At 40.3% G+C, this 120,726-nt stretch overlaps 5 protein-coding genes across 8 annotated transcripts; 4 read left to right on the forward strand and 1 right to left on the reverse strand.

Moving 5' to 3' along the window:
* The first annotated feature begins 2,609 nt into the window (after positions 1–2,609).
* LOC311496707 (uncharacterized protein) lies at positions 2,610–17,747 on the forward strand. Its single transcript, XM_084556662.1, has 19 exons — positions 2,610–3,115; positions 3,389–3,547; positions 3,827–3,945; positions 4,033–4,216; positions 4,821–4,933; positions 5,015–6,158; positions 6,681–6,805; positions 7,392–7,638; positions 8,737–8,864; positions 8,964–9,060; positions 9,173–9,295; positions 9,578–9,750; positions 13,666–13,763; positions 14,330–14,457; positions 15,474–15,654; positions 15,850–15,994; positions 17,288–17,364; positions 17,592–17,626; positions 17,707–17,747. The coding sequence occupies exons 1-17, from the start codon at positions 2,689–2,691 to the stop codon at positions 17,360–17,362; spliced, it is 3,666 nt and encodes a 1,221-aa protein (XP_084412788.1). The 5' UTR covers positions 2,610–2,688; the 3' UTR covers positions 17,363–17,364; positions 17,592–17,626; positions 17,707–17,747.
* A 1,588-nt stretch (positions 17,748–19,335) lies between these two features.
* LOC311504367 (RNA binding protein fox-1 homolog 2-like) lies at positions 19,336–63,731 on the forward strand. Of its 4 annotated transcripts, XR_014699623.1 has the most exons (14): positions 19,336–20,410; positions 27,753–27,803; positions 44,799–45,008; positions 46,056–46,229; positions 46,527–46,580; positions 46,695–46,787; positions 50,600–50,687; positions 52,639–52,695; positions 53,044–53,188; positions 53,742–53,787; positions 58,439–58,533; positions 59,122–59,194; positions 60,667–62,517; positions 62,685–63,731. XR_014699623.1 is itself a non-coding variant. In XM_084567399.1 (13 exons), exons 1-13 carry the CDS (start codon positions 20,159–20,161, stop codon positions 60,709–60,711), a joined length of 1,383 nt encoding a protein of 460 aa, XP_084423525.1. In that variant the 5' UTR covers positions 19,336–20,158; the 3' UTR covers positions 60,712–63,731. The 4 variants fall into 4 exon arrangements, 2 of the variants coding, with proteins under 2 accessions (XP_084423525.1, XP_084423526.1); XR_014699624.1 differs by lacking the exons at positions 60,667–62,517; positions 62,685–63,731 and adding an exon at positions 54,179–54,215 and having other exon boundaries at positions 59,122–59,157; XM_084567399.1 differs by having other exon boundaries at positions 60,667–63,731.
* A 165-nt stretch (positions 63,732–63,896) lies between these two features.
* LOC311495608 (retinal cone rhodopsin-sensitive cGMP 3',5'-cyclic phosphodiesterase subunit gamma-like) lies at positions 63,897–66,532 on the reverse strand. Its single transcript, XM_084555126.1, has 2 exons — positions 65,675–66,532; positions 63,897–65,158 (listed from the first exon to the last, which is right to left on the reverse strand). Exons 1-2 carry the CDS (start codon positions 65,782–65,784, stop codon positions 65,041–65,043), a joined length of 228 nt encoding a protein of 75 aa, XP_084411252.1. The 5' UTR covers positions 65,785–66,532; the 3' UTR covers positions 63,897–65,040.
* Positions 66,533–68,559: 2,027 nt separating this feature from the next.
* Positions 68,560–69,433, forward strand: LOC311503468 (retinal cone rhodopsin-sensitive cGMP 3',5'-cyclic phosphodiesterase subunit gamma-like). The gene is made up of 2 exons (XM_084566197.1): positions 68,560–68,887; positions 69,009–69,433. Exons 1-2 carry the CDS (start codon positions 68,778–68,780, stop codon positions 69,124–69,126), a joined length of 228 nt encoding a protein of 75 aa, XP_084422323.1. The 5' UTR covers positions 68,560–68,777; the 3' UTR covers positions 69,127–69,433.
* A 28,287-nt stretch (positions 69,434–97,720) lies between these two features.
* On the forward strand, positions 97,721–99,288 carry bglapl (bone gamma-carboxyglutamate (gla) protein, like). The gene is made up of 4 exons (XM_084574364.1): positions 97,721–97,897; positions 98,015–98,410; positions 98,500–98,596; positions 98,691–99,288. The coding sequence occupies exons 1-4, from the start codon at positions 97,837–97,839 to the stop codon at positions 98,791–98,793; spliced, it is 657 nt and encodes a 218-aa protein (XP_084430490.1). The 5' UTR covers positions 97,721–97,836; the 3' UTR covers positions 98,794–99,288.
* The last annotated feature ends 21,438 nt before the right edge of the window (positions 99,289–120,726 follow it).

The raw sequence follows: 120,726 nt of genomic DNA on the forward strand, positions 1-120,726 counted from the left end.
TTATTCTGCCTAAATAAAGTACTGTAATGATTACTGTATTTATAACTAGCATATCTCTAGTTACAGTCCCTGCATTGTAAAATGTAAGTTAGACTTGCGAGGAGTGAACATATAGACATAGAGAAAAAGTATCAAACGTAGCTTGTGCATAAAAGTTAGCTTTTCTTTTACACGTGTGTGAAATCCAATGACGCCAAGTGTGCGTTGCAGACTGTCGTTCAGCCGCAGCATTAACGAGTCACATAAGGGATTTAGAAGGCAGGCAGCAACTGATGATTGAAAATGGTTTGATGTAGCTTGATGGAAAGAATTTAAAAAGTGCAGGTAAAGGGATGCATTATCATATTATTTTAGTTAAAACTCATAAATAACTACAAATAACTAATGTTAGGGAAATCTGTTAATGTTTTGTTGCGCGTTTCTGAAAAAAAAAAATGTCGGCCGATATATCGGAATATCGGATTTTAAAACCAACAAATATTTGTATCGGTATCGGCCTTCAAAATCCTTTATCGGTCGGGCTCTAGCCTCTACTGGGCCTTCTTTCTTACAGATTCCATGTGGGAGGTCCACTTCAGGTCCCGTGAAATTGTGGACTCTAGGAACCTGAATGACTCTACTGTAGGGACTGTCCTGTTGAGTATTATGAGAGGAGGGGTTGATGGGGGTCTCTTCCTGAAGTCCACTGTCATCGCCACAGTTTTGAGCGGGTTTAGCCCCAGGTGGTTCTGACTGCACCAGAGGACCAGCTATTCCACTTCCCTTCTGTATGCAGACTCGTCGCCGTCCCGGATGAGTCCAATGACGGTGGCGTCGTCTGCAAACTTCAGGAGTTTCACAGAAGGGTCCCTTGAGGTGCAGTCAGTAGTGTAAAGGGAGAAAAGCAGTGGGGAGAGAACGCATCCCTGGGGGGCGCCAGTGCTGAGGGACCGGGTGCTGGATGTGAAGTTACCCAGTTTCACCTGCTGCCTCCTGTCAGTCAGGAAACTGGTAATCCACTGACAGATGGAGGGGGGCACAGTGAGCTGGGACCGTTTGTGGTGGAGGAGCTCCAGGACGATGGTGTTGAACGCAGAGCTGAAGTCCACAAATAGGACCCGGGCGTAGGTCCCTGCAGAGTCTAGGTGGTGCAGGATGTAGTGGAGAGCCATATTGAGGAGAGCCATGTTGATTTGGCCTACTTGTGCTCAAACACCTATAAACATTATGCTACATCTGGTTTGTGTACTAACGTTTTGATCCATGACATGTTTTGATTTAAAAACATTTATTCTTGAACAGGTGCCAACAACTGTACACAGATAATCAAATCAAATAAACTATCTAATTTTTCAATAAAATCGTTCTTCAGCTTGCTGAAAAAGAAATAAAGCCTTGCTAAAGCCTTACACAAGATGTAAGATCTCACCCTCATCAGATGAACCACCAGGACTGACGACTGCTGCTCCAGCTGCGCTACTGTTTGTTTCTGAAACTGGTTAAATGGTAAATTGCCGTGCTTCTATATAGCGCTTTTCTACCTATTGATACTCAAAGCGCTTTACAGTCATAGTCACATCTACCCATTCGCTCACACAAGCACACACACATTCACACACCAGTGCCATGCACTGGGAGCAAAGTGTCTTGCTCAAGGACACTTCGGCATGTGACACATTCCGGGGATCGAACCGCTAACCCTCTGGTTCGTGGACAACCCGCTCTACCTACTGAGCCACAGCCGCCCCAGGTTAATGTTGACAATTAACGTTAGCTGGCCCATAATCGTCTTTTTTGTAACAGCAAGCAGCCTGGTTGACAACCTTTAGCAAACAAACATTGGCAACTGACAAACTGCATGCTGTCTGGACTATGACAACTTTAACGTTAATAGGATACAGTTACACAACAAGTAAACTCGTTTCACCTTTTGGAAAAAAGCTAACAGTTGCTTCCCCTCATTCTGCCTTATTTCTTTTTCTTTCGACTCTTTCTTTTTCTGGTACCCCGATTTGTGTTTTTTGGGCGGCATGATGACAGCTAGCCTCCAGGTCATTCAATGGTTCACTCACTGACGTACTTGTCGCCGGCCGCTGTCTATGGACGGACTAAACCATTTTGCGTCTCCAAGAGAGGGTCCCCAGAATGTTCAATATGGGCTGTGACACAAAGTTCATTCTCTCAGTTTATGTTATCAGTATATTCGAAATACATTATGACACCAATTAATTGGAGGGCCCAATTTATTAAAAATAAAATAAATAAAAAAATCACGATTTTCATGGGCCCTCTCCCTACTCGGGTCCTGGGTAGCCCTTTTCCCCCCACTACCACGCCCATGGCAGTGAGTATTTTAAACAAATGCTGAATACCATAACCTTCATGAAGCTAAGATTTAGTGCAGGACTGTTACGTTAGAATGAATTTGTTTTCACAGATCTCAGAAAATGAGAATTACTAACATTCTCATTTTCTGAGATCGTCTGTCTTTAGATTTTCAAATTCAAAACAGTTAAAATAATAAATAACGTCACAATGATATTCCGTTGAATGACTGTCTAATACTCGTGATCCCATTTCCCATGATGCTCTTATATCATGAACTTAGCTTTTTAACTGGCTCGTGTCTGATGACTCGATCGTCCTCGTGTCCAGGTGACGACTCCGTGCGCGCGTGAGAAAAAATAAAATAGCATCAACAATTCAGCGATGTCTTGCAAACAAGAGAAATTGTTGAGTTTATCTTTATTTGTAGTAATTGGTTATTTTTACACGATTCCGCTTTGTTGTTCGGTAAGTTTGGGACAGTACGAGGACGATATTATTGCCTACCGAGTTCATGACTGGAAAGGGATTGACCAAAACAGCGGTGTACAGCAGGGGAAATGGCACCTTGTTGAACATATTATCCGGAGCCCTAATGCGTTTAAATTCAACCAGCCGGGACTCGACGAGCTTCGGCCTGAATCCGGTGCCTCTCACGGAGAACCACCCGCACATTTCAGTGCACCGAAACTTCTTAAAACTGGCATCAACTTTGGGCTCAACAGCTCGTCTTGGACTGTTGGTAAAGTCAGCACGAAATCAGTGTCCTCATCTACAGAATCTGAAGATGGCTATCAAGGAGATTTCTCAGGTTAAAGGAGAGCTCCACTTATTTTACGTTTTTATTTTAGTGGGTTTATAGAAGTTGTAGTGTGTGTGTGTGTGTGTGTGTGTGGGTGTGTGTGTGTGTGTGTACTGATCCAGTACAGTGAGTGATTAATGAAAATAATTTATTTAAATCATTTATATATAAAAATGCAAGAATGTATCTGTTGCTAAATTTTTGAAGTGGTATTTGCAGGAGTGCTTTGATGTAATGCAGTGGGATCTTTTCCTTCTTTACACACTATTTTTCATCCTCTAGGTTTTCATGGACTCCAGGGGAAGATTTCTGGTCTATCCTCTGACACTAGTCCTGATTTCTCTGAATGGCAGACAATACAGCCTTTGGTGGAGTGTGGTAACAATGTCATGATCTTCACAGCCTCTGGTGAAGGAGTCACCCACTTGCAAGTGGATAGGGGTATCTATTCACTTTATATAAGGATCAAACTCTAGGATTTGTGTTAACAAAACCACTGCCAGTCTTTCCTTAAACCATCTTGGCCTACAACTATTATTTTTAATAGTTAGTGATGTTGTAAAATGCCAGAAAGTAAGTGCCTGTAATAGTTTCAGAGAACTCAGATTTCTCATTTTGTGTGTGGGGAAATCCAAGTCATTCTAAATGTGTGATCTAAGGCAAAGAAAGTCCAGAAGTCCTCCCATTTTAGAAGCTGCAACCAACATTTTGTCTCTACAGTGGGAGACTCTCCAATCTCTGTCTTCCATTTGCCTCCATACTGTGGTTACTCATTGAAGACATCACACAGGGACCTTGAGATGATGGTGCCTTATGATGCATGTTACATTACCCAGGAGGTACAAGCACAAAAACATCTGTAGTAGTGATCACTCGTGTTTGCAGTGCTTATATTTGTTTATTTTTTTTATTATTCTTGTTGTCAGAATGGCAGTTATGTTCTGCCCATACTGTGGTGGGGCAACCCACTGAAGTTCTCCTGCCCGATATGGATCACAGCTCTTGCCCCCATGATGTCCCTTTCTGCCCCTTTAGTCTTCTGCTCCCCTGATAGCATGGTGGTACAGATGCATGGGCAAGAGAAAGATATACCAGTGCTGGGAGTCACAGGTATGCAGGCTACTCTGGCAGCTCAATTGTCAGTTGTCTTGCAGTGCTCCTGACTTGATTTTGTGTTGTATTCAGCACCTTAGTATAAGACTAGCCACATGACTGTATGTGTTACTTATGCTGCTAAATGTTGTTATGTTTTTTATTTGTTCTTTTTATTATATTGAATGGTGCACTGATAGGAGAGCACTTTTAATTTCTTTGTACTTGTGACAATGACAATAAAGACCTATTCTATTCTATGAATTACAATGTGACCACTTAATTAATTTGTTAGTAATAGAGCTTTTGTCAAATTACTCTTTATTGAAATTACAGCATTTAGACAGTAGTTTTGGCAAATTAAATGTCCATAATTTCCTAGAGCTTAGTTGTGGTGCTTTTTCTCCAGATTCTTCATTTATTTGATTTTTTTTTTATTCCGCTGTTCTAAAATTAGCCATGTTAAAATATACATACTGCTTTAATCGACCTAAAATATTTATGTTTTTAATTGCAGAATGTTATTTAAATTAAGTGAAAAAAAAAAATACAGTTGGTGGTAGTTAAAGCCTTTAGACTGAGTGAGTATCACTACAAAAAATGTGTACAATCTGTTTTACAGTGAGTGGAGCTTGGGGTCCATTTGTATCTGAAAAGTGTGCAAGCTTTGTCGACTCCCAGTCTCGGGAGCTTACCTTCCTCATCTCCTACAGTGCTTCTTGCATCACTAGTGAAGTAAGTTGTCCAATTAGAATGATTATTGTAGCAGGTTGCTGGCTTGGTACAATAATATTTTTATGTGACACCTTTTTATAGGATGGTCTACACCTCCAGCTTGTATTAGATGATCAAGACTACATGCTCTCCTGCCCACCCGACACAACCTCTCCAACTCCTACTCCATCTCCTGGTGACCCTCAGTTTCCTTATATCCCATATCCTGATAGCCTTGCACCAACAACCCCTCCTCCTCCTCCCTTTCTTCAATCCCCATTTCAGAAACCGATGGCACAATTTCCAGAATATCCTTACTACCCCTACCTGCCCTCTCCACCTTGGTCTCCTGCTCTGTCTTCCGGTGCCCCTCAGTTTCTCCATCTCCCGGATCCTGTTAACCTTGTACCCACCTCTCCCTCCACTCCTTCCCCGCTTCCTCAGCCTCCAACTCTTGGTCAAATTCCACATCTTCCGGACTATCCCTACTACCCCTTCTCTTCGCTGTCTCAGTATCCCCAGCTGCACCAAGTTCACCCCCCTGCCCTAAAACCCACTCGCCCACCTCAGCCCAACCATGGCACTCCTTCTGGACAGCAACAGCAACTGTTTCTTTATCCCACTGACATTAAATACCCTTTTGCCATTTCTCCAGCCACTCAGTCACCCAAACCTCCAAAAAGTCCTGATTATCCTCAGTACCATCTTCAGATACCTTACTACCCTCAACCCACTGCAGCACCAGTGACCCAACAACCTGTTCCTCTCCCTCCCAGGCCACAGTCTCCTGTTGATCCACGGTATCAGGTCGATCCACTTTATCCACACAGTTCTTTCAGCTCCTACTACCCTCATTGGCCCATCTACTACCCAAAACCTTCTACTGGCAGTCCCTCCAGCCAGTTTCACCCCCAAAGATCCATTTACTTACCACTGCCTGTAGTTCAGCCATCAGCCAAAGGAGAACCTCTGAAACCAGTGGTTCCACAAGCCACGTCCGTTCCTCCCCATTATCCTAATCATCTTACTGTGTCCCCGTCACAATACCATCCACCTTACCTCCCTGTCCCCCAGTATCAGCAAATTCCCCCAGCAACGACAACACAAAAGCCTACCACCGCTACCATGACTCCCCCCACCACAACCACAGCTTGGCCCAATCCACAGGATCCCCATCTTCAGTGTCTGATTGAGAAAATGGCTGTCTTCCTGCCTTATGCTCACCCAGAATCCATTCAGCTCAGAGGTCAGTGTTTGTGTAAATATATAGCTGTTGATGAGAAATATGGCTTTTTTTCTGTGATAAAAGGAGACCACTTTTTTTTTTTTTTTTTTTTTTTTTTTTTTTTAGGGGTGGGATTCGATTAAAAAAAAATCTAATTATTTTTAATGCAATAATTGTTTTGTAATTAATTGCAAGTAACGCGTTAAAGTCCCACCCCTAATTTTATACATAAACTATGCTTTATGAGCTTAATGTGCTGAACAGAAAGAGTAAAGATAGCGTTCACATACATGTATGTATCATATACAATCTTTCCAAAACCCAAATATATTTTATTTGGTATAATTTATGACATTACTTGAATGTATAACAGTGCATACAATTGAGAAAATTATAGAAACTTTAATGTTTTTGATTTATTTAAGCATATGTTTAGAAGTACACTTATCTCAATATACTATTGCTGTACCCAGATGAGTACATGTATGGGTAACAGCTCAGAGACACCATCAAGTATGTAACAAGCATTGTTTTCTACATCAGAACAACAAAAGGCATGGGTGTTACTCTCCAGTGTGTCTCCACGTTGTGGATATATGCTACAGATTCCTCAGGACTTTGGGGTAATCCTCCACGCTCCTCTGCCTGCCTGTCACAGCCAGTTACAGGTGAGCCATTCCTTTATGCTTCTCCACACATATATGGTGCATATGCAATCTCTACAAACTTTAATCATGTCTTTGAATGTGTAAAATAAACCCACTTAAGATGCTCCCAGTCTCCAAAAAGTCCTTGGACAACATGAGTGCTCAGACTCAAAAACTCCTAACAAGAACAACAACAACAAATCATCCGGCCCTTTGGTCCATGTGCAGATACACATATTGACATTGCAAATCGACTTTTCATTACACAGTGGCATTCACAATACAACATGCAACAACTGCACTCATTACATGATATTGCCATGTGTAGTATAACATTAAAAGCATTAGACACAAGAAGATGGACATTCTCAGATTGAAAAAACAGATTTCAGAAACTCATATTTATGATTAATCCCATGTGGACTATAAGCAGCTGCACGCATATGTACAGAGTGTTTTTAATATGTTCTGTGCAACCAATCTGGTGAGAACTCATGTCTTTATGAGCTGAGCTCAGTTTGCAGACTTTATTTTTTTTTTATGCAGTAGCTGGAAACCAATGCGTGGTTCCTCTTACGACATTTTATTGATTTCTCCCTGGCTTTAGACTCCCACAACCGTTTCCTTACCCATAAGGTTTTGGGACCTTTCCATAGCACAATACAGGACCTTGGACCCACAATGCCCATATCCAAGTACTCTTCAAACTCCAGCACCAGTTACCCCAACCATCTCTACCAACCTACCAACCACCACCAAGGGCTCTGTCGTTCCAAAGCCTAAAGTCTTCTGTTCATCCCATCAGATGAATGTGGAGCTCCCCGCTGGTCCCATTTCAAGAATAGCTTTTAAAGGTCTGTATGTGCCTGTGTAGAATCAGAATCAGAATCAGCTTTAATGGCCAAGTATGTACACATACAAGGAATTTGACTCCGGCAACTTTTCTCTCTGGTACAGAAGCAGCTTAAATAAGTGAAATTAAATAAAATTAAATAAAATAAAATAAGATAAAAATACAAATAAATCTGATGTATATGTTCCAGGTGCATATGGTTGCCATCAGGTCTGCATGAGCTGATTCTTAACAATGGTTCGGGGCTTCTGGTGTGTGTGAATGTGGATGGGGTAAGGGGTAGGCTTGTTTTTTGTTGTGACAAGCGATCGCATGCTGAGAGCTGTGATTAATTTAAAGTCCACACAAAAATAACTTATTGTCAATGGTGGGCTGTCAGGGCCAGCAAAGCCTTCTCTGCTAGCATAAACTTTATCAAAAACATTGACTTACATTTTAATATTTTTCCATTAATCTTATTAAATTATTCACAATTGCCTGTTCTTTTCGTTTTATGGCTTGTCTGTCTCTCAGCTGCAGTGCTTCTGGCAGTGTAACTTTGCATTCAAGCTTTTATCCAATTATATTTCATCCATCATGAGTTGCTGGAGTCAAAGAAATTTGCCTGGTCCTTCACAATTAAAACTGCAAAAAAAATCAAATCAATTAGAAGCTTTGAAATTAATTAATCTTGATTAATCGCATAACAAGAACTAGTTCAAAGTTAATTTTGCACGGATTAAAGTGAACTAGTTCATGTTCATAGTTCACATAACTACTTTCGTAGACTCCAGAATGATGATATTTTTTCAACTCCATGTGTTGCTTCAAATTCGACATTGATGTGGTGGACGTCCGGATCTGAAGGGCACAATTTGCAGAAAAGGCTCACAGTTGGAAAAATTATGCGTTCAGTTCACAAAAATATGAACGCGTTCAATGAACGTCGTTCATTGCCCTGCAATCCATTCAAAACACCTCTTAATACAATCATTATGAAGCCACTGCTATAGAAATTGTATTAAGAGGTGTTTTGAATGGACTGGAGGTCATTGAAGGCCTAGGTGGAAAATGCACAGCCCGCCACTGCTTATTGTATATTTCCACATGTATTTTTCAGACACCAATAGACACCAGATGAACCTCCAGGAAGCTCCAATGCACTGTGGGTATTCTGCAAGCAAAGGCAAAGATGGCGAAATCCATTTGATTCTTCAGTTACACTCAGTTTGTCACATGAGTGTGGAGGCAAGTATTGAATCAGATTTCCCACGAGCAAATTGCTATTTGTATAATTGAATATGTTATGTACCTGTTAACTCCTGTATAAACATTTTCATCTAAAAGGATAACATGTACACCATCACTGTCATCTACATGACAGCAAATGGGAGAAAGGAGGCTCAGTTTTCCTGTCCAGTTGTCATCCCGGTGTCTGGGCAAGGTTGATAGATTTTACATTTGCACCTCTGAAAGGCTTTGCAAAAGGGTGTTTTCTCCAGGCCATTCAGAGTTATTTTAACTGTATGTCTGACATTTGTCGTGCTGTCCCTCAGAGTGCAACCTTCCTAGCGAACAGCATCTCCCCTGTGGATCCAGCTCTGTATCCCAGCCACAGTGCCTCTCCATGGGCTGCTGCTTCAGCAAGCACCCCCCTGCCTGCTACTACCCCATGGATGGTGAGCTGCAGTCCGTGTCCCTACTGACATTTTCAAGCCACTTAGCTGAGTACAGTTGAGCTGTTTTGGGTACGGAAATATAAGCATTACTACTGCTGGATGTGTGACGAGGCACATTCAGGGCCAGCACAGCATGATTCAAGCTGGCAGTGACACAGAATGTGGAACGGGTATAAAATACCTTGGGTCTCATTATCAATTGTTTCCTGAGACTTCTGACCTTTTGTTCATCTGACCTTTTCATAATGGTGCATGTGTATCTGTGTTTGTACCTCCCTCCAGAGTGCACTATTGACCGCCACTTTGTCTTCTCTGTGCCTGCCTCCCTCACGGAGCCCCCTCTATCCCCTGCCCTGCTTGTTGCTGCAACTGACTCCGGCTGCAAACCTCAAAGAGTGATTGCTGACTACGCCTTGTTCAAGATCCCAATGGATAGCTGTGGGGCACGCAGAGTGGTGAGATTTAATGAATGGAAACACTTTGTAAAATATCGAACTCTTGAGAGAGACCCAAAGTAAGAAGTGCTTGTTCTGACTCTGTATTGTCTAATTCCGTTAATGGAGTGTTTATTTAAAGAAAGGGCATCGTGATATTTAGTGGAAGAAAGAAGTCCTCAAAAGAAAAGAGTTTCCTGTTTTACAATTTCTTGACAATTCCTTTGTTGTCCAACAGGGATGCACAGATCCGATATTGGTATCGGTATTGGTCCCAATATTGAGAAAAAATCTAGATCGTGTATCAGTGACAGTGGGCACGATCCACAGGGTTAGATCCATTCAGTCTAAATCTATGCAGTGCGCTGTAAGTGATGTCATGCACTAGCGGCACGCCGTGCGGAGGCTCATTATTTTCAAAATCCATCTGGAACTTTTTCACACTACCTCAGCCAACACTTTCGACGGGTACGTGCAATACCTAAGCAGTGAATGTTCCAAGGGGCGGTGGTAAAATCTCAAGCTGTAACACAACCAACTTAATCAAGCATCTCCAGAGATTTCACCCTAAAGAGCATGCTCAGTTTGTTGAACTGAATAAACACTGAACTTAATTATATAGATGGACAGCCACTGTTGGTTGTTGGGGACAAGGGATTTAGATTGCTGCACTGGTGCACAGTTATTAGATGAATAATTAATTCGGTACATTTATAACTGTTTTTAAAAAAAAAATAGGTAAGAAATGTCTAAGTCAAGTCTGATGTTGCCTTGCACAAAAGAATGATCCCAGTCTTTTCCACACATAGTTTGTTAGATAATTCAGCGCTGTTTTTCTGTATCGGTATTGTATCAGTATTGGATCGGTATCGGCCGATCAGAGGTTGCGCTAGACTTTTTTGTTGTCTGTCATTTTGGCTGACAGGGTCATAAAAATCCCGTCATAATCTATTTTTCAACAAGCACTTTACTTTTTTTAAAAGATAATAATGCAATTCAATAGCATTTAATTTTCATTAAAATTTCATTAACTTTAAGTACTTTTCAGTATTGACAGTATTGACTTTAAATGGTAGGGAGAAAAAAAAGTTTGGGCTGCCGACACGTCTTATCCGTACTCGGACTGGGACTGCTAGCGCTAACAGCTCTTAGATGGCACCGTAGGGTTGAAGTGCTTTGGTGGTTTGCAAACTCTTTTATTTTGCACAATTTGCACAAAAATCAGTCCTAGCAACGTGCTTTCATCTGATTGCTCCATTTTGGTAGCCGTTAGCCGCATAGACATAGACATATATACACTACCGGTCAAAAGTTTTAGAACACCCTGATTTTTCCAGTTATTTATTGCAGTTCAAGTTGTGCAAGTCCAATGAATAGCTTGAAATGGCACAAAGTTAAGTACTGAACAGCCACAGGTTAAAAAAAAAAGGTTTGGTTACCCAAAACTGAAAAATAATGTACATTTCAGAATTATACAGAAAGGCCTCTTTCAGGGAACACGAAGTGGATTAACAATTTAAAGCTGTTCTGCAGCAATGAAGGTTGAATCAGCCTTGAAAGCTGGTGCTACTTATTCCTACAGGTGTTCCAACTTTTCTTCATTACTTACAACCCCCTCTGTCTGCATAAAAGCAGTTCGGGAACACACTGTGGTACCAGACCAGATGAGCATCAGGTGAACGGTATTGTACTGCAGAAAGTAGTGTGTTGCTACAAAAATGGCGAGAAAAAGGCAATTATCAATGGAAGAGAGACAGACCATCATAACACTTAAAAATGTAGGTCTTTCCTACAGGGAAATTGCAAAGAAAGTCAAGGTGTCATTGAGTACAGTTTTCTTCACCATCAAAAGGCACTCAGAAACTGGGGGAAACTCTGACAGGAAGAGGTCTGGCAGACCCAAAGCCACAACTGAATCAGAGGACAAGTTTCTGAGAGTTAACAGCTTGCGTGATAGGCGGCTCACAGGACAACAGCTTCAAGCACAGCTTAATAGTGGTCGTAGTAAGCAAGTCTCAGTTTTAACTGTGAAGAGAAGACTTCGAGCTGCAGGTTTGACAGGACGAGTTGCAGCAAGAAAGCCACTGCTAAGATGTCAGAATAAGACAAAGAGGCTCGCCTGGGACATGAAACACCGCCATTGGACTACTGAAGACTGGAAGAAGGTATTATGGACTGATGAATCAAAATTTCAAATCTTCGGTTCATCACGCAGGATCTTTGTACACCATCGAGTAGGCGAGAGGATGGTTCCACAGTGTGTGACATCAACTGTCAAACATGGAGGAGGAAGTGTGATGGTCTGGGGCTGTTTTGCTGGATCCAGGGTCGGTGACTTGTACAGAGTGAGAGGCACCCTGAACCAAAATGGCTACCACAGCATTCTGCAGCGCCATGCAATACCCTCTGGTATGCGCCTAGTTGGTCAGAGGTTCATCCTACAGCAAGATAATGACCCAAAACACAAGTTCAAGCTATGCCAGAACTACCTCAGGAAAAAAGAACAAGATGGTAAGCTTGAAAACATGGAGTGGCCAGCACAGTCTCCAGACTTAAACCCCATCGAGCTGGTTTGGGATGAACTGGACAGAAGAGTGAAAGCCAAGCAACCTACAAGTGCCACACATTTATAGGAACAGACTTGGGAAGAACTTTCTGAAGAATATTTGATTTCTATTGTAGAAAGAATGCCACAAGTGTGTTCAGCTGTTATATCTGACAAAGGTGGCTACTTTGATGAGTCAAAAGTTTAGAATACATTTTGGTCGATAAATTGATTCCATGATTTCTTTTTCAACTCAAATTGCTTATTTGTTCTATGCTTTCATTTCAGAGTGCAATGAGACACTGAACTGAATAATTTTCAGTGAAAAACTGGAAAAAGTGTGGTGTTCTAAAACTTTTGACCAGTAGTGTACATATATATTGTATATATGTCTCTGGTTAGCCGAGCTCTGATGTGTGCATCAGTATAATTGGTGACTGTACTGGGAAATTGTGCACTGATAAAAGTTCTGCGATGTTTGGAATGCAAACTGCGATTAGAGACAAGAGCAAATTCGCAGAAAACGTCACTCGCCACCAACTGGTCAGGGGTGTGAATTGCAATATGTCAAAATGACAGATGGCCTTCAGATTTTTTTGTCACAGTTTTGAAAAAACGGTCAATGACGGAAAATATTCGGTTAACGCGACCCCTGCGGCCGATACTAAACCTCAGATATTGATACTGGAAGTGAAAAAAGTGGACTGGTGCATCCCTATTGTCCAACACTAACTACATGACAATTCAACACGCTTCACGCTTGGAAACACACTCAGACTTATTATCATATTACCTTTTCAACAGATAATGGAGGGAATAGAGTCATTATTGTTGAAACCTTTTCTTTTTGACATGGTTGTCTTCTCTCACTCAAAGACTCATCATTTTGTCCTGTCAGTCTCCTTAGACTCTGACACAGAAAAATAATATCTATTGTAAACAACTAATACAGTACTTCTGTACTTTTTCAAACCTAATTTCCATATTTCCAGTATACTCATTTTCACAATTTTGTCCTATTTTACATGGAATTTGTTGATTGTGAGATAAATAATTGGCAGCTATTTCCTGGCAACCAGTAAAATTTAATATTCTTGTCGCTTCACAAAATTTCATTTCCAATTCTACCTTCTGAACTCGGTAGCTAGAGCTGGTTGTCCATGAACGGGTTAGCGGTTCGATCCCTGGAATGTGCCACATGCTGAAGTGTCCTTGAGCAAGACACTGAACCAGTGACTCGCAGTGGCTGGCACTGGTGTGTGAATGTGTGTGTGCTTGTGTGAGCGAATGGGTAGATGTGTCTGTGACTGTAAAGCACTTTGAGTACCAATAGGTAGAAAAGCGCTATATAAAAACAAGGCCATTTACCATTACCAATTCTGTCTTGACAGATGGTGGGGAAAACAGTAGTCTACATGGTGGAAGTCATCAACAAGGTTCAGACTCTCAGCCTCAACTATGGCACCATCACAAGAGATTCTCCTATCAGGTCAGAACATGTTGCTGCCCATTTAGTTTTCATAGTGTTCAGTTTCGGGCATCTGCATCTTTTTACAGCTCCATTGCAATTGCCAGAGACAGTCTGTGTCTGTCAGTGTGTCCCATGCCGGGCTCTTTTTCTTTGCTTTAATTTCTAGTTATATATTTTCTAGACTGGCTTGCATCTGAAGTTAACTGTTGTGTACATGCCTTTATACCGGTACAGCAAACTACTGTTTTTTGTTTGTAATGAGAAACAGCGGGACAGATGGAGGGATGAACAAATGGCAGGTGACATTGTTCAGGCAAATGACTAGTGTACTTGTTTGCATTTTTTCAGTTTTAAAATGCAGTATGTTAACCAGGAGTCATAGTGATATGCTACAAATAAAATCAATCATCAAACATTTCTATAAAATATTCAAAAATACATGCATTGGCTTTTATAATTGATGAGAAAATTAGAGACAATGTGCTGCTAAATAAAGAATTGGTTTGACCACATCCGAATTAAAGATTATACACAATAAAAATAATTTACTGCAAAGATCTCTCATGCCTGCCCATCAATCACAGGTTGTTGGTGGAGTGCAGGTTAGCACCAGAATCACCTCTGACTGTTAGCTACATGGTCAAAACTCCAACCATTAGTCCTGAAGTGCAGTCCCAAGGGGTGTTTGGAGTCCAGCTCAGGATTGCAGAAGGTAAATTATCTTTATTTTCAACACAGCATTTCAATAGTCATGTCAGTATGTGAAAAAAAAAAAAGTTTAGCTGGTCAAGATGAAAGGAACTAAAAATAGTAAATAAAAATAATTGGATTAAAGGGGAACTACTGTTTTTTTACAACTTGGACCTTATTTCTGGCATAAAATATGCTCGTTTCCTCACCCATATAGCTTTTGTGTAATATTTATTCCTTCGGGAGATAATTGGATCAGTAGATAATTGGATCAGTGTAGATCCATGTAGTGGGAGTGACTGGGGCACCGAAACGCAGCCTCTAAATAACGAAACTCGTTCATTTCACCAATATTTTGTTTTCGTACGCTAGTGCTATTCCCCGTTGAGTCTGGTAAACAAGCACAAATTACACAAAAGATAAATGTTATGGAGTGGCAACACAATTCTCGGGCCTTAATCCAATAGAAAACTTGTGGGGTGACAAAAATTCTGTTTCTGAGGCAAAACCAAGAAATGCAGAGAAACTGTGGAGTATAGTCCAATTGTCCTGGGCTTAAATACCTGATCACAGGTACCAGAAGTTGGTCAATTCCATGCAACACAGATCTGAGGTGGTCCTCAGAAACGGTGGTTTTACAACTAAATATTGATTCAGTGATTCACAGGAAAACTAAATATTTAGGCATTTACAGTTTATACACTAAATGTATAAGTTTGCCAAGAAAATGCAGACACTGCTATTTTTTTGAGCGGCCTAATATTCCCTTTTCTTCACTTTCTGTAAAGTAATAACAAATCTGATAAATATTTATGTTTTGATTTGGGATGGAATGTGTAGTGTTCCCAATACATTTGCATGTATGAAAATAAAAGGTATTACAAGGATTTTGAGCTTTACTCACTTAAACACACTATTATTTTGAACACAACTGTATATGAAAAATGGTTGTAGCTGATCTTCTGCCTTATTATGACTGGGTGCAGTGAGGTTCAAGAAGCCATATCCCTCTGTTATTATACACCTCTCTCATATCAGATGCACAGTACAGCAGCTACTACCCACAGTATCACCAGCCGCTGCAAATGTTGCTGGGGAAACCTCTCTATTTGGAAGTGCGGCTCCTAAACTCCCCAGATCCCAGTTTGGTGCTGTTGGTGCACTACTGTGTTGCCTACCCCCGCTCCGGAAAAGCTGTGTGGGTGCTACTTTACAACGGGTAGGTTGAAACATCTCCTGTGTGAACAGAACACAAAAATAGTGAGCACAGCAAAGGAGGAGTTTGTTGTTGAAGGAACAAAATGATTAACTTCACATCCAATATGGCTGCAGCTAACAAAGAAATAAGAAGAATTGTTTTGACTCCTATTTTTATGCTACCGAATTGAATCTCTAATTTGATGTTCCTCCCTAGATGTCCCAACCCCTTGGACCCAGCATTGCCACAGACTCTGCCATCTGATCCTCAACCATCCCTCCCTAAAAGTCAGACCCGCCGCTTCACCATCACCACCTTTCAGTTCCTACCTGATGGTGAGTTCAAGGACCCGGACGAAGAGGTACGGATAAGCAGACTTTTGCATTTTATAAATAAAGGTGAAGAGGTTTTCAATCATTTTTTGGCATTGATTCACTTAGCAGGATCTGAACTAGCATTCGTTAATACACAGGATTAGATATTACAATCCCTTGTGCCAAGATCCCAGGCAAAACACCAGGCCCTGTCCAACTGAGAAACCCTAACAAACCTACAGTCAATGCGTTATGAGATATGACGATTAAACCAACAATCTAAATGAACTAAGTAAATGCTGCTGGCTTGTATGGCCCGCTCAGCAGCTAAACAAAGAAATATCGCCACCATCCAACATGAAGACATCGGATACCTGGCCTAGTCAATGGCAGTCATGTCACTGTTTCAAGTGGGCACCTCTCTTCACCGATGTTATGTTTTGTTAAGTTAGGCCCACGAGACCTCAAGAAGGCTTAACAGTATATTCCAGCGTCCTGGAGTCACCCCCCTCCACGCTGCCACTGCACAACCCCGTTTTTCTCACCATTCAATGACTATCAACAACTAATCTTTCAATAAATTAGCCTAGCCCTTTTACGTAGCAATCAAACGTACCTGATACATTGATGCGGACTGAATCACGTCCCACACAAACAAAACTACCGTGGTTCGAAGTCTTATTTTTGTGGAACATTGGATTTATATTCATTAAATATGTTAGAAAGAATTGTTCATCATTATGGGATATTTGGCTCTGTTCAAAGGTAACAAATCACTTTTTAAACACACTGACATTAAGCACATTAACATATTGTAATTTGTTTTATATAATCAGTACCAAAACTTCAGTGTATACATTGTTGTGGCTTTTCTGGAGTTCTGAAGCACTAGTGGGGGAATTTTTATTTTTTTTCACCTTTGCACATTGTTTCCATCTGCCTAATAAGCTTCTTGGCTGTGCAGTCATTTTTAGTGAGTAGATATGAGAGTGGTCTCTAACTTCCCATCTAACTTTTTAAGCATACTTCCCAAAATGTCAAACTGTTGCCACTTGCTTTTCAAGAAAAAAATAAAACATCCTTTAGAGGGTCTGTGAATTTGCGCTCCATGTCATGGATAAAGTCCCTCAGTTTAAATCATGGGAAAATGAAACCATTTGCAGATATATCTTTAAATATCTATGTCAGCCTTCATTACGAGAAAACGTGGAGAGGCCATTTTGGAAACTGCAAATTCTGTCCAGTTCTCAATTGCGAGCAGCTGTTTGTCATATTACATTGCACACTCTAGAGTCTGAACACTACAGATAAATCCTGCTCTACTTTTGCCTCCCTCTCAGATCTACTTCATGTGTTCAACTGAAATCTGCTCGCCACGTGATGGGCCTTGTGTTGAGGGATGCTTTGGACAGTAATGGTGAGGAAAATGATCTCTCTGTCCTCAAATCTTCCACTAAACCCTTGTGAACTCTTGTAGAGCACATCAAAGCAGCCATTCATGAGTTGTATTACAAGCCTCCTCTTAGCTGAAAACAGCCTGAGAGTCAGTAGTAGCTGCAGTCCCATTCGACAGCAGGACAATTGTTTATTAATGAGGAAAGTTTTTAATTATTTATCAAGACTGGTTCGTTTCTTGTTTTTCAGTTACGACATTGGAGACACTCAAAGTTATCCAAACTGTAAGTCATGCTATAGTGTTGTATTGTTCTGTTTATACCTCTTAAATGTGTTTCCTTTCTAACCATATCTTCCTTTTCAGGTCTCGCTCATTAAACCACCAATAAAAGCTCTTAAATAACATTGGAGGTGTTTATGTGTGTTATGGTTTCTAAGCTTGCAGCCATTAGGTTTTACACAGGGAAGTGGCACTCAATGAAAAAGTGGGAGGCAGCATTGTTTGCGCAGACACATGACAATTAAGGAGTGGACTGAGCCTCATTGAGACTGGCTTTGCTAAAATTTATTTGGAGATTTCCAGCAACAAGCTTGAGCAAGATAACTGCAGGCAAAGGACACATCAGTGTGGGCATTTGGTCTGACAGGAAATGTTGGAATATTTCCACCCAAACTTGATCACAAGACACAGCTGACTATGTGGAATTCAAAAACTAGCCCCTTGTTCATTTGCTAGAATATTGTATTACACAAAACGAACTTTATTGTGTGGCAATCTAATTAAACTCATGAATTTAGCAATATGCACCATGACAACCAATTGTTGGATGAAATTAAATGTCCTCTTGCAAAGACTTGCCCATAAGACCATTTAATGACTCAAGATCCAGCATAAAGGGCCCATCAGTTGACATTGTGTTCACAGTGCATGTTACTCTTATCACGGTAAGCCTGGGGCATTTCATGTCCCAGGGCCGTTTTGTTATTTAGTCTTGTGTACACCAACTCCAGCTTTATTCAACAGTACATCATCACCCAAAGAGACTTTAGAGTTAAAGAACAGATCCACCTAGAAGATTTCTAACCAATCATAATGTGAATAATGGAATAAATACAAAATCACCTTTTCACTTTCTTGCTGAAAGTTGTATGAGCATTGATAAACTAGTTAGCAGATTAGTGTGGCATTAGGAGTAGGAAAAACAGATAGCCTAGCTTTGTTTAAATGTATTATGTGTATTATGTATGTGAATCTACCAGCACCTCTAAAGTACAATAATTAACTGCAATTTATCTTTCCTTACACTCCTGAATGTAATTCTGAAAATATCTGGTTTTAAAAGTAGAAAAATATAAATATGTGTATCCAGTCAGTGACATTGGGGGAGCCATATAAATGTGAAGAGCGTAAAGGATTGCCCAGGGGATTAGCCAGTTTCGCAAAGCAGAATTAGGTTTTTAAAATCAGCCCTTGCTTGTTCCGCAAATTGCCTTGTAAGTATTTTGCTTCTCATGGTACCCTTTGACCACTGGGTGTCATCCAAGCAGTAAAAATGTAAGAGGAATGTAAGACTCTCTATGATGTATGACTCAGAGCTGGGCTTGTGTGGAGACCTTGGTGTGTGTATTGCTTGTATAAAGAGTTTGACGTGAAAATCTTCTAGAGCAGGCCACCCCTTTCCAGCCATGTAATGCTACCACCATTATTTATATATATATAATCGAGAATTTCAAGCAGAGAATGTCGGCTTTATTTTAGAGATTATAAATTTAAATAAAAAAGCAAAAAGAAGATATAACCCAAAGGTTTGTGGACTGCAAAAGCGTGGCTGTCTCTCAGGGCCGTAAGACCCCCCTCCGCCCCCCTGCATTCACACACCTCCCCTCTGTAAAATATATGGAAGCACTGCGGCACACTGCGTGTATTTGCAGGCTGCATGGCTGCGTTCAAAGGGAGAGCGGAAGATAGGAGGAGGGGAATGACTATACCAAGAGTAGGAGGAGGGAGGGAGGACAATTTCCTTTCAGTAACACACGCTACATGAACACACCGGCAAAACGGAGAGAAGGAAAGAAAATAGAGAAACAAAGAGAGAGGGAAACACCACAGCCTCATCGGCGGTCATCTGTATTTAGGGAGAAGAAACGTCTTTTCCTTAAACGCAGACCAACGGACTAATATGGGAAGAGCTGAGGATTGACTTTCAGTGAACCTCTGCTCTGTGGTACAAGTCGGTGGTTCCTTGGGAGGAGAAAGGCGACAGGGAAGACATGTTGAGGGGGTTTTCGTCTTGAGGTTGCGGTTGGCTGTTGATGTGCTTTTAAAACGCACGGCTCTCGCAGAGAAATAAAACAAAAACGAGGGAAATGGAAACTGGGCGGTAAGCAAAGCTCGGGACCCATTGTTTTGATCTTTGTTTGTTAAATTGGTTTATTATGATCTGAAATAACAGGCCTCTAAGGCTGCCCCGCAGTATATAGATACATGGTCAGCACAGAGCTGGAAGTTAACCTCACACAACCTGCTTGTATTTTCGGGGTTATTTTTATTGAGCTGCTGTGTTGTTTGTTTTATTTTTTTATCTTTTGGAAAACGAGTAAACAGTATTTGTTTTTAGATGAGTTTTGTTAAACAGGGAGCCAAAACATTTCCAGATACAACTCTTAAGGGGGACCGTACAAAGGCCCAGCAAGGTACAGCGACGGCACCTTTACGTTTTTAAAAGAAACATTGTAATCCCTGCGCACGGAGGAGCATACGGTTTTAGTCCCAGTCCCTGTTTAGCTGAAGAAAGGGAACAAAAGAAGATTTTTAAATGTTAATGTCGACGGACGTTGCATCCATCATGCTGCCTGTGTCCCGGGGTCTCCTCGACCGGGATAGAGAGCTGGACACCATGGCCGGGGTGCATCCCAACCCGGGTGGCGCTCCCGCTGCGGTTCGGGGCATGAAGCGCGGAGACCCAGAGCCCGACGCACAGACAACGGCGGCTCTGGTGGACTCAGTCGGCGCGGAGTGCAAGCGTCCCCGTATCGACGGCTCGGGAGGCATCGGCGAGGTTGGTCAGGTGAGGAAGGGGACTCCTTATGCCAAAGACAACAACGCAGAAACGACTTAACGCACGCCTGGTGCACTATTCTAACCATGCATGGTGTTATTAAATGCATCTTGTGAACCCTTGTTTTGGTTGTGGTTACAGATACCGTAGGTGCAGTAATGGCTGCAGCAGAGGGCCCACCATAGTTCATTACCAGCTGTGTGGAAAATACTAGCACGTTTCACAGCTGCAAATGACTGTACATGCTAACTGACTCAATTTCAAGAGGGAGATGTAACAACGGTGTCAACTGGTGCTACATTACAGCCCAGTCAGACAGTTAGATAGCCTTTATTGTCCCATAAGGAAATTTGTTTCCACAGTCTGTCACAGAAAAACACAAAACAGTGCATATAATGCAGACATGAGCAACATATACATACAAACAAAAAGACCATAACAAACGGTTGCTTTAAAGAGATATGGCAGTAATCCAATTTTTATTAACTTGATTCACTGGGTTGTTACATTAAAGCTCAGACACCATATTGCTTTCAAAATTATCCAAAGGGCAAAATCTGGTTTCTGAATATCCTTAAAGCCTAGACCATATCCCAGCAGAGGGGGGAGGGTGTAAACAAACCTGACCTTTCGCTGTGCCAAAAAGAAAAACAAAACGGTGTCATGTGGTGTACTGGTGTGGACCACATTTGGTTTAAACTGATGTCGGTGTTTGTTTGCGTTTTATGGTGGCAGGACAGAGATTGGAGGGGGTATATGGAGTAAACAAAGGGCTTGTTAATATGAGTACACGAGTGTGATTCTGTTAATTACAGATGTGGTCATGTTGATGTATGAGGAGCTGTGTGTGGTTAAGTTACATATTTCCTCAATCACCAATGTTTTTATTTACCTTTGTTACTGGAGATTATGGTGCATATGGAAACTTTCAGGGTTGCAGTTATAGTCTGAGTTTTGTGCAGGTCTGATGTCAGTATGGAGAGCAATAAATAATTACTTATGTGACCAAGTCATGACGCACATACATAAAACAGCACTATTCTCAGTTCTGGAGCAGTGGTAGAGAGCCATTAGACAGCAGCTGTTACAATATTCTACAGGGCCCCTGATGATGTTGGGGGTTATTTACATATAGGGCTCCAGACGCGTTTTGTAGACTTATGTTAGTGCCATGTCCGAACACACGTACCTAAAAGTGGTCGAGTGCATAGCTACGGCTTAGGGGCTTACATCGTCAAAAACATTTAATTATTATTACATAACAATATGTGTCCATATTGTTATGTAATTATGCCACTGAAACTGTGTCCATTTCACACAATGGCGAGCGAAACTGAACAGCTCGTGTTGGAGTTGAAGTTAATGTGGATCAACAGTTCACTGCAGTTCACTTCACTGCAGAACATAATATAGAAAAGACATCTGAGTAGATGTCGTGTAAGAGCCTGAACAAAGGCGAACTTTCTGTGCTTGTCTGGCTGCTGAGTCACGTGAACAGTGAAATGCATTTCGCACCAATAACAGAACTTACTGGCGTCTTAAGGCGTTTTTATGGTACTGCGGGACCTAAACGCAAGGACCTACACACATAGCCAATGCTGGTGCGAGTCATTTGTACTTGTGTGCTTGTCCTGACTTTTTTTGCCAGTCGGGTTAATTTTTGTTTCAGTTTTTTGCTTCACTTTCCACTTCCTGCATCACTTTCGACAATGGCTACTGAAACTTTTGTCAAAATTTCGCCAAAGACAAGTCATACAAATGTTTGTATCCAAACCTTCCTCAATGTGTTCCAACTTTATTGATCCAAAAAAATCAATTTGAAAATTGCAGAGACGGAGGAGCAGCCAGAAATAATTAAGTGGAAACATGCTACTACCAAGCAGACCAATTACGAGCGCAGGCTGCGTGTGTAAGTTATAGCGTCTATGTCCCGCAGTACTAAAGAGCCTTTAGGGCCTGCGTATGGTCTATGCTGTCGACATAGCTACGGCGACAATTTGACATACAGCATCAGTTTGATGTGGCAGAAGAGTAATCCTCCTATTACATTTCTGGGGAGGTGCACATCAGGTTACAGTGTAGGGTCCAGCATAGGGCTGCAGTACTATAACTTGCGCATCATTAGGGACAAAGAGTCTAATGACTTTGGGCCTCTGCTTTTATCAGCATGACAACCACAGCATTTGGAGTGACCTTCTTTCGATGTCAGCAAAATCAATTTGTTGTCCTTTATCCCTCCGGTGGTTCTAAAATGGTCAAATATTGTCGTTAATAGGACATCACAGGAGGGCAGGATGATGCACAGGATATCATTAGAGTGGATTATGTAGGGTGAAGTACTCAAATGGAAGACAGAGAGCTATTTCTCCATCAGTTAAAGCACCAGTAATGGAGGTGAAGCTGCTTGTTTGCTCCTGTTTGGAAAACTAAATAGCTGGCTTTACATCGTTGCTCTGTCAGCAAGTGCTGATAGACAGGCTTAGAAATGTAATGCACTTAAAAAGAAATGGGAATGGAAGAGTGCGTGCATGTGTATGGTAGAGAGAAGCACAGTTCAATAGCTTCAGCCCCTAAAACGTATTGAACCGACTGCACAGTCCGGAAATGAGAGTGGGAGAGATGCCCCCATCCCTCCCTCTGTCTCAGTTTGTGCAGGAACAGATTTGCCCTATCACTTGCAGTAAAGAGGCTTTGTTTCCACTAATAGGATCACATGTCATACTGGAGGGGCTGTGTTAACTACGCTGATCTCTGAGATCCTTATTTAAGGCAAAGGATTTATATATGTCCATACACGCATATTTTGCTTCAAAGACTAGTCAATTAATCAACTGATTAAAATACGTAATCACCGCTATGTTGATAATTATTTTCTACTTTTCTGTTTTTCATGGGACGTTGATTATCTTTGGATTCAGAATTTTTGTTTTGACAATTAGGACATATAAAGGCATCAATTTTGACTTTAAACCTTTTCTTGTTGTCTGATTATATATTTAAAAAAAATAATAAGCTAATAATCTATAATGGCTATGTGTAGCTGTTGTAGCCGTATATTTGTGTTTTATGCATCAAAAATAAGTTCAGGGTTGCCATTTTAGAAATGTGTGGAGTATTTTTTTTCTCCACTGTGATCTGAGCCTCACACACAACAATATGTTTCCATTCCGTGTATATAAAACAGTGACACATTTCTAATCCTTTAACTTGGTGACACTGTTAATACTCTAGAAGCAAACTGGGTTGACTGGCATTTAGTTTTCCTACTTGACAAATCCAAGAAACAGCCTTTATTGCTGACGTCACAGTAATAGTTGAACTCTGACCCGAATGTGAGGCCACCACATTGAGGTGTGGTTTTTGGTAGAGAGCAATCTATTTCACACTGCTGGAAACAAATGATGGGATCTTTCCCATTTGATTATTGTACTTATTGACACTGCTGTTTTTTATCAGAGCAACAATGCATTAATCAGTGCAGCATGTAGGAGATGACTGAGTGCTCTGAAAACACAGGCAAATAAAGCAAGAAAAAAGCACTTTCAGCAGTGCAAATGTTCACTGCTGCTTGTGCCGCTGGTATTGTGCTAATGTACTAATCTAATAGTGTGGATTTTAAATGGATATTGAATATCCTGTTCAGCAACACATGATCTATATTGCATTCCAGCGCTGCGCCAGGGAAGTCCTGCATTTTTCAGGATGACAAGGCATTCATAACAACACCCTACATCTGTAGCGTCAGAGTTTGTGAAATGTTAAAAGGAGGTTGTCGGCTTTTATATCAATCTGGCCTGCTGCTGAGCGGCCCGCGTTTTGTTGTCACTCTGTATAGGGATCGGGGCTCTCTCTAACCTAATAAGATCCTGCCTTGGATGACAGCGCTGAGGACAAAGACATTAATGTAGGTGGATCACCCCTGTGTACATTCATCTCAGCCCCCACGCTGAAATAGTGCGTTGGCAAGAAAAATGTACTCCTGCAGCCTGTTGAGAATATTTGTTTAGTTTCGGGGCCCCTGGTTTTCTGTGATACATTGTCATTAGAAATGCATTGACTGATTTGTGTTTGAGAGAGACCAGGGCTGTTTTGGGACTCTGCTCAGGGGATGATTTGATGTGTTAAAAGTGTTATCTTCACATATCGGCTCCAGTTAAGTGGTTTGTTGCTCTAAGAGTAATTGTGGTGTTTCTAGTATGTATTAATTAATTCAAAGTATGTATGAAGGAGAGGATGTTATCTAATTTAATTTGGAGACTAAATATATCAATAACCTTTAAATGTTTGTCAATATGTTGAAGCTAAAAATAAAAAGTAAAGTAAGTAATAGCTGTGAGGTGAGGAAATTAATTAGCATTTTTAGGCAAAAATGGTCAAAAGTTGCTGTTAAACTATATACTCAATATACTTAATGGAAAAGCTGGAAAAAGTGTCTATTTTTTGTCTCACATGGTTATATAATGCACTGACTGACTAGATATTGTAGTGGACATTTTTGACTGTTGTTTTTTGTTGACATTTAAATCAAGAAAGTAATGTGCAGATTAATCCATAATGTACATAGCTGCTTGTATAGACAGGCTTGTGAGGTTCTGTACTTTTTCCATCAGACTTTTTTCAGTGCCCTTTAGTCTATGATTTAAATGCCTTTTCTAATCAAATTCAATGAATTCTTTATAAAATATCAAACAATAAATAGTGACCACAATCTTCCCACAGGCTTTTACACCAGTCCCAGACGTTCAGTATCAGCCACTTGTTTTACTAGAATTGTGTTAAAATGAAGAAGTAATGTAACATGAGTCTTATGGGCAGTTATGTTAAGCAGTAAATACTTACAAATTCTCTCTTATCGGATCTTATCAAAGATAAATCAGTCTTTATTTTGAGATGCAAATCAGTTCAGTGGACATATTATCTTTATGCCAGAAACCCCAAACCAGCTTCCAAAATCCACTGATTCTAGCCAACATCCACTTGAAAAAGCACGTGTCGGTTTACTGTGGAAAGTCAGAGGGATGTGAGGTATACTGAGGGAAAATAAACCTCAGATTGCCTGGCCGACTGTCCTGAGGCTTAGCACATAAGTGCTCTTGGGAAGAAAAGCATTCACATCCTTCTGAGTTTATGGAGTGCCCTGCTTTGCAGTTAAGTTAGATGACTGTCAGAGCAGTGAAATGTAGTTCCACCTCTCCTCCTAGGAATAGATAGGAATAGACACGACTCTTGTGACCAAATTAGACATCATACCTACTGTCTCCTGTAGTTTTTGGAGAAGAGTGGCAGGGTTAATTTCTGCAACGATTTACTGTTGCTATGTAAAAAGATGATGTGAAGGAGAAAACTGTAGGTAACAGAGCTTCTTGTCCTTTACTTCGAGCTTGTCTCACCTTCCTCACTTCTCTCTTTGCCATCTGTTGACTTCAGGTCATTTTGGGCCTGTTCAGACTTGACCTGATCTGGGATATCCGATTGCAAGTAGCCATGGGTGCTCATCTGTAAGCGGAGTTTGATCTCATTCATTCAGAAAAAAAACACATGACAAGGAAGTGATTGTTTGTTAGTAATGAAAGCATTTTAAAATATTCTGTAGCTGTTAACTAAGAATTTACAAATAAAAATATTTAATGTGAGTACATTCTGTGTTAATTATTTGATGCGGCCATGTTGATGTGTAAGCAGTCGTGTGTGGTTCAGTGAAGTATTTCCTTAATCACCGCTGTGTCTTTAATTACCTCTATTACGAGAGATTACGGTGCATATGGAAACTTCCAGGGTTGGAAATCAGCTGTGCTTTATTTGTCACCAAGAACAATAAAAGCCAAATAAGGTTGGTCTGTGATTAACTGCGACTACTTTAAGGACAGGATCTTTTTGTTTCTCATGTACCATGTAAGGGGCCATTGTGTTGAGAGTGAGACTGAGACACGCATCTTGAACAGCCTTCACGATCCTCCATCCTCTCCACTCTCTCCCTCTCAGTTCCTTAAGGAAATTTAGCACACGACTCTGCTCATGTATGAGTCATTGTCTTTCCTCCCTCCGTCTCTTTTTAATTTTTTTATGCTGTCCATGTCCTGTTGTATTTCCAGCTCGAGTTTCATATGGTCTCTTGCTTATATAAAACCCAGATGTTTCCAGATATGTGCCTTTTAATACCCCCTTCTCTTTGAAGTAGTAGTATACTCAATGAATCTCTATATTTGTCTCCTCTTTTTTTGCTTTGCTTCTCCATACCTTTAGTGTCTTACATTTAGAGTTTGGCCCTGCTGTCAAATAAGGTTTAATGTTGTTCAAGCCTCTTAAGAGGTGATTCATTATTTAGAGCTTCTACTTCCCAAAGCCAGTTCACTAAATATGTTTTTGGCTCTAAAATGGACTCGCACACAAACTGCATTTTTCAACCACAAAAAAAACACACTCCCTCCTCTGCCTCTTAAATTTGAAAATGCTGTGCTTAGTTTTAGCGAAAGGGCCCCATGGGTTCGAGGGTTAGATGGCTACAGTATTAATCAGGCGATTCCAAGCTGTGAAGCGCACAGAGAAAAGTGTTTCCCCTGGGGAAAGAGCAGACGATTGACATTGCTTCCAGATGAAAGGAAGATCAGAGGGGAAGGACAGAGAGAGGAGGGAGGAGCTGAGTTGTTTTTTAATCTGGTGATATGAAGTCAGACAGGCATATCTTTCCCCCCTTTAAAGTGTGTTGTAATTGCTGTGAAAAGTGACTTTTTAATGGAATACATTAGCAGTTAAGTCAGAACACCGTGTTACCACTATGGATATAGTGAGCTACTATAGTGAACTATTTTAGCGAGCAGAGACATAATTTCTGTTTACTATTTGGCTCCAAACAAATTGGATTTTTTTCTCTCTCTGCATCTTGCTTTATTGTATTTACTCACCAGATGTTTGATGTATTGGTCTCTGTTTTGCACAGCCAGAATATTGAGAGGAATGTGTTGGAGATTGCATCACAGCTCACAGTCGCATTTCACACCAATGGGCTTTGTGCTTCGCTGACACTCCTGACCTATTTATGATTTAAGAGCCGTGATGACACTCTCTTTCTTTCCTGTCTTTCATCTCTTGCTCACATGATCTCACTCGCCCCTGTTATCACGTCTTTACAAGCAAACAAAAGATCCGCTGGGTGGAAGACTCCGGAGGAGACTGACACTGGAGAAAGCGGAAGTTAATTTGATAAGAAGTCAGAAACACAACCGTATAGTCAAATGCTGGGACTCGACCCAAGGGGAATAAAGGCTAAAATCTGAATTGAAAATTGAAAAATGTGTTATTTTTGCTTCACAAATTACTGACCATGTTTCCAAAAACTCCTCTTTTCTTTCAGAACAACGATCCCTTGACCCTCGGTTACCATGGATACCCATCTCATAGTCAGGTAAGGGCAATCGCAAACACATGCAAAAATCCATCTTGTTTAAGATTCCTCCAGCAAGTATTTCTTTTTTTGTTTTGTTTTTATCTGAATCTAGTGTTCATATCGCATTAATATCCCTCAGTGCTCTCTAAAACACTGAATACCACTCTAAAACCACTCTAAACAAGACATGCCTCCACATCTTTCTCTTGTTCAGTCTTACCCTCCACCTACTCTCCTTTCTATTCTCAATAATTAACAATATTACTAATAATCTTTCTGCTCATAAAACCATACTTTTTCTTTTAGCTCAGTTGAACTTGCACACAAATAAACACAAATACCAGCAATAGTAAAGCTGCAGTCTGTTGGCACATCTTTGTATTAACCAGCTCATTGTATTATTAGACGATTCTGTTTGTGTGGTTAATCCTTGGATCATCCTCTGTTCATCCACTTATCCTCTCATGCTCTGCCCATAATCTCCTCATCCCTTGCTCTCCGTGATTCCCAACAACCTTTGGCTGCCTATCTGCACTTTATCTATCTTGGGTCTTTGCTAGTGCACTATTATTTACTATTTACTATTTATTATTTATTTACTATACTATTTGCTATGTGTTGTTCTAGTATTTTTAGGTGGATTTAACAGAAGCTAAAAGACCATTCTGAATTTAATGTGAAATTAACTTTAAGCTGTTAAGCCGCATAAAATTTAGCTTGTGCGAACAGTCTCTTGTGGTTGTGGAAATCTGTCAAGGACTACTTGAGGTGAGGGGCTTGGAAGTTCCAAAATAAAATCATTTTTGCGCAATGTTTTTTTTATTTTTTATTTTTTGTTCTTTCCCGTGCTGCAATGGTGACAGATGTAAAATTAAAGCCCAGTTAAAGAATGTACCTTGTGTTGTGTTGGAGACAAGTGTCTGAAATGACAACATTGTTGGTGAATTTTAGTCTTCTTTATTAATTTAATGGGAAATAATTTAAATAATTTATGATATGGTAGAGTTCTTCCTGAAGGGATGTTTGGTTTCGCAAGTGGTGTCATTTCATTCTGAGAGAGATATTTGCTAAAAGCACCTGTCACCAACTAGTCTTGTCTTTATGCTGTTTGGGACTGGATACAGTTTAAAGTTTTTGTTTTGGCTGGAGCACCCTGCCAGTGTTTGAAACAAATGATAGAAGTTTTTAGAGTGAACACTGAAATGAGAAACAAAAACAATCAGCTTTGCAGAGTTGACTATCTTTGATGAAACCTCTTGCACGTTACATGCAGTCATTTCACCCTTTGAGATTATTGAAATATTGATGAGCGTATCTTTAAAATGGAAGTGTTAGGAAAGTGTTACTTAGTTTGATCTAGTATGAGTTCAATTGTGACTTGCAGAAAAATTACTTCAAACATTAAACCGACATTAAATTTCAAGCACATTCGCATGACAAGGTGCACAATTGAATAGGGCTAGAAAGAGAAAGAAAGTGTTCACTTCCTTTCCCAGTGGTGCCAGCAGTCCCAGTTAACTCACCTACATTGGGGGGGGGGGGGGGGGGGGGCAGAGAAGTTTGCAGGTGTGACAGAGGCAGAGAAGTAGGAGGGGTGAGGCGTCAGGCTTTATGGGTGAGAGAGGAGGAGAGGAGGAGAGGAGGGGGACTGAACAAGAAACAGAAGAGATGAGCAAGCAAGGCCACAGCAGCAAAATAGAAGGCTGAGGCTGGAACGAAAGCAAAGGAGCAATTGGGAGGGTCAAAGAAAGAAGTGAGTGGGAGACGCAGAGAGAGATATAGAGGGGGAAAGAAAAGAAAACAAGCAAGTAAGCAAGGGTGGGAGAGGGAGAGTGACAGGAACAGAGGCCAGCAAAGAAGGAGGAGGATGAGGAGGGGGAGGAGGTGGGAAGGACTGGCAGGGCAGACTGAGTGAGCGGGGGCAGAAAGAGGGAGATTTTGAATCTGTGAGACAGACAAGAGAGAGTGAGCTGGTGAGGTGACACAGGCTCAGAGACGGAGAAAAAGCAAGGCAGCGTGAGAAGAGGAAAGGAGAGAGGAGCAACGACAGTTTGAGTTGTTGCACTGAATACGATGATGGGACTGTACTATCCTAATGTGTTGTCGGTGAGTATTTATCTCAAAATCTTTTCATCAGAGCAGGTGGCACCATCACTGAACATTAAATGTTCGTTAACCACTAACAGATGAGGACTTTACTTGACCCGTTTTCTAGCATGTTCCAGTCAGGACATTTTTTTTCTCTATTAAGGCCGGGTTGCTGTGAAGGGATATGAACAGTGACACAAGTGTAGTAGGCGTAGATGACAGCCAGATACAGGCTGGAGATCCTATCGCTACAACAGTGATTTGCTATGGTGAAATGTAGGAGCGGCGGTGTATTATTGTACACTGTTGTTGTGGCATCTGTTCTCCTGCCCAGAGCTACAAGTGCATGCAATATGAACATCAAGAGCTGCCGCAGCCAGAAACCCGTGCTCTGCCATGTATTATGTATGCTCAGATGAGTCTATGCGAACACACAGTGCAGCATGTTGGTGTGTAGAGCTGGATGTTGCAGCTTAGTACAGTGCTTCTGCCGTCAACTCTTTCATTAACATTTTTGAAGCAAAAGAGTGGAAACAGAAAAAGAGAGGGGGTTAAGTGAAAAACTCTTTCTTCTTTATTGCCTCTGCAGCTGTCTTTCGTACATCACTCAAGCCTGTGAGCGAAAGGGACAGGTGTTCACAGAACAGTTGTCTCTGTCTTTTTCATTTTTATTACTTGCTCGTTCTTTCTCTTCTGCATCTCTTCTATTCAGCTAACAACACCTCCTCACTGTAATTTCTGTGTCACACATTTTACAAACACACAGAAGTTGAGGCACACAGTGGGCTGCAAAGTTGGTGCATGAAGTGTCATGTTCATATCATTACATTTCAATTGGTGTGAGTCAGGATGAGTGCGTGTGTGTGTGTGTGTCTGTGCGTGTGTGCATTTCTTCTTGTTTTTGCTTGCATGTGAGTGCGTGCTTCTCTTTCAGCTGTACCTTGGATTCCTGGTCTCTTTGCTATTTGACCTCTTTTCTCCCTCCTCTTGCCTCTCCCTGGGGCCCTGGCAGCTGTTATCTTAATGTTTTCCTTTAAGAGCCCCTGGAAGAGAGGGGGATGGGTTGGAAAAGAGAGAGAATGGGAGCAAGAGAATAGGATATAGATTTTTAAGGTGATGGAACACACACGGTCAGTTACCAAGTGAGCCTGTGGGTCAGGAAGCTCAGATTGTGCAGAGCGGGACAGATGAATTGAAAGAAATGGAGAACAACAGGGAAATGACAATATTATAGGTCAACTGGAGAGAGCTACTTTGCTCAGTGACGCAACATCAGGCTGTATAGCTGACTTTGCAGTTATGTGTAAGTATTCAGAGTTGCCTTGTGACGGGGTAATTTATTAGCTGTTCAATGTTAGGCATGGTAATAATTTTGGCATGTGTTGCAAGAGAGTTAGAACCGAAGATCAGGTGCAAAAGACCAAAATATTTTCTCAAGCCTTACCTAAGTTTGTGCCCTAAGGCAAGGGAGATACGCCTACCTGCTGGAAAAGCTATGCACACACTGCCACGCTTGCGTAAACTGTAAAAGGATGGTGAGGATTCAACCGACCCCTCCTTCCAGCTGCCTCCATCTTCCAAAACTTGTTATTGATTCTTTGCAGGGTTGACAATGATGGTAGTTAAATGATTCCAATGAGCCACATTGCCTTGGCAATTTGTATGGGTAAGTCATTTTAGGTTGATTGTTGGATGATTCGAGGTATACAAATGTTGATGGGAGAACTATGTCAGGTAAACACCATTTGGACTGTGCACCTAAAGAAAAAAGAATTGCTGTTCTAGAATTGCTCAAAATCCTAAGCTGCTGTAACGGGTAAGTCTCTGTAGTTGCTATTTGCATCGGTAATTGCTCCTAAACACTCGCTTTGAGACATCTGCTTTAGAAAAGCAGCCCATGAAATGGATAGGGATTGCCCTTACTGACTTTTTAGATGGCACAGTTGACAGTGACAACACTGTCCTACATCTGGCTGGTGTACATTTTTAGACCTCTCTGGACAATCAGACAAGTGTTGTATTATTACAGAGCCCTTCCTAAACACTAAACAAGACAAACTTGTTTCATGGTCACAGTTAACGTATTGGAAGAGGCGTGCCTGAGTTGGGTAAATACATACCTGTTTGCGATCTTGTGTGTTCACCTGCACATATGTTTGTCTGGGGTTGCTTGTGGCATCCAATGAGGAATTAATGTGGACAAATAATGTCATGACCTTTTTGTTGTGGAGTGTTTATCTTTCATAAAACGCTGCAGCGCTGCTGCACGTGAGGCAGCTAGCAAAGAGCTGACAGGGAAAGTTGGAGATTGTGTGCGTGCATGTGTGTTCCTGTGTACATGTATGAGGAAGAGCAGTCTACCAGAAATGGCATGCGAGGAAGGGGAGACCCTACAAGGAGAAGGATGGGGGTGGATTGGGAGGGGTTGCTTGACAAATGTACATGTTACCCTATAAGGAGATGGAGATGAGTATGGAAGGAGGGGCCTAAATACCACTGATTCCCTGTTGCTATGAGGCAAACAGGCCTGATTGACATGTGTGGAGGCGAGATGTATGCGTATCCCGTCTGGATTTTATGAAGCGTAAAGAAGTGAAGCACACAGCAAAAAGAGTGGGAGTAAAGGGAGAACAGCTGCAAGGAGCAGAGAGGAAGAGCAAGAGGGGGAGGAGGATGAGGAAGAGGAGGAGCAGTTGACATGGGATGGAATAATATAATGGCTCATCGGTATGCCACAGATACGTTGTAAACGTTTCTCCAGCTGTTTGCAGCTCGTTTTACAACAACACAGGCTCAAAATCTAAGATCTGAGTCAAAGTTCCCCACTTAATACAGTAAAAAGAGCCAAACTTTTAGCTGCTGTTGACAATATGAATCACATTTTCCATAATCAAGTTTGTTGAATTAGGCTATAGACTAATGGCTGGAGGCCAGAGAAAGTAAAATCCTGAAATGTTATTATTCATGAGAAATGACCCAGTGATGCCCTAGTTAGCTCTTAACCATGTTCCCTCTCCTCTCCTCTCCTCTCCTCTCCTCTCCATATCATTGTCTCCTCCCGTAGCGTAGTAAGACTGCTGCAGGTGAACACATTTAATAATGTGCCTCCTCAGACTTTCTGCTACTAACTTGACCCAAAAGTAAGCTAGCTATAGCTACCGCTCTGAGCCACTGGCTTTGCCTGCCCAACACATATACTACACAACCGTTAACATCCTAACACCAGCAAAATGTACGCAGCAAGATGCACATACACATGCATAAGACATTTACACAGACAAAACATACAGTCAGGTCCATACATATTGGGACATTGACACAATTCAAATTTTTTTGGCTTCAAACACCGCCACAGTGGATTTGAAATGAAACGAACAAGATGTGCTTTAACTGCAGACTTTCAGCTTTAATTTGAGGGTATTTACATCCAAATCAGGTGAACGGTGTAGGAATTACAACAGTTTGTATGTGTGCCTCCCACTTTTTAAGGGACCAAAAGTAATGGGACAAATTAACAATCATAAATCAAACTTTCACTTTTTAATACTTGGTTGCAAATCCTTTGCAGTCAATTACAGCCTGAAGTCTGGAACGCATAGACATCACCAGACACTGGGTTTCATCCCTGGTGATGCTCTGCCAGGCCTCTACTGCAACTGTCTTCAGTTCCTGCTTGTTCTTGGGGCATTTTCCCTTCAGTTTTGTCTTCAGCAAGTGAAATGCATGCTCAATTGGATTCAGGTCAGGTGATTGACTTGGCCATTGCATAACATTCCACTTCTTTGCCATAAAAATCTCTTTGGTTGCTTTCGCAGTATGCTTCGGGTCATTGTCCATCTGCACTGTGAAGTGCTGTCCAATGAGTTCTGAAGTGTTTGGCTGAATATGAGCAGATAATATTGCCCGAAACACTTCAGAATTCATCCTGCTGCTTGTCAGCAGTCACATCATCAATAAATACAAGGGAACCAGTTCCATTGGCAGCCATACATGCCCACGCCATGACACTATCACCACTATGCTTCACTGATGAGGTGGTATGCTTTGGATCATGAGCAGTTCCTTTCCTTCTCCATACTCTTCTTCCCATCACTCTGGTACAAGTTGATCTTTGTCTCATCTGTCCATAGGATGTTGTTCCAGAGCTGTGAAGGCTTTTTTAGATGTTGTTTGGCAAACTCTAATCTGGCCTTCCTGTTTTTGAGGCTCACCAATGGTTTACATCTTGTGGTGAACCCTCTGTATTCACTCTGGTGAATTCTTCTCTTGATTGTTGACTTTGACGCACATACACCTGCCTCCTGGAGAGTGTTCTTGATCTGGCCAACTGTTGTGAAGGGTGTTTTCTTCACCAGGGAAAGAATTCTTCGGTCATCCACCACAGTTGATTTCCGTGGTCTTCCGGGTCTTTTTGTGTTGCTGAGCTCACCGGTGCGTTCTTTCTTTTTAAGAATGTTCCATGGCTTGCTTCACTGATAGTGACAGCTCTTTGGATCTCATATTGAGAGTTGACAGAAACGGATTCCAAATGCAAATTTGAAATGAACTCTAGACCTTTTATCTGCTCCTAAATGGGATAATGAGGGAATAACACACACCTGGCCATGGAACAGCTGAGCAGCCAATTGTCCCATTACTTTTGGTCCCTTAAAAAGTGGGAGGCACATATACACACTGTTGTAATTCCTACACCGTTCACCTGATTTGGATTTAAATACCCTCAAATTAAAGCTGAAAGTCTGCAGTTAAAGCACATCTTGTTCGTTTCATTTCAAATCCATTGTGGTGGTGTATAGAGCCAAAAAGATTAGAATTGTGTCGATGTCCCAATATTTATGGCCCTGACTGTATGTAAACCTGAATGCTAACACAAATGCATGGCATACAGTTTGTCTAACTACAGGGCAACACTTCTCTGCAAACTGATCAAGAATGCCCTTTGTTTCCTGTCTTTGTGTTCCATCTCTTATCCTGCTATCTGTACGCATTTATTCACTAGATGCTTTTATCCTGATGCGAATCATGAAGGCCTCTCACGGTCAGCAAAAGCCCTATACCTTGACGGGTTGAGAGAGCCACTGTTTCTGTAGATACCAGGCTACTGACATCAGGTAAAGGGAGGACTGCTCAGTTGCTGCTCAAACGAATCTCTGAAAAGGCCAATCGTCAAACACAAATACAATGTTGTTTCTGGCTTGCATGCCCGCTTCTGTTTTACCCTGGCACAAGGAGCAGTAACAGCTGGGGTTGTCTGTTTTGTTGTTAGGCTGTCTGTTTCTGTGCATGAGTAACAACAGTTAGAACTGACAGAGTTACGATCTGCTCTGGAGGCTATACATTTATTGTTGCAGCCAAGATATCAAAGCCTCAAGTTTAAGATCAATGCTTAAGTGGTGGGACTATTAAAGGTTTTCTTATTCTTATTTCTTATTCTTGTCATTCTGTCTGAGTCGCATATCAACTGGTTAAGTCCAAGACTGATTCATCTGTAGTCAAGCAAGGTGTGTCATGAGTCATCAATGTTGAGACTCCAGTATAACAACATTGGAGCCTTGAAGAACTTTTCACTGCACAGTAGAAGGGTAGTTTTCCCAAGTGGGCAAAAGGTGGAATTTCACTGCATTTGGTCTTGTAGTCAGAAATATTCTCTATTCAATCAACTACGCCAAGGTGAACATTTGTCTTCCAAAGGTATTGTTGCATGCAAGGAATATCAATTTGCAGTAAGTAGTGTACATAGTACAAATAGTCTGACTAGATTCTGATTCATATGGTCCTGATATGTCTTGCCAGATGACAGCTGGGATAGCACTGATGCCTCACAGCAAGAAGGTGGAGTTTGCATGTTCTCCCTGTGTCTGCGTGGGTTCTCTCCGGGTACTCCGGCTTCCTCTCACTGTCCAAAGACATGCTCGTTAGTAGCGGTGGAAAAAAGATTCGGGATCCGGCTCATTGAACCGGCCACCAAAGAAGACTCAAGAATCATGAATCTAGACGTCTATTGAACCGGCTCAGTTGAGTCCTACCACATTTGATTGACATATAATCAATAAACGGCACCATTCAAACATCTGTACATACATTTTGCTTCTCTGCCGAGTGAGATCAAGAAAAATGTACTACCTGACCTGACCACTAGCAAGCAGCGCCACCTGCACTCAGCCAGCAGGGATTCATGACTAGCAAATCCGCTACAGATTTCTCTACTCATGAGTCCGATCCGGCACTCATGAGTCTGCTGCGGATCCGCTACTCAGGAGTCCGATCCGCCACTCATGAGTCCGCTGCTGATTCACCACTCATGAGTCCGCTGCTGATTCACCACTCATGAGTCCGCTGCGGATTCGCCACTCATGAGTCCCTGCTTAACCGAGAGCAGGGAGTCAACAGTCATTCACTCGGTTGGCAGAGAAACGAAACTTAACGTTGTGAGCGAATTAATAGCCTCTGCATCCACTCCACATACATTTTAGAGAATAAGCAAATAAAATATTCTGTCGTAGTAGTGACCCTGTCCTCATTCATTTTTTTTTATTTTTTTTTTTGCACAGCTTAATTTTGAACTTAAGGTTTAGGCTTATGTAACATACTTGATATGATTTTCAGTGGCTATGAATCACAACAGATAAATGGCAATAACAGGTAACTAATAATCCTTTATTAGGTGTTTACTATGCTTTATTATGTCTGGAGTGATTGTACTGGAAACACTTTCTTTCGCAGTCGGGCCATTTTGGGTCAAGTGATTCAAGTGACTCACAAAACCTGGCTCATACAAGTGAGTAACTCAGACTGATCCGAATCCCTCAAAAGATCCGGGTTTTACACTACTACTCGTTAGGTTAATTGGTGGTTGTTGTTTTTTTTTGGTTGGTTAATTTCAAAATTGATCGTAGGTGTACATGTGAGTGTGAATGGTTGTCTGTCTCTTTGTGTTAGCCCTGCAATAGACTGGTGACCTGTCCAGGGTGTACCCGGCCTCTAGCCCAATGACAACTGGGATAGACTCCAGCCCCCCCACGACCCTTCACAGGACAAGCAGTTACATAAGATGAATGAAGATTGGCTAGATTCTGATTCATATGGTCCTGAATGAATGGTCCTGATTTGATTCACCTCAACATTGCCTCATTTAGAGACAGTTCAGTTATTTAAAAAGAACGTTCACAAAACTAATAATGTTGCTGGTTTTAGAGATTTTTGGTATTTCTACAGTATTTTACCTTTAGTGAGCACATTTTGCATATGTGTTTGCTTTTGTCCAGCTCTTCTCTAACCCCATACTTATAAAATCCAATATGCAACCACACATCAGCTTACAGGCCTGCTGGCGCTCTTCAGTTGTAGCTTCTGTCATGTTTTGGATTCTTACACGTGTTGTTGTGCGGTCTTTTGTGAATAGGCGTGTGAAATGAGTCCTACAAGACTCTGACAAGATCTCGAATAAGAGGATGTAGGAAATGACGTGAATTTGTGGTTGCAGTAGATTTAACATTTTATGAATCGATAATAATTCATTCATCATCATTCAAGTCAGATTCAGTCAAATCTTATTTTAGATTTATTTTATTAAATTTTAACACAGCCCTACTGTGCTTTTGATTTATTTATTTTTTTATTTTTTTAAAGTAAAACTGCCAGTATTATTATTAAGACCTGTACAAAACTCAGATTACAACCCCAACCCTGTAAATTCCATATGCACCATAATCTCCAATAATAAAGGTAAATAAAGACATTGGAGATTAAGGACATCTTATCTTAACCACAAACAGCTCCTTATACATCAACATGACCACATCAATAAGTAACACACAATCACACCCATTTAAATACTTTTATTTGTAAATTCTTTCTTAGATTTAGTTTAATTAACAGCTACAAGGACAAGAATATTTGAAAATACTCATTACAAATGAACAGACATCACAGTGTTTTTTCCTTTACATGGTAAATGGTCTTGTTTGATGATTGATTTTATTTGTAGCATATCACTATGACTCCTGGTTAACATACTGCATTTTAAAACTGAAAAAATGCAAACAAGTACACTAGTCATTTGCCTGAACAATGTCACCTGCCATTTGTTCATCCCTCCATCTGTCCCGCTGTTTCTCATTACAAACAAAAAACAGTAGTTTGCTGTACCGGTATAAAGGCATGTACACAACAGTTAACTTCAGATGCAAGCCAGTCTAGAAAATATATAACTAGAAATTAAAGCAAAGAAAAAGAGCCCGGCATGGGACACACTGACAGACACAGACTGTCTCTGGCAATTGCAATGGAGCTGTAAAAAGATGCAGATGCCCGAAACTGAACACTATGAAAACTAAATGGGCAGCAACATGTTCTGACCTGATAGGAGAATCTCTTGTGATGGTGCCATAGTTGAGGCTGAGAGTCTGAACCTTGTTGATGACTTCCACCATGTAGACTACTGTTTTCCCCACCATCTGTCAAGACAGAATTGGTAATGGTAAATGGCCTTGCTTTTATATAGCGCTTTTCTACCTATTGGTACTCAAAGTGCTTTACAGTCACAGACACATCTACCCATTCGCTCACACAAAAACACACACACCAGTGCCATGCACTGGGAGCAACTGGGGGTTCAGTGTCTTGCTCAAAGACACTTCGGCACGTGGCACATTCCGGGGATTGAACCGCTCGTGGACAACCCGCTCTACCTACTCAGCCACAGCCGCCCCGCGATCATTTATGACAGTGGTCTTGTGTGTTTTGTTCCTGAATGAATGAGGCAAAGCTCTAATGACGCAGGAGCACCTCTGTTTAGTAGGTTTAGTGTGGCCTTTAATGCGACTCACACTACCAAAGGAATGCAGACTCATGTGGACACATGTGGACACATGCGACCCAGACAACATCTAATTGTGGTCAGAGATCATTTCTATCCAATGTGACCAAACTGAAGCCTCCCATGTTCCCTCATTGCCGCAAAATGTAGGCCATGTATCATCCCCTTTCTAATTTTCCCGTTTCACCACTTGACCCAAGTTGGGGTATCAGCTTTCCCTTTTTTATCTAGACACAGGAGCAAGTCTAGTTTCTCTGTTTCTGTTTTTTATCCAGGTTAGCTCCTACCTGGTGACCCAGAATGACTTGCTCTACCCACTATTATTTTCACCTCCACAAATGCATTTAATCTAGGATGGGCTGATGCAAACAAAGGCCATCCAGTGCATAATACATCACATATATTGTATATTGTATTTTTGTTTTGCGCAGTAAAAAGCCTGATCAGAACTGGCTAATTTCCATGTTTCTCTACTCTTAGAGAAACATAGAAAAGTAATAAATTCAGGATAACTCTTCACTTTATTACCACCAGCGATGTAACTGAGTGAACTTTTTACAAGGTTCAGTTTTATTTTTAGTCTTGCATCTATTAATTAGAAAATATAATTATAATAGAAAACAGAATGAGGTTAGAGTAAGGCACTGAAATAAATACAGCTGAGAATAACCTTGAAAATCTGTAATTCATTATTGCGGAAACTTAGGAATGAATAAGATTTGGCTAACTTTTATGTTTTACATGAAATAACTCTTACCCTAAATAAGTCATAATAATCATTACAGGAGTGTGCAAATAATGAGCATCTATTGCAAAGGTATGAGGTGCTTTTGCTGCTTCATGAATCTGAGACAGAACAGGAAGGCAAGGATGTGAGAAATGTTACCACTTAGCGAAATATTAATTTGAAAAGCTTGTGAACTATATTGAAAGGGTTTCATACAGCTGCATAATTTAGATGAAAAGGCACAGCTGCTATCTGAAAATGTGAATGAATTTAAACTTGGACACTCTGATCAGTGATCTGGCAGCTCCATTGCTCTAGTGCCGGGCTCTGAAGATGGAGAGGACGGGTGTCTGTTCTGGCCGAGGTGAGCACTCCTAACCTGGCAAAGAGGATGTGTGCAGTGAATAGCATGGCAGCAGTGTTTTGGTGCCAGGCAGTTCTGACAGGGAATCCTCTTTTAACTGGAATAAATACTGATGACACCAAGCTCTTCTTATAAAAATAATAGACTATACAGTCCTTATTATATTAAATTTCTCCCAGAAAAGGTTTAAGTGTGTTATGAACTCCATTATGCCTCTACATGGCCGTAACATAATAACCTTAATATATACAAATTGAAATGGAATTGGTGCTAATGTTTTTATAAAGGCGTGTGTAAGGTAGGATTGGTGGATTTAGGTTTTTAAGTTATTTTGTAAGTTAGGTTAAGGTTTTAATAACATTCTAATAATGTTATTAAAATCCTGTCATCATTTAATGGCACAGTTCTGGCAAACATGGGCATCATATTTTTCATGTTACATATAATAGCTAAGTACTTTTGCAGCTTTGGCATAAATTGACTCCTCAACCATTGTAATGGTTGTTTTATTGGTAAACTATTCCACCATACAAAGTTTAAAGAAGGAAGAATAGACTCTTGATAAACTTTAAAAGGAAAGAGATTCTAGTACACGCGCCCCCTTAAAAATCCAGAAGTCAGGAAACTTACAATATGTCTGACCTTTTTGTTAAATGCTTTGTGCACTTACAATATACATTATTTTTAATCTTGTAAATATTTAGTGTTATATAGATACTACTGTTGTATTTAGTTTGGGTAATCACTGTTAATGACTAGACAATGTTAACTTTGCGTGGCTCTGCCTGTCTAATGTTACCATGTCGATACAATCCTCATCGTTCATGTGTATCCCCGGTTTTGTAAGTGAGTCGAGGGGCCGAACTGCAGTGACACGTGTGATGCTGAGAAAGGTCAAAACCTTGGAGACAGATGACATGCACACGCACACATAAACAAGCACCCTCCCACACACTTTTAACACTCCCAAAGGAACAGTGATCTATTGTGCAATTCAGATGGGCATCACTGCATGCAAGGACCCTATTGTTTTTGGACTGTATATTATTATTATTATTATTATTAGTAGTAGTATTACATATATATATATATATATATATATATGTATATGTATATATGTATATAAAATTATATAATGAAGTTGCAAGGAGCATATTGTTTTTATATTGTTTATTATTATTATTATTATTATTATTATTATCAATCTATTTTTTTTCTTCTTCTCTTTCTGCCTCTTTACCCTCTTTTTGAGGGCCTAAACATGCACGAAAACTGAAAATTTCCAGACGCCTCTGGCGGTCCGAAAAATTACATAAGTAAGGGTCTTGAGCATGGGCGTGGCAAAATGGCTCAGTAGTCATTTCAACTGCACATACTATTGTCTAACTATGGTATTTCGGGGTGTTGTGGGCTGTTGTCCTATTATGTTACAAAGATAGTAAATGTTTATGGTCAGCATAGAGTGAATTTTTTCGAGTTGATCAGCCTTAAAACTGTTGGTTATCCTGTAGCACTCCCTTGTGGTCGATGGGTGCACTTTCTCTGACTGGTTTCCAAAATACCCGTGAATATATGTCGAGCTCTCATACTCATTATTTACATACTTAAGTGCAGTACTTTTTATTGTTTACTTAACTTTATACCAACTGCAATGTAATGCTTTCTCTTGCAATGTATAATATAGTTAATAGTGACTAACTGGTTGGTTGTGTATAATTCCATAATAAAAATCGTATTGTCTTGTAGTTCATTAGCCATATTCTCTTATTGATGTATCAGAATAGTAATGTGCTATTTAATCTGACTCAATATTGTTATGGCCCGGCTCTGAGACCATAGCAAATAAGGGAAACACACGGGGAGTTACATCAAAAGATATTTATTTTAACAAAGATAAATTCCAAAAAGAAACGTTAACCATATCATTCAACAAAAAGAAACTACCAACCTAGATCAACCTAGGAAAATGCAAACTAAACCATACAAGAAATGAGAAGAACTCAAATCAACATAGCATGTTGCCCGGGACAGAGAGAGAGAGAGAATGAGTTCGCAGGAGGGCGGGGTTTTATGGGTCTGGAGACAGTGGCCAGCTGCCTCCAATCCCATAATGGCCAATGGTCATTTTGGAATATGCCCGTGCCATCAGGGAAGAAAAAAATCCATTGATGGAATAACCTGGTCATTCAGTATATTCAGGTAGTCAGCTGACCTCATTCTTTGGGCACATAATGTTGCTGAACCTAGACCTGAGCAACTGCAGCAACCCCAGATCATAGCACTGCCCCCACAGGCTTGTACAGTAGACACTAGGCATGATGGGTGCATCACTTCATCTGCCTCTCTTCTTACCCTGATGCCCCCATCACTCTGGAACAGGGTAAATCTGGACTCATCAGACCACATGACCTTCTTCCATTTCATTGTGTCAGATCTTTATGCTCTCTAGCAAATTGAAGCCTTTTTTTACCAGTTAGCCTCACTGATTAGTGGTTTTCTTAAGGCTACACAGCTGTTTAGTACCAATCCCTTGAGTTCCCGTCGCATTGTGCGTGTGGAAATGCTCTTACTTTCACTATTAAACTTAGCCTTGAGTTCTGCTGTTGTTCTCCTTCGATTTGATTGATTGCACAAAACCATCACTATCTTTCCCGGTCGGGTTAATTTTTGTTCCTGCTTCCTGTCTCACCTTTCCTCCTGTTCCATCTTTATTGATCCAAAACAATCAATTCGAAAATTTTGGAGATGGACAACCAGACGGAAATAGTCAAGCAGAAACACGCTACTACCAAGCGGATCAATCACAGCTCTTGCGGTCTGAGTCGCTGCGTGCATAGTTACATTTCTAGGGAGGTGCACATCAGCTAAGGCGCTAGGGCATGTGTACAGTTTGCGTAAATTCTGCGCCGTCGCCATAGCTTAAGCGTCAATTTGATGAAGTCTAAACGGCCTATAAGTGTGTGTGCTTTCAGTAATGTACAGAGACGTTACAGTTTTATGTACACTATACAGTATGTATCATCTCTCCTGTCATTCTGCAGAAGAGGCAGAAGAGGTTAAAATATTGTACTGATGTCAAGGCATCTGTGTTTATTAACATAGAGCGAGACATGCCAGCTGTGCACACATATAATTTAACCTGACCATGTTGTAACAAAATCACCCAAGAACAATGATAAAAGTAGGTCGAAACTAGGGATGTACCGATCCTATATTAATATCGGATATCGACCCTGATAGACTGAATAGCTAGATCGGCTGTCGGCTAATGTTGCATAGCCATGGAGCCAATCTATTCACTACAATTCTATGTTTGAAGTACGTCATTGTTTTTGGGTAAAGGTTCAAGTCCGAGTGAAGTCAAAAAACAGACAAAAATTGAAAATGTACAAAAGTTTGTCCTAATCTTGTGTAGTATTATAGCAATATTAGAAATGTTGGTGAGTAGCAAGGTTATAATAGTTTTGGATTTTTCATTTTAGTTTAATTTTATTTAGTTTTGACTTTTTTCCCTCCAATTCAGTTAGTTTTAATTAGTTTTTAGTGTGGGTTTGCTAGTTTTTATTAGTTTCTATATTTTAAAAAATGCTTAGTTTTAATTTAGTTTTTATTAGTTTTAGTATTAGTTTTAGTTTTTTCATACTTTGGGTTATTTGTCAGGTGCAGGATTCAAAAAGGTCAGAGTGAGTATTGTACAATAAAATTCAACAAAAGATACGTTTAAAAAATGAGGGTGAGTTAATAATGACTGACTTTATTTTTGGGTGAACTATTCCTTTAATCCTTCTCTTTCGGGGGGGGCGGCGGCGGCGGTGGACTCACAGAGGCTAGCTTGTTTTGGTACTCGACATTAGCCGCCTTGTAAGAGCTTCTTAAATGGACTTTGATTCATGGAGTTTCTCCCCTTGAGAAGCAAGCCACATATTTTGTCACAGTGGTGCTAGCATGGCTGGAAATATTTACATGTGTATTATCAATAAACCTAAATCTAAAGATCTTCTCAGTTTGTCTTGAATTGATGACCATCAGTGTTAAAGGGCAAGAAAACATAAACACGACAATCAAAATAAATGGAGCAAGAGTTCGTGTGGGAAAGAAAGAAAAATGCTTTATGGACTAAGCAAAACTACTAATACAGATACACAATTGTGGAATAATGTGGGACGGTGTGGTTGTATGAAGTATAGCACAGGAACACACAACTAGCAGTGCAGGCAGGCAGAGAGTAGGCTAATCACTGCAGACATGGTCCTTTTATACTGGAACCTTGCATGATTGGCCAGCTGCGCTCCACAGGTGTAGTCTAATTAAGTTGATTCTACCTGAGAGCAGTGAGAAGGAGGAGGGGAAGAGAAGAACAGGCGAGAAAATACACATTCACAAACAATTCTGCCGTGTGACCCTGCCTGTCACGTAACAGTTGGTGTATCTCTTGCAGCTATGGGTCAAAGACACACCATGCCTTGTCTGTCTGTCGGTCGCCACCTCTTATCATCCACCCCCACCCTCCTGACTCCCTTCACTCTTATCTATTACCATTTAGGGTATCTATGCACCATTGCCAGCAGTGAGGAGTGTGTGTGTGTGTGTGTGTGTGTGTGTGTGTGTGTGTGTTGCACAGCGTGCCTCCACCATGCAGGCATGTGGATGCTTCTTACAGTATGTCTTTGTGTGAGCGTTTAGGTGTGTGGGTGGTCGCGTGTCAAAAGTGGTTTGTGTGCAGAGGCGTTTGTGAGTTTATGTGAGTTTATGATGCCTCCATACTGATGCATGGAGGCATCTGACCCTCAATAATAGAGGTGGCAGCATTGAATATTTAATGGGTGGGGTGTGCAAATATATACATGCTTTTATACACACCCACCCACCCACAAAATTCTTGGAAATGGAAATATAATAACTGCGCATGTATGACTTTTAGACTGAAGCTCTTGGGAAAGTCGTCTTTGTGCTGTCAGTGAGGCTCTTAGTAAAAGATATTGTAGATATTGTACATTGTTTTCCCTCTTTCTACAGGGCTCTCAGGATAGTGCTGGTGGTCAGGAGGGGCTTGTGCCCCCACCTTACTCCGCCTTCCCACCTCCTCCTCCACCACCCCCCCAGAACGGCCTGGCCCTGGATTACGGAGGCAGCTTGTACGCAGCAGGGGGCGTCCAGGGCCCAGTGGAAGCTGGTGGGGTGGCAAACAGTGCTGCCAACAATGCCGCTAACAGCCTGAGTGTCCAAGTGAGTGCTAGCCTCTTCCTCTGTGTGCAGCACCGATCAGCTCTTTGCCTTAAGAGGACACAGGGAACATGTGTGTGGAGGGATATGTGTTACAGATTTATGAAATAATGATATCAAGCATCTTTGAACTACTCAGTATTAAGTTACAGATCTAATAATTATGGAGCAACATGGGGTGGTATCTCCGGTTGTCTGACAGATGAAGTCCAATATTTCCAATCTTTTAGCATTTTTCTCTGCTGCCCTTAAAATGACGGATATATGAAAACCCTTTGATAGCCAGTGGTCTTAAAGAAAGAGTTTGATATCCTTAAAACTTTCTATAATGGTATATTTGATGTGGTATCACTATGCAAGTATGCAAAACATATTCATCCTTAAAATTTCACATTTATATTATTTGTTTAAGCAGAACATTGCATTTTGCATTTAGATTTTTTTTTAGCTGAATATTGACATTTACAAATTAAATGGCTTGTCCACCCAACAATGCAATATTTAAAAGTATTTTTAAGGATCTGAGAAAAACCATTCACAGAGAAGCTTCTTATCCTTGCTGAATAACATGACAGCTAATCTGTTAATCCAAAGATCATCCGTGTCAGAGTCATCAGTGGAGATTTTAGAAAAAATATGGACTGTATGTCAAAGGTTTCTAATCCAGTGACAAAAACCTCCTGTAAATCTGACGTTGGTCAGTGCAGTATGACCAGATTTAGAAATAGAAAGATACAGTATGGAGCTAGAACCATGAGTCAAGCCAGAGAAAGATTTAATTTGTTTTGACAGTCCATCAATTGTCTTTGTCACTCTTCAAGGTCTCTAGTTTCAGCTTCTTTAGATTGAAAATGCTTAAGTTCATCATGTTAATTTATCTTTTTAATTGGTTTATATTTTAAATTATTTATTTAAAAAAAACAAAACATTTATTTATTGAAAATCTTACTTTGAGAAAATGTGTTGCCATTTTTCATATATGATCGGAGTTCTTCTCTGCATAACCTTCCTCTGTGACTCTGTCCTGTCCTTTCTATCCGTCTGTCCCAGCAGTCCGATGGGTCCTCCCAGATTGACAGCCAGTCTGCTCTTGGCTCAGGAGGAGGAGGAGGAGGTGTGGGGACTGTCGGGGATGATTCAGATGCCAAGGGCACCCCCAAACGCCTCCATGTTTCAAACATCCCCTTCCGCTTCCGAGACCCCGATCTACGGCAGATGTTTGGGGTGAGTAGAGTTTGGAGTAAGTTGCTTGAAGGAATCAGTTGTCCTGTTTACTAGTTAATCCAAAATGATTATTTATTTTGACTTGTCACCAGGTTGTTTAAAACCGGGTGTTGTTCCTCGGCTGTTGTATAAGTGTAATGTCTCTAAAATGCATTGCAGAGGCAAAAGCAGACCAGAGTTGGCCAAAGACCAGCTCATCATGGTTGAACAGTGCTGACATCCTGTGACGAGATGCAGCATGTGATTTTACATGCTCGTTCAGCCTCTTCATGTTCCTCTCTTCCTTTTTTGTTCCAGCAATTTGGCAAAATCCTTGATGTCGAGATCATTTTTAATGAGAGGGGTTCCAAGGTAGGAGAGTGAAAAAAGCAATCAAAATCAAGTTCATTAGAAGTTTAACTGGAATTTTCAATCTTATCTTCCCATGTGTGTCTTTTTCCATTTTCCACTGTCTTCTGCATGCAGGGTTTTGGCTTTGTAACATTTGAAGCGAGTGCAGATGCGGAGCGAGCCAGAGAGAAGCTTCACGGTACGCTGGTGGAAGGCCGTAAAATCGAGGTAACTTACCACACTGGATCTTTATCGAAACAGTGACCATTTTCTCCTGTTTCCCCTCCATGTCCTAATGAGAATGAGTTTATTCTGGCTGTTTCTGTACCAGAGAAGGTTTCCGGATGGCTGTTATGTGTTCAACTCTAACCGCCCTGGCTTCACCCTGGCATGGTGCAGTGGTGCTGCACACACACGTCCTCTCTTGATGGCTCTTTCCACTGATGTCCATGCTGTTGTTGCTGTTCTTGTTGATGTTGTGGGCTGTCCATTGCACCTTGATCTTAAAGCTGTGTGTTTTGCAAAGCATGCTGGGTGAAGTGGCTACACAATGAGGCATGGCTGGTAAACGTCATTTAGGACACGATTGCAGACGATATTTGTTTCTGTCACAGCATGTAGGATCTCTTTTCTTCTGTTTTCGTGCACCTTTTCCATCACCATTATCATTTCTTCCATGATCATGCTTAGTAGCTATTTTTGGTTTATGGTTGTGTTTACGACTGGAAGAGCAGTTAGAGAGGCAATAGACACTTAGTTATCTTCCTCTGGGGAAAAAAGTGCTTGCTGGTGTTGGTCTGAGGCTACTGTATGTTGCATGGAAGTAGCATATGGTCAGATTTTCACTCTTTCACAAAACATGATGCGACTGCCTGTGGGTTGCACTTTTTATGTTTGATGTGTTCAGAGATTGATGCATGATGGGGGTATTTTCAGAGGGACAGTTTGGGAATGAGACTGTTGTGAGAAGTGTGGTGTCATTTCTGATGCTTCAAAACCCCCCAAAACATTGATTTCAGGTGTGCAAGATGGATGTTAAAAATAAGAAACACGTGTATCATAAACATACATACACACTTGGATTTCACCACTCCTGAAAAAGAACACCAAGAACTTATGGAAATTCTTTTTGTTGTGACATCTTTTTTTGTTCTGTCAGCATGAGCTCAGATTTCCGTTGCAAATGGCCTTGGAGATCAAATACAGTACACCATGCTTTGGCTCTTGATTTTAAAATCACGCTTTTGTTTTTAATTTTACGTCTTACTAAAGCTCTTCTGCATGGTCTCAAATGTCCTGCACTCTTCTCTGTCTCTGTGTGGGTGTGAAGAGTTAAAAAGAAGGAGGGCGGCAAAAGAATGAACAAGTGACGAAAATGCAATAGATAGCTGTCGTTCTCTCTCCTTTCCTTTTTTTTTTTGGTTCTCCATCTTTCTCCACTCCTTTTCTCTAGGCCAGTCTGTCTTGTCTGTCTCTCCCAGTTTGTGTTCCCATGTGCACATTTCTGCTGCCTATCCGTCGCACCATATCTCTGTCCATTTCCTTGTCCTGGGATGTTGACAGGCACCATAAACATTGGAGGATTTGATTTTTGAGTAATTGTTTTGTCAGTCATTTCAATATACTCTGGGCACTAATAATGTAGTTTCCCTCCTAAGTTAGATTTCAGTTTCTTACATTTTCTGTTTACATTTGTTTGCTCATTTCTAAACTTTTATGATCTTTGTTTGTGGTGGGTGTTTTAGAGGCTAGACTGTTGTCACATGGCTGATACTTGTAGGTGACTGTTGACACGTGACCTGTTACATCACTTCCTCTCCGTCTCAGGATGGGGGTTGCTTTTCATTACCTTGTTTTGTTTGTTTTCTTTTCTCTTTTTGGTCCATCATTTCTTTCTTACATATATTTTCTCTATTTCCCTGATGATTTTTGTATGTTGTTGTTGTTGTCAGTCTCCACGGTAACTGCTCGCGTGTCCTCACGCCGTTTCCCTGGCAACGGTAAGTTGTGTACACATGGCATCATCTTTGAATGACCCCCCCCTCTCCCCAACCCCATCCGTCCAAATGCAATAAAATGCATCCAACACCCAAATGACAGACTTCTTTGCTGAAGGGAGCTTGATTGATTGGTTGATTGGCAGGAGCTGAATCACAGGAGAATCCTGTGATTAATTGAGGAGGTGGTGAATGAAACTATTACGATATTAGCCATTGACCGCATGGAATTATAAAGGCCACTTGTATAACCGAATGTACTGCATCTGTCTGCAAGTGCAACAGCTATGACTACCACTTCTTATGCTTTCATTCCAATCACCTCTCTAACTGTATTCAGCATTTAATTCCAGAGCTGTATCCTGCATGGTTTACTCTTTTTCTCGTCATCTGTATGACGTCACATAGTACTATGTCATCTCTCTGTGTCATGTGTCAGCCAATAGCTGCATTTTTTTGCACCTTAGTGGGACAGCATGCTAAAGCATGAGTGCTATGTTAGCCTTACTGGAGAGGGGAAAAGAGTTGTATGTATATTCTAGTGTGCGGCAGTGCTGGAATATCACTTTCTCTACCACTTTGTTAGGCTGCAGATAGTACACAGCTGTGCTGACTTAAATTTCATATTAAACCTATCTATATGACTGAATAGTGTGTGCCACAAAAGAAGCTGATGGCAGTTTACAGGAAATCTTCTGTTTATATGTGATATGTACACATTCAGAAATTGATACAACTAAGAAAGGAAAACAACCTGTCATGGAATAATTTGTTGCAGACCTTTCTTCTAACGACAACTTTACTTTGTTACAATCTCTGTGATGAGGTGTTTTACTTACTTTTAATTGTCCAGTTTGGTTCTGGATGGTGTGTATTGGTGGTTGTGTGCTTTGAGGTGATTCTGGCATGTGACACTGATCTGGAATGTCTGGCAGTGTTTCACAGCCATGGTTGTATTTGATTTGATTTATTTTAAGATTTATTTTAAGATTTAGTTATTTCTTCATATTTTTTTTGAGGAATAATATTTGCATCCCCCATCCTCTCTCTCTTTTGTCTAGACTCTTCTCACTCTGTATACGTTCTTGCTCCATTCATCCATCGTTGCTCATGTACAGATCCAAAGTAGGAAAATGCTCAGATGTATTTTGAATGTCTGTATCGCATCCTACTGTTTGTCTGTTCATAGAAGAACTGCACATTTGGATGGATCGTTCGCTCTCTCTGTCTCTCTCTCGTCCACATCATGTATGTGTTTTTCTGTGTATTTTCATGTGGACTGGCTCCTCCTTCTGCATCCCTCTATGTTTCTGTCTTTTCTCTGTCATTCTCTCTTCCTCCTCTTACTCTTTTTTTCTGTATGATGTGTACTTGATTGGGAGGGCTGCCAACCTTATTTGATTGGCCTCTTGCTGCATCTAATGCTTGCTAGTTGGCTAGTTTTGCTCACCTCTGGTGATGTGATGCGCTCCTGATTGGCTGTGTGTAATTTGTGTATGAACTCTTTGATTGATGTGATGTTTTTTTGCATTATGGTCAGCTGATGAATCTGCTGCTCAATTCACCTTTTTTTCTCTCTTTTTTTATTTTGTTTTATTTTTGAAAAGGTAGTAATATAATCGTCTTGGATTTCTTTTTGAATGCCATTTTTCTAAAATGTTTTGTGTTTTTTCTTTGTTCTGTGTGCTAATGGTTGCATTGTTTGTGTGCAAAACTGCTTGACTACTCACCAGGATTCTTGTTTTCAGTGTCTTTCTCCTTAAAAAGAAATGCATGCATCAAATTCCATTGCTGCTCATCAACAGAATTAACCTGTCATAAGAAAAAAATTGTTTAAGTTATGATGACACCGCACACTTAAAGCACAATTTTGATATAAAGAGTTCAGTCATCATTTTACAAGTACAGTATATTCATTTGTGATTCACAGAATACATTCAGTTTAAAAGGCATTAACACTATGTGAGTAGATAATGCAGTGTTTTCCTCGTGTGTCTATTAAACTTGGCAAATTGGCTTCTGACCACTTTGTTTGGTGTCCAGGTAAATAATGCCACAGCCAGAGTGATGACAAACAAGAAAATGACCACACCGTACTCTAATGGAGAAGGCCTCGCTGCACTACCATATGGTAATGCATTTTGCACAGTTAGAACACTGAAAGTATTTTTTTCCATTTTGGTAGAAAAATGCCAAATTTATATAAATTTACATGACAAGTATGCAAAATTGGGTACTATAATATCATAATAATATGACCAAAATTTAATTAACAAGTATGAGCATTTGAGCCTTAGCTGTGACTTTGAGTAAGTGCCCTGTGGACATATGCAGTTGAAAACTTACACTACCGGTCAAAAGTTTTAGAACACCCTCATTTTTCCAGTTATTTATTGCAGTTCAAGTCGTGCAAGTCCAATGAATAGCTTGAAATGGTACAAAGATAAGTACTGAACAGCCAGAGATTAAAAAAAAGGTTTGGTTACCCAAAACTGAAAAATAATGTACATTTCAGAATTATACAGAAAGGCCTCTTTCAGGGAACACGAAGTGGGTTAACAATTTAAAGCTGTTCAGCAGCAATGAAGGTTGAATCAGCCTTGAAAGCTGGTGCTACTAATTCCTACAGGTGTTCCAACTTTTCTTCATTACTTACAACCCCCTCTGTCTGCATAAAAGCAGTGTTGGAACACACTGTGGTACCAGACCCTCATGAGCATCAGGTGAACAGTATTGTACTGCAGAAAGTAGTGTGTTGCTACAAAAATGGCAAGAAAAAGGCAATTAACAATGGAAGAGAGACAGACCATCATAACACTTAAAATTGTAGGTCTTTCCTACAGGGAAATTGCAAAGAAAGTCAAGGTGTCAGTGAGTACAGTTTTCTTCACCATCAAAAGGCACTCAGAAACTGGGGGAAACTCTGACAGGAAGAGGCCTGGCAGACCCAAAGCCACAACTGAATCAGAGGACAAGTTTCTGAGAGTTAACGGCTTGCGTGATAAGCGGCTCACAGGACAGCAGCTTCAAGCACAGCTTAATAGTGGTCGTAGTAAGCAAGTCTCAGTTTCAACTGTGAAGAGAAGACTTTGAGCTGTAGGCTTGACAGGACGAGTTGCAGCAAGAAAGCCATTGTTAAGATGTCAGAATAAGATAAAGAGGCTCGCTTGGGCCATGAAACACCACCATTGGACTACTGAAGACTGGAAGAAGGTATTATGGACTGATGAATCAAAATTTCAAATCTTCCGTTCATCACGCAGGATCTTTGTACGCCGTCGAGTAGGCGAGAGGATGGTTCCACAGTGTGTGACATCAACTGTCAAACATGGAGGAGGAAGTGTGATGGTCTGGGGCTGTTTTGCTGGATCCAGGGTCGGTGACTTGTACAGAGTGAGAGGCACCCTGAACCAAAATGGCTACCACAGCATTCTGCAGTGCCGTGCAATACCCTCTGGTATGCGCCTAGTTGGTCAGAGGTTCATCCTACAGCAAGATAATGACCCAAAACACAAGTCCAAGCTATGCCAGAACTACCTCAGGAAAAAAGAACAAGATGGTAAGCTTGAAAACATGGAGTGGCCAGCACAGTCTCCAGACTTAAACCCCATCGAGCTGGTTTGGGATGAGCTGGACAGAAGAGTGAAAGCCAAGCGACCTACAAGCGCCACACATTTATGGGAACTTCTGCAACAGACTTGGGAAGAACTTTCTGAAAAATATTTGATTTCTATTGTAGAAAGAATGCCACGAGTGTGTTCAGCTATTATATCTGCCAAAGGTGGCTACTCTGATGAGTCAAAAGTTTAGAATATATTTTGGTCTATAAATTGATTCCATGATTTATTTTTCAACTTAAAATTGCTTATTTGTTCTATGCTTTCATTTCAATGAAATGCAATGAGACACTAAACTGAATAATTTTCAGTAAAAAACTGGAAAAAGTGTGGTGTTCTAAAACTTTTGACCAGTAGTGTACATGCATCCTCTGTGTACAATTTACGAAGTCATAAACAATTTTGGTTGATTCATGTGAGTTTCCTGTGAAATATTGCTTTAAATGTAAGTTTTGTTGACTACAGCTGGGTGGAAATTGAGTCCCATGGTTGGAGCCATGTACAGTCCTGAGCTCTATACAGGTAAGATGACAAGTACCAGCTTTCTTCTTACCTAAAGACAGATGGAGACCATATGTACACCATAGAAGTGCAGCAATGAGGCAGTTAATGATCAGCTACTTTTGATACATAATTTTATTAGTTGTACAAGCATCAATACCTTCTTTTTCACTATTTACAGTTTCTTAAATGTGAGGATGGAATGCCTTTCTTTCTCACATTTTATTGTATTCTGAATAGCATATTTGTCTATGCTTTTGTTGACTTTACGATTAATGGAAAAAGTGATAGATGTAAATCAACATCCTTCCTTTATTACGATAGACACCACTTTTTTCTTACTTAACTATTTCTCTGTCTTTCTTTCAGTACCTGGGTTTCCGTACCCAGCAGCAGCAGCAGCTGCCTCCACCGCTGCGACTTTTCGAGGCGCTCACCTCCGGGGTCGAGCTCGGCCCGTCTACAGTGCAGTTAGAGCAGCTGTCCCACAACCTGCCATCCCTACCTACCCAGGGTAAACACACTTAAAAAATACTATACTGGTAATTTGCTATTAATAATAAGAAGTAAACATGATTTTATGTTTAAGACTGTCTTAAAAGCAATTGTTATTGTGAGAATAGTACTTCATAATTGTGCATGTTGTGTGTTTGAATATTTTAATTGAGATTTTGACATAATAGTTTGTTGAGCTGAAATACCATTTCCTTGTACCTCAGAAATGGTAATGATACGTGGCTTTAGTGCATCACAATCAAATTAGGTTGTATACTGAAGTGATACAGTAGAATCAGTGCAAAGGTGGTACACGTGTATACAATGAGGTGGTATTTTGTGTTGCATGTTGCACGGCGTGTAATAACCCTCACCCATCTTTCTCTGTTCTCTCTCTCACAATCTGTTTGACACCATTTTCTCACCTCTCTTCCCCTCAATTGTCACTCTTTGTTGTTTTCTGTAATGCCCACATGGTGGCGCATTACACCATTTTTCTTGTTTGTTTTGACTTTCCACCACCGCTCCTGTGTACTCTCTGTTTCCTTTCCTTTCTTGTCTGTCTCTCTCAGCGTGATGGCCTATCAGGATGGTTTTTACGGTGCAGCTGATCTCTATGTAAGTATGCGTGTCTCTCCTCCACTGCCTCACTCGTCACCTATATTTTCCCCCTCTTGCCTGTGTGTTTTCGAGTGTGAAACGGCACAGATCAAACCCACAGAGTTGTGTACTTTTGAGTGTTTGGATTGATCACTGCTAGACATTTCCATTCCTTTTATTCAAATATGCATACAGTCTCATGTGAAACGTGTCCAATACTACAATGTGCTGTTACAGATATATGATCACTCAGTATACATTTTAATCATGTGCTCATTCATGAGTAGACTCCTCTAGGGTTTGTTCCTGTGCATAGTTAGTTTGTACCAATGTGATTATGTGTGTGTGAATGTGTGTTATGGTGTGTGTGTGACCAGGTTGACAATAGCTGTTTCTGTTCTCTCTGTAGACTAGTGTTTCAGGACATTAGTGGCAGATTGCCCCAGGTAGGGTTTACACACTCTGTGTGAGAGCCAGTGTGCATCCTCCTCGTTTCCAATGACTGCGTGCTGCTAGACATTATTGACCATCTGAGATTGAAATGCCTTCTCTGTCTTCTTCTACTAACTCACTGGATTCTGACATGGGTGGAGTTGCGGAAGGGGGGAAAAAAGAATTAAGTTTAAGTCTGATTAAACACACACACACACACACACACACACACACATATGTATATATAGAGAGAGAGAGATAGTAGAGACACGGAGACACATATTTTTTTAGAAGAGTAAGGACATGGAAAAGAGATGCAAAAAGGATAATTACATTTAGATAAAATCTATCCAATGGAATTCATGTTTATACATGCAGGCAAATACATTCAGTCATGTTGAGTTTGCAAAAGCATGACATTTTTGCAAAATCTATTCTATTCTGTTTGAAGTTGCTGAGACATAAAACCTTTCGATATTTTTATTTTAAAAAGTAATATCAGAAAGAACAGTGCAATAAAATTGGTCATTTTAATAAAGATGCTTTAATAAAAAAAAAAAATAAAAATGCACTAATTTGCTGCAGCCAGCAAGATGGTTCAGTAAGATGGCACATTTTCAGTATGAAGGGAAAAAAGAGAATAATTGAGGCACCGAGTACCTGCAGTGAAAGGTACATGGGGTGGGTATATTCATGCAATCAGCAGTTAATTCAGACCCCTTCCAGGAATCTCCCTATCTGTTTTAAATGTGGCATGCTAACTGAATCAGTGTAAGCATGAGCAGACAAACTTACAAGGACTACCCCAACAGTCCCTCCTCTTTCTTTCCACCATTTTGGTGTCACTCTTCGTTTTCTTTTACGCCCTCTTTTGTTAAAGTCATTTTTTTGTTTTTTTTCATCAATTTTTTTTTCTTATTTATTTTTTTTCTTCTCTTTTATTTCTCTGTGACACCTCCTCTTCCTACATTCTAAATCACCTCGTCTCTCTCTTTGGGCCTGTTCAGACCTGGATCGCCTAAAACGGAAATGGCACCGGAAGTGAGGTCTGTACATTAGTAATGAGAGCCTATTCTGTCCTTGTAGCTGTTAATTTAAAAAAAAAAATAAATAAATCTAAGCAAGAATTTACAAATGCAGTGTGTGGCTCTTCATACATCATACAAGTTGTTGCGGCCTCTTGGAATAACCACGCAGGATGCAGAGAGCTTTGACTGGTGCAATTTTATTCTCTCCTTTACCACTGGCACTGACACCGTGAAAACTACAAAACGAACAAAAATACAAATGTCATAGTAGCCTATCTTATTTCACAAACAATACATAGAAATCCACATTTTTAAAACCCAATGAAATTTACATGAAATTAGCTTTTTAAATCACTGTAAACTGCAACTCCTATGTGAACAAGTACAATGACAGTTTCCGTCTGTTTTAAATAAAATTAACCATTCATTTCCAATGAATACTCCCCTCCTACCTCCTTCTGCTTTCAAGGGCGCTATGTTTGAGTTCAGCCTGCTAGCAGCCTATCTTCCACGCACCTCGCAGTGACAGTCCTTACACATGACATGTAAATGAAACGAAACAAACCACCATAAATAACCATAAATAATAAAGTGGCCGAACAAATTTGCTGCCATTTACACAAGTTACGTATTTTCTCAATCACTAGTGTCTTTATTTAACTTTATTACTGGAGATTACGGTGCATATGGAAACTTCTGGACTGGAATTATAATATGACTTCAGAAAGAACCCAGATATATAAAGCACTACAACACGAATCCAATGATAACAACATGGATATCAAAGAAACATGGGAAGTGAATAATATCATAATATCAGAGGGAGAATGGGAGGAAACAATCAAAGAGGGACATAAACTAACTAACTGCCCAACATGGAGGGAATTCGATTGGAAGGTGAAAATGCGTTGTTTTAACACAGTTATTATGTCAAAATACAGTAATACATCTGAACTATGTTGGAGGGAGTGTGGGCGGTGGGTGACTTCATTCATATATTCTGGGACTGCCCAAAAATGCAGGATTTTTGGAAGAATGTTCAAAAGGAGATTAAACAGATTATGGGTATAGTCCCTGACAGTATAACAGATAAAAATTCTAAATCTTTACTGAGAATCCTGCTTCTAAGAGCAAAAAAAGAACTTCCTGGTTAAAGCCACAACCACCCAGCATAACACAATGGAGAGATGGGGTAAAATGATCTAGTCCATAACAAAATCAGAAAAGACTTGAAAATAACATGAAGAAAGTGTAACTGTATATATTATACATCTCCTCTGTGTTTGTTGAGTTTGTGTTTATGGGTGTATGTCAAATAAATTTTTTTAAAAAGTGAGTTTAGTGCAGGTCTAACTAACATCAGAATGGAGATCAATAAATAATAACATGTATGCGAAAGTCATGACACACAAATAAAACAGCGCTGTTCTCAGAAGCGTTTACAATATTCTGCTTGGCCCCACATGACTAAGGGGTTTATTTTCATACAAAGCTTAAAACTCAGATGAGATTTGGAGAGCTGACTGGAGATGCATTTGGAGATGCTATTTTCTGGCATAAAATACAAATTTTTGCTGATCCATATAACTTTGGTGTCATTTGGAATCGTTTGGAAGATATTTAGATCCACGTATACATATAGTGGGAGTGACTGGGGCACCGAAATGCTGCCTCTAAATAACACATTATCTGCCGCAAAACTTGTTCATTTCACCAATATTTTGTTATGATGCACTTGTGCTATTCCCAGTTGAGTCCGGAGTTAGCTGTTATCATCATCCGGGGTCTGTAGATTGACCTACTGACCTCTGACCTGGATGATGTCATCTCTGCGCCCCGCACGGCCTGTTTACCTGTAATTTGCTACTGCTAGTTTTTTGCAACATGGCTGAATATTTTTCTGATTCTGAGGTTGTGGACGACGACTTTGTTTATGATGGACGTCCTTACCATATGAGAAGCTCGTTGAAAGGGGGATGTGGAGGCAGAGAGAGGGACAGCTGGCCAAAAAACAACAAACCGTTGCACGTCCGCGAATAGATAACGGGTAACTCCAGACTCATTGTGGAATAGTACTAGCGTATCATAACAAAATAGTGGTGATCCCCCTATATGGATATACGCAGATCTAAATATGGTCCGAACAACTCCAAATGACACCAAAGTTATATGGGTGCAATTGTATTGTAGCACTCGATTGTATTTTATGCCAGAAATAAGGTCCAGGTTGTAAAAAACGGTAATTCCCCTTTAATGCCAGGTCTGAACACACGTACCGAAAGCCAGTCACTTATGATCGGATAGCCCAGGTCGGATCTTAATGCAGTATCTGAACAGGCCCTTTATCTCTCTTTACATCTTCTCTCCCAGCCAGCCCTCTCTTCCTCTGTGCCCTCCTCTTCTTACCTTCCCAGTCCAGCCTTCCTCCCATAGCAGCAATTGTGTGGTCCTGAATGCAGGGACTTGGTTGTGATGGATTCTTTTGGATAGAATGCAGTGGTGTGTGTTTGTTTTGTTTTCATAGGAATGTTTGGCCTAATACATTGTATGTTCTCAGTTTGGGAAAGCATGCTGTGTCTGTCAGTGACTGGTTGCTGGCCACATGAGTGTGTGTGTGTGTGTGTGTGTATATGTGTGTGCCCTTTTTTTTTAATCCGACTGGCTGACTGAATTCTTACACTTGTAGTTTTTTTGTGTCTGTTCATCAGCTGTTCATCAACACAGAAATAATGACACAATCACCTTTCCACCTCTTCCCCTTTCTTTAACTGTGTGTTTTTGGTAGGGGAACTGTGGTGGGGCACAGTTATGGCTATGAATGCTCTCTTCCTCCATGTCTAACTCAAACTGGGAAAGATAATGCACTCAAGTGCTACAAATGGCAAAAAGTATTATGTGCAATTAAGCATGTTTTTTTCCGGGTTAGTCGTGAGTGAGAGAGCCACACAGAGCCTGAGCTACATCCTTGTGAATGCTATACTGCACCAGTTTTTGCTGACTGTCTGCTTGTTAATCTTTCGCTCTTTTCTCAGCAGTTTTTCTCACAGTGTAACCCTTTAGATTTACTGATAGTCCTCTAGTCTGCAGAAAAAATGTGGCACACCTTTAACCAGATGTTATTCTTCTTTCTTTCTGTCCCTTCCAAACCATACCTTCATTGTATCTCTACACTCTTCCTGGTTTCTCTCCTTTTCATCGCCTCCTCACAGGGTGGATATGCAGCATATCGTTATGCCCAGCCGGCTGCAGTAGCAACTCCTGCAGCAGCAGCAGCAGCTGCAGCAGCAGCAGCTTACAGTGACAGGTGAGTCACATGATGGTGTTTGTGTATGGTAAATGGTCTTGTTTTATATAGCACCTTTCTACCTATTACTCAAAATGCGTTACAGTCTTAGTGGCACATCTACACACACACAAGCACACACACATTCTGGGGGTACAGTGTCTTGCCCAATGTGGCATGTTCTGGGGATCGAAGCTTCCAGGTTGGTGGACAACTAACTGTGGAGCCACAGCTGCCCCATATCTCTTCATCTATGTAGAGTGAAGGGTTATGGTAATCCAATCAATGTGAAGGATATACAAAATGTGTGTGTTGGATGAAAGAACAGAGATGCAACAAGAACAACAGCATAAACACATACAAAAGTAGCCTACATTGCTAGTTGGTCTACATATTTTTGATAGTGTGTGCATCTGCAAAGTTATGCACAGCACCAATGGAGCATCATGATCATGCTTTAAGAGCCTCTTTTGACATTTTGAACAAGCTGCAGTTAGAGGGAAAATGGCTAGTAACAACATAGGGTGAATTACATTGAGTGGATAAAAAGACAGACAGTAATTTGAGTTTTATTTTTCTCCCCTTTCTAATACGTGATATTTCTCATAGCTATGGACGAGTTTATACGGCAGATCCCTACCATGCTGCACTCGCCCCAGCTGCATACGGTGTTGGAGCCATGGTAAGTTCAATAAATTTATCTTTTTTATTTTTATTGTTTTAACACATATTAAATGCCTCTTAGATCAACTGGATTTTCTGTCATATCCCAGACACGACAATTTAAATACTGTTGAGAAACTGATTTATTTATTTATCCACTGCATGAGTTGAATGAGTTGCTGGCACCAGCATTCTGCATACACCTAATTATCAAAACGAACTGAGATAACATCTGCAACAACTTAAAACGATTTCCAGGTTTATTAACTCAATTTGTAACATTTAAACAAGACTGCTCAGTCTGTGTGATTCTCAGAACAGAGAAAAAAGTGCAAATCATTTTTGTGTTTTTTCACCTTGCGATGAGGTGGGCAACTTTGTACGAGGCTTTTTTTATTAACTGATGCCGCACTCACAAAATGATCGGCCTGTTGGCGATACCCTCCGTCAGCTCTGTACACCATAGACACATAGATAGACGCGACATTGACTGTGGAGGGACGTGCCTAAAGCGCCGCCATCTTGGTACAGGGCTCGCAGAGGCAGTGGTGCATGAACATACGAAGGAAAGCGGTACTCCTCAATCTCAAAGTAGAATTATTCGCTGAATTTTGGACCGATTTCAAAACGTATTGAACTGTTAAAAACGTCACACATGTAGCTATGATAAAAATATGGTTTTACTACCCAAATACAATTTTTACTTAATGTTATCAGCAGACTAGCTTCTGACAGAGGATTGTAAAGAAAAGATGCCGGACTTCAACTGAGCGATTTATGATCACTTTTATTGTGTAGAAACCCCATTCCTCCATAGATGTAATGCACTGTAGGAGCGAGTGGCCCTGTTCCAAGATGGCCGCCCTGTAGGCACGCCGCTCTAGTAGACGGCAGCGCTCAATGTCGCGTCTATCTATATATGTCTATGCTGTACACGGTGTGCCTGTGTATTTCTTCTACTGGGTTGAACAGGCAGCCTGTTGATTAGTGTGAGCACTGCTGCCACCTAGTGACTGGAGGCTTGTTTATTGTCCAAGCATGAATAAAGTTACTAATACCGAAAGTCCCCCTTGCCTCTCACGCCCTAACACTCCTTGATGGCTGCAGCCATCCCTAGCAGGATACAGCCTGACCCAGGCACACACACAAAAACGGTTTAGGAATAACTAAAAAAAAACATGAAAAACAGCACAATGGTGTTGACCTGGCCTCCAAATTCCTTAGATCCCAAACTGATCAAGTATCTGTGGGATGCACGGGAACTAGCCTGATCCCCAGAGGCCCCTCCCTTCAACCCCTGGAACCCAAAGGCCCCCCACTAACAACATTCTGTTGCCAGACACCCTCAGAAGGACCATCTACATTCACTGATGAGTCTGATGAGAACTGTTTAGGAGGCAAAAAGGAGACCTACACAGTTTTAGGCAGTGGATCATAATGTTATGCCTGATCGTGTATGTGCTAAATGTTTGTTTTGTTGTTGTTTTCCAGGCAACGCTGTACAGGGGAGGCTACAGTAGATTCGCTCCTTATTAAAGACACTACATTTCCCAGGAGCTCCTCCATTGAAATACTCTGAAAGATCTCCCTCTGTTGTCGTGGAGGTGGACTGCATCCAGTTTTAAAGTGTGGAGTTGACCACAACAAAGATATTTCAGACCCCACCCCAGAGCAGCCCCACGTTTTCTTATATACGCTACTACAGAAATAGAGGAATGCTGTATTAAAGACTGAAGGATGGCCTTACATTTAAAGTGAGAAAAAAAAAAAGAGACTTAAAATTGCCACCTTCCCTATTGCACGGCCGTATTGTAGTCCCTACTTCCTACTTTCTACTTCCTCACCACTCAGCAGCACAGCAGATTTGGGACGGAGCCCAGATGTTCTTCCAAAGGCTGTATATGGATAACTGACATTTGAACAGCAGGCTGGTATAATTGAGAAATAGCTGAGTGCGGAGTGGCCTGCTCACACTCTGCATTTAAGGAAAAAGAGACAAGCTATCTAAGTGTCCACAAAACAACAGGGCAGTAGGAAGAAAGAAGGTGCAGCAAAAGAGCACCTGAAAACATTTTTAACCAAAATGACAAGTCACTAAAATGATAAAACACTCACTGACGGATTTTATAGTTCCTCCCCAATGTGGGCAAATAGTAATGAGAGGATTTCCATGTCTGCTTTGTGCTGGCAGAAGGAGACTGAACATGGCAGCATGGAGAGATGATGTGACAGTTTATAATGCTACAGAAATCACGTCCGAAAGCTGAAGGAGGGAGGGTTATTAAAGCTGTTCCTTACCTCAAGTTTTCTTAGTATGTGGAAATGGTAAACCTTTAAATTTAAAATTGTTATGATATGCAAAGAAATTAGTTTAGAGAAAAAAGATACCAAATTATTATTATTATTATTATTATTATTATCAAACCATTATTTTGTTTGACTGGAACATGTAGATTCAACAATGAACCTTGGGGTTAAAGAAATCAGACAATTAGGGTTTATTTTGCATGATATTTCAGTTTTGTGACACAGTTATAGCTTCACAGGATTTCACTACACTCTGTGTGCAATCATCACTCAACACTTCAAAAAGTTGAACACTACATTAAAACATTTTGTTTAGTCAAGTTTACACCAAGACTAAATCACCCACATCCCTGGGGTTCAAGTATTTGTTGATCCTTTAAAGGAACAGTGTGTAGGATTGCAGACTGCAACCCACTGAATAACCATAATTTTCCAAGCATGTTGAACAACCTACTATTGACATGTTGGACTCACTTCCTTTGTAGATGTGAAGGGCTCACTTTAAGCTAATGCAGCGATTCATTGTTACAGGTGATTCTAAACTAGTAAAATCATACTTAGGAATACTGTATTTCATATCTGCTCATTTTGATTTAAATCCTACACACCTGGCCCTTTAATGTAGAGGTTTATTATTTGTTTTTTCCCCTCATACTTCATCTTATATAGAGTCCAACATTGGATGAGTCTTCCTGAAACACACTTTAGTTGATAATTGTGTTCAAGATTACTGAGCAAGAGAGAGATTCAGTTGGTGAGGTAATAGTAAATATTTAAATGCAAAAACACCTCACTATTGTGCAGAAATGTGGCTTTTTTGGCTTTTGTTTTTGTTCCAAAGATTTTTAGAAAGCACATTACTCTGCCGTATGTATAGATGTTTGTTATTGCTATTATCATAATCAAATTGCTGTCATTATTTGCTTCATTCCATCCACTGTTTTGTAAGTGTTGTTCCTTTTTCCAGTAAGGTGCAAGATAAAGTTTGGATGTTTGCTTTGCATTTACGTTCTCAGAGCAAACCCAGTGTGAAATGTAAGCACAAAACATAACCAAACTCTTGCCCTTTAGTTAAATCTCCAGTCAATCAAGACTGGTATTATTATTTGTTTTTTGATTAATATGCTTGCATGACACTTAATTACATTTCAAGCTATACGGTAACAGCTTAATTATTTTCTGTTCATGTCTATATTTTGCAGGTGACTGAGACATTTGGAATGAAAGACCATAAGCCTCTAGCACTTTGGTTAAAGCCAACTGTGTTTTTTCTTTTTTAATCTTTCATTTATATTAATAATATTCTTGTTTTGAAAGGAAATTCCATACATTTCTGTGATTCAGTCCCTTAGCTTAGCCAGTGTGGTTGCTCACGGTTTATTTGAAAGTATCCAGTAAAATGTATGAAAGTGTTATCACCCAAATGTACGCAAGTTAATATTCCTACATGGTGAAAAACAAAATGTCAGTGTGGGATATAGTCTAAGTTGTGTGCAAAATGGGACAGTTTAAAAAAGAAAAAAAAAAAATCAAAGATACCTTTTTTTTTTTTCACTTCTCACACAGGTCAATTACATGTTGTTGTTTTTTTTTTTGTTTGTTTGTTTGTTTCTATTTAATGTGCTGCTTTTGGTTTTTCTCATGGCATTCAACATTTCTTTTTTCTTCTATAATACCTCCATGTTAATATAGAATGTGCTCTGGAAAGAAAGGAAAAAAAAAAAAAAAAGGCACTAGCCAAAGATGCACAGTCCCCAGCATGTTCTGGTTCCCAATTTGAGAAGTCCAAAATACACCACAAAGATGGACTTTTGGAGGCATGGACAAACCAGCATGAGTGACATTTGTCAAGTTAAAAAAAAACTTTTGCATGAATCTTCTGTCTTTTCATATTTGACTCCTGAGCAGCAGAGTCTAGCTGCGTTCTTCTTCACCACTAAACTCCATGACGGGCAGCTAGCAGATTGAAGCCTAGTCATCATAACAAAGAGCACAGTGCTGTTTGGCAAAAAAGCCTGCTGACAGAAAAAATGCTGCTGCACAAATAACGTGGCAGCTTCGTTTTCCTGTCATGGTTTTGTTGACACTGTATTATAGTAAACTATGTGGTCATCTTCTTCATAGTTGCTATGGTTTCTCAATGAAACGTTCTTTCCCTCTGTCATGTCTGTGTCCCCCTTGACTGCCATTATGTTTTTTTGTTATTGAATGTCCATATAAAATGTTTTATATAAAATGTTTTGTTGTGATCGAGCTATCATATTCTTTACTTTTGGTGTTTATTTAGTAAAATGTAACCCTACACAGTACACAGTCTTTCATGGCTTCGGGTGTAGTAAGCAGTTTAGAGTACTGAGCTGTGGCTCAGTAGATATACTGTAGCGGGTTGTCCACAAACCAGAGGGTTAGTGGTTGTGTGCTTGTGTGAGCGAAAAGGTAGATGCATCTGTGACTGTAAAGCGCTTTGAGTACCAATAGGTAGAAAGAGCTATACAAAAACAAGGCCATTAGATCTGGGCCAAGAATGTTCTATATGCTGGTCATTGTTTAAAGTCTGACTAGCAGCTTGAGACATGAGAATGAAGTTCTCATGTCACAACGTTCGGCCTTTTCAACTCCTCACATTTATTGGTTATCTAAATGCAACCAAAGCACAAATGTTGTTGGTCAACACTGCTCGGATGACAAAATGGAAACCAGAGATCGTCCTTACCTAAATTCGTGCCAGTCCACCCAATAGCTAGGAAGTTTTTCAATGAAAGCCTTGTTGTACTATAGGAAATCTTAAGGAATCATTGAGAAGGTCCTACCGAGTCACTGAGATGTTATACTGGATGAGTGAAAACTTAAATCCTGTGTAGGTCCGAGAGAAGGTCTCATCAGGCCATTGACTTCATCATGCTTCCTTTAGAGAGGATTTCCATAAATATTTTAATTTTAACTATACACTATACATATATTACAGGGGCCTGAATTGGCTACAGGTGTACGTTATTCATAGTTGGACAACCTCAAGAGAAGATACTTTATGCTATGTCTGCTCAAAAAGATGCATTTTCTTGGGGAAAATATTTATTAGCAGTTCTGCTCAACTGTGACGTCCACTAATTTGTTGATAGTGTGCACAATTTTACATTTATAACTTATAAAAAAATATATATCTTACATAATGATCTGTACATTAAGAAGGAATAGCCACTGAGGGAGATGATGGTGTGCAAAAGTGGAAGAAATGAGGTCTCAGCTATCACTTAGAAATGCATAAGCCAAATTCAAAGTATACATAAGGAAGATAAAAGTTATTGTCTGAACAATGGACACCCCAGTGAAGCATATATAAATAAATAATTTTACAAAATCTCATTTACCATTCTTGGATCATCTTTAGTGATACACTTTTGTGCAAAGTGTTTACAGAACAGACATGGGTCTAATACAACAACACACATCAGGTCAGATATTTTGGGAGGTGATGAAGAATAGGGTGAGGTGGGAGAACTGGGAGCAGGAAAATAAGTGCAGGAAGGTAAAAATTATTGTGGTGAAGACATGAGTTTTCTAGACGATTCCATATTTTGCCAAGTCACTGAGCTCCATGTCCCCGAAGGCCTCCCATGGGCAAACCACTGTGATGTCTGTGCCAAGACCCTCCATGCCAGGGATGTCGTCTCCAAATCTAAATGAAACAACAAAGGATTGTGATGATTTCTTAGGATTCTTTACATGTGTATTGAGAGTATTTTTACTCATGTGAAGAATCTATTAGAAATAACAGCCTTGCATTCAAAAGTATTAATATCAGTATTAAAAGAGTATTACTGGGGAAAAAATCATTCAAAAGTAAAAATAATTCCCTTGTAATTGTATTATTATTGTGTTGTATTCAACTGTTAATAATAAGTGAGAATGAGAGAAAATCTCTTCAACTTTTCTAGTCTTCTTTTCTAAGAAGTTTTGCAGGATGTGATACATGCTTCAACTGGACAGCTTTATTTTTGGGGTTCAAGGGCCAAAATAAATGTAAAAGTTTAATCTGAAAATCTACTGCAACTGTCAGGCAAAAGCAGCAAATTAAAATGATTCTAAATGAAATCGACGATGAGTCAAATTGTAAGGTAACAGGAAATGGGAAGAATGAAAGAATAATGGTTCATAGTTAGTTTCCAGCATTGGCTGACATTAAAGCTCTTACCCCTTCTGGCCTGGTTTAGGGGCCTTGCTCTTGAAGGTACGAGCGGCCCTCTGCTTGAATTTGGGAGGTGCCTTCTTGTCGGCGGGTGTTGCAACAGCTGCATCTGCCATCTTTTATGCTCTGAAAGAATAAGAATAGTCAACTAGTTAATCTCAATGTTTTAAGACCCTTCCTCCTCCTCTTCCTCCATCATGCTCCATCAGTGATGTAACTTTCCTAGATTAGGTTAAATTACAAAACTGCCATTGCTCCTTAAGACCCTGTTACACAAACAGCTTTATCTATTTTTAGACACTGGCTTTTAAGATTACTCTTGGCCAAGGGGCAGACTGCTTGTTTTGAGACAAGGATATCACCTAATTCCACAGTTGGACTGAAGTCAGCACCCATACTGTGTGGTGTAAATAATAAGCCTGACTAGTTTTCAGTCTGCTTTAATCTGAACTTTTAAGACCTCTGTGGACTGTATGTTATCTTAAACGAAAGCTCAGCAAACAGCTCTGTGGATTGGACCAGAAATCTCGTTCGAGCTGACTGATTAATTCTTTGAACATGAAATAAATTAATTCTTACATTTCCCATGCTAATGTCTTCTTTTCTGATGAAAGTTTCTGAGGATTCCTTTTTTTCCTCATTTTAAAAATGAAATTCTTTTTACACTTTTGATTGACCTTGATTGCCTCGTGTGATCAAAATCCATGCCACAGCTAAATATTTATGTGGAGGCAATAAAAATATTTTTTTACTTTATGATTTTATAAAGCAGTAGAATTTACGTTATACTAATTAGAGATAAGAGGTGGACCAAGTGTTAATTGACAGCACAAAAGGATTGTATTGCCTTATGTTCTTCAAGGTTTTAACATTTTTTAACATTAGTTTTGTCAATATTGATAATTTTTTGGTGTTGTTCTCACTACATTACCTCTTCTTCCAGTAAACATTTTAAAAACCCTTTACTGTAGTTTACTAAGTCTATTCTTGTTAATAAGCACATTCTGAGCAGTATCGTTAAACTCAGTTAAAATAAATGGAACAAGGAGTTTTCATGGACAATTCTACATTTTCTATGTCAATTTAGGTACCAATGAAACACCAATAAACCGCTCTGTTGTGTCTTCAACACTTAAAACAGGTGACTGCAAGAAGTCTCCATAAGGTAAAAAGCAACTATTTTTCCAACACTTTTCAAAACATATTTACAAATCCCAGATTAAGACAAGGATATACAAAAGTAAAAGGGACCAAAATAGGAGATAAAATATGTTGTAAAGCAAAGATCATTTTAAGTTAATAAAATCAAACACAAATATTGCTTCTGAGAAAATCATACTTACACAACGCTTTCTGTCTTTAACCTCTAACCTTAATCCTTGTTACAGAATTGGAAGTTAGGCTTGCAGTTGAGTGATCATCAGCATTATGTCTTACCTGTTTTTGCAGTAGCGCAGTTGGCTCTCCTCTGATGCTTCTGTGGTCAGTTTGTGTTCTTCTGCTCTTTGACTGGCTGTCTTCTTATATATGCCTTATAATCCCCCTGACGTGTTCTCCTGTAGCTTTATTATTTTTACACCACACCCTCTGTTTTGCCTCTCAGGTATTAGCTTTAAGCAGGGGCTCAGAAGTCAGCCATAATACCTTGTGCCATGTGAAGACCTAAACACCTTATATAAAGATGCTCCAGAAGAACTCAAGGTCTACAAAGTATTTTTTTTTTTCATAGCTTTCTGCCACAAGTCAGTCTTAAACAAATAATGATGGTGTTCTGAAAAAGCTATTTTCTTTAAGTCAAATCTTTTAAGTTTAAATCTTAAATGTTTATTTTAGATGGCATTTAACCGTTGCAGTATTCTCTAGCTCTTTGACCTCAGTCTGTGCAATGGGGGATTAAGAGCTATAGGGTTAAGTGTTCTTTACTTGTCAACATGTGACTGATCACCTGACAAGAGTTCAGGCCTCCTTTGCTCTTACATCACATGCTCCAGGTCCTCGTGCTGGCTCATTGCACATGCTTGTTTACAAATATCATGAAAGTAAATTCCATTTCTGATTTTTATCTTAAGTTAATACTGTTCTATTAACACTCAAACCACAATCACTAAAGAGCCATAAAATGGTTTAAGGTTAATGTGTGAAATTGAAATAATAAGAGCACAATTCAGATTCATGGTGGAAACAAAAGTAATCCCTTTAATTATGACACTGTTTGTACTACTGGATACTGTCTATGGTGGACGATGATAGTTTACAGCAGATTTCCATAGGCCTCAGTTCCACAGTCATTACAATTACTGTCACTCACCACTGCCGATAAGTGACACCTCTAAAATTCACTTCACTTAGCACGTTGACTGGCCTATCTAACTCTGCACGTTGTTCTTAAATCTTGGCCTCCTTTATCGCATCTATTTGTGTCTGAGCTGGCACACAGGCCATAGGACAGAACAGTGTTGGCACATGAAAGAATGATAGAATGAACATCTGAGTGGATTAGCAGCTCGGAGGACTTTAAAAAGGGGGCCATCGGACTGAGAGAGCATCACCACAAGTGAGAAGTTGACGGACTCGTCAGACAGCATCAGAAAACTACTTTTGGACTTAAAATAACAGGTAAGATGAGAATACAACTTTGCCATCTACTTCTTTACTACTTTGATAACAAGTCTTGCCTCGGATTCCTTTCTGCTTCTGCAACTATTTTCGAAAGGAGTGATGGCTCTGTAGTTTTCTTGAGTATTATGACTGAGCTACATTAAATTAAATTAAATTAAATTAAATTAAATTAAATTAAATTACTAGTTCTAACTAGCCAACTAGTTATTTGTGAATGTGATGAAGGGAGTTGGAAATACAAGTGAGGATGTTATTTATTCACAGTGGCCACTAAATTTACAGTAATGGTGCTTCTATTAAATGGGGTATAATTGGTTGACGAAGCAAAGGAACCTACAAAAGTAAGGCAAGTTTATATCTCAGTTTAATCTACACCTTTGGAGGCAGTTTAGCTGTTTTACATGTGACATTAAAAGAGATTAAGTTTTTTAAAATGTTTATCTATATATTTTGTTTATATATGTTTTTCCCCTTTCAGTAGCTTATCAAAATGGCAGATGTAGCCGTTGCAGCTCCCGCCGAAAGGAAGGCACCTCCAAAATTCAAGCAGAGGGCCGCTCGTACCTTCAAGAGCAAGGCCCCTAAACCAGGCCAGAAGGGGTGAGATAGTTCTCTTAAGATAACTACATTTTGGTTATTTTAGGCCTGTAGTTACTCCCTCAGTTAAAAATTAATCCATTCTGTCTTGCACTCATGAAAACTTTTTGTCTCTTTCATTCAGAATGGGAGACGACATCCCTGGCATGGAGGGTCTTGGCACTGACATCACAGTGGTTTGCCCATGGGAAGCCTTTGGGGACATGGAGCTCAGTGACCTGGCAAAATATGGAATTCTTTAGTCTTCTTTCCTTCATATTTGTCCATATTTTTAATCAGGAGATTCTACCACTTATTAAGTAGCTGCTAATCTACTACCTGTATGCTCTACAGCCTTTTATGATTTAGAGGATTGACAAGGGAAAAAAATGCCACTCTCTCTTTTATGTAAAGCACTTCATTTTCACCAGTCCTCCATCGTCCGTGCCGTCTTTTTTTCACTTAGCTTCTCATTTGCCTCTTGTAACCAGTGTCAGTGCTGAGGGGAAAAACTATTGGAATATATTATATATTTTGTGATTATTAAAGACTGTTTGATATCTGTTATTGTGGTACACCACGAGTGTTCTGGCTTTAATTTTTCCCTCAGTCTGCTGGTTCAATGTGCACAGAAATCTATTTGCTAAATCACATTTTGGTTTTGTGTGAATGTCTATCATTTACACGAGTCTTCTGAGAATAAGAACAATTATATTTTCTGATTTTGAGAGGAAGAATTGCATAAATGCAATAAATGTGAATATTTTCCATAGGACATCTGTATTTGTGTTCTTGTCATTTGTTCAGAAAGCTACACTGATCAACCACAGCAGTAAAACCATTGACAGGTGAAGAGAATACCATGTCACATTGCAATGTTCTTATGGGAAATCTTCAGCACTGGCATTCATGTGGATGTACTTTGTCACGTACCATCCACCTAAAAGTTGTTTCTGACCAGCAACAAAACAAAAACATGAAAAACAGCACAAGGTGTTGACGCAGCCTCCAAACTCCTCAGAACCCAAACTCGTCGAGCATCTGCAGGATGTGCTGGAACAAGCCCTGTTGACCTCAGGCCATAGGCTTCCACCACCAATGTCCTAGTGTCCACCCGCAAAAAGCCTGTGTCCATTCCCCCTATATCAGTGGTTTTAATGTTGTGCCTGATCCATGTATGCTGAAGGTGAAATTATCTTAATATTTAGCATCCAGACAGTAAAGAAAACCAAAACCATAACCTAACTAATTCTGAATGAATATTTTTTCTCTTCTTTTGCCCTGTTTCCAATTGTCATCCAATAATATTGTATACTCATTACTGTAACCCCTCTATATCATATAACTTTACAAATGTATAGTCATGTAATGTACTAGTCTCACAAAAAATATAAACAAATAAATCTGGCTTCAAGGGCTGAGTGTTTGATTAAAAATAGGATGCAGGGAAGATAACCAATGCTATTGTTACCATGGCTTCTGGATCCACTCATTCACAGAGGCTGTTTGTTTTTCCACAGCAAGTAAAGAGAAAGACTTGACCATGAAGACAAACACTATTGAAGTCAACAGGAACACTGCAACAATGGTCATATCTATCTATCTATCTATCTATCTATCTATCTATCTTTCACACTCACAACAACATTTTACACACTAACAGAACAAATAAAGTCTTTGGTGTGAGCAAAGTTTGCCTTTAATGCAGCTCTTGGGGATCATCCCCATGTTATCCTAGGCTGTTTCCATGAAGAAGATCAGGGCTGTTCCTCTTGTCATTGTATGACTATGACTGGCTGGAGAAAGGCAAGGATACAATACTGCACCTTGTGGTATACTTTAACCATTTTGAATGGATGACTAACAACAAAGTTGAAGAACAGCGATGACAAATAGATATTCAGCATAAAATATATCATTATGTTGGATAATTGTTGACAATTACTGGTGCATTAAATTACACTTTAATGTTTATTGGTCACCTCTTCCTAGGGGAGGGAAGGGGATGCAGAATATGCCTCCTTGGTGTTGGCATAAAACAAGTCCAGTCTTTTCTTGTCTCTTGTGGGGCAGGTGACATACTGAGTGTATGTGGGCAGAACAGATGAGGGAGAAGCATGATTGAAATCTCCAGAGATGAGGAAGAGGGCCTGTAGGTGCTGTGTCTGGAGCTTGCTGGTAACTGAGAGCAGGGCATCAGAAGCTGTGTCTGTCTCAGCAGATGGGGGAACGTACACCGCTATCACAATAGCATGTGAGAACTCCCGTGGCAGATAGTATGGCCTCATGCTAACTGCTAACAGTTCGATGTCCTTGCTACAGAGTTGTGCTTTAACAGTGCAGTATGTAGGTTTACACCACCTCTCGTTCACGAACACAGCCAGGCCTCCTCCTTTCCCCTTACCGCTGTCCGCTGTTCTGTCCGCCTGCAGAAGATGAAAATTGTCTGGGATGCTCGGTGTAAGCCAGGTCTCCATGAACAGAAGGACGTTGCTCTCTCTGTACTCCCGTTGGTATCGTGTTAGAACACTTTGCCCAGATCAAGTAAAATAATCTACTGATGACCATTTGCGGAAATCCTGTATAGATTACAGAGAATAACTTCATGTTCTTCTTGTGATCAGGGAATCAGCTATAGAGCACTGGACAAAATAACGATATATAAAAAGTATATCACTCACGTCAACAATCTGTTTCTCAAATGTAAACTAATATTCATTATATCTAGCAATGGTCATTCTTCTGTAAGTGTATTTAAATGTACCTGGAGTGAAATTAGCCTCTGCTGTCTATTTTTATTCACTAGCTATGGGATTAGACTCAACAAAGGTACAGACAGAACATGCACAGTAATCCTTCAGGAATAATCACACTGTGTACCGAATTTTCTGTCCTAAATAATGTTAATGATTCTGCAAACATATATTTCTGTTCAGAAGCTTGGACCAATACTTTCAATTTGAAGCATCAGGCTCTGGTATGGGTGAAGGCATATTGTATGCTGCAAAAACATAAACTATCTGATGTTTGCCTACCTCTTCCCAAAATGCTATTTTCTCTCATATTTTTTAGTATGATTTACACAGATGTTTGAAAAGCTACTGCAAAGAAAAAGAAAAATGGCAAAGAAAACAAGTAGAGGAGAAGCTGAAGGTAACGCCTGTTATGTAAGAGTAATTTTCTGTCACTTTGTTCTCTGGTCTGACAAGCCGGTAGCTTAGAGGCTGTAATAGAATTGGAATTTATCCACATACAGACAGTGACACATACATGACGTGACACATAAGGGGTATTTTTATGCGTAAGAAACAAAGTAATCAACAAGTTAAATAAGAAGAATTTAATGTGCAAATTTCTTTCTACTGATGTTTTAAAACTTTTCTAAGCAATGAAGATACAGTTTTATTTCATTTTAAACATTGACATTTTTAGGATATTTAGCCTTTATAGGATAGTAGACTTATAAGAAGAAGGCAGGAACCAAGAGGAGAGACAGTAATATGAGAAGACTAATAAGCCTTTTTTATTATTATTATTTAGATGTTACCAATAGACCTTTTTCAAGGCAGATATTTTAACATGTCGAGCAAGAAAATCACAGGTGTTTTTGATAACACTGGAATAATGTCCTGGGACACGTGGAAGTGATTTGTAGATGTGTGCACAGGCAGACAGGAACACTTGAATAATTTTACACATGAGAATGACAATGAAGGCTTAAAAGCAGACAGTGAACGTACAGATGCAGGAAAAGAACAAAAAAAATTATGATCACATTGCTGTATGGCAGGGCAGAGGTGGAGGGCTTACTGGTTTAAGTACTGAAGAGGTGACTGGAGAATGAGGAACAGATGAGCAGGTGGTTGTGAAACACTAGAGGAAAGGTCTGAAGGCATCTGGTGGTCAGGTGGTGAACGATGAAGTGGGATAGAGACAAAGAGCTGGAATAGAGGACAGGGAACGCGACTAAGTGCTCAATGAGCAATTTCACTTTGCTTTTCCTCCTTTAAAGAATCAGAATGCCAGCTGCAAAAAAAAAAAATAATAAAAAATAAAAAATAATAGAATGTGCTGAGCTGATTACTGAGTCATTGCAGTTTATTTGAGCATCCATGATGTTGCAGTTTACTTTGCTTTTTATATCTGAGTTTCTTATTGGTTGTTATGGTAATAAGAAAAATAATGATTGATTGGAAATTTAATTTAAATAATGAGCACACTTTTTTTTTTCTTTCCAGCATTTTATGTCACCCCGTGGTTATGTGCATTCTCCTTCATGTAAACTGTACATTTATATTTTAATAGATTATAGGATATAGATCATAGAAGAATAATACAGTGTCATATAGGTAACTCAAGTGTCTTCCCATCATCAGTGGACCCCTGACATAACATACATACACAGCACGTAAAATGTTTACAGCCCAACCACAAAATCCATACTGCATTCCCATGTAACAACTATACCCAAAACAAACACACCAATCAGTCAAAGTCAGGACCTGGATTACTATTCTATATTTAGATTATTTTAGATAATACAGATCTATTGCATTTATTTTTACAGCAGTCTTTTTTATGATAGAGTTGTTTTTGTCTTCAGTCTGTTGTTGTAGTTGAAATAGGCCTCTGAAACCAGCTGTCTAGTTTTAAATGCTTTATCTTTCTTAGAAGAGCTTCATCTGCTTTACAAGTGTTCAGATGTTCCCGTGCAAGTTGCATCAGTGACCTACAAACGCTCAGCAGCAACTGAGTTGAAGGAGAAGTGAGACTTTTGACATGCACAGAGGCCTTTTCAAAGACTAATAGGGCTTAAGATACTGTAACTGATGAATAAGAAATAGCGGCAGCTTTTAACTGGTCGTAATCTAGATACAAGTCATCCATTGACCTCAGGTTTACTTGCATTACATCACTGACCTAATCATTAAAGCCTTCTCTATGTCTGCATCTAAAGAAAGAAAGAAAGAATAGATAGATATAGAACAGAATATAAAATAGGTCCAGCAACAAATAATATGGCTCTCACAAAGCCCTGATCTTCATGGAATCAGTCTGGGATAACATGAAGATCCAGATGAGGCTGAGACAGACTAAACCGCAGTGACAAGATCTCTAAGGGCTATGTTAAAGGCAAACTGTGCACACACCAAAGACTTTTTCGTTCTGTTAGTGTGTAATGTGTTCTGTATAACCTCCTGTGTGACCAATTAAATTGTACCATCTAATTTAACAGGTCAAGCTTTAATCCTTTTCAGTAATATTCTGAACACACCCTCTGTTGAATTGTCAATGAACGTGGAAGATAGACAGATAAACTCTGCATGAGTTTATCTTCTCTCATTGTCTAAAATAACATGATCTCCTGGCACTGTGTCATGCTTTAATGTGCTGGACAGTATATGCAAAATTTCAAGCATTTTTCATTTCAAGTTGTCATAAAATAGGTCACCATAGCTGGCAGAACAAATCTGTTTAATTTCGGGAACTGCGTGTGCTGTAACCATTACTTTTGCATTGTTTATTTGTAGCACCAACTATATGAGCCACTGGTCCTGTAATTTTAACTCAAACTGTGTTCTCTTTGAGTCTGTTGAACACTTAACACCAGGCCACAAGGAGTAAGAAATGTTTTATTTGTCCTTCCTGCCTTTTCCATCTTCCTTTCCCTCCTGTTTCATATGTCTGCCGGCCCGTGGCATGTTTTTGTTTCAGGAATGTTATAAACACCAAGTTAACTGTAAAGAGTGTCTGTACTGTAATTATTTCAGGACGGTAAAATGTAGTCTGTTGTGTTTTTATGATGCAGCTAAAAAGAATTAGTGTTCAAGCAGCAACATGAATTACTGAAGGACATTACAGCCAAAAGAGGACATTTTTTGTTGTGATTATTGCATTAAATCTCCAATGTTTATTTCTTGTGTAAAGCACAGCAAGAAAATGTTTCTTAATAAGTGCAGAAAACAAGGTTGTTTATGGTGAGCTAAACTAAAAAAGACACTGTACATTTGAAATTAGCTAGTTCATAGTGAAATGTGACAAGATATCGTAGGACTCCCTTTGTATATGTTAGGAAAATAGGCCAGACATTGTCAAACAAAATACACTAATATATTCTGCAACCAAAATAAAATAAAAATACTTTTATTTTTAAGCAAAGCTTAACATTCAAACATAAAAAATAAAACCAATGCAAAGCTTAACATTCAAACATAAAAAATAAAACCAATGCAAAATGTAATAAATAGAAATCATTGTTAAATCATTATTTCAGTATTAAGTGTGATTTCTTTTTTTCTTTTTTCTTTTTTTGAACAACAGAAGTGTTAAGCTGGTCGCGCAACATCTTCAGCGTGGTGGAGAATAAGCGGAGCTTGACTCTGTCTTTTCTATTTAGCCTTCAGGCACATTTTATTAAGGCCAACACAGCAGGTTACATCTGCATTAGGAATGAACAAAGAAAACATTCAACAACCGTTCTCGCGGTACCTGCCTGCAACCGTGAACTTAAAAATAACGTGGTGACATCAAGTCCACACGTACAACAGGCAAATGCATACAATGAGTAAGTGCGCCCTCTACTGGCAACACTTAACACCCCCACTCGCACTTAGCTCAACTAAGTCACATGAAAATAAACCAACAAAAATAAAGTTCCTCCTTTACCTGAATAACATGGACATACTTCTGTACTTCTACGTGCCAAACATGCCTTGAGCAAACTTCTTCAGTTTTAGCTTTGTAGCTGGCTTTGTCATTACATCAGCAACCATTTGCTCAGTAGGACAGTACTCCAAGATTACTTTCCCAGTATTTACTGCCTCCCTTATGAAATGGTACTTAATATTGATGTGTTTACACTTTTGCCTGTTTACTGGGTTTCTGGCTAATGCTATAGTACCTTGGTTGTCTTCTTACACCTTTGTTTGTGCGTACTGGTAGCTGTCGATACCTTGAAGTAGCTGTTCCAAGTAGCTGCATTCTTGTATGGCTGATGCTAAGGCCATGTATTCTACCTCACAGGTAGATAATGCTACTGTGGGTTGTTTCCTTGTTTTCCATGAAATCAAAGAGCTTCCTTCACTTAGACTAACACAATACCCTGTTGTGCTACGTCTGTCAGTTACATCTGATGCCCAGTCAGCATCACTGTACACTCTTAATCCTAGTTTCTCAGTGTTATTTCCTTTGAAACATAGCTCCTCTTCTGCTGTACCTTTAAGATATCTGAACACATGTTTTACTGTGTTCCAGTGTTCTACTGTTGGTTCAGCAAAATGCTGAGATAGTTTACTGACCACAAAATTTATGTCGGGTCGAGTACATGTGGATAAGTAAACTTCCCACTGCTTCTCTGTACTTTCTTGGATCTTTCACCTTTTCAGAATCTTCTATGTACTCAAGTTTTGGCTCAGATGGGGTTTCTCTGGTTCTGCAATCTTGCATTTCAAATCTCTTCTGTGACATTTTGACCTGACCTTCTGCTTGGTCAAAATCTATCTCCAGAAAATGTTTCAGTTTTCCCAAACCTTTCATTTGGAACCTCTCAGTGAGCATGCTTTTTACACTTTTTAGTATACTCTCGTTACTGGCTGCTAAGAACACTGTAAAAAGCCTCTCAGTGGCATTGTCCATATGACTTTATTTTTAAAAGTATATTTACTCCAACAAATTTATTTCTTTTTGTTTTCTTTGTTTTCTGAGTTAACCCTAAGTAAAACGTGTGTATGTTTTCGTAACTTAATATTTTCTATAATAAAATTAATTTCATGGGATTTGACCATAAATTAATTTCACAAAACTCAGTTTTAAAGCTTATGTCAGACGTAGAACGACACGCCCCGCCCACCTGCAACGGAAGAACGAGCCCGGACAGATTCTTAATCTTCTCTGAGTGTAGCTTCGCACGTTTTTCACTGAGCGTGAGGATAAAAAATACTTCACCCACCTCAGGTAAGTAAGTTTGTATTGTTCAAAGTTAGATTTTGTCCGAATTAACATGATTGTAATGCGCTTGTTGCAAAGGCATTACTCTGTTTCCTACATTATGCTAGCTACATTAGCGGCCGCCAACGCCATTTCAAATATACACAACAGTTCGTGACCTTCAACCAGTTAGCTAGCTAGCTAGCTAGCTACTGTCTATACCTGTGCGCGTTTTATGATAAGCAGTAGTTTATTTCATACAGATAGTGCGTAACTTCTAAAAAAAACATTATCGTTGCTTAGACCTCCTCACTGTCTGTCTGGCACACACACACACACACACACACACACATACATGCTGGTGGTGACTGTCACATACCCGATAAACAGTGGCGAATATTACCGTTTATCCGCACAATGGCTTCGTGTGGAATGACCCGAAGGGTCGGCATAACAGTCATTAGCTTGTGGTGAGCAGTGCAAACTACCACGGCGTCCCGGCACCATAATACAGTCTACAGTATTCTCAGCCAGCAGAGCTCCCTGCACCTTAGCACGGAGCCACATTTCCCGCCTGCAGTAACAGATAAACAGTAGTACTCCTCCAGGTATCCGAACAAGAAGCTTTGCTATGGATATCCAACAGTATCTGTTGGTCCCACTGTGGTACATTCACACATTTGTCAGTCATTCCAGTTGTTCCACTAACACAACTTTTCACTGATTTGAATATACCAGTTTTACAGCTTAACAAGTGTATGTTCACCATGTACTGTACGCATCATTCATTCATTCATCTTATATTAATCGTCTGCTTATTCCTGTTAAGGGTCGCTGCTGTCATCGGACTAGAGGGGGGGGTCCACCCTGGGCAGGTCTCCAGTCTATCACAGGGCTAACACAGAGAGACACTCACACCTACGGCCAATTTAGAATCACCAATGAACCTAACCAGCATGTCTCTGGACGGTGGGAGGAAGCTGGAGAACCTGGAGAGAACCCACGCAGACACAGGGAGAACATGCAAACTCCACACAGAAAGGAACCAGTTGGTCCATGGATGAGAACCCGGGACCTTCTCGCTGTGAGGCAACAGTGCTGCTAACCACCCCGCCTCTGTTCTGCCCCGTACGCATAATTTCATTTTTCTGTGTATTTGTTGATTGAAAATGCCTAACCCAGATTTCTTGATGTGTATTAACTTTGTTGATACGTTTTAAAGCCATTTAAGTTAGATTTTTTTGGAATTTTTGCCTAAAGTTGGGTCCGTGATGAAGGACCTTTGGACACAGCCATGCTATGCATTCATTTAGATTGCCCATGTTGTTTTAAATGCTCTGCTAATATCTTTTAAAGGTGTTCTGCTAATATGAGGTCAGATGTTCATGCTTGTAAATTGTTGCAAAAGTGTTAATGTTAATGTAGAAATGTTGTTATTATGTACTTAAGGTGTTTTCTAAACAGCACATTATAAGCTCATGTTCTTTTATGCACTGAATATGGATGGACTTGGTTTTTCTACTTACCACTGTTTGGATATGGTAGTGATTTAATAAATGTTCAAAATTGATATCTCTCTTTATTTGTTAAGTGTATGATAATGCTAACTAAAACAAAGAAATAATAAATAATAAATAAAAATAATAATAAAATAGAGTACACAAGTTATTAATTTTTAATTTCATGTTACTTAATTTAATTAAGTTTCATATTCTGATGCTTTTTCATTGATTTTACTCAATTTCTTGCAAATGCTACTTAATATTTTAGCATACAGTGAAATGCATATTATTAGGTTCTCCTTACTCAAATTACTAGTTAGTTCGCTAAACTTCGAAAAAGTGGTTGGAAAATGTTGCCTTAATTTTTTTGAGTTAGATCTAAGTGACAGTTTTTACAGTGAATAGACCATCAACCCATATGATTAATATGACTTTTTCATTGTGTTTTTCTTTTGTGTACACGCAGTGATCTGCAGGATTCTGTACAAAACCGTTTTCACTCAGATATGTATGTAACACTGTATTCCAGTTGCGACCTGATTGCTTTAAGACATAAAGTGTTTTTTCTAACTTCCATACAAGTATTTCACCTGTTTCTGACTTTTTCTCATACTCTTCTGGTTGTTCAGTATAGATCTCACGATCAATGGGTGCATGCAAATAGGCTGTCTTAATGTCCATTTGATGTAACACCAGATTTTCTTGTGCTGCCTTTTGCATGACCACTCTCACACTCGACATATCAGCTGTAGGTGAGAATGTTTCCTCATAGTCGGTTCCTGGTTTTTGGCTCTAGCCTTTTGCCACAAATCTAGCCTTGTATTTGTCTGACCCATCAATGTCACTTTTGAGTGCATAGACCCATCGTCCCCCCACTGTCTGTTTGTCCGGTGGCAATTTGGTGAGGCTGAAAGTCTCGTTCTCCTCCAGTGATTGCACTTCTTCATCCATGGCAGTTTTCCAGTGCCTTGACTTGGCTGACTCTATGGCGTCCATGTAGGTCTGAGGAATGTTGCATACTGCCCTGTAACATGAATCAACACATGTCTGCAGTTTGTCCTCGGCATCATTAGTCTCAAAATCCTGTAGGCAAACTGGTTACCTCCTAGTTTGCGGTGGATTCCTTCGGATCACAGCCTCAGCGGCTTTGCCTGGCTGTGTGCATTCAGTCTGTTTGGGTTCAGTCACAGAAACATCACTTTGGACACCCTGACCTGATACATTTTCCACATTTTCATCTTTGTTATCTGCCCTGGGTTGTACAACTCTATCGTTATATTCTGTGTATGACTGGGATGTTTGAGTTTCTTTTTCTTTTGTTGTCTTGGTTGCGAACTTCACCAATCTGTGTTTCTGAACCTTCTCTGAGTCTGGATAGTAGACTAGGTAAGCTGGTCTGTTTTTATCGTAGCCAACAAAAATACCTTCCTCGCATCTGGAGTCTAGCTGTCCTTTCTCTTGTTTGTAAGCAAAACACTGTGACACAAATTTCTGTGGCTTGGTTATATTTGGTTCTTTACCTGTGAACAGTTCACATGGGGTTTTCTTTGTGCGTCTACTGAAGCACCTGTTTCTCACATAAGCTGCTGTCTGCATAGCATAATTCCAAAGCTTGTTTGGTAACTGGCTTTCTAGCAGTAAGCATCTAGTCATATCATAGAGTGTTCGCCAACTTCTCTCTGCTGATCCGTTTTGGTGTGGCGAATAAGGTGTTGATGTCTCATGCCTAATCTTATTCTCAGTTAACAATGCTTGCAAGCACTACTGATAATGTGACTTCATCACATTATCAGTAGACTCTGCCTTGTTCCTTTTCCCTGACTCTTCATAGATCCGTAGTCTCCTTTTAAAGTCTGTAAATGTGACGGTATCTTCATTTTGTGTCACATGTACGGCTAGTGACTTGAAGGAGTCTGGTAGCCCGTTTAGCGTCATGGCTACGGTCAGTCCGTCAGCTCAAAGTTTCGCCGGCGTCTCTCAGCGCTGTAATGGTGTTCTCTGCTCTTATTAAATAATTAGCGACGCTCTCATCGTCAACAGGTAAATGCATACAATGAGTAAGTGCGCCCTCTACTGGCAACACTTAACAAGAAGAATTTTGAATTTTGAATTTTTTTAGGCCCTACTGGAAACTTGATAGTATGAGCATGTTTTGAACAGACATTCATGGTTCACAGAGGATGAATACTAAAAGCATCATATTTTAAAATGTCTTTAAATTGCATACTTCATATGGAGAAGAAGTAGAAATTCCACTTGTTTGATTACTTTGTTTCTGATTATCTGATCGGATGTCTTTGTAGGTTAAAACACCCCCTTTTTTCTGTCATATTGTTATTGATTCAAACCTCCCTGCCTTGGTGGGGTTTTCATCATTGGTCTCATGAGTCTTTTCCTTGTACTTGACCACAAACCACAAGGTTAGCCGTTGAATCCCTGGAATGTGCCACAAGCCGAAGTGTCCTTGAACAAGACAATAAACCCCCAGTTGCTCCCAGTGCGTGGCACTGGTGTGTGCTTGTGTGAGAGAATACGTACATGTGTCTGTGACTATAAAGCGCTTTGAGTACCAATTGGTGGAAAGGCGCTAAAAACAAAAAAAAAAAAACAAGACAAGGCTTTTGGGAGAACACAAAGCAATAGCCAGCAAAAATATTTGAAGAATATTTAACAATCAGAAGAACCTTTCTTTATTTAATATTTTTAAAATTGTATGTGATAAGTATTTGGATTTTATTGATGCTAAAGAGAATATTCAGACCAAAACTGTCTTGTCCTCAAGAGTCCACTGTCCTTTGTTTTGTGGTCAGCCAAACTGTAACAAGCTTGCTGCTTTTCACAGTTTTCTTTTTTAGAGGAAAAGGGCCTCTCAATGGGAATATCAATGTTTAATATTTGCCGTGGTGCTGTTGTGAATAAAACTGCACATTTGTATTTTATTCTAACATCAATACAAAATACCAAATAAGTGTCTAACCAAGCCCGGATCTATCATATGGGCAATCTGGGCACGTGCCCAGGGGCCCTTGGGCAGAAAAGGGCCCTTCACAATCTGAGTTTTTTTTTTTCTTCCCGAGGTTTAAACGTGACTTGCCCCTTGTGCTTGATTAGTACCCAAGGAGATAAAAATAGTTGTTTACAAAGATTCAGTCTCCTGATTGCGTGTTTTATTTGTCAGTTTGTTGACTGGACAGTAATGAATTGCAGCCAACCTCAGCAAAGACTGACCATTTTGGGGACCAGCATGGTCAGTCTTTGTTGCTGTATTTGGCTGACGTTCTTGTGTTTTCTGCTACTGTGACGTAGCATGTTTAACGCCTGGATGCTGTGCTGGGTTGCCTGCAACAAGAAGGACTCAAAATCAAGTTGGAGAAGTGTTCGTTCTTCAGGCCAGAGGTGAGCTAACTGGGTCACGTCATTTCTAGAGATGGCGTATCCACTGATCCTGGTCAAATTGAGGCTGTTGCAAAGTGGCCAAGGCCTAACCACCACCTCTTTTCTAGGATTCACCAGCTATTACAGACGCTTTGTTGAGGGGTTACTCCAGTTTCCTCCCACCATCCAAAGACATGCTCATTAGGTTAATTGGTGATTCTAAATTGGCCGTAGGTGTGCGTGTGAGTGTGAATGGTTGTCTGTCTCTCTATGTTGGCCCTGTGATAGACTGGCGACCTGTCTGGGGTGTACCAGCTGTCATCAGGTGAGAGGTGGGGTACACCCCAGACTGGCGACCTGTCTGGGGTGTACCCCACCTCTCACCTGATGACAGCTGGTATAGGCTCCAGCAGACCCCAGCGACCCTTAACAGGAATAAGCGGGTACAGAAGATGAATGAATGAATGAAATGAATGTTGAGTGGTTTGCCAAGTTGGCAGCCCCTTTACATCGCCTGGTTGCTCGGCTCACTGGCACCAAAGCCCGGAAACCACCAGAAGCGAGCCTTTCTGCTGCATGGACACAGGAGTGTGAGCAGGGCTTTGAGGGCCTGAAAAGAAGGTTGGTGTCAGCTCCAGTCCTGGCCTACGCCAACTTCTCCTTGCCCTTCATCTTGGAGGTTGATGCCAGCTACAGCGGGCTGGGTGCTGCACTCTCCCAAGAACAGCAGTGTAAGGTCAGACCCATTGCATATGCAAGCTGTGGCCTTAAGCCCACCGAATGCAATATGACGAATTACAGCTCCATGAAACTGGAGTTTCTCACCCTTAAATGGGCTATGACGGAGAAATTCAGGGACTATCTACTGGGACAGAAGTGTATAGTGTATACAGACAATAACCCTCTCAGTCGCCTATCCACCACAATGCTGGGTGCTACAGAGCAGCGTTGGGCTGCACAGTTGGCTTCTTTTGATTTTTCCATCGTCTGGTCTATGCAGTAATCAAAGAGTTCCTGACCTTTTGGACCAGAAAGAGGGCCCCTGATGCAGTTGAGAGGCGCCAGGCTTCCAAAAGAGGTTCTTGTGCTGACCAGACAGTGGGACCGGCTGGTGGAGCGAGGAGGGGTGCTCTATCGCCGTGTCATCCTTCCTAGGGGAGACGAAGTGCTCCAGTTGGTTCCGCCTGCATCACTGAAGACACAGGTACTTCAGCAGTTACATAATGAACATGGATGCCAAGGTGCTGAGCGAACAATAGAGCTGGTCCGTCAGCTGTGTTATTGGCCTGGGATGCACCACGACATCAAGCAGTGTTGTCAGGAATGTGAGCGCTGCCAGGTAGCCAAAGACACTCAACCTACTGCCTGTGCATATATGGGTCACTTGCTTGCTTCTCATCCAAATCAGGTCCTGGCTATCGACTTCAAAATGATGCAAATGCAAAATGAGCATGCTCTGGTCTGTGACGACAGCGGCATTTAGACAGAGTCAGGTCGCCTCTTTAATGAAACAAATCGATCTCATTACATTGGTATCGATCAATCTCGATACCAACGTTGGTATCGATATTATCGATATTTGGATCGATCCGCTTGAACGTGTGTCATCCTGGCTGCCACATTGCTGCCGCTGCAAACCGGACGGAGACCGCGCTGAGCAGAAAGGTGAGTGTTTAAAATAATTATTTCTTCGTACTGTTTAGTTCGCCATAATCTGTTTCTAAACGTGGCAGTATGGTGAAGTTAAGTTATAGCTACCATCATTGTTTTTGACGGTCCAGCCGGCTTCCAGAGAGAGGTGTGTTTGCACCCGCCATTGGCTAACACTAACCAAGCTTACGTTTTAGCTCTTTCAATATTAAATTGAGTCTTTCTGCTGTGTTAGCATGGGCTACACGCGAACGAATGTCTGTTCTTGGTGTTAAGTAAGGGATGACGCTGCTCGTTAAATTATCCAATGTTTCATTGTGTATGTGTGGGGTGGGGTGAGAGTCGCATCAAACAGCAAGTTCTATAAGTCCAAGGCCATGTCCACCAAGTTCTGAGCGCTCACAAAATGGTGGTGACGCTCAGATTGCAGAAATCTGATCAACTTTTAGGAAAGGCAAGTAACAGTAAGAATAGTGTCTCTGTGTCTGCACGTTTTCCACATATTCCATCTCCGTTAGCTCCGACCAACAGATCAAACCAATGGAGATATAAATCAAATGTTAGTTATTGTTTTTTTTCTCTCTCTGCATGATACATGAGTGCGAAGACAACTGGATGCAGGAATCACAATTAACTTTGATTGCTCACCTCATCTGATGTCCCTATGCATTTTATTTTTATTTTTAAATGTAATGCTGTGCTTTCTCTGTGTCTAATATTTTTCAGGTGTACTTAGAGTTCTAAAGGATTGTGGGGAAGAACCTCAAACAGGAATTCTACAGTGGCATTAATCAGCACAGTCCTCGTCTCATTAAGATATTTAGATCTAAGAGGGGCAACACTGGGCAGCTGTTAGCTCAGCTTTTACCGCAGTCAAAGGTGGGTTCATATCTATAGTACATTTGCATTGCCTTTTTTCACAGCATATATGTAATGATGTCGCTAAATATTCTACTCTATACTCTGTGCAATGCATTTTACATTATTCATCCAGATCCCTTACATTAATTTCAAATTGGAACTTGTGTTGTCATTTTACCAAAAGACTCAAGAGCCAACTGATGATGGGACATTGGTCCTCAGAGGATTTCCTATTCTCCTCGGAGACAACCCAGCAGATTTCTATAAGCCGGGTTTTGTAAGTAACCTTTTAATTTCTAAAAAAATATCTTAACTAACCCATTATGGTTTGACAGTTCCTGTGTTTGAGAAAAATTGTGAACATAGTTGTGCAGTTCTTTCCAACTTCTTTGGTTGATCTGTATGTTTAATCAACTCCAGCAGTCATCCAACCCTTCCTACCTTAATGCATCTGACCTTTCTCATGATTAAATTATATAGCTTAATTTCTCTGATGGTTATTTGATAACAAATGCCATGATTGTCCTCTCATATCAATAGGACTCTGATGATGATGCCTTCCAGCACCTGGACATTGGGATCATCCTCGTTGAAAGGGAAGGTGCTGTACTCCAACCTTCCCTCCACCTCAGTCCAGCTTCAGTGAAAGTCATAATTGAGGGACAAGTTGTGTGTTCACACCCTGTCAAACAGGTTGCAGATGTTGCCAGGCTGTTTTTAATATTTCAACTTGTATTTTGTTTGACATGTTTTTGTTTTTTGCCTCAGTAACATTTTAAAGTGTGTAACATTTTAAACTTGCAATCTTCTAGAAGCTCAGGGCTCCATACTCTTGCTCAGGTCAAGTCATGTCAAGTCACGTTTATTTATATAGCACACTTAAACGCAATGTAATTGACCCAAGGTGCTCACAGAAATAAAATATATACAGTAATAAAAACAAAAATATAAATGACAAAAAATTTAATAAATAAAACATAAAATAAATGAAAATACAAAATAATAATAATAATAATAATAATAATAAACAGATTATGATTGTAGATAACAGAACATATGGTTACCGAAACTACTACTACTAGAGAAAGAATGTACAGTGAAGTTAAAGATGCCAGTTAATATAATACTGAAAAGAAATAGAAATAAGATAAATAAACAAACAAGGGGAGAAATTAATGGACATTATAGGCCAGAGAAAATAGATGGGTCTTTAAATTTGATTTAAAACTAGTGATGGTGGGACAGGACTTAATTTCTATAGGGAGATTATTCCAGAGTCTAGGGGCAGCAACAGAAAAAGCCCTATCACCTTTAGTTTTTAGGATTGCATTTGGGACTGAGAGAAGATGTTGTGAGGAAGACCTCAGTGGCGTAGAAGGACAGTAAGGACTTAAAAGGTCACAGATATACTGTGGTGCCATTCCATTTAGGGCTTTGAAAACAAAAAGTAAAACTTTAAAATGAATTCTGTATTTGACAGGTAACCAGTGGAGTTGGGCCAGCACAGGACTTATGTGCATATGTTTCTTTGTTCCAGTAAGAAGCCTTGCTGCTGCATTTTGAACTAATTGAAGTCTAGCAAGGGTAGATTGGTTCAGACCTAAATACAGAGAGTTACAATAGTCCAGCCTAGATGTAACAAAAGCATGGATTACAGTGTCAGTATATGACAGCCAGGGCTTTAATTTAGCTATTGTTCTTAGTTGAAAAAAGCTTCCCTTAACCACACTACTGACTTGCTTATTGAAATTCAAAGAGGAATCTAGGAAAACACCTAGATTTCTGACCTCACTGTGGCAATTTACAGCCAGTGGCCCAAGTGCATTTCTTATCTTAGGAACAGAGCTGTGTGGACCAAAAATAATTATCTCTGTTTTCTTTTCATTTAATTGTAAGAAATTTGCAGCCATCCAACTCTTCATGTCGTTAAGGCAGTTAAACAGGCTTTCCAAAGTGCCAGAACTTTCAGCTGCTAATGGCAGGTAAAATTGAGTGTCATCAGCATAGCAGTGATATTGAATGTTATGTTTGTTAAAGATGGAGCCAAGAGGCAGCATATATAGGGAGAATAGCAACGGGCCTAAAATGGAACCCTGAGGGACACCACATTTGATAGGAGCAATGGACGAAGAGCAATTACCTAATCTAACAGAGAATGTTCTATCATTCAGATAAGATGTGAACCAATTCAACACCACCCCTTGCAGACCAACTTCAACCTCCAGACGTTTTAAAAGGATGCCATGGTCAATGGTGTCAAAAGCAGCACAAGAGCCATTATCTACTGAGCAAAGAATATCATTTTGCACCTTAAGTAGAACAGATTCAGTGCTATGAAGTTTTCTAAAACCTGACTGAAATTTATCTAGGATATTGAAAGCATTCAAATAAGAGGTGACCTGAGAGAGAACAACTTTTTCCAGGATCTTTGAAACAAAAGGTAATTTGGAAATAGGTGATTTAATATATTTGATTTACAACAATATATCTGTACTTTTTACAGCAAGTTAAAGCTTTTGGATTCTATCCCATTTTAATGTGTTTTGAATGTGTCCAGTTATAATAAAAACCAAATGTTGTTGGATGCTGTAATATTTCAGCTTGTATTGTTTGACGTGTTTGTTTTGCCCCAGTAATACTTTACGTGTTGACTTGCAATACCCCAGCAGCAATACAATAAATTGGTTATTTAAAGTATTAAATTGTGTTGAATGTCTTCCTTTCTAGGTTCAATCTTAATCAAAATAGTGTAATTACAAGAAAATATTTATATCAACAAATGATTACAAGTAGCAATAATTTAGTATTTTTCATTTGTTAAAGTCATTTGAATGTTGAACTTAAATTAGTAATTTTTTGCATTTTAGACTCAAAAAAATAATATGTGAACTTAACATTTTAAGTAAAGACTAATGTAAACTAGATTTTTTCAGCTGCAAGTAATAAATGTACGCTTGTACAACTTAACATGCTTAGTTTCACCATGTGTAAAAACTAAAGTGGTTTAAGGCAATCGGTTTCCACGCGAATTTCTAGTAATGTCAACTAATTCGGTCTAAGAGTGTGGCGTTGTCGGTCTCCTTTTATGTAACCTTGCAAAAATCTCCCTGCTCCACGCCACATTTGTGTATATGTTTATTGAAGCAAACAAAAATAACCATTTTTTTTCTTCAGTGCAAAGGGCTCATGAAAATAAAATGAATAATACAAATCACCATCCATCTCAAGGATGGCAGAAAGCTAAACAACAGCAGACAAACATCAATTGCAAGAACTCATTTGTGCATTTTTACACTACGAGATTAACATTTTCCCTGTATACCCACTCTACCCCATCACTACCAGCAGTGGCCACTGGTAAAAAGTCGCTGTTTGCGTACTTTTGATTTGAGGTCTGCTACAATAGCAGCCCTTGCAGTTTCAGTATACTTCTTGTATTTAGCTTTGTGCAACGTGTTGTAGCGGCAACTTAAATTGAAATCTTTCATTGCAGATAACGTCTCTAAGCAGACTAAGCACATAGGTTTGCTTTTAAATTCTGTGAACAGTTAAAGGGATAGTTCACCCTAGAATGATATTTCGCTCATTATCTACTCACCCTCATGTTGACTAAGGGCTGGAAGAAGTTTCAGAGTCCTCCGTCCCTTCTCTGAGTTACAGGGGGTCTTGGTGTAGCAGTGCATTTCAATGCAACGGTTGTAAAGGGACACCAGAGCTCTTCGTAAAAAAACACACACAAAAAAACATCCAAATACCTCCATGATGCTCGTATGTAATGTCCGTCTTGTGCTGAAGCCCCAAATTGCGTAATTGTCCCGAAAAAAATTAAATAAGTCCACATTCCAAGCATGTTTGTAGCATTAGCTCCGAGTGTTGTTGTCCCGGCTCTTCCGCTGCCAGCGCGCATGCGCAAGGTTCGCACTGAGACTCGCTTCCTTGTTTACCCCGGCGAATTGAGCCAGCCGGCGAAGGACCAGAACCGCCGTGCAACGAGAGAAGAAGAAGAAGAAGAAATAAAAAAAAATTAAAATTAAAATTGCACGAAAAAGTGTTGTCCCGGTGCAAGGCAGGCTATTACGGGCTGCTTCTAGTCCTTCGCCGGGGTAAACAAGGAAGCGAGTCTCAGTGCGAACCTTGCGCATGCGCGCTGGCAGCGGAAGAGCCGGGACAACAACACTCGGAGCTAATGCTACAAACATGCTTGGAATGTGGACTTATTTAATTTTTTTCGGGACAATTACGCAATTTGGGGCTTCAGCACAAGACGGACATTACATACGAGCATCATGGAGGTATTTGGATGTTTTTTTGTGTGTGTTTTTTTACGAAGAGCTCTGGTGTCCCTTTACAACCGTTGCATTGAAATGCACTGCTACACCAAGACCCCCTGTAACTCAGAGAAGGGACGGAGGACTCTGAAACTTCTTCCAGCCCTTAGTCAACATGAGGGTGAGTAGATAATGAGCGAAATATCATTCTAGGGTGAACTATCCCTTTAATCTTCTTCCCATTTCACCTGAAACACACACACGATGTCTCGATCAACTTTTCTCTCTCCTCCGCTCTTAGCCATGGCTCAACGTCTCTTCTTCACTGGTGGAGAAGACCAGGTGGAAGCGCGGCGTGCACGAGGCGGCGTCTGCATTAGAGGCGGCATCTAGTGGCCAACTGTGTCATTACAACTGATTAAGCGTCGCAGAGGACACATTTTTATAATTTTCAGAAATGAATCTAAGGGCCACTTCGAGTGAGGTCGCGGGCTGTGTGCGGCCCCTGGGCCGCCAGATGTCCACACCCGCACTATGCAATATAGTTAAAATCTTTTAAGCATTATAAAACAATCTAAAATATGTTATAAGATGTACCAGCCAGCACTATTGCAAAATTAGCAGTGCCTGCATATTTTCAAATAGGTGGGAGTTAATCCCCCCCCCCCCACACACACACACACGAACACACACACCATGAGTCCCCTATTGCACACTGACACGTAGTCCAACATCCCTTCAGTAGGACTTATCAAAAACACCTGGTTAATTCCCATGAAGCTACCAATCACAACCCAGAGAAGTCACAGTAGCCACAGAGGAGATATGAGTCTTTGTAAAGAGTCAGGCAGCTACAAAGCCTTTTTTGCTCGTCTTGCTTATCGTTCACCTACCTCCATCTCAGCTGACGCACCAGAAATATGCTGATCACTCTGTTATTTGCCCTCCTTGTGTCCTCTGTCGTTGCAACAGAGAAAGGTAAATAATTTTAACATAAATATAGCATGGAATCAAATAAAAATATGGTTCTTTTTATATTATACTTATGTATTGAGTACAGCCTCTTTCACAATGTATTTTTTAGGTGATGTGTTTCATTGCTTTTGTAGATAATATCTACACAACTGAATTGATAACAGTGGTCAAGTCTGTAGCTACATTCATGATCCATGGAGTACAATGCTAATAGATTTAGTGATCCTATAACTTAATTTCTAGAGTAATTCTACTTCTGAACTGTAACGATGTTGGTGATTCCTTAACTTTTCTTCTGGTGCCAGTATCAGGTCAAAATGTAATGACACTCCATTAGCTTCAGCTGTACTTTGTGCTAGAATGCGTTTAAATGTTAGATTGTAAAAGTTAATGTGGATTTTGATTGTAAACAGCTTTTTGCACATGGCTAAGTCAGTTGAGGTTACCATGATTCACTTTTCTAATCTTAATAATATATGTTGTGATCTCCTGTCTCGGTCTTGATGAAGGTCAGTGGACCAACATAGGGGACAATAATTTAAATAAGTCCCAGGCCCTAATATATTGGATAGAATAAACACTAGGGCTTCCAGGGGATGAATCCCACTAGTGATTCATTCCAAAACCATTAGCTGTTCAAAAAAATTGCAATTGGGCAAATGTTTGCATGCTTACAGAGCAAACTAAGATGGGGAATATAAAGGACATTACATGATAAACATGAGTATATGTGTCGGTCAGTATGAGGACAGCTAAATGTTTCAAGCATTGTCTAAATCATCACTGTGTCTATGTATAGCCTCACTGTGTTGCTAGCATGGCTGTAGACCTTGTCTCTTGGCCTTGTTGAGATACTAAATTGAGCTCAGTGCTAAAGTGTGTGTCTATTGTATTTCATGTCTTTCCTTCTCAGACAGTGGCCTTCCCAGGCTGAATGACACCAAAGCTGCTGAGGCCTTCATCAACTCCGCTGAAGTTGTGGTCATCGGATTCCTGGAGGTCAGACAAGAAAATTGCATGCAAATAAAAAAAATGGCTCAATCATGTTCTCAAAAAAGCTTTGCGACATCTTTAAAACAAGCCCACAGGAGCTGTTTTACGGCTTAGTTGATTTGTCTGATCTTAGTTAATTAGTCTGATCATGTGTGGTTTAGCATAACAAACTAAGAGTGAGACTGGGAGGTTTCCAAAAATACAGCACATGTTTGCGCCCCGGTCTTGGTGATGCTGCTGTCACAAATTGTTTTTGAAGAACTATATATTTCCTGTGGCCACACCTTTGGCATCGCTGCCGCTGTGAGGACAGAGTGTGGCTGGCTGTCCCACGGAGGCGAGCTCTTTGGCGAGACTCCTTGTGCGGGGGAAGATAGCAGGCTCAACAGGAAATACATGTTTCTGAAGACTTGTGGGATTGGCTCCATTGACTCTTTCATAAACAAGTGCAACTCAGGGAGAAGGTTCATGAGAGGAGAGTGGAAGAGGCACAAAGCACATAGTTGGAACGTAATGCTCAAGGCAAAAAGAGACCAAAATATTGTTGCTGTGACTCATTGAGAATGAACACATATTACAGGCTGCAGAATGTGAAATTGGATTGCCAGAACTCATGCAACAGTGTCTCAGAAATAGATATGGTCCACCTTCCTCTTCCTCATTTCTCTTTTTTACTGATTTGGTTCTTGCCACCTGCATTTTCTAAATTCCTTTTTGGTTTTATTCAAACTGTACTTTGACTATGATCTTGGTCACAAGAGCTATATACAATTGCAGAATAGTGATCAACACATTTTGACAATAAAGATAAAAATATAATAAAATTAAGATGAGATATAACTACTTCCTTTCAGGGAGAAGACAGTCACAGCTATAAGGAACTCCTGGCAGCTGCAAAACGAGTGGATTCAGTCCTTGTAGCGATTTGCACAGTGAAGGAGGTGTGGGCGGACTACGGTCTGTCCTCAGACACCATCACCCTCTTCAGAAAGGTATTCTGCCCCATACCCAGCATGATTTTCTCTGCATATTTTAAATAATAATGTTACAAAGGTAGATACAAAGGTTCTGTCTTCGAATTCATCGGCCAACTGGGCCTTTATGTGTGGAGTTTGCATGTTCTAATGTTCTCATGTTTGCATTGACATGTTTGCATGTTAATTGGTGATTCTACATTGGCTGTAGGTGTGCATGAGTGTGAATGGTTGTCTGTCTCTCTGTGTTAGCCCTGCGATAGACTGGCGACTTGTCCAGGCCTGATGACAGCTGGGATAGGCTCCAGCCCCCGCATGACCCTTCACAGGACAAGCAGTTACAGAGGAAGAAGAAGATGAAGATGATTTGGATACAGTCACTGTAATGATGATATATGTAATGTGTTCTAGGCAGATAACCACCAGGAGAACCTTGTTCTCGCTGAAATCAAGAAGTTAGAAAGTGATGGTCTTGTCAACTTTATTACCATCAACGAGGTCCGATACATCACAGAGTACAACCAAGTGGTAGGTCCAGCATGTTATTACTGAAGACAAAGTAAAAGTACAAGATGTGTGGAAGGCATAGAACAGATCTTGCTCACACAAGTGTTAACACAAAAACAAAAATAAAAATGTCCTATCAGGTGAGAAATATGAAAAAGGTTATCATGGCCAGTGAGAATGACATTTATCCCACCTTAACCTTCCTCTTCTCTCTCTTTTCTCTTTCTCTCAGACTGCAGTGGGTCTGTTCAATTCAGAGGTGAAGTCACACCTCCTGCTCTTTTCCAACAGGGACAGTGAAGAATATACTCAGCTCAAGGAAAGACTGGGAGCTCTGGCCCCTGAGTTCACAGGCAAGGTGAGGATGTTTATAACCTTCAAGTGTGAACACGGGCTCACTGTTCGCAATCATTCATGTTCTGCCACATAATCAAATTACATGAGTTAAACTGTGGGCTAATTACTTTATGAATGAAACTTTGTCTGTGTTCTAGTTCTTGTTTGTGCTGATTAATGGAGCCCTAAAGTCAAACTTTCGGTCACTTGAGTACTTTGGCCTCAAGTCCCAGGATCTTCCAAGAGTTGGCATCTATGATGGGGACTCTGACATGAAGTGGCTCCTACCTGAAGGAGAGATTACAACTGAGCGAGTGCGGGAGTTCTGTCAGTCCTTCCTACGAGGTGAACTGAAGGTGAGCAGCCACAGCTCATGTCAATTATTCAGATTAGTTTGGTTGAAAAGCTGGCACCCTCAGTGAGGGGGAAAGTATTTACATATAAGGTAGAAATAGTGTTAAATAGAAGAGAAAAATAATTGACATAAAGAAATTAGAATGATACTTTCTTTAAAACATTCCCTTTAGGTTCCCTTGCTCCAGCTTCTCCTCCATCAGTCATCTTGCTGCTCATAACAGCCCTATACTTACTATCATAATCACCATGATCAACATGAAGAGACTTGAGTCGACTCTACAACCCTGTGCTTTTCTTTGTTAGTATTTTGTTAGTATGTTTCACTGTAACTTCCTTTTAATATTCTGGACATTTCCGCACATGATCACTCAAAAGATTTGCATTGCAAATAGTTTGTTTTTCCTTCCTCTCCCTCTCTGTGTAAACTGCTAATAAAACAGATAATAATTTTCCTTTTCTTTGAAACTAAATGAAATAAAATAAACTGAATGGCTCTTAATACTCCAGTACAGTTGACGTGGATGAAGTTTATCCCTAAATTGAAATTTTTATGTTTAATTCTTCTCTCAAGGAACTTCCATGTAACACTAAATAGATTACCTTAAGATAAAGACAATGTTTACAACTTTGCACTTCTCCTGGTCCTATATTGTCTGCTGTATTCTACTTATTGCACTTCTGTGTTTTTCAGGAGGTGAACCAGGCCAGAGCAGAAACCAAAACAGAGCTCTAGGACTCATAAAACACATGGAAACTAATTGTTATACATTCATTAAAAACAAAATAAAAAAACTAAAAGATGAGCATAGTGATTTTTTTCTGCTGTAAAAAAATGAATGGCTTTCTGATTATCTCATGCAATTGTATCTTTCCAGTACAGAGAAAACTATGCTCAGATTTTTACATGCGTTTGTGAGCGCATATCATGTGTCTTAACCTTTTTACTCTTTTATATTATGTTTTGTCTGTTTACAGGAGTGTGAGCCTGTCTGCTGCCTGGTTAGCAGCACACAGGTCACTGGCCGCAAGTAGCATTGATCTGGCAGAGTTTGTTAGTCTGTCCGCTAATGTTATTACCAGAACCACAACACACTGACCTCAGAGAGACTGACAGAAAGCAGATTGCAAAGATGTGGATTGAGGAAGTTAAGACACTCTAGTAGGTGGAAGTTTCTCATATGATTCATTCTGGACAGAAAAGTGTGTGAATAACACGAAAAACTACCTTAGTACAATATAAACTAGCATGACATTTCTCAGTGAAGAATGTTTGGTAATATAGAGGCAGAAAACACACGCAATTAAAAAAAAATTAACTTGATACTTTACTTAAGGGCACATTTACTTAAGTATGAGATAAAGGGAGGGTATTTAGTCATAAAGGCTGTAAAAGCTCTATAAAAAAAAAAAAAAAAAACATATGGGCTTTAGACATCAAGAGTGAAAAACGTTGGGCTGGTCCCAACAATATTCTCTCAAGCAAGAAGGGAATTTCAAGGCCCAGACTGGGACCAGTATAATTAGTGGTGTTTTACTGCCAAGCGGATACGTCCGGTGGAATTGGGAAAGCCTGGCAGGTGAACTTTTCTCACAGACCAGATGGAAATACACAGTATGTTGACTTTTGCCTGCTTTATAAGCTTGTTTTCGGCAACCGACACTTGAGAGAACACAATGTGAGCTGATGGGGGTCGAAGGGTGACAGATATGTGTATTTCAGTTTAAAAACAAAAGCCAAATTATAAGTTAATGTTCCCAAATAGTTTTCTTCTCCCTTTATCCCCCTCACGCCAGTTATTACACAATATACTGTATTTATTTCATGTCATCTCATGCTCTGTGACTTACTATTCATTCATTCATTCATTCATTCATCTTCTGTAACCGCTTGTCCTGTGAACGGTTACCATTTGTAAAAATGTCAGTAGTAAAGCTCTGGACGCAGATGGGAAGTCACTTCAAAAACAGCAGTTTACTCTGATGTCAGTTATTACAAAAGGCAAAGTATTGTTGTCAATTATTATTTTCTGATGCTCATATACTTCATGCAGGCACAGTCGTAGAGAGTTAAGCAACCGAATGGCAGTAAATTTAACATCATATACTGTAGTTCCTCTGGAGATGATATGACCACGTTATCTCCAGTGATTAAACCTGAGCTGAAGGATTTGACACCGTAGATTTTAAGGAGAATTAAAAAAAAAAAAAAAACAACTCTCATAATGGTTAGATTCTATGTTTCACTAAAAAGAAGGTCACAAGCCACAACTACTCTGCAATGTGTATTATTGTAAGTGTCAATTTTACAAGTTCTCTGAGCTGGTAGGTTTGATGATGATAAATATGCCTTGTCTGTGACATATGAAGCGACTGAACATGCAAATCTCTGTCCTCCAGATCTCACACTCCTGTTTGTCTTAACTGAGCAGAAACTTACAGTCCCAAGGAAATCTACACAAATCTAAACAAGTCTCTAATTTATCATGATCTTGTCTGTTTGGCATCTCTTAAGGTTATTGTGATGAACTTGACAGAAACTGAAAGAACTGTGCAGAGTGTGGCACATCAGATTTACATCAGAGAATGATGACTAAAATGGATTAGGTTCAGTGGTCCTGAAGGGGATCTGAAACTGTTTAAGAAGTAACACTAAACAATGATAAAGGTGACACTTTTTACACAAGACGGACATCACATCATACAAAGTAAATATGAAATAAGTCATTTTTAAGTCTAGGTATCAACACGTGCATTTTTCCATATGTCTTAAAAAGAAATACAATGGATGGTTGTCTACCATTTAGGTTTAAATTTATGTCTACCTTTAAATGTGATTTTGAATGAATTAGTATTATGTCTTCAGCCATTGACTACTGAACACTGTTAAGTTTTTTATGTTTTTAGCTGAAATTAGCGAAATTGAGAGACAGAGAAACAGAGATAGTGGTCACATGCAAAAAACTCTTTCATGCAGTTGAACCAAAATGATTTGATGATGGGCCCCTCGAAGGCCCTGTGGTAATTCTGTTATATTACAGCACACTGCCCTTCAGTCCTGGATACCTTACTGATGTTACGCTTTACATTATATAGTATTACAATATAGTAGAGAGAGATACTGTCAATGCCTTCCTCGAAGGTGAGTGTAATATGAAGAGCAGGGATTGTTTTGTCAGTTCGAGAGCTTTTCACGCACTGTGAGTTAATGGTTTCAAAATTTCTGAACTGTAACTGGTCATTTGAAAGCTGTTTGTTGTAATGTTATGGTGATGTTTCATGCAAGTGGAGCAAAGCTGGCAGGGTAGAACGCAGGAAATTCACCAGGACAAGAATAGTTCTGGGTTTCCACCTGTAGAATCTGAGCTGTCTGGTACATTTCAACAGACCATAGTCAACAAGTTGACAGTAGTACCATTAACACGCAATACTCATTTACTATATGCTCTATATGTAGTCATGTGCATACAGAAATCAAGTAGATCTAGACATTTTTGCCATATCTGGACAAGCTACCATGTGAAATTTTGCAGACATTGTTATAATTTAACAAGAATAAATGTCAGCGTCTGGTGCTCTTTTCTGCTACTGAAGTTTGTGGTGCCATCAGGCAAAGATCTAAAGAGCTCTTTAAGGTCTTTGGAATCCATGGTTATGGATACACTAAACACTAAAATGAGAGAATGCATTACTCATTGTCTAGAGTAATTAGTTTGAAAGTCAACAAGCAGCAAAAAAGGAAGTCATCAGAAGCAGAAAGACCATAAGGGAAGTGGAGGCAATTGTTTTCTCCCACTGTGTACCCCACTCACTAAAATGCATCCACAAAAATGGACATGAAAAAAATGGACCAGACATTGAAATTACACAGCACACAGTCCAAAACAAATCCCTTACACCAGGAATAACTATGAAACACAAAGGACACCAAGGTCAGTCTGCAGAGCACCACTGAGTCTCTCGCTACATGACAAATGAAGCTGGTTGGGGGCCTTCTCTCTCTCTCTCTCTCTCTCTTTCTCTCTCTCTCTATATATATGTATATATGAAGAGACATGTGTCCAAAAATGTTCAATCTAGACAGTATTTAAGATGTAATATGGTTTAGGTTAAAGTTGCAAGCTGGAAATATCAAAAAACCACGGCTTGAACCACTTGAACCGTATCGCACAAACAGAGAGCTGCATCCAAACCCGCATGCATAACACTGTGCATCCAAAACATGGGTATGGCCTATATTTAGCCCTATATGTGCATTGGGCCACTGGTTGGTGTTGGTAAGCCATGGACGTGTACTGGATCTGTCCAGGACCTGGGCTGAGATGGATCTGTAAATAGTGGCTGACTGCGGTTCTAGTGGGACTCTGCAAGACTCTAATTAAGCTCTGTCGCATAATGAGGCTCACTGCTGTTCCGTGTCACTCGATTAGTAGCTTGTGGTTGACTCAGTCTATAGTTTGGGGTTTGTGGGGGTGGGAGATCACATCTGGGGCAAGCAGTATAGTATAGTAGCTACAGCAACTGGCAACCTTGTTACACCATTGGTTTGGACTTTTCAGGTTTGTTATATAATTTATACTTCATGTGATTATGGATAATGACTCAATGGAATCTGAAGGGGGTGTAAAGGCAAACAAGTGTAAAAATGATTGGTTTGACCACAGATAGATAAAAATATTGTTATCCAGAGTGAGAAACAATTTTCAGTAGTCAGTTCAGAAATGTAATTTATCTGCAGGTCATTTAAATTATATTTTTGTCTTTGTGTGAAAGTTGTGTGTATATCCATGTGCTCTGCGGAGAAGGGGAATCCCCTGAAGTTTGAAATATGATGTTAATCATTTTCAAATTTCATCTTAATTGTTAAGTGAAAGTTTCCACATGTAGATACATGCACATATACATAGGTTTACATGCTGTACCATGTACCGCATGTACAGTCAAATGCCAGGGATGTTTGTGGCTGTGTACATTTGTATGCGGGTGAATGAGTTTCTGGACTCAGTGCCAGGGGCTGTGTGGGTGTTTATGGAAGCTTTCATGACAAGTGGAAGCGGAAAGGTTGATATTTGATTCCCCAGCCAATCAGAGGGTTATATGGTTGTGTGGGTCTGGTCTGACATAAGAGGTGGACTACAGTATATAATGACCTCGACTTGGGGCAAAGAAACAAAACAAGCCATTGAAGGAAAGCAAAGTAGAGAAAGCAACACAGAAAGTTGTCTACAGTGAGACACTAACTGCAAGGCATCATGAAGACTCTGACTCTTCTCTCCATCTGCACTCTTCTCTCAGTATGCTGGTCCATGGGTGGTAAGGACAAACTCATCTCATCATAGCTGTGAATCTCAGTGTGGCTGTCTAAGTTATCTGGGGCAGTATAGGCTCCTTTCAATGTGTTTGACGAAGGTTGTTTTCTGTTTTCATCAGCTGTAGAACCAGAAGTTGTTGTGGACCCGGCTGCCGACACAGTTGCTGAAGCTGCACCTGCCGACCCTGTGGCTGCCGTCCCCGATTCCTCCTCCTCATCCGCTTCTTCCTCTTCCTCTTCCTCTGAGTCAGCCTCTTCCTCCGCATCTGACTCTTCCTCAGACTCTTCAGCGTCCGATTCGAACTCAAGCTCAGACTCGTCTGCCTCCTCATCTGAATTCTCCTCCTCCTCCTCCTCCTCCTCTTCCTCCTCTGAATCTTCTGAATCCTCTTCCTCTGAGCTCTCTTCTTCTGAGTCCGACTCCTCTGCCTCTGACTCCTCAGCATCAGACTCTTCTGCCTCTGAGTCTTCCTCTTCATCATCCTCATCTTCATCAGAGTCAGCCAGTGCTGAGGGTAAGTAGCTGTTTGTTTCCAGAGAGAATATTTGCAGCGATCTAGATTTTCTGAAAAATAGAATCTGTTTATTATGGTTGTTTCCTCAGCTTCTCAAGTGGTTATGAAGAGAGACCTGGCTGCTGTTCTTCTGAGAAGAAGAAGAGCTGCCACAGCAGGTGATCTCACCCCTCTGCAGAAGGAAAGGTAGTCGTTTCCTTAAACCAAATAAAACAACACACCTTACATATTTTGCTTGCAGTTGTTTGGTTTGACCCTGTTTCTTTCCTCTACCATCCAGTCTGAGAGAGGTGTGTGAGCTGAATGATGCTTGCGATGAGATGGCTGAGACTCAAGGAATTGTCGCTGCATATACTGCCTACTATGGACCCGTCCCTTTCTAAGTTAAAGAATCCCCTTTCATCCATATGTGAACTGATTTTTGTCATTTTTTTCTGTCATTTTATAGTAAAACAGCTCAAAACCTTCCCAGAATCAGTCTAAGAGCAGAAAAAAATGATTATTTTTTTTTTTTTTGGCACAAATTCTTGCACAGGTGACCTGCTTCTGTGGTCCCATATAAAATGGCACCCCTCAGGCTTTCAGAAAGACAAGCTTGTGAAGTATGCAGTAGCCCACAAGTTTAAATTAACATTATCATCTATCGTATAAAGGAATGAATGGTGCTACAAGTAGAAATGTATTTGTGTTAATGTACTGATGTTTTCATGCCTTAGTTTTACTTTTACTTGTAATTCTAGTGAGCAGATGCAGTAACAGTACTGTAGTTATAATAGTATTGTACTGTAAAGTATGTGTCATATGCACATCATTTATCTGTAATGGTTGTAACCACAAATTGCCTCGGGGTTTAAAAAGAATAAATTATTTTGTTTTGTCATTAATGACTAAATGTGTTTTCCATGGTACCAAAAGATGCAGCAGAGTCAAGCTTTCCTCTAAACCAGTGATTCTCAACTGGTGGGTCGTGTTGTGTAAGGGGTTAACTGACGTGTAAAGTGGCAACCAATGAGAGTGTATGATGTAAGAGGATACTTCAAGGGAAAACTGGGAATCAGAAATAGGACAACTGAACAGGATGTTTATGTTGTGGCCAAACTGATGAGACCACTGTTAGGCCTCCCAGCGATGGAGGCTTTGTCTCTTGTTAAACGTGTACACACAGTACAGGTGGGTGAAGACATTAAAAACTAGTTACCCACTGGGACTGCCCTAATTTTATGTCTTCCCTATTCTCATCGATTCCGTGCCTAAACACACATCACCTTATCTTTGAAGGGGATCTTAAGTTGTCTGTCAATCCCACACTTGACAGATCATGTTCAAGAAAATTAACTCAATCCAAAGCAGCTAAATATTTGTCTGCATTCACAGATCAAATTGGCAGTGTGGACGTGTGGCGTTTTTACCACCCAACAGCAAAAGAGTTTTCATTTTATTCCCATGTTCACCAAACATACTCTCGAATAGACTACTTTTTTCTTGATACGATTTTATTACCCTCAGTGAAACAATGGGCCTCATTCACCAATATCTTCTTAAGAATCTTCTTAGATTCTCTCTTAAGCTGTTCGTAAGAAGATTCTTAAGAAAACTCTACGTCGCATTCATCAACGTGTTCTTAAGCCGCAGAATTGTTCGCAGCTGTGTTCTTAAATTGATGAATGCCATTTCCTCGTAAGTTGAGAGCGCGTGCCAGGTGAGTCTAATTAACATAGGATTAGCATATGTAACCGCCCATCAATGCCCATAAAAGGGACTGCAGGGCCGTGAGTTGACACAGATGTCGAACAGAGGAAACTACAATAAAAATGCCTAAAGCAAAACGTAAGTCAATTGGAGCGCAGCAGGCAAAGCGAAAAAAAAAACTTTAGTAATTCAGAGGTGGAGGTACTGCTGCAGGAAATAACCCGCAGGAAAAAAATTATATTCAGTAGTCTCAGTACAGGTTACACCAACACACACAAAAAGGAAGCATGGGAGGCAGTCACACACGCAGTAGAAGCAGTATCTGGAGAAGGACGGACAATAGAGGAAGTTAAAAAAAAAAATGGTTTGACCTAAAATCCGAAACCAAGAAAAATATAGCAAAATTTCGACGGGAGATGCAGCAGACTGGAGGAGGAACATCAGAGACCCAAAACCTGTCTGAGATGGACCAGCGCATCGGGGCCATCATCGGGGAGACTGCACTCTCAGGTAGCTAGACTATATGGGAAAACTCTAAATCACTTTTCTTAAATTCATTTATTTAATTGAGAGTTTAATTTCCCCCACTTACTTTTTAGGAGTACCATCGACTGAGAGTCTAGATACAGACCTTGGCCCCGAGGCAACGCTTTCATCCCCTCCCTGTGCTGCTGGTACTCCAGAGGAATCGGGAGGTAATTTATTTATTTTCTGAAAGAAAGTTATTTTAAACGTGTGTCCTAAAGGCAGGAGTTTGTCATAGTGTGTGTAAGATCAAAATACGTCTTAGTATTGGACTGAGTGTCGCTACAATGGCTGGATTTATTATTTATTCACAGATGAAGTCCCGCAGAGCCAAATAACGACAGAACTAGAACCATCCTGCAGCAATACCTCCACCCGTACTCGGTCCCGTGCCTCTCCACGCCTGATCACAGAAGCGGTGTTGAACAATCAACAAAGGATAGCGGACACTCTAGATAAAATTGCCTCAACGCTAACAACCATATCCAACACACTAAAAGAAATGAATGAAATAAAGATGTGCACAGAAACTGGTCCGTCCTCATTTTTTAAGTGAATCAGACTGGTGGATTCAAGCTGTAATTAATGTGACTTTATTTACAAACGGGCAATTAATTGCTCCCGAACTTGAATAGCGCGCCTGCAGTCTGGTCCCATCAATGCGTCAGGACGCACATCTTCACGGTGTGGTGGCTCAGGGGGGAGAGGCACGCCACGCTTCATGGCGATGTTGTGTGTTTTAAAATAAAAAATGCTCTGTAAATTAACCAAGAAATAGAATGAATAAATTAATAAATAAATATGACAGAAATATCACTGTAGTATCGTATTTTAATGAACTGCACAAAAGAAGACAACACAACCATGCCAACATGTCGGCACTGAAATGTGCGTAAGAGTACTCCTGAGTGTTCGTAGGATTTGTTCTTACCATAAGAACAAAGTCAAGATAAGAAAACATTCATGAATGCCACAATCTTCGTAAAAACTTCGTAAGTAGGACTTAAGAACAAATTTGTTCTTAAGAACGGTTCGTGAATGAGGCCCAATCTTCGTAAAAACTTCGTAAGTAGGACTTAAGAACAAATTTGTTCTTAAGAACGGTTCGTGAATGAGGCCCAATCTTCGTAAAAACTTCGTAAGTAGGACTTAAGAACAAATTTGTTCTTAAGAACGGTTCGTGAATGAGGCCCAATCCTCTTCCCAATTCATCGCGCAAATTCGTAAGGACCCCCAAACTTTAGTTACAGACCCAACCGAGATAAATAATATTTTTGCTTCATATTATTCTGATTTATATAAATCAGAAGCCTCATCAGACACTACCTCAGTGAACAAATTCTTAGATAACTTAGTCTTCCCCTCAGTTGATACTAATTCCAAAAATATTCTAGATGCTCCTCTCAATTCAATTCAATTCAATTTTATTTATATAGCGTCAATAACAATACAAATCGTCTCAAGACGCTTTACAAAAACCCGGCCTGAAACCCCCAGAGCAAGCCTGAAGGCAACGGTGGCAAGGAAAAACTCCCTTTTAACAGGAAGAAACCTCGAGCAGAACCCAGCTCATATGGAGGGACCCATCTGCCTAAGGCCAGCCGGGTACAGACAGAAGAAAGAGAGAAGAGAACAGCAAAGAGAGAAGAGAAGAGAAGAGAACAGCAAGATAAACATACATCTGTCATAGATACACATATCTGACTAAAGTGTACATGTGGAATCTTATGATACAAACTGATGATGTTACATGACAGTTTGAAAATGTAAGAGGAATCATAGGCAGGTTGGAGAATTGTTCATTCAGGTAGGAGTGGATAACTGCAGGATTCCATGAAGACTGGGCAGGCTGATGAGACCACGACAACAGATGTAGTATAGAGCTCCACGGGAAACACACCACTCCAGGCCAGAGATACTCACTCTCAGCTTGGAAGAGGTAAAAGCCAGCCTTAAATTAATGCAAAGCGGCAAGGCACCAGGCCCAGACGGCTTTCTATCCGAATTTTACCAGAAATTTTCTGATCAGCTCGCTCCCCTGTTATTGGATATGTTTAATGACTCCTTCGAACTCGGCACCCTTCCTCTGTCCTTAACTCAAGCGTCAATATCGCTCATCCCAAAGAAAAATAAAGACCTTGAAGACTGCAGCAGCTGGCGACCTGTCAGCTTGCTCAATAGTGACATTAAGCTGTTGGCTAAGACCCTCGCCGGCCGCCTCGATCCCTGCCTGAAACATAATTTCAAAAGACCAGACTGGTTTTATAAGGGGCAGACAGCTATCCTCAAATATACGCCGTCTACTCAACATAATACTGTCTAAACCTGAATCACAAGACCCTGAAATAGTAATTTCTATGGATGCGGAAAAGGCTTTTGACAGAGTGGAGTGGAATTATTTATTTTCAGTTCTAAATAGGTTCGGTTTTGGTCAAAATTTTATCTCATGGATTAAATTGGTATACAGTGCCCCAATTGCTAGTGTAAGAACTAACTCAACACAGTCCAATTTCTTTCCTCTAACACGCGGTTGCTGCCAAGGATGTCCGCTATCTCCATTGCTGTTCACCATTGCAATTGAACCGCTTTCCATTGCCCTTAGGAGTTCACCGCTTTTTACCAGTGTCTATAGGAATGGGACTGAGCACAGAGTTATCACTTTATGCCGATGACCTCTTGCTCTATGTCTCAAACCCCACTGTTTGTATTGATAAGATTCTGGACATCTTACACACATTTGGTTCCTTTTCTGGTTATAAATTGAATATTAATAAAAGTGAGTGCTTCCCTCTTAATAATGCAGCAAAACAGATCCCGGCTCAAACACTACCGTTTCGCTTAGCCTCTTCTAATTTTCAATATTTAGGCATTAATATCTTGAATAGTCTCCCTTTACTGTATAAACATAACATTGTTGAACTGGTCAGAAAGATTAAATCAGATTTACTACGCTGGAATGCCCTCCCATTGTCGCTTCTAGGTAGAATCAATTCGATCAAAATGATTGTCCTACCAAAATTTTTATTTCTTTTTCAGTGTCTACCCATTTACCTGCCCAAAGCATTTTTCAAAGAACTGGATAAGACTATTTCACATTTCATTTGGGCGGGAAAGACTCCAAGGGCAAAGTACTCAATTCTGCAAAGAACCAAGGATGAGGGTGGCCTTGCTCTGCCGGATTTCAGGGCATACTATTGGGCAGCCAATATTCAAAAAGTCTATACCTGGTACAACTCCCCCAGCACAGACTGGTGTCAGATGGAAACCTACTCATGCAACCCCTCTTCTCTATCAGCTTTAATATGTGCCCCTCTAAATGCACACCTTACCAAAGTCACCTCCAACCCAATTGTCTTTTCTACTATAAAAATCCTGAAACAGTTTAAACGGCACTTCAAAATCACCTCTCTGTCCCCGCTAATGCCCTTCTGTGAAAACCATTTATATCCACCTGCGGCACTTGACTCAACTTATACTCTGTGGAAAGATAAGGGGCTGGTGAATTTTGATCAGCTTTTCGATAAGGACATTTTTATCTCCTTTGAGAACCTCTGAACTAAATTTGCCCTCCCACAAGCTCATTTATTTAGATATTTTCAAGCCAGAGACTTTGTTCGTTGTAATTTCCCCAACTTCCCCCATAAACCACCTCGTACTCTCATTGATGTAATTCTATCGCTTTCGCATCTCTGGTAGCCGCAGACGTATCTTACTTCATTGGAAGGATAAGAATCCTCCCTCCCCGAACTCTTGGCTAAAGGATCTAATGTCATTCCTGCACTTAGAAAAAATCAAGTACAGTATTAGGGGGTGCTCTGATAAGTTTTATAAAACGTGGAATCCCATTATTTCCTTAATCGATTCCATCCCCTCCTTAGATGATTAAGATAGCTGGTTTCAATTAAGATAAACTGACGTAACCTTCTATTTCTTTTTCTTTCTTCTTTTTATTATTATTATTATTATTATTATTATTTTCCCAGTCAGGGTTTTGAAAGGGGCCAGTAATTGTCTTTGGTTTGATGATATGGTGGTCGAACTCTAACAACAACATATACAAATTGTTATACTTAGTTTTTTTTTTTTTTTTCTCCTCCTCTAAATGTCTAAATGTCCCTTTTTATGTTTGTTTTGTTTGTTTGGCTACTGTTCACCCCTCCTGTTATTTCTTTGGGGGGGAGAGAGTTGTATTTGCTCATTATTAGTGTTACTCATTGCACTTTACTTATGTTATGTGAATGTGACTCTAGTCTGGGGGGTGGGGGGTTTGTTGGTGTTCTAAAAGGGGGAAAAATGGGTGAAATGTATCCTCACTGTTTGAACATGTATTGTGTCTTGTTAACCCAATAAAGATATATATGGAAAAAAATAAATAAAAAATAGTTACCCCACTGTGTTCAAAGATAGATCGGATGGAAGCAATGGGGTGAATATCTAAGGTCATTAAACCCACTCCATGGTGTGCAGGGCTAGTGGTAGTACCCAAAGCTGGCTCAAAAGAGAAACTCAGACTGTGTGTTGATTTGACGTCGCTGAACCAGTGGGTCGAGAGAGAGACATATTTTACCAGCTGTTGATCACACTCTAGCTGCACTCTCAGGAGCAAAAGTTTTCACTAAACTTGACGCCACATCAGGTTTTTGGCAAATTCCCCTCACAGAGGACAGTGCACTGCTGACCACTTTCATTACCCCATTCGGTCGCTATTGTTTCAGAAGGTTGCCGTTTGGGATCTCATCCGTCCCAGAACATTTCCAACGATGGATGACCCAAATGCTGGAGGGTTGTGCTGGCGCAGTGTGTCACGCAGACGACATTATGGTGTATGGCAAGGATCAGGTTGAGCATGACACCAGGCTGCACCAGGTCCTCAGGAGACTGAGGGAAAAAGGACTGACTTTGAACAAAGATAAATGTGAGTTTTCCAAGAGGAAAATTCATGTTTCTTGGACACTGGGTTACTGCAGAGGAAGTGAACCCAGACCCAGGCAAGGCCATACTGGAAATGCCAGAGCCATTATACACTGCAGATGTAAGAAGAGTCATGGGCATGGCAAACTACTTAGGCAAGTTTCTCCCACACCTTTCATCATTCTCTCGTCCTCTGAATGAACTGCTGTCAGAGAAAACAGAATGGTGTTGGGGAGCACCCCAGCAACAGGCTTTTCAGAAGCTGAAGGCCGAGCTTAGCTCACCGAGAGTCCTCGCTGTATACTCACCCACTGCACAGACACAAGTGTCAGCAGACGCATCATCCTTCGGCCTTGGAGCCGTTCTCCTTCAGCAACAGCTGAAGTCGGATGCTGAGAAAAATTATGCTCAGATTGAGAAGGAAGCATTGGCTGTGACCTGGGCATGTGAGCGCCTTCAATCATATCTACTGGGCATGAGATTTACCATTGAGACAGATTACAAACCCCTTGTCCCATTGCTAAGTTCTAGAGCACTGGATGTGCTTCCCCCCCCCCCCCCCCCCGAGTCCTGAGATTCAGACTGATGGGGCGTTCTATTTGTCCACCGAACTCGGTTTCCGAGTCGGTTTCCGGAGTTACGAACCGGAAGTTGCAAATAGAACGCCCCCGAGGTCGTATATACAGGTCGTCAACTCGTCGAGGCTCAGAGGACCCCGAGTTCAGTTTCCAAGATGGCTACCACGAGCATCACACATAGTAAACATTGTGGTTTTCTACTATTTTAAGCACTTTTGTCTTTGTTGTAACCAAATGTAGAAGTCGTACACATAGCAGTGCATACGGTTACCTAATAGGCATGTCGCTACAGCTAAATACCGCTTAATAAGTTATTTTGTAGCTTGTGCAGTTTAAATTGGCTAGAGACGCTCCATGTTGCTATGACAACAATGCCGAGTCTTGAGCAGAAAGCGGAGCAGTAGCCTATCGTTAACGTTAATCAAAACGGAATATTCAGATATCAAACTGTGAAATATGTTTGTGTAATATGTAGTGAACATGTGAAATCCGCCGTGGTTGCACTGTAAATGAGATAAACACTATAAATGTTACGAACCGTCCAAACTGCCTAGTGCAACCAAGCACATTGAACCACATTGATGAACCACAAACTTTGATTGTAGCTGTACTCTTTCAGAGCTAACGCAACAGCGACTTTCCTGGAGGCGTCCATCTTTTCTCCGACCTGTCGTAAACAGAACGCAAAAACCCGCTGTAACTTGTTTTCCGACACGGATGTGTCGTCACTCCCGAGTTGCAAGTCGCGCTTACAAGACAAATAGAACGCACCATGAGACTGCTGAAATTCACGTATGATATCATACATGTTCCTGGAAAGCAGCTCATTGCTGCAGACACTCTGTCAAGGGCGCCCATGAGCTACGCGGCCACCCAGACCGAGATAGAGGAGGAAGCAGACGTAAAAACATTTGTGGACTCAATCAGACAGTCTCTTCCAGCTACTGAGGCTAGACTGCAGCAGCTTGCACAGAAACAGAAAGAAGACCCCATCTGCAGCACACTCATTCACTGCTGTCAGACACAGTGGCCTGACAAAGCCCACCTTCCACCTGACATCAGACCTTACTGGAAGGAGAAGCAGTATCTGTCCCTAGCTGGGAACCTTCTCCTGAAAGGACAAAGGATGTTCATCTCCAGCTCACTCAGAGAAGACACACTTGATATCCTTCACCATGGCCACCAAGGTATAGTTTAGTGTCGTGCTAGAGCCCGTGAATCAGTCTGGTGGCCAAGGCTTTCTGCTGCCATTAGCCAGAAGGTTGAAAACTGCCCCACATGCACAAAACATAGATCAACAAAGAGGAGCCCCTGTTGACTACTCCTGTACCTGAGAGGCCATGGCAACGCGTGGGTACAGATATATTCATCTGGGACAAGAAAACTTACCATGTAGTGGTTGACTATTTCTCCCGGTACATTGAGGTTGCCTACCTCAATGCTGCAACAGCCAGTGCAGTGATAGCAGCCCTGAAGAACATCTTTGGCCGACATGGGGTTCCAGAGTTGTTAATGTCAGACAATGGGCCACAGTATGCCGGTGCCCTCTTCAAGGACTTTGCCAGTGAATACGGCTTCACTCATTTAACCAGTAGCCCATGATACCCTCAGGCCAATGGAGAAGCAGAACGGGCAGTGGGAACTGTAAAAGGCTTGTGGAAGGAAGGAGGTGATTATGCTAAAGCCCTGCTCAGTTACCGAGCCATCCCAATGGAGAATGGTTATTCTCCAGCACAGCTCCTCATGGGGAGACAAATTCAAACCCCTCTACCACAACTGCCCAAACTATTGTCTCCACGGTGGCCCAACATCAAACAGTTTCGTAAGATGGAGACACAAGGTAAGAGAAAACAGGAGCAACACTACAACAAACTCCACAGAGCACAACACCAACCTGAGTTGAACCCAGGCCAGAGTGTGTGGGTCACCACAGAGAACTCTTAGGGAACAGTTATAAAGCAGACAGCAAGCCCAAGGTCATACCTTGTTAAAACAGATGAGGGACTGTTCAGGAGAACTCGATCACACCTGAGAGCAACCCAACAACCATCATGTGCTGAAGAGGCTTCCACCACCGATGACATTGTTTCTAACAGTGTTGACAATAATTCAGATCATACAGATCATACATCATATACCATACAGACACCTGAACGCAATGTATATGTCACAAGGTCAGGCAGATTCTCACGTCCGCCCATTAGAATGGACATTTAAAGACACCGGACTGTATTGGGCTTGAAGAACACGGTTCAAGAAGGAAAAAAAAAAAAAGAGAATACTTGATGTGATTTTGAGTTTATTAGAATTGAAGAAAGCTGCACATTGCTGTTGTTTCATTTTTAGTTTTTTATATCGTTCAGGAAGATTGATTTATGTATTTAGTAATACAGAAAACAAAGGTGCATTGTTAATCAATGGAAGAGAATGTTTCTTACTCAAAAGGGGCAGATGTTGTGTAAGGGGTTAACTGACGTGTAAAATGGCTCTGTGGCCAATGACGTTTCGTCCCCTTCTCCTGGTCTTTACCCGGTTGAACCCAGCCTCATCTATAAAGATGAACTCATGTGGTATTGCATGAGCATCCATTTCCAGTACTCTCTGAAAACAAAGAACAGAAATTAGTCAAAACGGGTGTTACAGTATCCAGTACACTGGGAAACAATGTTGCATGTAGTGTACTGCACTCAATATTGTACTTACATCCACATATGCTCGTCTGAGGTCTTTGTTTCTTTGAGAGTTTTTGTCAAAAGGCACCTCATAAAGTTGTTTCATTCTGATGTGGTTTCGCTTGATAATATACGACCCAATGTGGACGGACTGACTCGTTGAATATGATGTTGTCTTGGATGATTTGGCCCTTTCCTCCACCATGGTTGAGTCTCTCAGTCCTTTAGAGAAACAAAAAAAATATTTCCCCCACAGTAGAGTAAATTGTACAGGAAACTTGTACAGTTAGTGTATGACATCAGCCATTCATGAAGTAAACAGGTCTCACCCAACTGATACATTATGACATGCAGTGTACTACATAGTGTGAAAGAAATGTTGGTGTGCTCCAGTCTAAATGTCCTGATTACAGAGGCGACAGTGAAACGGCTCAAGTTGGGCTGCACTCTCTGTCCAGCCTCTCTACATATGCAAATTTAGTATGGCGAAACACAGGTATGATGCTGATTATATGAGATATGGATTTTCTCATATTGAGGATAAAGGAGGACAAAAACTTCAGTGTGTTTAGTGCGGCAAGGTGTTGGCACGTGAAAGCACGAAGCCGTCAAATCTGAATCATTTGGAAACAACACCATTCTCTCAAAGAAACCTGTTGAGTATGAGGCCATTATTGTAGCAAAACTATCTGCAAATGTGATTACAGTTTTTCTCAGTTGCTAAAACACTAAACTCCATTGGCTGAAGAAAGTTCTCAGTTGCTTGAACTCATTAAGCTAACTGTGCAGTCTGTTGTCAATACCTTAAACCATTTCACATGGTTTAGCAAAACTCTAAACACATTCTCATTCTTAAAACACATTCTGCACTCTAATGCACATGTCATCCATACTGGTAAACACAAGTGGCAACAATTACATATAAAGAGAGCAGAAATGTCATTGATTGAACACAATCAGTCAAAATTGATTTCACTTCTTTCAAATGATGTGACAACCAATATAAGCCAGTTCAGAGAGCAAACAGGTTGTTGAAGGTGGGAATGAGAAAGTGTGAGAATGGACAGAAGAATTTATGTGAGAGGACGAGGACGAGTGCGTATGCGAGGTGGGGGACGAGGAGAAAGAGGAGGAGGGCAAGAAAGAGAAAGAGGAGGACGAAGAGGAAGAGGAAGAGGAAGACAAAGAGTGGAAATATCCGATGAAATTCGAGCAACAATCATAGACCATGTTGTTGGCTGTATATGGTACAATAAACAAATTGTATGGCCCTGAACATTGTGCTTTCCATTTGTTTTCAGTACTGACTGCTCAATAGATTTCGACTGGTTACAGGTTCATATCATCAAAGAACAAGAATTACAGTATCACAGAGATGAAGTTTTTGAGATGCAGGGTACAGCACTGTAAAAATAAGGGTACAAGAAGGAGGGAGAACAAAAAAAAATGCAAAGAGCAAAACACAGTAATTTCTGATCAATTTTGAGCTTTTTGTATAATGACAGAAACATATGAAATTTGTTTTGAGATTAAAAATGTACTTCTCCCTGAGAACTATATGTTTTGAACAATGTGTTTTCTATTTTTTGGTGTATTGTTTACTGACTGCTTGATAGTGTATGTCATTTTGAGCAATTTGTTTATTATATGAGAGCAGTGTTTGATTTTGAGCACAGGTAAAACTGTTTTGAGGCGAAAGTTTCATTTTGGGCACACGTAAAACTGTTTTGAGGCGAAAGTTTCATTTTGGGCGCACGTAAAACTGTTTTGAGGCGAAAGTTTCATTTTGGGCACACGTAAAACTGTTTTGAGGCGAAAGTTTGATTTTGCAAGAGGAGTCAGAGGTTTTGTAAATCGTGCTTGAAGCTGAGGTTTTGTGTTTAAGGTTTTGAGAAAATGGAGCAAGGTTTCAGAAATTGTGTTTTAGCAATTGAGAAAAACTGTAAAAATGTACTTCTCCCTGAGAACTATATGTTTTGAACAATGTGTTTTCTATTTTTAGGTGTATTGTTTACTGACTGCTTGATAGTGTATGTCATTTTGAGCAATTTGTTTATTATTTGAGAGCAGTGTTTGATTTTGAGCACAGGTAAAACTGTTTTGAGGCGAAAGTTTCATTTTGGGCACACGTAAAACTGTTTTGAGGCGAAAGTTTGATTTTGCAAGAGGAGTCAGAGGTTTTGTAAATCGTGCTTGAAGCTGAGGTTTTGTGTTTAAGGTTTTGAGAAAATGGAGCAAGGTTTCAGAAATTGTGTTTTAGCAATTGAGAAAAACTGTAATCTGCAAAAAAAATTGTGGGTGTAAATAGGTCTGGTAAATAGATTTGCAAGCAGTGTTGTGGGTAACGCGTGTTGTGGGTAACTCGTTAACTCTAATTACTTTTTTTGTGTAACTTGTAACACGTTTCGTGTGTTAAGTAATCAGTAACTTCGTTATTTTTTTAAAAAAGTAATTCGTTGCTTTAAGAATTACTCCGGATAAGGAAAGAAAAATTCCGACTACAGCCTGCTTTTTGTCAGACAGTACTGTGCCACCTGCGGATGTGTCAGCGGAGGCGCAGCGCTGTGATGATGCGTCTGTCCCCTGTTGACCTACGTTACCTGTATGTGTGTGTGTGTGTGTGTGTGTGTGTGTGTGAGTGTTTTTGAACCGCCGGCAGGATGGCAGAGAGGACAGCTTTTGAATCGTGGAAGTACGCACATTATTTTCAATTCGCCAGCACTCTATCACCCTGGTATTGTTATCCTGCAGAGTTAATTTGGTTGGATGAATGACGTTATTCATTGTCAGGACTTCTCGGTGCATTTAAAGGAGGCTGTGTGTCCGTGTCAGTTAAGTTGCAGCATGTGCGAGGCGCTGCAAACGGCTTTTAATTTTTGGTAACGCATGAGTACTCTAACGCGTTACTTTTATTCATAGGTAACGCTGTAACGTAACGGATTACTTTTAATTGATGGTAACGTTGTAACCTAACGAATTACTTTCCAAAGTAACTATAGGCCTACTCAACATTGTTTGCAAGTGTGTAAAAAAATCTGTACGTGTGTGTGAAACTAGATTTGCAAATGTGTAAAAAAAAAAAATAAAATCCATGTGTGTAACCAGATTTGCAAATGTGTAAAAAAAAATCCATGTGTGTGTAACCAGATTTGCAGATGTGTAAAAAAAATCTTCAAATGCGTAGGAAATGGGGTCAAAGTACGGCAGCTCTTTTTTTTTTTTTTTCTAATTTAATCTGAGATTGTTACAAGAGAATTCACTGGTGTACTGTTCTATAAGAGTTATGTAGTTTTACATCCTGTTCATGGTTTATTCTGCCACCTTGTGGCAATTTAAGACAAGATTCCTCTTTTCCAAACCTTCCAGTACCTTTGTTTTATTGGTTAATTTGACTCATGGGCAGTAGCGGTTTTAGGCACGGGCGAACCGGGCAGCCGCCCGGGGCGGCATTTTTTCATGACACAAGGGGGGCGGCACGAGCAATTGGAAAAAAAATAAACAAATAAATCTGCGCCGCTTCATGGTTTTCTATTATCTGTCATATCTTTGTGGGGAATTGGCAAATTGTCGCCCCCTGCAGCTGCAGGCGCCCCTGCTTGCTGAGAAGGTGCCGTGCACAGAAGCTGTGCGTGAGAAAGGGGAGGGGGGCGCGGGGGACAGTTCACCTCTGGGTCGCTCCCAAATTGAATCTGCTGTGCATATGTTGCACTGACTTGTGAAATAAATATTTCAATAGCACGTGTGTGTATCTGCGAATATTTCTGTGCATGTGAACAATCTGAAGAATTCTCTACAGTTTGAACTATGTTAGTATTATGGCAAAGCATACTAAAGATGAGAGTGCTTTTCATTATGCCCAACAGTGTGTAGTTGGTTAGACAAAAATTTGTAATACGAATGAAGTGTGTGCCATCTGGTGCAAAAGTTTGATTTTGGTTGCAGTGCTTCATTTTGCGGGATATATGAGGTATTTTGCAGTTTGGGTGTGTGGTTTGGTGAACTGTGTTAGTATTTTGATAAAACCAGCCTGGTTTGCAAAATTGTGTTTAAGCAATTGGAAAAAACTGACCCCTGGATGGGAGCAACAATTGATTCCCTTGTCACCTCGAATGAATCAATCAATAAAGGACACTGCTAGCGATGAGATGGACAAGTTTTGGACGTTCTCCCACGCAAACGCAAACCTGTTACACTGAACATAATTACGCAGTAAAGTTTATTTTTATCTGTTCAAAAAAGGTTGGGGTTTGTATTAATTACGATGCGTGAAATAAACTACAATGGAGTCTGAATACAAAATATTGTTTCGGTCACCGGCAAAGACACACTGACACACTATATGCTGCACATTGTATCTATAGCCAACAAATGCTTCCAAACATTTAGTTTAAAAAAATAAATAAAAATAGTGACACAACTACAGTTCACTGATATCTAACCAGTTTAGAGTGAAGAGTAAAAGAAGCAGTTTAAGGTGGATTATGACCAACACATCTGGCCTGACACTTATCATGTAAACTGAGAAGATCGTATGTTACACTTCACAAAAATAACAAAACATACCTTAAATGTATGTATGTAGTATGTATGTGTGTATAAAAAACAAATATTTACACATGTTGTACAAGTTTACTATGTTCTTTGTCCCTTTAAAGCAGTAATTATTTGAATGTAGCCTGCAGGTTGTTATGTTATAGACCTCCAGTTTATACACAAGCGCTTTTGGCTTTCCGAATTGGAAGCACGGCTCCGCACGATTGAAAACCAATCAGCAGCTAGCCAGGGCCCTGTAGCCGGTGCAGACCGACCAAGAGTAGCTCCTGTTAGCATAGCTCCAGTTAGCTGTCCCCCGACAGCTCCCGAGCAGCCGGGAAACCAGGGCGGCTGGGTGACGGTACGAAGGAAGCATAGCCCCACTTGGCCCGTGGATCACCACCAAACCCTTCACGTCTCCAACTGATTTTCCCCACTCAGCAACACGCCCGCTGAGAAACCAACTCTGGTGATTGGCGACTCTATTTTACAGAACGTGAAGATAGAGAATCCAGCGACCATAATTAAATGCATTCCAGGGGCCAGAGCGGGCGACACTAAGGCCTCGTCCACATGAAAACGATCTTTTCGCCCTCCGTTTTCCCTGGCATCGTTTCAAGAATATCTGCGTCCACACGGATCCGTCTCAACGCGACTCAAAACGCTACTTCATATTCCAGGCCTATAGGTGGCGCTGTTTCAGTTTCAGAAATTCACCAAAAACGGAGAGGAAGAGGCGGAGCATGCGCATAAAGCTTGAGCGCTGTTTACAAATCGGCTTTAGAAGAAACCAAACTCAAGGAGAAATTATATTTTGCCCTAGTAACCATAATAGGCTCAATATCTTCTCCAGCAGGAACACGAGCATGTAGTCCGCCATTGTTGTTGATGTTGTTATGAGACGTCTCGCGGGATATAAGAGGTGGAAGGCTGCTCGAGGGGTGTGCCGATGACATCATCGAAACGTACGTATGCATTTCTCGCCGTTTTCGCCGTCCACACGAAAACGCAAGAGCTGCGTTTGCGAATTTTTCCACCCTGGGACCAGGTTTCAGAAAAGTGCGTTTTAGGGCAATGCGTTTACAGGATTCGTGTGGACGATCGGCCAAAACGATGCAAAACATCTGCTTTTTAACCAAAAAGCGTCTCCCTAAATCGTATCTGAAACTGCTGGCTAAGGCTAAGGTTAAATATGGTAAAATTGTTATTCACGTCGGCAGTAATGACACTCAGTTACGTCAATCGGAGGTCACAAAACTTAATGTGGAATCGGTGTGTAGGTTTGCTAAAACTACGTCGGACTCCGTAGTTTTCTCTGGTCCCCTGCCCAATCTGACCAATGATGACATGTTTAGTCGCACGTCGTCATTCCATCGCTGGTTATTTAGGTGGTGTCCAGCAAACAACGTGGCCTTCATTGACAATTGGCACACTTTCTGGTGAAAGCCTGGTCTGATTAGGCGAGATGGCATCCACCCCACTTGTGCGGGGTGGATGCGCTTATCTCTAGGAATATGGCCAATTTTATTAACCCCCCAAAACCATGACAACTGCAGAGTTCAGACCAGGAGGTGGAGTTGTAGTCTTACACACGTCTCTGCCGCTTCTCTAGGGACCCGTCCACACGGAGACGCTTTTTGGTCTAAACGCAGATGTTTTGCATCGTTTTGGCCGATCGTCCACACAAATCCTGTAAACGCATTGCCCTAAAACGCACTTTTCTGAAACCTGGTCCCAGGGTGGAAAAATTCGCAAACGCAGCTCTTGCGTTTTCGTGTGGACAGGGAAAAACGCATATGTGCGTTTTGATGATGTCATCGCCACACCCCTCGAGCAGCCTTCCACCTCTTATATCCCGCGAGACGTCTCATAACAACATCAACAACAATGGTGGACTACATGCTCGTGTTCCTGCTGGAGAAGATATTGAGCCTATTAGGGTTACCAGGGCAAAATATCATTTCTCCACCTATAGGCCTGGAATATGAAGTAGCGTTTTCAGTCGTGTTGAAACAGATCCGTGTGGACGCAGATATTCTTGAAACGATGCCAGGGAAAACAGAGGGGGAAAAGATCGTTTTCGTACGTGTGGACGAGGCCTCCAAAACTCTATGAACTCTATAGATGTTCTGTCTGCTCCCAGATTATTTAAACCAAAAAACAACAAAAGTGGAGTTACTCATTTGAACCTGATACAAATCAGTACAACTTCATTGGCAGAACAGAAGAATAGGAAAATTAAATGTGGTCTTTTAAATGTCAGTTATGTCTTTTAGTGAATGATCTGATAACTGATCATCAGATTGATCTATTTAGTTTAACTGAAACGTGGCTACAGGATGATGAATATGTTAGTTTAAATGAGTCTACTCCACCCAGTCATAGTAATTATCACATTCCTAGAAGCACAGGTAGAGGAGGAGGAGTGACAGCAATCTTCCACTCTGATTTATCTATTAATCCTAGACCTAAGGAGAGCTTTAATTCATTTGAAAGTCTTACTCTTAGTCTTGCTCATCCAAACCGGAAAACACAAAAACCAATTCTTATTATTGTGGTGTATCGCCCAGCAGGAATAAGCAGGAATAAGCGGCGATTCGTCCACCTGCTCCTTATTCTGAGTTTTTAGCTGAATTCTCTGAGTTTTTATGCGATTTAGTACTAGGAACAGATAAAGTCATTATAGTAGGTGACTTTAACATCCATGTTGATGTTGTCAGTGACAGCCTTAGCTCCTCATTTACATCATTATTAGATTCAATTGGCTTTTCTCAGAATGTAAATGGATCAACTCACAGTTTTAATCACACCTTAGATCTTTTCCTAACGTACGGCATAGAAACTGAAGGTTTAACAGTATTTACTCATAACCCTCTTTTGTCTGATCATTTCCTCATAACTTTTGAATTTACAATAATGGATTACACAGGAACTGAAAAGACATTTCATTACAGTAGATGTTTATCTGATGATGTTGTAGATATAGATATGCACTAATAGATTATTTTGTCGATGGCACTGCAGCATCGCTTAGTTAAACTCTAAACTTAGTTGCTCCTCTGAAAAAGAAGGTCATGAATCGGAGGAGGCTAGCTCCATGGTATAACTCACAGTTGCGCTGTTTAAAACAGGCAGCCCGAAAGCTAGAAAGAATTTGGCATTCCACTAATTCTGAAGAAGCTCACATAGCCTGGAAAGATAGTTTAACAACTTATAAAAAAGCTTTCAGTAGTATTAGAACAGCATATTATTCATCATTAATAGAAGAAAACAAGAACAACCCCAGATTTCTTTTCAGCACGGTAGCCAGGCTGACAAAGAGCCATCGCACTATTGAGCCATCTATTCCTTTAGCCCTCAGTAGTAATGACTTCATGAGCTTCTTTACTAATACAATTGTTGGCATTAGAGAAAACATTCAAGGCATCCTTCCAACAGTTGTCAAAGATGTATGTACAGTGGCATTAGAAATTTCTGTAAGACCTTATCAATATCTGGAATCCTTCTCCCCAGTAGATCTTCTTGAGCTCTCTTCAACAATTACAGTATCAAAACCATCAACCTGTCTTCTAGATCCAATCCCAACTAAATTGCTCAAAGAAGTTTTTCCATTAATTAACACCTCCATATTGAACCAGATAAATTTATTTTTATTAACAGGATATGTGCCTCAGTCTTTTAAGATTGCTGTAATTAAGCCCTTACTTAAGAAAGCCACTCTAGATCCAGATGTTTTAGCCAACTATAGACCAATCTCCAACCTTCCTTTTATTTCCAAAATTCTAGAAAAAGCTGTTGCTAATCAGTTGTGTGACCACTTAAACAGGAATGGTCAGAGTTAATCACAGTACAGAAATAGCTCTGGTTAAAGTTACCAATGACCTCCTCATGGCTTCGGACAGTGGACTTGTCTCTATACTTGTTCTGCTAGATCTTAGTGCTGCATTTGACACTATTGATCATAATATTTTACTACAGAGACTTGAAAGTGAGATCAAGATTAAAGGAACTGCATTAGACTGGTTTGAATCCTATCTGTCTGACAGATTCCAGTTTGTTCATGTCAACAATGATTCCTCTACTTATACAAAATTAAGTTATGGAGTTCCTCAGGGTTCTGTGCTAGGACCAATACTCTTACGTTATACATGTTGCCATTAGGTAAGATTATTACTTTCATTGCCATGCAGACGACACCCAGCTATATTTATCCATGAAACCAGATGAAACTAATCAGCTGGTTAAACTCCAAGCATGCCTTAAAGACATAAAGGCTTGGATGACCTGTAATTTCCTACTCTTAAACTCAGACAAAACAGAAGTTATTGTATTCGGTCCTAAGCATCTCAGAGATTCATTATCTAATCACGTGTTTTCTTTGGATGGCATTACCTTGGCCTCCAGTACTACTGTGAAAAACCTTGGTGTTATATTTGATGATGATATGTCCTTTAAATGTCACATAAAGCAAGTAACCAGGACTGCCTTCTTTCACTTGCGTAATATCGTCAAAATTAGGAACATCCTGTCTCAGAGTGATGCTGAAAAACTAGTTCATGCATTTGTGTTGTCCAGACTGGATTACTGTAATTCATTACTGTCTGGCTGTCCAAATAGCTCTTTAAAAAGCCTCCAATTGATTCAAAATGCCGCAGCAAGAGCATTGACAGGAATTAGCAAGAGAGATCATATTACTCCAGTTTTAGCTTCTCTTCATTGGCTCCCTTAAAGTCTAGAATAGAATTTAAAATCCTCCTCCTTACATACAAGGCCCTTACAGGCCTAGCTCCATTGTATCTTAAAGACCTCATTGTACCATATCATCCCAACAGATCACTTCGGTCTGAAAGTGCAGGCCTACTTGTGGTTCCTAGAATTTCAAAAAGTAGAATGGGAGGTAGAGCTTTCAGCTATCAGGCTCCTCTCCTGTGGAACCAGCTCCCAGTTTGGGTTCAGGAGGCAGACACTCTCTCTATTTTTAAGGTCAGGCTTAAGACTTTCCTTTTTGATCAAGCTTATAGTTAGGGCTGGACTAAACCATCCCTTAGTTATGCTGCTATAGGCCTAGGCTGCTGGGGGACGATGCACCAAACACATGTCCTCCTTCTTTCTTCTCTCTCCTCTCTCGCATCCTCCACTTTCTTTTCTCTGGCACAGAGCTCTTGCCCTCTAATTTCCTATCTACTAGTGGTCATGCAATTCTGTGCTATTACTACAGTCCCTGACAAAAGTCTTGTCACTTATCCATTTTGTAGAAACAACAGTTTATAACCTGACTTTTAATTAATCCATTGGTTTTAGAAATGGCTCATATGAAAGCTAAAACCCTCCCAAATTATGATTGATATACTAAAATAAATTTGCTTCACTGAAGAAAGATTGATCATTTAATGAACACAGAAAGGTCAGATTTTGGCAAGACAAAAGTTTTGTCGCCTACAGAAAGTAATGTGAAAATTGAACAAATCATTTACTTCAAATACAAAAATATGATGCATAACATCAGTGAATGAAGTACTGGTGCTGTGAGATCCATATTTAATATCTTGCATGACTTCCATGAGCTTGAAGGACTGCATCCATGCGGTTCGACAATGATTCATACAATTTATTGATGAAGTCATCAGGAATAGCAAAGAAAGCAGTCTTACATGCCTCCCAGAGTTCATCAAGATGCTTTGGTTTCGTCTTCCATGCTTCCTCTTTCATTCTTCCCCAGACATGCTCAATGATGTTCATGTCTGGTGACTGGGCTGGCCAGTCCTGGAGCACCTTGATCTTCTTCGCCTTGAGGAACTTTGATGTAGAGATGGAAGTATGCGATGGAGCACCATCCTGCTGCAAAATTTGACCCCTTTTATGGTTGGGAATGTAAGAGGTAGCTAATACTTCTTGATATTTTACGCTATTGATATTGCCTTCCACCCTGCAAATCTCTCGCACACCCCCATACTGGATGTAACCCCAGACCATGATTTTTCCGCCACCAAATTTAACTGTTTTCTGGGTGAATCTCGGATCCATGCGAGCTCCAGTAGGTCTCCTGCAATATTTGCGGCGGCTGTGATGTAATTCAACCGAAGATTCATCTGAGAAATCCACCTTCTGCCACTTTTCCAGCGTCCATCCTTTTAGCAGGCTGTGGGCCTTGGCAAATGCCACACGTTTTTTTAATTGCCTTTTGTTTAGTGCTGGTTTCTGGGCACTGATTCTACCATGGAGGCCATTTCGAGACAGGATTCTACAAACTGTTCTGGTTGACACGGGGACTTGAGGTGACCAGGCCTGCTGGAGCTCTGCTGCAGTGGAAAAGGGGCTGGCCTTGGATTTTCGAGCCAACAAACGGTCCTCCCGAGCAGTTGTCTTGCGGGGTCTGCCGGACCTGGGCTTGTCAAAAACATCTCCAGTCTCTTCAAATCTTTTTCTTATTCTTGTAAGACTGCTTTCTTTGCTATTCCTGATGACTTCATCAATAAATTGTATGAATCATTGTCGAACCGCATGGATGCAGTCCTTCAAGCTCATGGAAGTCATACAAGATATTAAATATGGATCTCACAGCACCAGTACTTAATTCACTGATGTTATGCATTATATTTTTGTATTTGAAGTAAATGATTTGTTCAATTTTCACATTACTTTCTGTAGGCGACAAAACTTTTGTCTGACCTTTCTGTGTTCATTAAATGATCAATCTTTCTTCAGTGAAGCAAATTTATTTTAGTATATCAAACATAATTTGGGAGGGTTTTAGCTTTCATATGAGCCATTTCTAAAACCAATGGATTAATTAAAAGTCAGGTTATAAACTGTTGTTTCTACAAAATGGATAAGTGACAAGACTTTTGTCAGGGACTGTATATAGAATGTTTACTGCTGTGTGAATTGAATTGAATTTTGATTATAAGGCTTCACAATGTGTCCCAGCTTCCAGATACAGCAGCAGTTCTTCAATTTGAATGGTGCAATGTAATTACAAAATCACTAGCAAAATATATTAATAAATTAACCAATAGTTGATGTATAAACACAAGGTTTTAATGTAGATTATACTGTAAGTGGATGTTTTATGTATGTGTCATATAGACACATACATAAAACATTTCCTGTGGAAATTGTCTTGTGGTTGTTGTGCTTTGGCACAGTTGTTCACCCCGAATATTGACATATTAATTGGATTGATAATCCATCTGATGTTCTTTGAACATGGCTTGACATGTGACAATAGGCTATCGCTCTCAGCATAACAGCGGAGGTTTCTTGGATATCAACTCTGTTACTCCACTTTAGCAAAGAAATTAAAATGTTTATGATATTTTTAGATATAGAGCATGTTTGAAAACTTTGAACTGTTCTTTAGAAATACTAAAGATAACACTGATAAGGGAGAAATACAGGGTCAGCATAC

Source organism: Chelon labrosus (genome assembly GCF_963514085.1).
Source record: "Chelon labrosus genome assembly, chromosome: 2".
NCBI lineage: Eukaryota > Metazoa > Chordata > Actinopteri > Mugiliformes > Mugilidae > Chelon > Chelon labrosus.

What these genes read in the sequence shown, in the direction of transcription:
- LOC311496707 (XM_084556662.1), top strand. Translation starts at nt 2,689, where the DNA reads ATGTCTTGCAAACAAGAGAAATTGTTGAGTTTATCTTTATTTGTAGTA. An exon ending in CATGTTACATTACCCAGGAG is followed by an intron (nt 3,946 to 4,032) that starts GTACAAGCACAA and finishes TCTTGTTGTCAG; the next exon opens with AATGGCAGTTATGTTCTGCC. An exon ending in ACCAGTGCTGGGAGTCACAG is followed by an intron (nt 4,217 to 4,820) that starts GTATGCAGGCTA and finishes TCTGTTTTACAG; the next exon opens with TGAGTGGAGCTTGGGGTCCA.
- LOC311504367 (XM_084567399.1), top strand. Translation starts at nt 20,159, where the DNA reads ATGTTAATGTCGACGGACGTTGCATCCATCATGCTGCCTGTGTCCCGG. An exon ending in CAGTCCTGAGCTCTATACAG is followed by an intron (nt 52,696 to 53,043) that starts GTAAGATGACAA and finishes TCTTTCTTTCAG; the next exon opens with TACCTGGGTTTCCGTACCCA. An exon ending in GCCATCCCTACCTACCCAGG is followed by an intron (nt 53,189 to 53,741) that starts GTAAACACACTT and finishes TGTCTCTCTCAG; the next exon opens with CGTGATGGCCTATCAGGATG.
- LOC311495608 (XM_084555126.1), bottom strand. Translation starts at nt 65,784, where the DNA reads ATGGCAGATGCAGCTGTTGCAACACCCGCCGACAAGAAGGCACCTCCC. An exon ending in CCTAAACCAGGCCAGAAGGG is followed by an intron (nt 65,159 to 65,674) that starts GTAAGAGCTTTA and finishes TGTTTCATTTAG; the next exon opens with ATTTGGAGACGACATCCCTG.
- LOC311503468 (XM_084566197.1), top strand. Translation starts at nt 68,778, where the DNA reads ATGGCAGATGTAGCCGTTGCAGCTCCCGCCGAAAGGAAGGCACCTCCA. An exon ending in CCTAAACCAGGCCAGAAGGG is followed by an intron (nt 68,888 to 69,008) that starts GTGAGATAGTTC and finishes TCTTTCATTCAG; the next exon opens with AATGGGAGACGACATCCCTG.
- bglapl (XM_084574364.1), top strand. Translation starts at nt 97,837, where the DNA reads ATGAAGACTCTGACTCTTCTCTCCATCTGCACTCTTCTCTCAGTATGC. An exon ending in AGTATGCTGGTCCATGGGTG is followed by an intron (nt 97,898 to 98,014) that starts GTAAGGACAAAC and finishes TGTTTTCATCAG; the next exon opens with CTGTAGAACCAGAAGTTGTT. An exon ending in ACCCCTCTGCAGAAGGAAAG is followed by an intron (nt 98,597 to 98,690) that starts GTAGTCGTTTCC and finishes TCTACCATCCAG; the next exon opens with TCTGAGAGAGGTGTGTGAGC.